Below are 103848 nucleotides of genomic sequence, written 5' to 3'. Positions count from 1 at the left end.
TATAGGGAAAATCAATGACCCCCTGGGGCGGGGCCAATTTTTTGACCCCAGGGCTTTTATTTGACAAAACTTGGTATGACACTCACTAGAAGATGTTTCATGCCAAATATCTAAGCTCTAGCTCTTATGGTTTTTTAAAAGAAGATATTTAAAGTTTTTTCTTTCGGTTGCCATGGCAACCAGAGTTCTGCATGGAATTAAATTTTTTGAACAATTTTTAAAGGTGACCACCAAAGGAACATTCCTGTGAAGTTTGGATGAAATTGGCTTAGTGGTTTATGAGGAGATGTCATTTAAAGTAAAAGTTTACGGACGGACGGACGACGGACGGACGACGGACGGACGGACGGACGCCGGACGAAAAGCGATCACAAAAGCTCACCCTGTCACTTTGTGACAGGTGAGCTAAAAAGGGCAATAACTCCAGAATTAGGCAAGGAAGAGTTATGATTCTTGTGCACTGCACATCTACCCATTGAGATATATCTACCTACAAAGTTTCATGTTGATATCTCTTATAGTTTTACAGCTATGTCCTGGACAAGATTTTTGTAAAAGGGGAGATAATTCAAAAATGAGGCTTAACAGAGTTATGGTTCTTTTGCACTGCACCTCTACTCAATGAGATCTATCTACCTACTATGTTTCATCTTGATATCTCTTATAGTTTTAGAGTTATGTTCCGGACAAAGTTCAAAGTGTTAAAATTAACAAAGGGCAATAACTCCAAAATTAGGACAAAAAGAGTTATTGTTCTTATGCACTGCACATCTACTCATTGAGATCTATTCACCTACAAAGTTTCATGTTGATATCTCTTATAGTTTTAGAGTTATGCCCCGGACAATATTTTTCTATAAGGGGAGATAATTCAAAAACCGGGCAAAATAGAGTTATGGTTCTTTGACACTGCACTCCCCCTTAATGTCCTCTACCACTGTATGAAGTTTCAACAAATTATCTCCAAGGGTTTTCAAGTTATGCTCCAGACAAGACAATGGACGGACAGACGGACAAGGCACCGACTATATGCTCCCCCGAAATTTTACGGGGAGCATAAAAAGGCGATAAATGACAACGCAACATGCAAAAGTGTAACATATCAGCCACCATACAAATGACTAGAAAGAGGTCAAAATATGCAAAAAGTCCTTACTGCGTTAGTCATACAGTAGAAATATGGTGATATATACTGAAAAATCAATCATCAATTGTTCACAACTGTCATAAAAAATATTACTTAAAACTTGAATTTTGACTTTTCTTAATATCCTAGCAGTACAATGTACATTTTGCTAAGCTGATGACCTTAAAATATTTTGGCTAATCTTGTGTAAAATAAGTCAAATTTTTTATTTTAATGAGTATTATAAATAGTTTCCAAAAAGAATATTAATGATATATTGATAATTATTTTAGCTCTATCAAACAGATTCCAAAAGGCAAATACTCTAATACATTATCATATATTCATGCTTATTTTTTCCCAATCTTTAAAAAAAATCCTAATTGAACTGAAATTCAGAATATCCAAAGCAATAAAGTTAGTTATTAATTAAGTTCATTCCGGTATTGTTACAGACAGATGTGTTGGTGTGTGTTGTTGTTGTTGGTTTTTTTTTGGTAGAGTACAATACATTTTTTCTATAATTTAGGAAGATTTCCCTGTTGAAAAACTTGCTTTTTCCTAATTTGATCAGCAAAATTTCCAAAATGATGACCTAGGCAATTTGTCTTCTCATCAAAGGTTGATACAGGGCTTGTTCATTTCTAGCAGCAGGGAAGAAGAAACAATGTCATCTTCTGATGAAAATTAAACTGTTTTTACTTAGTTCTTAAAGAAAGTTACAGGCTTTATGATCATGAATTAACACACAAGTCATATATTATAGTTATTTTATCAACCTTTTAACTTTCAACTTGTAAAATGTCCAAAAATAGCCTCAATTTTTTCCAATAAAGCTCTTTTCTCAAATTAACTAAATTTAGGCTCATATATATTATATACACACTGACACATTCTTCAGAATTTAACTGAACAACAGGATATTTGTTCTCACTTATGAATTATTGAAAAAATTGTTTTACTTTTCTAAGGATAGGAAGCTGCTTTAGGTCTGATTTAATGTGACACAATACATGTATAGTACTGAATGGGGAAAAAGCCAATTCTTAACATTAATATTTTAATTTTATATGTACTCAAACAGAAATACATTTTGTTTTTACAATTACATGTACTTACTGGTATGTCCATTTCTTTTATTATTATTATTTTGAAGTAAACTGTTTTGTCCCTAAAAAATACTTCTTCTTTATATAATGTAAACAATGAAAGTAAATATTTATGATTGAACACAGATGAATGGAAGCATTATTAAGCATATTTAGCATTATACCTTGGAAATGGCCATGTGGAGATATTATTCAATATCTCATCCCCATTGTTACTCTTGATATTTCTTAGAGGGGGAGGGGGTTAATAAACAAGCAATTATCATAGTATTTCAAGCAATCCATAAGTCCCCTTCCGGTTAGAACCCAAGCAACATTCTGATGGGCCATTGGCCATTCAATTTTACCAGTGAATGAATGACATGAATGAAGTTCTAAGTGTGTCTATATCACAGTAATGTGTTAAGTTTCCCTGCCTAGTAAGGAAATTATGTTTATACAACCTTGTCATATTATTACTATGTGGGATTTTAAAGTAAATCCTATAAGGAATAAAGAAGTTGGAGTGAAAAATACCAATTTCTCGAAAAAAATCTAAGTTCAAGGGATATTATTACGATATGGGATTTTAAAGTAAATCCTATAAGGAATGAAGAAGTTGGAGTGAAAAATACCAATTTCTCGAAAAAAAATCTAAGTTCAAGGGGGACATAATTCTGGAAATAGTCTTGCTAGAGTATTTAACCTTCTCAAAAATGTTGAGTGATAATAAGAAACATATATATGAAGTTTGAAGTAGATACATTAGGAAATAAAGAAGTTATTGAAAAAAGACAACATTTTTTTTCATAAAAATCCTAAGTTCAAGGGAGGTAATACTGATAATTTTTGTGCTGGAATTGTAAACCTTGTCACATATGATGTGGTTGATGACCAGAAACTTATACTTAAAGTTTGAAGTAAACACCTTAAGAAATAAAGAACTTATAGTGAAAAAGCTGAAAAATTTAAATCAGAAATCTTGAAATTCAGGCTATTTGTTGCCATAGCAACCAGAATTTTCAACATAGAAAGAAAAGAAAAAGATGTGCATAATCTCCAGATTACCATCTACCCATATTTCAAGTTTCATAAAAATATTTTCAGTGCTTTTTGAGTAATCACTGAATCCAGTTTATGTGTTCAATTTGCCATATTTTCAGACTATTTGTTGCCATAGCAACCAGAATTTTCACAATAGGAAGAAAACAAAAAGACATGCATAATCTCCATACTGCCATCTATCCATATATCAAGTTTCATAAAAATATTTTCAGTACTTTTTGCATTATCGCGGGATCCAGTTTTGTGGACGGACGGACTGACTGACTGACTGACAGACGAACAGACGGACGGAGGGTAAACCTAAAGTCCCCTCCGGTTAAACCGGTAGGGGACTAATAAGCAATACATAGAGGGTGGGAGAGAGACTGAGAGAGTATAATGTTGGCCAGTGACAGGTTCCAATCATTCATTAAGTGTTAAGTATTTTTATTTACAAGATACATTTATTAAGTAATAAATACATGTACAGTGAAAGTTGAGAAAACCGGACGGCTTTCGGACCGAGGGTTTTGTCCGGTTTTCTCAGCGGTCCGGTATTCTCAATGTCCCCTTCAGCTATTCAGGATCCTATAAACCGAGCAATAACTTACAAAGGATGCTGAACGTATATTTGCATTTTCATGATCATGAGTAAGTATATTGCTTAATAAAGAAATGATAAAACTAGAAATGTGTCATCATGCCACGGATGCCCCCGCATGCAGCCAAAATTTCAGATGTTATAATATTTAGTTCCAAATTTGTTTGCACAAATTATTTTTTTTTATTTCAAATTCAAAGCCCTTAAAACTTTTCAATTTTTAAACCATTTTCATACAATGTTCAAGGCACTGAAATTATTCAGTCTTTACCTTTTGAAAATAGCATATTTCATATTTGTAGCCAAAATAATGGCTACATACATTTCCACAAAAGTATGTGTTTCAAAATTTTTCCAACATTCAGGAAAGATAAGTTTGTCCAAAATCATTGAACCACGACCAAATTCAAACTTAAACTGCTTATTCCTAAGATGTATCTATATTATTTTCAAAGTGAAAGGGACATAACTTTGCCAAAAAATCATCAAACCATGACCAAATTCCTACTTGACCTGCCCATTCCTTTGACATATCCATATGTCAAATTTGTGTTGAGTATGTAACACTGTTGGGTAGATAATGAACAGAAACTGTAAATTTCATATTATTTTCAAAGTGAAAGGGGCATTACTCTGCCAAAAATCATTGAACCATGACCAAATTCGAACTTGGCTTGGGCATTCTAAAAACATATCCATATGTCAAATTTGAGTAGAATGTGTTGTACGGTTGGGGAGATAATAAACAGAAACTGAAAATTTCATATTATTTTCAAAGTGAAAGGGGCATAACTCTGCCAAAAATCATTGAACCATGACCAAATTTGAACTTGACCTGCACATTCCGTTGACGTATCCATATGTCAAGTTTGAGTTGAATGTGTTATACCGTTAGGGAGATAATGAACGGAAACTGAAAATTTCATATTATTTTAAAGTAAAAGGGGCATAACTCTGTCAAAAATCATCGAACCATGACCAAATTCGAACTTGACCTGTATTTTCTCATGACATATTCATATGTTAAGTTTGAGTTGAATGTGTTGTATCGTTAGGGAGATAATGAACGGAAACTGAAAATTTCATATTATTTTAAAGTAAAAGGGGCATAACTCTGCCAAAAATCATCGAACCATGACCAAATTCGAACTTGACCTGTATTTTCTCATGACATATCCATATGCCAAATTTGAGTTGAATGTGTGCAACCGTTACTAAGATAATGAACGGAAACTGATGATGACGGAATGACAGAATGACGGAAGGACGGAATGACGGAAGGACGGAACAGGGTAACACTATATGCCCCGGCCATTACATGGCGGGGGCATAAATACTATACAATATGTTTTAATTGTTTTTGTCCCATTATTGCATATAAATACAATAAAATTTTGGATTTAAACGAACAGCAGTTACCTCATAACGATAAAGTCCGATTACACCCGCATATGTTTACATTTGGGTAATGGATAATGATTTAACGAACATAGTTTACTTTGTTTGTTTATATAATAATGCCTCAATTGTAAATATTGCCTATACCATATTTGTCAGATAGAGATTTTTAAAGTAGGTCTCGGCAAAGTTTCTCTGTCTTTAACTAATTTAAATTTGTCACTTATAGACAGCTCTCGCCAAATTCTTTTAGGCCATGGAATAGAACTTAGCGCTGATAAATGTCGTTTCCGTTGCGTTGTCATTTTGGGAAATGAATATACAAAAAGCAATGCAGTATAATAATGTTCTATTTTTCATTCATACTGATTTTAACATTTCAATTTCTCGTGCATTTTGGCATTTATAAAAAACGGTAACATCCATACTTTACAATGAATCAAACTGTAAAAAGAGACATAATTAACAAATCAGATAACCATTGTTCCGTTACCGCTTAGTTAGCGTATTAGACACAACCAATTGATAAGTAAACAAGGTTATTCACACCTTCGTCGTCCAGTATTGTCAGGGTAATTGTCTATATAATGGACTTTGTAGTCCCCTTTCAACCGTCCGATATTCGGTTTTTACAGATTCCGGTATTGTCAATGTTTAATACAATAGTTTAAAGAAGGGAAAATTTGGGACTGAATTATTCGTCCGGTATTTAGAGAGTTCCGATTTTCTCAGCGTCCGGTTTTCACAAATTTCACTGTATATAAGATGTAAGAATTCCTAAACATAAACTTGTAGGATATTAAATAAAAATAACACAAAATTGAAGGTAAATTCAGAATCACTTTTTAATGTTCATAAATTAATTAGGGTAAATTCAAAATCACTCTTTGCTTTTTCATAATTATTTATCATTTAGTTTCTCCTCTGTTTAGTAAATTTACTGCTGGGAACCAAGTTGATTTTGCATTTGAGTGGTGTGACTAGTGAGAAAGATAAAACATGTTGAATGTTTAAAATAAAGGATGTCAGTCATACAGTCACAAGAAAGCAAAATGATTTTTTTTCATTTATGTATTTTTCATGTTTTTTTGTTTGTTTGTTCTGTTGTTGTTGTCGTTGTTTTTTTTGGGGGGAGGGGGGGGGGTTGTGTTTTTATTTGTGTGTGGGTGAGGTTAATAAGTAATAAGTAGACCTTTATTCTATTATTTATTTTGCTATAATATGGTAAACTTTCAGTAAAGCTGAAACATATCATGAAACATAGCTTTGGCAAATGTAACAAGATTTCCCAAAGAAGACTGATATGGTATTTAGTTAGTGAAACAGAAGTTTCATATATTATATAGTGAAACTACAGAGAGTAGTTTGGGGAAAAATCATTCAAAAATTGCATCTGCTGTTATACAAAATATTTTGAGTTCGAACGTTTTAGGTACGAATCTGATAGAAAATAAGAGCCGGTTGAACCGGGTGATGCTCCCCGAATAGGTTTTGGACACAGGAAGGAATACCTCTTGTTGTGTCAGAGTTATGTCACAGACAAAGTTCAAAGCGTAAAAACAACCCAAATGTTGTGCACAACACATTGTCTCAATATGGTGATCATTTTTGTGAAAAAGTTGTAAAATCCGACTTCAAATAACGAAGTTATGCGCCGTACATGATTTTGCTGCAAGGTCATGCTGTGACCTTGACCTTGCATGCAACACGTCGCCTCAATATGGTGATCATCTCTGTGAAATAGTTGTTAAATCCGACTTCCAGTAACGAAGTAATGGGCCGGACACGATTTTGCTGCAAGGTCATGCCGTGACCTTGACCTTCAAGGTAGCGACCCAAATGTTACGCGTGACACAATGTCTCATTGTGGTGATCATTTCTGTGAAATAGTTGTAAAATCCGACTTCAAATAATGAAGTTGTGTGCCGGACACGATTTTGCTGCAAGGTCATGCTGTGACCTTGACCTTCAAGGTAGCGACCCAAATGTTGCGCGCGACACGCCATTTTAATATGGTGATCATTTCTGTGAAATAGTTTAAAAATCTGACTTCAAATAAGGAAGTTATGGGCCGGACATGATTTTGCTGCAAGGTCATGCTTCCACCTTGACCTTAAAGGTAGCGACCCAAATGTTGTGCGTGACACGTCATCTTAATATGATGATCATTTCTGTGAAATACTTTTTAAATCCTACTTCAAATAGCGAAGTTATGGACCGGACACGATTTTGCTGCAAGGTCCTGCTGTGACCTTGACCTTCAAGAAAGTGACCCACATGTTGCGCGCGACACATTGTCTTAATATGGTGATCATTTCTGTGAAATATTTTTAAAATCCGACTTCAAATAACGAAGTTATGGACCGGACACGATTTTGCTGCAAGGTCATGCTTCCACCTTGACCTTAAAGGTAGCGACCCAAATGTTGTGCGTGACACGTCATCTTAATATGATGATCATTTCTGTGAAATACTTTTTAAATCCTACTTCAAATAGCGAAGTTATGGACCGGACACGATTTTGCTGCAAGGTCCTGCTGTGAACTTGACCTTCAAGGAAGTGACCCACATGTTGCGCGCGACACATTGTCTTAATATGGTGATCATTTCTGTGAAATATTTTTAAAATCCGACTTCAAATAACGAAGTTATGGACCGGACACGATTTTGCTGCAAGGTCATGCTGTGACCTTGACCTTCAAGGTAGCGACCCAAATGTTGCGCGCGACACGTCGTCTCAATATGGTGATCATTTCTATGAAAAAGTTTTAAAATCCGACTTCAAAAAACAAAGTAATGGGCCGGACACGATTTTGCTGCAAGGTCATGCTGTGACCTTGACCTTAAAGGTAGCCACCAAAATGTTGCCAGCGACACGTCGTCTCAATATGGTGATCATTTCTGTGAAATATTTTTAAAATCCGACTTCAAATAATGAAGTTATGGACAGGACACAATTTTGCTGCAAGGTCTTGCTGTGACCTTGACCTTTCAAGGTAGCGACCCAAATGTTGCCCGCAACACATCGTCTCAATATGTTGATCATTTCTGTGAAATAGTTTTGAAATTGCTCACCAGTATATAGGCCCCCCCGAGGCGGGGCCAATTTTAACCAATGGGCTTTTATTTGAACAAACTTGGTAGACACCCATTTGAAGATGTTTAATGATAAATATCTAAGCTCTAGCTCTAAGAAGATTTTTTAAAGTTTTTACTATACACATAAAGGGAAAAACAAACCCCCCCCCCCCCGCCCCTCTGGGCGGGGCCAATTTTGTCCTCAAGACTTTTATTTGAACAAACTTGGTAGACACTCACTAGAAGATAATTTATGCTTAATATCTAAACTCTAGCTCTTTGGGTTTTTTAACAGAAGATTTTTTAACTTTTGACTATATATACATATATATATTTATATAAGGAAAATCAATGATCCCCGGGGCTGGCTAATTTTAACCCAAGGGCCCTTATTTGAACAGAAATGATAGACACCCATAAGAAGATGTTTCATGCTAAATATCTTTGCTCTAAAGGTTTTTTAAAACAAGATTTTTTAAGTTTTTACTATATACAAATAAGGAAAATCAATGACCCCCCCACCCCCTCCCCGAGGGGCCAAAATTTACCTCTTGGATCCGAATAGATTTTGCCAAATGTCACAATAACATTCAAATAACAAATAAGGCCATCTTATCATGATATATGATTTTTACGGGACATAAGTTAATATGCTTAGTACGTTGTAGCAGATTGTGGAAATTTGGACTACACTATCATCATCGGCGACGACAAAACTGACATGTAAAAGACAGTCAAAAACAATCACAAACATGTTCACTAGTAATCATAACATAAAATAAAAGCAAGAGGGCCATGATGGCCCTGAGGTTGCTCACCTGTATAAAGCCACCCGGAGCGGGGCCAGTTTAAACCCCAGGGCTTTTATTTGAACAAACTTGACAGACACCCATTAGAAGGAAAATCAATGACCCCCGGGGCGGGGCCAATTTTGACCCCCAGGGCTTTTATTTGAACAAGCTTTGTAGACAATCACTAGAAGATGTTTCATGCTTAATATCTAAACTCTAGCTATTTGGGTTTTTTCAAAGAAGATTTTTAAGTTTTTGCTATAAACATATAAGGAAAATCAATGACCCCCGGGGCGGGGCCAATTTTGACCCTAGGTTTTTTATTTGAATAAACTTGGTAGACACCCATTAGAACATGTTTCATGCTAAATATCTTAGCTCTAGCTCTTTGGGTTCTTTAAAAGAAGATTTTTTAAAGTTTTTACTATATGCATATAGGGAAAATCAAAGAACCCCTGGTGCGGGGCCAATTTTGACCCCAGGGCTTTTATTTGAACAAACTTGGTAGACACTCACTAGAAGATGTTTCATGCTTAATATCTAAACTCTAGCTATTTGGGTTTTTTTCAAAGAAAATTTTTAAGTTTTTGCTATACACATATAAGGAAAATCAATGACCCCCGGGGCGGGGCCAATTTTGACCCCAGGGCTTTTATTTGAACAAACTTTGTAGACAATCACTAGAAGATGTTTCATGCTTAATATCTAAACTCTAGCTATTTGGGTTTTTTCAAAGAAGAGTTTTTAAGTTTTTGCTATACACATATAAGGAAAATCAATGACCCCCTGGGGCGGGGCCAATTTTGACCCCAGGGCTTTAATTTGAACCAACTTGGTAGACACCCATTAGAACATGTTTCATGCTAAATATCTTACCTCTAGCTCTTTTGGTTCTTTAAAAGAAGATTTTTTAAGTTTTTACTATATGCATAAGTGGAAAATCAAAGACCCCCTGGGGCGGGGCCAATTTTGACCCCAGGGCTTTTATTTGAACAAACTTGGTAGACACTCACTAGAAGATGTTTCATGCTTAATATCTAAACTCTAGCTATTTGGGTTTTTTCAAAGAAGATTTTTTAAGTTTTTGCTATACACATATAAGGAAAATCAATGTCCCCTGGGGCGGGGCCAATTTTGACCCAAGGGCTCTTATTTGAACAAACTTGGTAGACATCCATTAGAACATGTTTCATCCTAAATATCTTAGCTCTAGCTCTTTGGGTTCTTTAAAAAAAGATTTTTAAGTTTTTTGCTATATTCATATAGGGAAAATCAATGACCTCCCTGGGGTGGGGCCAATTTTGACCCAAGGGCTCTTATTTGAACAAACTTGGTAGACATCCATTAGAACATGTTTCATGCTAAATATCTTAGCTCTAGCTCTTTGGGTTCTTTAAAAGAAGATTTTTAAGTTTTTACTATATGCATATAGGAAAAATCAATGACCCCCTGGGGCGGGGCCAATTTTGACCCCAGGGCTTTTATTTCAACAAACTTGGAAGACAGCAATTAGAAGATGTTTCATGCTAAATACCTTAGCTCTAGCTCTTTGGGTTCTTTAAAAGAAGATTGTGCACTGCACTTTCTCTCATTGCACTTGACCATTGAATTGAATTCCAACTACAAGTTTTCAAGTTATGCATAGGACAAAAAAGTAACAAAGGGCAATAACTGTAATAAGTCCAAATAGAGTTATGGTTCTTGTGTACTGCACTTCATCTCACTGCCCTTGACCATTGTATAAAGTTTCATTGAATTCCAACCATTAATTTTCAAGTTATGCACTGGACAATAAAAAGTAACAAAGGGCAAAAATGAGTCCAGAAAGAGTTATGATTTCTGTACACTGTGCTTCCTCTCAATATACTTGACCATTGTATGAAATAGTATTGAATTCCAACTAGTAGTTTTCAAGTTATGCTCTGGACAAGAAAAAGGCAATGGAAAAGAAACAAAGGGCAATAACTCTATAATTACTCTGGACAGAGTTATAGTTCTTATGCACTGCACTTCCTCTTCTTGTGCTTGATCATTGTATGAAGTTTTTTTGAATTCCAACCAGTATGTTTTAAGTTATGCTCTGGACAAGGAAAAGTATCAAAGGGCAATAACTCTGTAATTTGTCAAAATGGTGTAATGGTTCTTGTGCACTGCACTTCCTCTTAATGTGCTTGACAACTGTATGAAGTTGTATTGAATTCCAACCAGTAGTTTTCAAGTAATGGTCCGGACAAGAAAAAGTAACAAAGGGCGATAATTCTGTAATTAGTCAAAATGGAGCTATGGTTCTTGTGCACTGCACTTCCTCTAAATGTGCTTGACGATTGTATGAAATTATATTGAAATCCAACCATTTGTCTTCAAGTTATGCTCAAGACAAAAAAAGCAATGGAAAAGTAACAAAGGGCAATAACTCTGTAATTAGTTAAGATGAATTTATGGTTCTTGTGCACTGCACTTCCCCTTATTGTGCTTGACAATTGTATGAAGTTGTTTTGAATTCCAACCAGTAGTTTTTAAGTTATGCTCCGGACAAAAGAAAGCAATGGAAAAGTAACAAAGGGCAATAACTCTGTAGTTACTTTAGATAGAGTTATGGTTCTTGTGCACTGCACTTCCCCTTATTGTGCTTGACAATTGTATGAAGTTGTTTTGAATTCCAATCAGTAGTTTTCAAGTTATGCTCTGGACAAGAAAAAGTAACAAAGGGCAGTTACTCTGTAATTAGTCAAGATAGAGTTATGGTTCTTGTGCACTGCACTTCCTCTCAATGTGCTTGACCATTGTATGAAATTATATTGAATTCCAACCATTAGTCTTCAAGTTATGGTCCGGACAAAAGAAAGCAATGGAAAAGTAACAAAGGGCAATAACTCTGTAATTACTTTAGATAGTTATGGTTCTTGTGCACTGCACTTCCACTTATTGTGCTTGACAATTGTATGAAGTTGTTTTGAATTCCAACCAGTAGTTTTCAAGTTATGCTCCGGACAAGGAAAAGTAACAAAGGGCAATAACTCTGTAATTAGTCAAGATGGAGTTATGGTTCCTGTGCACTGCACTTCCCCTTATTGTGCTTGACCATTGTATGAAGTTATATCGACTTTTCAAGTTATGCTCCGGACAAGGAAAATGCAACGGACCGCTGGACCGACCGACAGACCACCGGGTGACTCCTATATACCCCCCCCCCCCCAAACTTCGTTTTTGGGGGTATAATTACTCTGGACAGAGTTATAGTTTTTGTGCATTGCACTTCCTCTTATTGTGCTTGATCATTGTATGAAGTTTTTTTTAATTCCAACCAGTGCGTTTTAAGTTATGCCCTGGACAAGGAAAAGTATCAAAGGGCAATAACTCTGTAATTTGTCAAAATGGTGTTATGGTTCTTGTGTACTGCACTTCCTCTTAATGTGCTTGACAACTGTATGAAGTTGTATTGAATTCCAACCAGTAGTTTTCAAGTAATGGTCCGGACAAGGAAAAGTAACAAAGGGCGATAACTCTGTAATTAGTCAAGATGGAGTTATGGTTCTTGTGCACTGCACTTCCTCTAACTGTGCTCAACCATTGTATCAAATTATATTGAATTCCAACCATTTGTCTTCATGTTATGCTCCGGACAAAAGAAAGCAATGGAAAAGTAACAAAGGGCAATAACTCTGTAATTAGTCAAAATCAAGTTATGGTTCTTGTGCACTGCACGTGCTTGACAATTGTATGAAGTTGTTTTGAGTTTTCAAGTTATGCTCTGGACAAGGAAAAGTAACAAAGGGCAGTAACTCTGTAATTAGTCAAGATGGAGTAATGGTTCTTGTGCACTGCACTTCCTCTACCTGTGCTTGAGCATTGTATGATGTTACATTGAAATCCAACCATTAGTCTTCAAGTTATGGTCCGGACAAAAGAAAGCAATGGAAAAGTAACAAAGGGCAATTTCTCTGTAATCACTTTAGATAGAGTTATGGTTCTTGTGCACTGCACTTCCCCTTATTGTGCTTGACAATTGTATGAAGTTGTTTTGAATTCCAACCAGTTTTTTTCAAGTTATGCTCCGGACAAGGAAAAGTAACAAAGGGCAATAACTCTGTAATTAGTCAAGATGGAGTTATGGTTCTTGTGCACTGCACTTCCTCTCAATGTGCTTGACCATTGTATGAAGTTATATTGACTTCCAACCATTAGTTTTCAAGTTATGCTCCAGACAAGGAAAATGCAACGGACCGCTGGATCGACCTACCGACCCCCCCCCCCCCCCCCCCAAAACTTCGTTTTTGGGGGTATAATTACCACATGGTAAACTAGGGACCATATAAATGCTTTACAAATATTCATTAATTGAACAAACATTATTTTTAACCCCGTTTCCACACCTTAATTTGATACCTTCTATTATTTGTTAATTCAACTTAATTGCCGCGCGCATGCTGTACTGCGTGACGTAAGGAAAATATCCTTCCCTGGTTGGTCGCTATTTATGTAAATACTTTAAATAGTAACACCCTAATTTTATGCACAGAATGCCCTCATGAATGATTACTCGTTACTTTACATATTAAATGTGTGATTTTCCCTCGATTTTATTTTTGTTTTGATGGAATTTTTTGGGTCGAATGCCCTTGGCTGATTTGGCAGAAATAAAAAAAAATCTGATTTTTTTAAGCTGAAAAAAACTTTTGAGTCTGGGCATTTTCGCCGGGTCGGCCGGCAAAAGCAAACAGATAACTTTTTAAGACTGGCCTAATCGCACATCTTGCAGGTGTAAACATACACCAAACTGATAAGAGTAATTTCGCTTGATTAATGGGTGAAACGTTTGATCTGGGAAGGCGTAAAAATTACACTTAGCTTGCCTTGATAACAACTAGAATTGCTTAATTGAATGTTTTCCATCACCTTCAATAAGTATCATACAATGAAGTAATTAAACATGGATGTTGTTTGTAAATGTAAGATAAGTGATCCAACAGTATTGTCCAACAACATTGACCTGGCACTCTTGAATTTGACCCTTTAGTAGGTATATTCCATAAACGTTATGATGTACTTGTAAATCGATATACATGTAAATGTGCAATTGTTAAAATGGTGTAAATCTTTGCGCAGTTGGTAAAGGGGTTTCACTCGAAGAATGTAGACGTAAAATGGTAGGTTCGAATCCTATTTCATTTTTATTTTTTATTTGATTTTAAAATTGCCATTCTCTTAAAACTATTGCAAACATTTTTGTTGTGTGTACTATCTGTGTAGTAGGTAGTATTTTTAATAAGTGCCTTTATAGCATGTATGCGCTAAAGCATATACAATTGCATAATGACACAAAAAGAACCGTTGACAGATACTCTAATGAAATAAAAAATATAATTGTGTATAGAAACACCACTTAAAAATGTATTCTTAAACCAGGTGTAGTATAACGAATTCAAATCAATTCTTGCAAATAAATTTAAAAAAATAATTTAACAACGTGGTGTTGGTAAAGAATCGAACCAGAGACCTTTAGATTGGTAGTACGACATCTATACCAATACACCACACATCACTGAGAAGTGAAGTTAGCAAATATATCGATATTTTCAATAGATACTGGTCGGTGATTATTCATATGACCTTTACGAAAGTTAATAAAGTGCCAGGTCAATATTGTTGGCCAATACATAATTCTATATAGCATATAATAAAAGTTTATGTGAAAGCCATTCAAAATTTTCCTATTATTAGCTCTGGTGGTCATTATGTGCAGCAAAGAGGAACGTGCATGCATTGCACACTACTACGGATGGTACTGATAAGTCCTGTAAAGTTTGGTTGAAATCACACCAGCAGTTGGACCTGTGAAAGCTGGACAAGCTGAATGCAGAAGGACATGCAACCGAATTGGGATAAAGGGCCATTTCTATTGTTATTTTCTTTTGTTTAATAGAGAGCCATTGGCCACTTCCTCTATTGTTCCGGAATGATCTCTATTGTTCTCTTTTGTTCTGTTTACAGTTAGATGGCTCTCTAGCCGTATTCGGTAGTGCGGACGGATGACCAGACAGACAGACGGCACAGGCAAAAACAATATGTTGGGAACATAATTATGTAGAGTAAAATTTTTATCGTCAATTTACCTTTTACTGACAGGAAGCCTGCCAGAAGAATTCAAACAACTTGATGCAACTTGTCACCACCATGAAGCACCCTCCAAGTCTACACTTCATTATATATCATCAAATCTACAACATACTTAGGAATAATTATTAAGATGAAAGTACATAACAAATCACAAAGATGACATAGCACAAGGTGACTTAAAACAATGAATTAACTTTTTTTAAATTCTTTTTCAGAAAAGTAAGGACAGTAGGGCTTTTCTTCACAAAAAGTAGGGAAAAGTAGTGAGGCCAACAAGAAAGTAGGGAAAAGTAGGGTCCACTTGACAGCCTGGACGGACTGACAGACAGACAGAGGGCAAACCTAAAGTTCCATCCGGTTAAACTGATATGGGACTAATTGCTGACACAAGCTGTGAAAAGATCCCTAAAAGTTATAGAATTCAAACCATATAAGTGTCCTTTAGCATACCAGTAGGAAACTAAAAGTAGAAGATGGACTAACCTGATGTTGACACTGTGATAGTAGTAACTGCATGTGGTGCTGGCTGCTGCATTACAGCTGAAAAATTTATCCTTAATTAAACAATATTACTTTATGATACAAAACATAGTGAGCTAATAACAAGATGGCCATGATGGCCCTGAAATCGCTCACCTGTATATAAGGCCCTGGGCCAAGGCCAATTTTGAACCAGGGGCATTTATTTGAACAAACTTGGTAGATACTCAGAAGACGATATTTCATGCTTAGTATCTAAACTCTAGCTCTTTGGGTTTTTTATATGAAGATTTTTTAAGTTTTTACTATACACATATAAGGAAAATCAATGACCTCCAGGGCAGAGCTGATTTTAACAAAAGAGCCCTTATTTGAACAAACTTGGTAGTTTTTACTATATATAATTGGAAAAACAATGACCACCTGGGGCGGAGCCTATTTTTACCCCAAGGGTTTTTATTTGAACAAACTTGGTAGACACCCATTAGAAGATGTTCCATGCTTAATATCTAAGCTATTGCTATTTTTGTTTTTTAAAAGAAGATTTTTTAAGTTTTTACTATACACAAATAAGGAAAATCAATGACCCCCTTGGGCGGGGCCAATTTTTACCCCAGGGCTTTTATTTGAACAAAACTTGGTAGACACCCACTAGAAGATGTTTCATGCTTAATGTCTAAGCTCTAGCTACCGGTATTTGGTTTCTTTAAAAGAAGATTTTTTAAGTTTTTACTATATACAAATACGGAAAATCAATGACCCCCTGCGGCGGGGCCAATTTTGACCCCAGGGCATTTATTTTAACAAACTTGGTAGACACCACTAGAAGATGTTTCATGCTTAATATCTAAGCTCTAGCTATTTTCGTTTTTAAAAAGAAATTTTTTTAGGTTTTTACTATATACAAATAAGGAAAATCAATGACCCCCTAGGACGGGGCCAATTTGACTGCAGGGTTTTTATTTGAACAAACTTGGTAGACACCCACTAGAAGATGTTTCATGCTTAATATCTTAGCTCTACTTATTTGGATTCTTTGAAAGTAGATTTTTTAAGTTTTTACTATATACAAATAAGGAAAATTAATGACCCCCCCCCCTCAGGGCAGGGCCAATTTTGACCCCAGGGCATTTATTTGAACAATCTTGGTAGACACTGACTAGATAATGTTTCATGCCAAATATTTAAGCTCTAGCTCTTTCGGTTTTCTCAAAGAAGATATTTTAAGGGTTTTTTTTTGGTTTGCAAAGCAACCAGAGTTCTGCTTGGGAACAATTTTCAAAGTTGACTACCAAAGGATCATTCCTGTGAAGTTTCGATGAAATTGGCTTAGTGGTTTATGAGGAGATGTCGTTTAAAGTAAAAGTTTACTGAAGGACGACAGACTTGGACATTGCCATAATGATCCCCGACCTATCTAATTCTTATTGTCATATTAGTGGATATAATAACAATTTCACCACAACCTATTTGTTAACCCTTTTGCTGCCAGAGGGTTATTGTTTTATTGATCACCTATTTGCCAGAGGGGTTTCTAAGAAATTACTATATTATTTATTAATATAATTATCATTATTTGTTATTAGTATTATAAAAATTATATATGTTTCCAAATCTGCTAGTATAATAATAATTATTGTCGATGGTATAATTTTCTTTATATTAATTATTATTCTTATTATTATTATTAATTTATTATCATTATTATTATTATAGAAACGGCAAAAGCCGTCCATATGGCAAATACGCTGAAAATAACAGGGACGGCATAAGCCGTCCCTATGGCAGTGAAAGGGTTAACAAAAGATAACAAAAGATTCAAACTTAAACTGCTTATTCCTAAGATGTATCTATATGTTAAATTTGAGTTGAATGTGTACAACCATTGGGGAGATAATCAACGGAAACTTAAAATTTCTGACTTTTTTTCAAAGTTCAAGACGGATAACTCTGTCAGCTATCATCAAACCATGATTAAATTCGATATTGACCAATGCATTCTTATGACATATCCATATCTTCAATTTGAGTTGAATATGTACAACTGTTGGGGAGATAATGAATGGGAACTGAAAATTTCCTTTTTTTCAAAGTTAAAGGGGCATAACTCTGCCAAAAATGATCAAACAATGACAAAATTCAAACTTGGGCTGCGCATTTTTTTGACGTATCCATATGTCAAATTTGAGTTGAATGTGTAATACCCTAGAGGAGATAATGAACGGAAACTGAAAATTTCATATTATTTTCAAAGTGAAAGGGACATAACTCTTGCCAAAAAATCATCGAACCATGACCAAATTCCAACTTGACCTGCGCATTCCTTTGACATATCCATATGTCAAATTTGAGTTGAATATGAGACACTGTTGGGGAGATAATGAACAGAAACAGTAAATTTCATATTATTTTCAAAGAGAAAGGGGCATTACTCTGCCAAAAAATCATTGAACGATGACCAAATTCGAACTTGGCCTGCGCATTCCATTGACATATCCATATGTCAAATTTGAGTTGAATGAGTAATACTGTTGGGGAGATAATAAACGGAAACTGAAAATTTCATATTTTCAAAGTGAAAGGGGCATAACTCTGCCAAAAATCATTGAACCATGACCAAATTCCAACTTGACCTGCGCATATCTTTGACGTATCCATATGTCAAGTTTGAGTTGAATGTGTTGTACCGTTGGGGAGATAATCAACAGAAACTGAAAATTCCATATTATTTTCAAAGTAAAAGGGGCATAACTCTGCTAAAAATTATCGAACCATGACAAAATTCGAACTTGACCTGTATTTTCTCATGACATATCCATATGTCAAGTTTGAGTTAATATGTTGTACCGTTGGGGAGATAATGAACGGAAACTGAAAATTTCAAAGTAAAAGGGGCATAACTCTGCAAAAAATCATCGAACCATGACCAAATTGGAACATGACCTGTATTTTGTTAAATGTGTGCAACCGTTACTAAGATAATGAACGGAAACTGATGATGACGGAATGACAGAATGACGGAATGACATAAGGACGGAAGGAAGGAATGACGGAACACGGTAACACTATATGCTCTGGCCATTATATGGCGGGGCATAAAAAAACATGGCCACTTGTCAAAATCTAGGTCAGCTGATATCAAAATTCAATTTCACATGTCAAACAGTTCACATGGTCCGAATTTTAATGGCTGTACATCAAAAGACAAGGAAGTAGGTGACTTGTCAATATCTAGCTCAGGTGATATTAAAATTTAATTTTACATCTTAAACTGTTCATTCACATGGTCCAAATTTCATGGCTGTAAATCAAAGGACAAGAAAGTAGATCAAATCATCAAAATCTAGGTCATTTGATATAAAAGTTCAATTTTTCATCTAAAACTGTGCACATGGTCCAAATTTCATCGCTGAATATCAATATTTGAAAGTAGGTCACTAGTCAAAATCTAGGTCAGCTGATATCATAATTCAATTTTACATCTTAAACTGTTCACTCAAATGGTCCAAATTTCATGGCTGTACATCAAAGGACTAGAAGGTAGGTCATATCATCAAAATCTAGGTCAGCTGATATCAAAGTCTAAAACTGTGCACTTGGGGCAAATTTCATAGCTGTACATCTTAGGACAATAAAATTGGTCACTTGTCAAGATCTAGGTTAGATGATATTAAGATTCAATTTTAGACTTCAAACTGTGCATATGGTCCAAATTACATGGCTGTACATCATAACAAGAAAGTAGGTCACTGTATCCCTTGAGCAGGGCAAAATTTTGACCCAAGGCTTCAACTCAAACAATCTTGATACAGGTCAACCAGACAAAGTGGCCAATTTTTACCCAATTTTTTCAGTTTTTATTATATACATATAAGGAAAACCTATATACATAATGAAAATCAATGACCCCTTGGGTAAGGCCAATTTTGACCCTTGGGCCACAATTTGAACAATCTTGGTAGAAGTCCAATAGACAATGCCTTATGCAAAATATCTAAGCTCAAGGCCTTGTAGATCTTTAGAAGAAGATTTTCTTAATATTTTCTTAGAATTTATTTTGATTGCCATGGCAACCAGATTCCTGCATGGAATCAAAATCTCTGAACAACTTTGGAAGCTTTTCACCCAAGAAACAATCCTGCCAAGTTTGGTTGAATTTGGACTCACCATTTTTAAGGGGAAGAAGTTCTCTGTATAATCTATAGAATACACAAAGTCACCGCATCATAGCATGCTGCGATGGCATAAAAATTAAGATTTTCCTATTCATAACCCTGTCTAGCCACACTTGTTTTGTCCAAGTATGAATCAATTCCATAAATAAATGACAAAATTAAGAAAATATAAGCAAATTCAATCATCTGACCTTCACAGTCAAGGTCATTTAAGCTCAAGGTCATATCTAAATTATTCAACATGTCTGTTTGGTCTCAAGTGTTGTTTTGTTCACATATGAATCAAATCAGCACATAAATAACAAAATTATGACAACTTGACCAAAATTCAATAATTTGACCTTGACAGTCATTTAAAGCTGAAGGTCAAGGTCAGTTTAGATAAATAAGGAACTGAGCCACAAAGAAAACATATTTATCTTACCAACAAATTTACATTTCCTGAGCAATTCCAAATGTGTCCAAAATATGTCTCCCCTATCATTGGGAATGTACCTTATAAAGTCACCATGGGACAAATCACATAATTCTGAACCCGTCATGTTAAAATTTTCAACATCAACACTTTGCAGCTTAAACTCACTCACAGCCCAATTGATCCAGTGCTTTACGTGCATCTGTGTCCATTGCATAGGATCTGAAAACAGAATTTAATATATATCTGTAAATAAATAACAAAGTTATGACAATTTAAGTAAATTTCAATAATTTTACCTTGACAGTAAAGTCAAGGTTAAATAAAGGTTCAGAAATTTTTTAACAAGAGCCACTGCCGGGCGGGGTTAACGCTCGACTTTTTACTTTTTCTAAAAGCAAACAAAGAAACGTTTGAACAAATCTTAACATTTCCTTTTTATAATTTGAATAGGCCTGTTTTGTCACACTAGTTTTGTCATAGTATTAATCCTTTCCATAAATAAATGACAATGTTAATAATACATATGTGTTTATATTTTTTGTTTGTTTGTTTTGGGTTTTACGCCACATCGACACAGTATAGGTCATATCGCGACATTCCAGCTTTACTGGTGGAGGAAGACCTCAGGTGCCCTTCCGGGAATTATTTCAGGCACGAACGGGTACCTGAGTAGAATATAAACGCTTATTTAAATTTGCCGTAGCTTTCCGCCTTGTGGCCGTCTTCAGCAGCATTTATTTTACATAACAAAACAATGGAAGTGACGTTGAATGTCATTGAGCGATGCCTGCCGTGGCATTGTTTGCCGTCTGCAGCGTTATTCTTTGGTATTAACTACATATGATCTATAGGTTCTTAATTTATTTTCCACAAATTTTCTATTGTTTTTCGGTACTGGTCATTCCCATATAGTTTTTCCAGCCCCATTATTGAGAAGTCATTAACTGTGTGGTCATTTGTGTAAAAATGCGCCGCTAACGGATCGTTGTACCTGGTCCATATTCTGGATAATTTAAGATGTCTTTGGTACAACTTATCTCCTGTTTCTCCAACATAAATACAATGTCGCAACGCTTACAATAAACTGCATACAACACATTCGTAGATTTAGACGTGATCTGATTGCATACCTTGTACGAGGCCCCGTTCACACCAATAAATGTGTCTGCTTCAATGACGTATGGACAAATTGCACATTTTTTTGATCTTTTACTTATTTATTTATTTATAATACTGCACCTTTGTTACCTTAATTTTCATTGGATAATCTTGACGTTTACATTTTTCCTATACATGGCTTTTTCTCCCATATACACGGCTTCCCTTCAAGAACCCCCCGACACACCCCCAATTTTGATTTGCCATCACCACTTAAGATACTATAAACAATATGGCGGCGCATAAAATCACTTTTTAACCCCGCTATTTAAGTTTACAGCGAGAATATCGACTATGACAGATTAATTGATCAATAATCTTTTATTTATGAAAATAAATTCATGTGAACAACTATTTGCGTTGTGTTTTCATTCATCTTTCAGCCGTGTTATTCATAGAAACGAACAATATTTTATTCTTGTTGACCAAGCGCTTGTTTGATTGAGCTTACACAGTGCAGGCGATCTTTGTCAAATTTGAAGAACAAGGTAGTTTGCCATCAACATGATTTTTTATCACCTGTTCGTGAGTGGTTTTCTCTAATCATTCTGTTAGCCTTTTCTTTGCTCAATTTCACTTTTATGAACATATTTACATTAAAATCCAGTATCAAATGCCAGTATTGACACTGAAATCTGTCAACAAATTTTACAAAATAAACTAGAACTGCCACTATCATGGCGTGAATACCCCCGCATACCACTTTGTCAGAATCAACAGTGGCCATTTAGAGCTCAAATATTCAATAAGTAAAGGTTCAATACTGAATTTACTTTACTTGTTGAACACAACAGAAATATTTTATGGAAGCCTCTTGCAAGCATGACCATTATTAAATACAAATAAAATACAGTTGAGACTGTCATAATTATGTGACTTTTCAAGGGATCTTCAGAAAAAGGTCACTTATGACAGGGAGTCTCTTATAATACAGTCTCATAGAAAATTAAAATTTAAATACCATCTATCTGTCTATATACCATTGTGACTTAACATATATACTGTATAAATGTGAGAAGGAATAATATCTAACCAATTTAAAATACACATAGGTACTTTAAATATTTGATGTAAATAAAATAAGAATCCCTGTAATGCAAATATCATCGCATGTATATCATATAAAATTTTATTTTATTTTTTGTATTAGATTTATATTGAATCATTATGGTACAAAATAAACTTGAATTTGATGCATTCAAATCCTTAAAATAAATATCATACTTTTAAAAACATATCCATATCCAAAGGTTTTTCCAGTCTAGTATCAACATTTTTCCGTATTATTCATGCAGCCATAGAAAGGTAAATAATCAAACAAGAGCGATCAGTGATCACATGTGTCGCCTCATAATGGCCAATTTCATGTTGGGACAAGTTTTGTGACAGACAGACAGACAGTGCACAACTAGACTTGGTACTGATCATTCCTGTAAAGTTTGGATGAAATTGCACCAGTAGTTTATAAGGAGTAGTGGGGACAAGCTTTTGTGTATCTGGCAACACACAGAAATAAACACCTTTTTATCAAAGGGCCATAACTCGGCCAAAAATCATTCAACCGGAAAACCCGTGCAATATGCGCAAGGACTTGAGCTACAGATCAATCCTGTAAAGTTTCATTGAAATTGCATTAGTGGTATAAGAGAAGTAGTACGGACAAACTTTAAAAATAAAAATTATTAAAGGGCCATAACTCTGACAAAAATCATTGAACCCGAAAATTCTGACAATATGCACAACTAGACTTGGTACTGATCATTCCTGTAAAGTTTGGATGAAATTGCACCAGTAGTTTATGAGGAGTAGTCCGGACAAGCTTTTGTGTATCTGGCAACACACAGAAAAAAACACCTTTTTTATCAAAGGGCCATAACTCGGCCAAAAATCATTCAACCGAAAAAAACGTGCAATATGCGCAAGGACTTGAGCTACAGATCAATCCTGTAAAGTTTCATTGAAATTGCATTAGTGGTATAAGAGAAGTAGTCCGGACAAACTTTAAAAATAAAAATTATTAAAGGGCCATAACTCTGACAAAAATCATTGAACCGGAAAATGCTGACCATATGCACAACTAGACTTGGTACTGATCATTCCTGTAAAGTTTGGATGAAATTGCACCAGTAGTTTATGAGAAGTAGTCCTGACAAGTTTTGTGACGGACAGACGGACAGACTCTACTCCGTAGAGGCGACACAAAAAATGCTGCCTAAAAAAAATCTTCCATTGGCACTCCATAATTTTTTAATCCCTGAGTTTACTCAGTTCATTATGTTCATTACACCTGTGACCTAAATTTGTTAACACACATTGATTGCATCATGCTTACCATATTTGGCATTACTACTCCAGACGCTACGTCACTTGATACCTGTATACAAGTAATCCGTGTAATTGAGGTGTGTAGAGTTTGTTTGAAGAGTATTGACTACTGGATTATAATTGGATTAATTATTTTGTCTCTCTGGGTGTTAAAACAGGTATTATTTATCTGATTAACGGACAATTAAAAGGTGTGAAAGTCGTTTAAATCAGACAAAGCAATACATTGGGACCATTAGGGTCGCTTGTCACATATGACAGGGAGTCGAATAATTCAGACCAGTTATATAGGAAAATACATTGCGTGGACTGAAACAAGGTCGGATAAGACAGGGAGTCGTTGAAATCAGGGGGTCGCTAAGGCAGTCTTGACTGTAAATTTATTAATGAAGCAAAATATAATATTCTTTTTAAAACATACATGTACATGAAATTCAACTGTTCACTGTAATAAAAACGAATCTTTTTTTTTTCATTTACTCTCTGATAAAGTAATGCAAACTAAAGTTACAATATATTTGCATAAGGCAAAAGGCATTTGTAACATCACATAAATATATGTGTACTGACAGTCTGACCATGAAATAGCATTTTTCCAGACTTGCAAAACTAGTTACGGTAAATATGTGAAAAATAAAAACAATAAAATACTGGTTAACCTCAATATAAGATGAACTTTAAAGATATACTATGCTCAAATTTGATATTAGAAAATATTGTTAATTGCTACACAGTCCCTTTGTATATATAAAATAAACATGTTTTGACTTCAAAGTAAATATGTTTAAAATTCAACACACAATTGTTAGTCACAATAAGATAATATAGTGTCGTTAAAAAAACTAGCAGTTTTTTTTAAAGAAAATACCAACTTTACTTGATCTTTAATTGGGGAGTGTAGGACAAAATATGATAACAGATGAAATAATGCATGCATGCGATACTGAATTCATAGCTTTTCATTTACACAACAAGGCTCAGAAGAGTATTAATGTTAAATCACTTTTGTAAAGGGATCAAATTAATATCCTTAGCACTATGTCACCTACATGTGATGTCCATACATATCTTTTAAACACATAAAAAACACAACTTTAATACACTATATGTAAATTTGATTGACCATGGGAGGGGAGGGGGGGGGGGGGGGGGGGGGGCTTTTGTCCTACCTTTACTATTTTATGGGGGGGGGGGGGTTTTGTCCTAGGTGTAAATTTCATGTTGATGCAAAGTTCAATCCTTAAAACTGTTCAAAAACATCAAATTTATAGGCATATGTTTATATTAAGTATGATTTATGTTCTGTGGAAATACCCCTATTAGGAAAATTCAAGTATTTTTGGTGTTTTAAACGAAAATTAAAGTATGACAGCACAGTCCAGCCCCAACAAAATCATTACACCATTGTTTTGTAATGTATCAAAGGCTTCAACTATATCAATATAAAGTTGGGGCTTGCCTGTGCTCTATTCCAAAATTAGATTTTTACCTAGTATCTTAACGTCATTTTCTGACATTTATTTCATTAAATGCAAACCATGAAGCATGTATACTGCACTCAACATTATTAATTTTTGTTCTAAGTTGTTGAAATACGATTCATAACATATATTTTAATAAATGTTTGCAGGAAAATCATTTCTAGTAAATTAAAGGCACTTTCACTAAAATGAGTATGATTAAGTTTTGGTACAAGTTCGACTGGTTTCCACTGTAACGGTTGTAAACAAAACTCAGGTTAAAAGAATTATATGTAAACGTTTATAAATAAATGCTGAAATTCTGTTTATGCCTTAAATATTTCATTCTTAGAATTAGCAAGGTGTTGTTATGTGATTTTATTGATTCATTGAAAGAAGTTATGCTGTTCAGGCTATTTTATTGCTGAATACTTGATGTGGGTTCGGTTCTTTCGCCCTCACAAAAAACAACAACAACAACAAAAACAACTGTGGTCGTTTAAACACAGTGATTAAGAGGTTTTCATGTCTTTTTAAATGGTAGATTTGAAGAATTCAATTTATTTCGTGAAAATAAAATTATTGCAAGTCTCAAAACAATTTAAAGATACTGAATGTACTGTATATAGTATTAATTTTAAACTCTATAATTCCACATCATCTGCATTGATGTATATGTAAAATTACTTGTTAAATGATGTAATAACATGTCCGACTGTTGCATTAGCTTATTGGTAGCATGGGAGCCTCTCACCCAGGAGATTTGAGTTCAAACCTTGATCACGAACACTTTTTTTCTTTCTTTTTTTTTTCATTTTCTTTTTCATAATTCATAAAATAGATAGTGCTTTTTCAGTAAATAATATGTTATTTCATTAATGTATTCCTTAAGATTTTTAGCATTTTAAGTCAATGCTATCTCATAGTTAGTTATTAAGGTATTAAAGATTTGTTAGATATTTTATTGCTTAATAGTTCAGAAAGAAGTTTTAAATCTTATTAATTTAGTATTTTTCTAATTAAAAACTATTCACAAGAAATTGACAAAGCAGGAAATATGTTAGGAGTCAATGAACGAAATGTCTTCAGTAGAGTTTCCCAGGATGAGAAAGAAGCATGGTATTAAGCTCTAGCTGTTTCCAAGAATAACTAGACAGAAAGTCTTGACTTGTCCTTTTTCACAAAGGATCCTTCTATTTTGTGCATGAAATTGCAGAGCATACATGTAAGCAGCCATAACGACATGAATTTGATTATCTACATGAATGACAGCATTACTGCGTATTAATGCCTTTTTGTGGCTGGTACACACATAGTTTGAATGTGTACCGATGTCTCCACTTTAACATGGTACCTCGCATATGGACACCATGAGGAGTGGTGAGACTCAATCAGGATTGAGAAATTGGGCTGATAATCTTGCTGATCATGTAGCGGTATTTTGAAATTAATAGCCATTCAATGCAGTGTGAAAGAGAATCGTTAAAAGTAACAGTAATAGAGACAATGCTTAACTAAATTATATACAGTTAAACTTCGTTCGCTCGAACTCGGATCGCTCGAATACCTCCTTTCGCTCGAACTCATCGTCCAGTCCCGGCAAAATTCCTATATAATGTATATTGTTCTACCTCGGATCGCTCAAACACCCATCGCTCGAACTCTCGAACATGATCTCTGGTCCCTTCGGCAGAAATATAGTGTAAATCACACCTTTTCGGTCGAACACACACAGACAACAAAAGTTGCGGGTCGACATGTTCTAGATAATTGACAGTCTGTGACACATGTTTTTAACACCTCGTGATTGTGACAAAGGCAATTAAGGTTAATTGATACAAAATAAAAGGTGTTGTAACCGATTTGTTTGTCATGATAAAATTGTATATTTGCTGTCTTTAGTAACGATAAAAAGAAAACAACTCCTGAAATGCGCAAAAGTCAATAAATAACTGACGTTTACCCGGACGGCTTAAATTACAACCGTAGTTCATGTATCGTGAATTATAACAGTGTAATCTATTGATAGAATGATACTTGTACGTGTTTATTTTGGTAAATGACTACAAATATATGCTGCTGTAAAATGTTTTTTTTTATATTTAATTAATTCATTGTTTAGAATACAAGAACTGTCGGAGGACAGTATTGGCTCGACTATTCAAAATGTTGTCACAAGGGTGTTTTATAGAGTATAATAATGCTAGTTACCTATGAATACATAAAATTGACTGAAAAGGTACACAGGCTTGTTATTAAGATGTTTTATCAAGTAAATCACAGTTTTATTATTATGAATGCATAAAAATGTCCCAAAAAAGGCACAAACTCTTCAGTAGTTATGGTGATAACAGCTTACAAGCAAAATTTTACTATGAATTTCTAAGTTGAAAAAGGGGAGAAAAATCAGCCTAAATGCAAGATAGAATTATGGATCTTGGTCAGTGACCTACATTTATGATTCTAAATGCATATGTGAAGTTTTAAATAAATATCTTTAATAGTTATTGAGATATGTAATACTTGCATGTAAAAATTAACCAAGAGACTAAATAGAAAAGGGGAGATGAATCAGCCTAAATGCGAGTAGAGTTATGGAACTTGGTCAGTGACATACAATTATGACTCTCCAATTATGACCCTAAGCACATGTGTAAAGTTTCAAGTAAATATCTATGAAGAACTTTAACCTTTAACCAAAATTTCCTAGAGTTTCAAAGGGGCAAATAATTCTGCAAATATTGCAGTCAGAGTTATGCAATTTTGCAAACTGATGTACATTGTTACTATAAACAAGAGGGCCATGATGGCCCTAGATCGCTCACCTGACTTATCAAACTCATCCAAACAATTACCTAGTCAAGCATTCTGACCAAGTCTCATGACAGGTGAGTCAAAAATGTGACCACTACAGTGTTAACAAGGATTATCCATATTTGAGCAGTGCGACCTAGTTTTTTACCCAGGTGACACATATTCAAACTTGACCTAGAAATCATCAAAACAAACTTTCAGACCAATTTCCAGGATACTTGGATCAAAACAGTAGCAACTAGAGTGTTCACAAGATTTTTCTATTTTTAGCTCCGGTGACCTAGTTCCACATGCGATTTCGAACTCATCCAAGCAATTAACTAGACAAGCATCCTGACCAAGTTTGATGATAATTGAGTCGAAAATGTGACCACTAGAATGTTAACAAGGTTTTTCCATATTTGGGAGGTGTGACCTAGTTTTTCATCCAAGATGACCCATGTTCGAACTTGACCTATTTTTTCATCCGAGATGACCCATGTTCGAACTCATCCGAGCTATCACCTAGACAAGCATCATGACCAAGTTTGATGATGATTGAGGCAAAATTGTGACCTCTAGAGTGTTAACATGGTTTTTCTATTTTTAGCTCCTGTGACCTAGTTTTTCATCCGAGATGACCCATGTTCGAACTCATCCGAGCTTTCACCTAGACAAGCATCTTGACCAAGTTTGATGATGATTGATGCAAAAATGTGACCGCTAGAGTGTTAACAAGGTTTTTCTATTTTTAGCTCCGGTGACCTACTTTTCATCCGAGATGACCCATGTTCAAACTCATCAGAGCTATCACCTAGACAAGCATCCTGACCAAGTTTGATGATGATGATTGAGGCAAAATTGTGACCTCTAGAGTGTTAACATGGTTTTTCTATTTTTAGCTCCTGTGACCTTGTTTTTCATCCGAGATGACCCATGTTTGAACTCATCTGAGCTTTCACCTAGACAAGCATCTTGACCAAGTTTGATGATGATTGATGCAAAAATGTGACCGCTAGAGTGTTAACAAGGTTTTTCTATTTTTAGCTCCGGTGACCTACTTTTTCATCCGAGATGACCCATGTTCGAACTCATCCGAGCTATCACCTAGACAAGCATCTTGACCAAGTTTGATGATGATTGATGCAAAAATGTGACCGCTAGAGTGTTAACAAGGTTTTTCTATTTTTAGCTCCTGTGACCTACTTTTTCATCCGAGATGACCCGTGTTCGAACTCATCCGAGCTAACAACTAGAGAAGCATCCTGACCAAGTTTGATGATGATTGGGTCAAAAATATGACCACTAGAGTGTTCACAAGGTTTTTCTATTTTTAGCTCCTGTGACCTAGTTTTTCATCAGAGATGACCCATGTTCGAACTCATCCAAGCAATTGACTAGACAAGCATTCTGACCAAGTTTGATGATGATTGGTTCAAAAATGTGACCGCAAGAGTGTTCACAAGGTTTTTCTATTTATAGCTCCTGTGACCTAGATTTTCATCGGAGATGACCCATGTTCGAACTCATCCAAGCAATTGACTTTAAAAACTTTAACCAACGCAGACGCCGACGCGGACACTGACGCCGACGCCGGGGCGACTACAATAGCTCTCATATTCTTCGAATAGTCGAGCTAAAAATTAATTCCATAATAGACATATAAATATATTTTGAACATTGTTCACAGTTTGGATAATGATCGCCCAATCGAACTCAACCAATTACAATATGCATGAATATAGATTAACACAGTGTACCGTTTATATTGTTTTCAATAGGATAATAATTCTTAATATGACGTATTCGACAAACATATGTTCTAAGAACAATTATTTTGACGTATTTATCATTTGACCTATGTAAGCTGGAAAACATTTAGACATATGTTCTATGTAATAATAGTTCAACCTCTGTTGGCTCGAACTACCGATCTCTCGAACAAATTTTCACAGAGTTCGAGCAAACGAAGTTCGACTGTATGTTAAATGTTTAATTGACAATCATTATGTAGATGTAAGGGCATATTGGAATGATATAAACCAAATCTTACTTAGGGTTGTGCTATGTCACATAAATTATGGATACATGTAAATAAATGTTTTCATGCCCCCGAAGGGTGGCAAATTAAAATCGAACCGTCCATCTGTCTTCCGTCAGTCATTCAGGCTTTATACATATAGACAGCGGTGGTAGTGTCCGCTCTGAAATTTCAGTATGCATGAAAGGATTTTAATTTTTCTTTTATATATGAAATAACCATAGATGTATGGTGTGTCGTGAACTCTGGTTTCTATGACTTAGGTCAAGGTCACTGTGGAGGTTCAAACTTTGTCAATTTTGATGTTAATATACATGAAGGCAGAAATGGTCGTGTCTGCTCTGAAACTAATTTGCATGAAAGGGTTATATTTTTTATTTCACATATGAAATTATCATAAATGTATGATGTGTTGCCCTTACGACCCGTGTTCCTACACCTTAGTTCAAGGTCACTGCTGGGGTTTAAACTTTTCAATATTTATGTTATATACATTATAAATGGTGGTTGTTGTGTCCGCTCTGTACCTTCCATATACATTAAAGTTTCAATTTTTATTTAAAAATATAATGTCACCATAGATTGACAATGTGTTGTGAACAAGACCTAGGTTTCTTTGTATAACATATAGTTCACTGCTGGGGTTCGAACTTTGTCAATTTTTACCACCACACTTGACATGTAATAGGTGGTTTATAACACTAGAATCCTTCGGGGGCTTTTGTCACGTTCTGTGACAACTCTTGTTTTTCTCAGTTCTCATATCGTCATGGATCAATACATTACAATTGTAATAAAAGTCTGATTTCCATTATTATAAATAACCAAAATTGTTTAAAGTCTGATTTCCATTATTATAAAAAACACAAATCATTTTCTGGATTTGGCTGTATCATAATTCATAAAAGAAAATAGAATCAAATTTGCAGTTCAGTATCAAATATTACGTATACTCCAAAAGAGAATACAGTCAAACATTATTTTTACTTGACAAAAAAAATTCTAAAGTATTTTGATATCTATGAATTTACTAAATTTAGGCGAAATTTTGCACCATACATTGGAATAAGTCAACAACTCGTAGTATTTACATACTATTTGCTTACATGTATATAGTTACCCAGTGTAAGTTTAGTTAAGTTAGACAGAAATACCTATCTGTTTTGTGTTATAATAATAATAATAATAATAATAATAATAATAATAATAACTAGACCTATCACTGAAGGTGATTAATACCCCCACCAGCAACTTTGACTTTATGAAAAAAAAAGTAGTCGGAAGAAAAATTTGAAAACAAACTATCAACTGTGTACAAAGAAATATTTCAATTAATTGTAATCGCAACTGGGGTCTTGAAATAAGCTTGCTATACACCAAGTTTGATTACAATATCCCATTCCTAACTCTAGTTATTGTCCGGAAACCATTTTTCTATTTTAAGTAACACTGTAACGGTGACCTTGACCCTAGGGGTCCAAATGCAATACCAACCCAGGTCTTCATATAAGCTTCCTAGACACCAAATTAGATTACAATATCTCATGCCTAACTCTACTTATTGTCCGAAAACCATTTTGTCTATTTTTCCTAACGGTCACCTTGACCTTGACCCCAGGGGGCCCAAATGCAATACCAACCAAGGTCTTCATATAAGCTTGCTATACCCCAAGTTTGATAATAATATCTCATTCCTAACTCTAGTTATTGTCCAGAAACCATTTTTCTATTTTTAGTAACACTGTAACGGTGACCTTGACCCCAAGGGGTCCAAATGCAATACCAACCCAGGTCTTCATATAAGCTTCCTTTACACCAAATTAGATTACAATATCTCATTCCTAACTCTAGTTATTGTCCGAAAACCATATTTCTATTTTTCCTACATTAACCTTGACCTTGACCCCAGGGGGCCGAAATGCAATACCAACCCAGGTCTTCATGTAAGCTTGCGTTACGCCAATTTTGATAACAAGATCTTATTCCTAACTCAAGTTATTGTCCGGAAACCATTTTTATATTTTTAGTAACGGTGACCTTGACCTTGACCCCAGGGGGCCCAAATGCAATACCAACCCAGGTCTTCGTATAAGATTGCTATACGCCAAGTTTGATAACAATATCTCATTCCTAACTCAAGTTTTTGTCCGGAACCCATTTTTATATTTTTAGTAACGGTGACTTTGACCTTGACCCCAAGGGGTCCAAATGCAATACCAACCCAGGTCTTCATATAAGCTTGCTATACACCAAGTTTGATTACAGTTTCTCATTCCTAAGTCAAGTTATTGTCCGGAAACCATTTTTCTATTTTTTAGTAACGGTGACCTTGACCTTGACCCCAAGGGGTCCAAATGCAATACCAACCCAGGTCTTCATATAAGCTTGCTAAACACCAAGTTTGATTACAGTATCTCATTCCTAAGTCAAGTTATTGTCCGGAAACCATTTTTCTATTTTTAGTAACGGTGACCTTGACCCCAAGGGGTCCAAATGCAATACCAACCCATGTCTTCATATAAGCTTGCTATACACCAAGTTTGATAACAATATCTCATTCCTAACTCAAGTTAGTGTCCGGAAACCATTTTTCTATTTTTAGTAACGGTGACCTTGACCTTGACCCCAGAGGGTCCAAATGCAATACCAACCGGATTTTCCACATAAGGTTGCTATATACCAAGTTTGATAACAATACCCCATTCATAACTCTAGTAATCGTCCGGAAACCATGATGTGGACCGACCGTTGGAAGGACCGAACGACCGACCAACCGACCGACCGACAAGCAGACTCCTATATTCCCCCCCTAAACTTCGTTTGTGGGGGTATAATAATAATTATAATAATAATAATATTATTATTATTATTATCATTATTATTATGTTCAACGTCCTTGTCCAAAGACTGACTAAAAAGGCCGTTAAAATTGCGATTGATTCTATACACCCTTATTTTAAGCATAGTGTAAGAAATAGATGAATAAAACAAGCAAATTCGACATTTATTATTAAACAAGAGGGCCATGATGGCCCTGAGGTCCCTCACCTGTATTTAGGCCCCCGGAGCTGGGCTAGTTTAAACCCCAAGGCTTTTATTTGAACAAACTTGGAAGACCCTCATTAGAAGATGTTTCACGATGTTAAGTTTTTACTACACACATATAATGAAAAACAATGACCTCCCCACCCCCCTTTGGCCAATTTTAACCCAAGGGCTTTTATTTTAACAAACTTGGTAGACACCCACAAAAAGATGTTTCCTGCAATCTAACCTCTAGCTCATTGGGTTTTTTAAAAGAAGATTTTTTTAAGTTTTTACTATACACGTATAGTTAAAAACAATGACACCTCTGGGGCCGGGCCAATTTTGACCCCAGGGCTTTTATTTGAACAAACTTTGTAGACAGTCACTAGAAGATGTTTCATGCTTAATATCTAAACTCTAGCTATTTGGGTTTTTTCAAAGAAGATTTTTAAGTTTTTGCTATACACATATAAGGAAAATCAATGACCCCCAGGGCCGGGCCAATTTTGACCCCAGGGCTTTTATTTGAACAAACTTTGTAGACAGTCACTAGAAGATGTTTCATGCTTAATATCTAAACTCTAGCTATTTGGGTTTTTTCAAAGAAGATTTTTAAGTTTTTGCTATACACATATAAGGAAAATCAATGACCCCCGGGGCGGGGCCAATTTTGACCCCAGGGCTTTTATTTGAACAAACTTTGTAGACACCCATTAGCACATGTTTCATGCTAAATATCTTAGCTCTAGCTTTTTGGGTTCTTTAAAAGAAGATTTTTTAAGTTTTTACTATATGCATATAGGGAAAATCAATGACCCCCGGAGCGGGGCCAATTTTGACCCCAGGGCTTTTATTTGAACAAACTTGGTAGACACTTATTAGAAGATGTTTCATGCTAAATATCTTAGCTCTAGCTCTTTGGGTTCTTTAAAAGAAGATTTTTTAAGTTTTTACTATATGCATAGAGGGAAAATCAATGACCCCCTAGGGCGGGGCCAATTTTGACCCCAGGGCTTTTATTTGAACAAACTTGGTAGACACTTATTAGAAGATGTTTCATGCTAAATATCTTAGCTCTAGCTCTATGGGTTCTTTAAAAGAAGATTTTTTAAGTTTTTACTATATGCATATAGGGAAAATCAATGACCCCCCGGGCGGGGCCAATTTTGACCCCAGGGCTTTTATTTGAACAAACTTTGTAGACACCCATTAGAACATGTTTCATGCTAAATATATTAGCACTATCTCTTTGGGTTCTTTAAAAGAAAATTTTTTAAGTTTTTACTATATGCATATAGGGAAAATCAATGACCCCCGGGGTGGGGCCAATTTTGACATCAGGGCTTTTATTTGAACAAACTTGGTAGACACTTACTAGATGATGTTTCATGCTAAATATCTTAGCTCTAGCTCCATGGGTTATTTAAAAGAAGATTTTTTAAGTTTTTACTATATGTATATAGGGAAAATCAATGACCCCCTGGGGCGGGCCGATTTTGACCCCAGGGCTTTTATTTGAACAAACTTGGTAGACACTTACTAGAAGATGTTTCATGCCAAATATCTAAGCTCTAGCTCTTTGGGTTTTTTAAAAGAAGATATTTAAAGTTTTTTCTTTCGGTTGCCATGGCAACCAGAGTTCTGCATGGAATTAAATTCTTTGAATAATTTTTAAAGGTGACCACCAAAGGAACATTCCTGTGAAGTTTGGATGAAATTGGCTTAGTGGTTTATGAGGAGATGTCATTTAAAGTAAAAGTTTACGGACGGACGCCGGACGGACGGACGCCGGACGAAAAGCGATCACAAAAGCTCACCCTGTCACTTTGTGACAGGTGAGCTAGAAATGAACAAACTTTCAGTATTTATAAAAATAAAAATAAATACATTTAGTTAGATGAAAAATAATATGCATGCACATTTTTATTTCTAAATATCCGAATTTGGAATATCCGAAACAAGCCCCATTTATCTTTTATATTAGTTTTGTAACACAATAGTCTAATTTTTAACTAATCTATAATTTTGTTTACAATATATTAGAAATATATTGCTATCTTTATGAGTTTAATTCAGTCAAACACAAAAATTTATTAGTCTTGTATCAAAATTGTCGTCAAATTTGTGATTTAATTGAATTAAACAGGTGCTCTAATTATGACGCCATTATGTCGTCATAGTAACCAGACCTGCTTAATAAATGTCGGTATTTTGAAAATGTAACACATTGTACTATACACCTTTAGGTTTTTATCAATATCTAAGATGGGCCCATTTTTGGTGCTTAGTGAACCTTGCTCTTTAAAACAAAACATAACAGGAGTACTTAATAAAATATGATAGACAAGATCAACAAGGAAATGCAACATTCAATGAACACAACAGTTACAGTAATTGTTTACTACTTTAGTAAAAACAAACCAAACATACTTTCACAAGAATTATACAATATTCTTTTTCCTTATGTAATAAATATCTTTTGAGAAAACTTGAAAATTTGATTTGATTGAAAATTTCACAAAATTAACTGATTTTCAAACATTTTGAAATTAACAAATAAATACAATTTTTATCCACATTTAATGAAATTAAAAACAAGAAACATGGCAATGCCACGAAACCAGGTTTTCAATTATCACCATTGTAGATAAATATGTTGTAGTTGAAATACAAATACAAGCAACAAACAATGTAACTATGTGCAATGTAAATCATGATTAATGAATTTTCTATTTTAGTAACTGTAACCTTGACCCTAGGAGGCCAAAAAGCCATCCCAAGTGAGGTCTTCATAAAAACTTGCTTTACCACAAATTTCATAAAAATATCTTATTCCAAACAAGTTATTGACCGGAAACCTATTTTCTATTTTTAGTAACAGTGACCTGACTGGAAACAGATTTTCTATTTTTAGCAACAATGACCTTGACCTTGACTCTACAGGACCCAAAAGCAGGCAGATGAGCTGGCAGGCATGCAACAACCTAGATAGTTTCTGTTTTATAACTAAACTAGAAATGTGTCATCATGCCACGGATGCCCCCGCATGCAGCCAAAATTTCAGATGGTGCATTAATTATTTTTTTCATTTTAAGTTCAAAGCCCTTAAAACTTTTCAATGTTAACACAAACCATTTCCATACAATGTTCAAGGCACTGAAATTATTCAGTCTTAACCTTTTAGAAATAGCATATTGCATATTTGTAGCCAAAATAATGGCTAAAAGAATGAGTGCTGAAACTGAAAGTTCAAAATTTTTCCAACATTCAGGAAAGATAAGTTTGTCTAAAATCATTGAACCATGACCAAATTCAAACTTAAACTGCTTATTCCTAAGATGTATCTATATTATTTTCAAAGTGAAAGGGACATAACTCTTGCCAAAAAATCATCAAACCATGACCAAATTCCATCTTGACCTGCACATTCCTTTGACATATCCATATGTCAAATTAAAGTTGAATATGTAACACTGTTGGGTAGATAATGAACAGAAACTGTAAATTTCATATTATTTTCAAAGTGAAAGGGGCATTACTCTGCCAAAAATCATTGAACCATGACCAAATTCGAACTTGGCCTGGGCATTCCAAAAACATATCCATATGTCAAATTTGAGTTGAATGTGTTGTACCATTGGGGAGATAATAAACGGAAACTGAAAATTTCATATTACTTTCAAAGTGAAAGGGGCATAACTCTGCCAAAAATCATTGAACCATGACCAAATTTGAACTTGACCTGCGCATTCTTTTGACGCATCCATATGTCACGTTTGAGTTGAATGTGTTGTACCTTGAGGGAGATAATGAACGGAAACTGAAAATTTCATATTATTTTCAAAGTAAAAGGGGCATAACTCTGCCAAAAATCATTGAACCATGACCAAATTCCAACTTGACCTGTATTTTCTCATGACATATCCATATGTCAAGTTTGAGTTGAATGTGTTGTACCGTTGGGGAGATAATGAACAGAAACTGAAATTTTATATTATTTTCAAAGTAAAAGGGGCATAACTCTGCCAAAAATCATCGAACCATGACCAAATTCGAACTTGACCTGTATTTTCTCATGACATATCTATATGTCAAATTTGAGTTGAATGTGTCCAACCGTTCTTAAGATAATGAACGGAAACTGATGATGACGGAATGACAGAATGACGGAAGGACAGAATGACGGAACAGGGTAACATTATATGCCCCGGCCATTACATGGCGGGGGCATAATTAAGTTTGTTGTGAGTAATAGGATATATTACACTAATAATTAAATTTTATGAAAAAACAAAGGGCCATAATAAGGTAAAAGGTAAAAACTTATCCAATCATAAAACTCTGACAATACACAGCAGGGCACTTGAAGATAAAGCTAATCTGTGAAAATTTGAACAAAATCCTTTGAGAAATGTAGAAGCAGTTGGGCAACAGAAGAAATTGTTCACTATATACTCTATATAAGGGAAAAAAAACAAAGGGCCATAATTAGGTCAAAAATTATCCAATCACAAAAACCCAACAATATGCATCAGGGCACTAGATGACAAAGCTTCTGTGAAAGTTTGAACAAAATCCCATGCGAAATGTAGGAGGAGTTGCGCACAGAAGAAATTGTTCACTATATATTCTGTATAAGGGAAAAAACAAAGGGCCATAATTAGGTCAAAAATTATCCAATCACAAAACCCCAACAGTATGCCTCAGGACACTTGATGACAAAGCTTCTGTGAAAGTTTGAACACAATCCTTTGAGAAATGTAGGAGGAGTTGCGCACAGAAGAAATTGTTCACTATATATTCTGTACAAGGAAAAAAAACAAAGGGCCATAATTTGGTCAAAAATTATCCAATCACAAAACCCCAACAGTATGCATCAGGACACTTGATGACAAAGCTTCTGTGAAAGTTTGAACAAAATCCTTTGAGAAATTTAGGAGAAGTTGCGCACAGAAGAAATTGTTCACTATATATTCTATATAAGGGAAAACAAGATTGCATTTGAGAAAATGCTATGCCACCGCATTAATACAACACTAAATAGAAGTGTAGGAACAAATACTGTTGAAGAACGGGTCTTTTATTAACCTCGTATATTATTGTCTGGATGAGCCGGTACCAATGCAAAACCAACGTATTACTATAAACTGCTAGCATTCCCTTGCAGAAAGATAAGCAGACGACAGCCTAAATTTCATGACTACATCAAAGGACAACACAGTAAGACACTTTGTCAAAATCTAGGTCAGCTGATATCAAAGTTCACTTTACATCTTAATCTGTGCACATGGTTCAAATTTCATAGCTGTACATCAAAGGACAAGAAAGTAGGTCACATAATCAAAATCTAGGTCATTTGATATAAAAGTTCAATTTTACAACTAAAACTGTGCACATGGTCAAAATTTCATTGCTGTACATCAAAGGACAAGAAAGTAGGTCACTGTCCCTGTGGGCAAGGCAAAATTTTGACCCAAGGGTTTAATTCAAAACAATCTTGATACAGGTCCACTAAACAACATTTCAAGTCAAATATCTAAGCTGTAGCTTCCTCCCATTCAGAAAACATTTGTTTTAGTTTCTGTTTTTATTATGTGTTCTTAATGAAAATCACTGCCCGCAGGCAGGGCCGATTTTGACACCAGGGGAAAAATTTGAACAACTTTGGTAGAGGACCTACAGATGATATTATATAGCAAACATCAAAGCTCTTTGCCTTGTACCTTCAGGCAAAAATAGCTTTTATTTTATTTTATTTTTACTATATGTACATTATGAAAATCAATGAACCCGGGGCGGACCCAATTTTGACCCCAGGGCTATAATTTGAACAATCTTAGTAGAGGTTCACTTCCCAAAGTCTCATGCCATAAATTTAACCTCTAGCCTTTGTCAATTCAGAGAAGAAGGTTTTTCAAGTTTTTACTTTATACATATAAGGAAAACTATCGCCTCTAGGGCAGGGCAATTTTTTCACTAGGGGCATAATTAAAACAACTTTAGTAGAGGACCCATAGATGATATTATATACCAAATATCAAAGCTCTAAGCCTTGTACCTTCAGACAAGAGAATTTTTAATTTTTTACTATATGTACATAGTGAAAATCAACGACCCCTGGCCCCGTGTTCACAAAGATTTCAGGATCAGGATCAAGATCAGGATCAAATTGAAAAACTCTAATATTCTTCATTTTTTATTGTCATATATTAAATATCTAATATTAATTTGATAAAACTGGACTTGCAATAGCAAATTAATGAAGTTTTAGAATTTTTGTATTTGTGTTGTTATTTTCTAATTTTATCCCAAAACAGTTTGATTTCTTTTCAAATCGGCAATTTTTTACATTTTTAATAATTATTATTTAATTCTAGCAAATCACAATAAATTTTAGTAACATAAAACAATGAAAATAAAATCAGGATCACTTGATCCTGATCCTGAACTTTTCTTTGTGAACACGGGGCCTGGAGGTGGGGCCAATTTTGACCCCAGGGCTATAATTTGAACAATCTTGCTAGAGGTTCACTACACAATGTTTCATGCAAAATATCTAACCTCTAGCATTGTCAATTGCTAGAAGAAATGTTTTTAAAGTTTTTACTAAAAGTTTTTACAATATACATATAAAGAAAACCAATGACCCCAGGGGCGGGCCGATTTTGACCCCAAAGCTATAATTTGAACAAACTTGCTAGAGGTTCACTACACAATGCCTTATGCAAAATATCTAAGCTCTAGGCCTTTTGGGTCGTTACAAGAAGGTATTTTAAGTTTTTACTATATGTACATATAGTGAAATTCAATGACCCCCCCCCCCCGGCGGGGCCGATTTTGACCCCAGGGCTATAATTTGAACACTCTTGGTAAGGGTCTACAAGACAATGCCTTATGCAAAATATCTAAGCTCTGGGCCTTTTGGGTCTTTACAAGAAGGTATTTTAAGTTTTTACTATATGTACATATAGTGAAAATCAATGACCCCCAGGGTGGGGCCGATTTTGACCCCAGGGCTATAATTTGAACAATCTTGGTAGAGGTCTACCAGACAATGCCTTATGCAAAATATCTAAGCTCTAGGCCTTCTGGGTCTTTACAAGAAGATTTTTTAAATTTATTCTTATAATTCCTTTTGGTTGCCATGGCAACCAGATTTCTGCATGGAATGAAATTCTTTGAACAACTTTGGAAGCCCTTCACCCAAGGATCAATCATGCCAAGTTTGGTTGAAATTGGACAAGTGGTTTTTCACAAGAAGATTTTTTAAGTTCACTATATAATCTATATAAACACACACACACACAAACACACACACACACACACAGGTGAATCGCTATATGCCACCGCATTCTTTCGGAAAACCTGGTTAAAAAAGGCTGAAGAACATGAAAGGTCATTACAACAAAACAAAAAAATTCTTATGAACAACTATTTGCTTGATCTTAACTTACATGTATGTAAAATAAAAATGTAAATTTCTAAATTTGCAATATCAATATACTGGTTTCCTAGCAGTTTCCGGCCACAAATAGCACATTTTTACAAATACAATAACAAGAGCTGTCACAGGAGACAGCGAAGCTCGACTAATAAAATACTGGACGCAGCAAGGAGGACAAAACTATGAAAGAAAAATCAATTATGTATAATTATGTATAAAGTTAAAGTAAAACTAGAAATGTGTCATCATGCCATGGATGCCCCCGCATGCAGCCAAAATTTCAGATGTTATAATATTTAGTTCCAAATTTGTTTGCACAAATTATTTTTTTCAGTTTAAGTTCAAAGCCCTTAAAACTTTTCAATGTTAACACAAACCATTTTCATACAATGTTCAAGGCACTGAAATTATTCAGTCTTAACCTTTTGAAAATAGCATATTTCATATTTGTAGCCAAAATAATGGCTACATACATTTCCACAAAGTATGAGTGCTGAAACTGAAAAGTTCAAAATTTTCCAACATTCAAAAAAAGATAAGTTGTCCAAAATCATTGAACCACGACCAAATTCAAACTTAAACTTGCTTACTCCTAAGATGTATCTATATTATTTTCAAAGTGAAAGGGACATAACTCTGCCAAAAAATCATCGAACCATGACCAAATTCCAACTTGACCTGCCCATTCCTTTGACATATCCATATGTCAAATTTGAGTTAAATATGTAACACTGTTGGGTAGATGCCCGTCCGTACATTTTCCATGAATTTCCATGAAAACTTCCGGAATTTTCATGGAAATTGCCAACTCTGGATAATTCGGACTAGTTTTCCGGAGTTGTTCAAAGAAAACTGAAAAAAAAATCGAGAATTTTCATATACTTTCTCCATGAATTTCCAGAGCTTTTTTCATGAAACTTTTCCGGAGTTTTCCATGAAAATGTTCCAGAGTTTTCAAAGCAACTCTGGAAATTGGTCTGCTAAAATGACATAATACTCTGGAAAAAATGTTCCAGAGTTACTCTGAAAAAATGTTCCGGAGTTACTCTGGAAAATGTTCCGGAGTTACTCTGGAAAATGTTCCGGATTATCTGCCGCCGCTCTGGAAAAAGTTTCCGCAGTTTAATAGATCTCAGGGAGTAAAATGCCATTTCAGCCTTGAAATAATTTTCTGGAACATTTTGGGATAACTAAATGATGGTTGCATTACTAAAATCAAATACCTTTTAAATTTGCATTTTGTTTTTATTACCCAAATCCAAAAAACACTCTAGTTGCTCAAGAATTCAAACACTTAAAGTAATTTGCACATTTCACAATTATTTCTATGTCAGATGTTTTTATTCACTTCACTGTTATTCACATGATGCAACATCTTCTTGAACTTGTGGTGTGACCTCTCCGATGGATACAAGAAAAATTTGAATTAATAGTATATAAATACATGTACTTGGTTATATGCACAATGTCAATATAATTAGTAATTGTTTAAACATGATAATAAATGATAAAAACATGAAAAAGGGTGAAAAAAGTTAAGATGGAAAACTTTCAATTAAATAATGTTTGCAGAATATCAGCACAGAGTTATCAAGTAAACACCATGCTTTGATGAAAATAATTTTTTTTTTGGTCAACATTAAACATTATGATAAACTTGTGTCAATTATTTCCCCCTGCTTTTTCCTATATCTATATAATGACAACTGTATGTAATGGCAGTTTTTAAATTACTAATCCTTCACAAGTACTTAATTACCACTGAAGTTTTGAGGGTCCAGTATAAAATAATATATGCATTAAACATGAAGAAACCAACATTTGTTTAGAGTTTTGAAAATAGCATGCATTTATATAAAACATGTTACTTCAACTTTTTTTTACAAAACAAACTAAAATTATTACCAGGATAGTTCTGTTCAAACAAGTACATTTATAACTTTTCCCTCATCTGACATCCTTTGAGTTGAAAGAGCATCTCATGTGACTCCAAGATTGAAAGTTTGGCAACCTAAATCATGTTGAAAAAATAAACATAATGTTACATGAGTAACAAGAAAAATTACAAAATTAAGGCATTATATGGAAATTTTATTAAATTGAATTTGGAAATTCATTGCTTGAATAATGGAATCTGTTTCAATCACCCCAATGTTTGAAATGGAAAATAATTATCTCTGATTTAAAAATTTCCCGGCCATTATTAAAAATGATAAAAGATTTTTCTTAACCTAATCTATCTAATATTGAAAAGTTACATGTATGTAAAAACAAATTACTGAAACAGGTATACTTCAAAGGGAAAGTTTGAAAAAACTAACATAAATAAGTTGTTAAAAAATAAAAAACATTTCTGTCTTACTGTTAGAAAATGGTTATATACATATATCAATAATAGTTCCCTCCAATTTTTTAACTGAATCAATGAAAAATACCACATGTTTTAAAGTTCATAAATTTCCAAGAAACTTTTGATGAAATTTGGGCCAGTTTAAACTCAAATTTGATCTAAAATTTCCAATGCCTCAAACTTATTTTCAAGTTATAATTTTAAGCATTAAAAGGCACTAAAAAACTTATTTTCAAATTCTTCTGTTCAAATTGACCTGTTCGTGGAAAGGAGGTGTTCCTGAAACCTGTGTTTTGCTTCTGGCCAAGGTTTAAGTTACTTGAAAAAAGACTACCCGGTGTAATATAGATGTTGTGTAAAACCTGATTTTAACCTCCTTCTTTATTTCTTTAAATCAGAAGGCGGAGTTTAAAACCTTTTTTGGTTATGAAAGCCGTTGTGGTTCACTTGAGGAGAGGTCTAAATTTACATTGTGGCTGATGCTGATTTGAATGTTCAGAAAATTAATCACTAATGCATAAGTTACTCTCTAACACAGGAATGAATATAAAAATTTATATATACTTCAATAAGATACATTTAATAAATTTTCATCAATTAATAAAGAAAATTAGTGCATAACAATTACATTTGTTCCTTATAAATTTAAAAATTGTTTCTCTTTAAAATTGGTAAATTTAAATTTTTTTCTAACTTAGGGTAATATATAATTTAATGAACGCACTCAGATCAGGCTTGATATGAGATGACCTTGAAATATTATGAAAGTTAATAAAACAAATAACTTATTGCATTTTCAATGCCAAAGTGTGGCAATGGGGTTGCATGTTGTTGTTGAGTTTTTTTTTTTTTTTTGTTTGGTTTTTTTGGGAAATTTAAAAAGGAAACAGTTTAAGACTCTTGATGGGTTTATGACACATGGGGGTTCTCATATTTGTTTAACTATAAGTTTTTTGTTTTTGGACAACTGCTACTTTTTAATTACATTAATATAAAATGTATGACCAATCCAATGATAAAGTAATTTAATAGTCTTAAAAAAAATGTTCTTGGCTAGTTTTTTAAATAATCTGGTCAACAGTTTACAATTGTGTCAATTGCCATATTTTAAATTGTCTTTATTTTTAATTATTGTCTTTTAAACCAGAAAACTGTATTATATAAAAAGATTATCATGCTTTTAACTTAAAAAAAAAATATTAAAGTTTAATGTATTAAATGAATGTACATAAATGCAGCAATCAAATGAAAATTTTTTCTATAAGTCCGAAACTTTCTCAAAAAATGACTAAGTGTTTTCCCCAGAGTAAAAACTCCTTGAAAATTGTCTAAGTGTTACTTTCCAGAGTTTCCAGAAGTGTTTCATGGTTATTTCTTTGATGAAAAGTCAAAGTTCCAGAGTTCTCCATGAAAATTGTCCAGAGTACTCTGTAAATACGTGTGAAAAAAAGCTTGTTTTCATGAAATATTCATGGAAATAAATTCATGGAAAATCGGCTATTTTCCAGAGTTTTTCCAGAAAGACTGTGGAAAATCTACAGACGGGTTAAATGAACACTAACTGTAAATTTCATATTATTTTCAAAGTGAAAGGGGCGTTAATCTGCCAAAAATCATCGAACCATGACCAAATTCCAACTTGACCTGTATTTTCTCATGACATATCCATATGTCAAATTTGAGTTGAATGTGTTGTACCGTTGGGGAGATAATGAACGGAAACTGAAAATTTCATTTTTTTTTCAAAGTGAAAGGGGCATAACTCTGCCAAAAATCATTGAACCATGACCAAATTTGAACTTGACCTGCGCATTCCTTTGACGTATCCATATGTCAAGTTTGAGTTGAATGTGTTGTACCGTTGGGGAGATAATGAACGGAAAGTGAAAATTTCATATTATTTTCAAAGTGAAAGGGGCATTACTCTGCCAAAAATCATCGAACCATGACCAAATTCCAACTTGACCTGTATTTTCTCATGACATATCCATATGTCAAATTTGAGTTGAATGTGTTGTACCGTTGGGGAGATAATGAACGGAAACTGAAAATTTCATATTACTTTCAAAGTAAAAGGGGCATAACTCTGCAAAAAATCATCGAACCATGACCAAATTCGAACTTGACCTGTATCTTCTCATGACATATCCATACGTCAAGTTTGAGTTGAATGTGTTGTAATGTTGGGGAGATAATGAACGGAAACTGAAAATTTCATATTATTTTAAAGTAAAAGGGGCATAACTCTGCCAAAAATCATCGAACCATGACCAAATTCGTACTTGACCTGTATTTTCTCATGACATATCCATATGTCAAATTTGAGTTGAATGTGTGCAACCATTATTAAGATAATGAAAGGAAACTGATGATGACGGAATGACAGAATGACGAAAGGACGGAATGACGAAATGACGGAAGGATGAAACAGGGTAACACTATATGCCCCGGCCATTACATGGCGGGGGCATAAAAATAACATTTGTTAACATAAATTCCAAGATCAAGGGGAATAATTCTAGAAATAGTCAGGCTAGAGTTATGAACCTTGTCACACAACATGTGTGTAATGATAAGAAATATATATTTGAAGTTTGAAGTAGATACCTTAAAAAGTAAAGAAGTTATAATATTTCTTAAAGAAAATCCTCAGTTCAAAGAGAGATAATTCTGTAAATATTCCTTCAAGAGTTATGAACATTGTAATTGATGATAAGGAATAAGTATTTGAAGTTTGAGGTAGATACCTTTAAACCTAAAAATGTTATAGTAAAAAATAATATTTTTCTAGTAAAAAATCTAAGTTTATGGGGAGATAATTCTTGCAATATTGGTGCTAGAGTTATGAACCTTGTCACATAAGATGTGGATGATGATAAGGTACATATATTTGAGGTATGAAGTTGATCCCTTTAGAAATAAATAAGTTACAGTAAAAAACTAGAAATGTGTCCATAGGACACGGATGCCCCCACACGCCACTGTTCTGTCAATCTTATGACTCTAGGTCAAATATTTTTGGACTACATGTGCCACAAGTTGAAAACTAAAAATCAACAAAGGGCCATAATTCTGTTGAATTTGGTCGCAGCAAAAATTCCTTCCTTTACTACCATCTACACATTGAGGTTGTTCATCCCTGGAAGCTTAAGCAAAATCTGCTATCCGGTTTAAGAGGAGTTGCGTTCACAAAATTTCTACATAGTATATAGTGAAAAAATCAACAAAGGGCCATAATTCTGTTGAATTTGGTCGCAGCAAAAATTCCTTCCTTTACTACCATCTACACATTGAGGTTGTTCATCCCTGGAAGTTTAAGCAAAATCTGCCATCCGGTTTAAGAGGAGTTGTGTTCACAAAATTTCTACATAGTATATAGTGAAAAAATCAACAAAGGGCCATGATTCTGTTAAATTTGGTCGCATGCAAAAATTCCTTCCTTTACTACCATCTACACATTAAGGTTGTTCATCCCTGGAAGTTTAAGCAAAATCTGCCATCCGGTTTAAGAGGAGTTGCGTTCACAAAATTTCGGGATGGACGGACGTACAGACAGACGTAGGGACGGACACTCAGACGGACAAATGCAACGCTATATGCTCCCACTCTGTGGGGGCATAATAATATTTTTTAATGATAATTCTAAGTTCAAAGGGAGATAAATCTGAAAATATTGGTGCTAGAGTTATGTACCTTGTCACATAAGATGGGGATGATGATGAGGTACATATATTTGAAGTATGAGGTTGATCCCTTAAGAAAACAAGAATCTGTGTTTGATAAACACAAATGCCACCGCGCTCACTGTTGTCAATAATTTTACTTTAGAGAGTGAAGTAGCTAATTTGTATGGAAGAAAACCAATCATGTGTAGAAATCTGTAATTGGCACCCTTGACCTTGACCAACTGACCCCTACCTCTATCAAAAGGAAGAATATCATGCAAGTTATTTTCCTACCAAATATGAAATAAATCTGTCAATATATAAAGGCTGTATAGGCAAAAGTGTAACTAGAACTGTGTCCAAAGGACACGGATGCCCCCACTAACAAAATATAAATTATATGGTATATAGTGAAAGAATCAACAAAGGGCCATAATTCTGTTAAATTTTGTCGCAGCAAAAATTCCTTCCTTTACTTCCATCTACACATTAAGGTTGTTCATCCCTGGAAGTTTAAGCAAAATCTGCCATCCGGTTTAAGAGGAGTTGCGTTCACAAAATTTCTACATAGTATATAGTGAAAAAAATCAACAAAGGGCCATAATTCTGTTAAATTTGGTCGCAGCGAAAATTCCTTCCTTTACTACCATCTACACATTGAGGTTGTTCATCCCTGGAAGTTTAAGCAAAATCTGCCATCCAGTTTAAGAGGAGTTGCGTTCACAAGATTTCGGGACGTACGTACGTACGGACGTACAGACAGACGTACGTACGGACGGAGGGACAAGTGCAATGCTATATGCTCCCACTTTGTGGGGACATAAAAATCTATTTTTAGCACTGTTGACCTTGACCCAACTGACCCCTACCTCCATCCAAATGAGAATACCTCAATTTAATGTTCCTACAAAATATACAAGACATCTGTCGATAGAATAAGGTTAATACACCTGTAAAAGTGTAAGAAATCTATTTTTGACATTGGTGACCTTGACCCAAATGACACCTTACTAAAGGAAAAAGAAGAGGATCTCCCTTGGTATGACTATTATAAACATAAAAGACATTAACTTAAAAATAAAGGCTGTATGAGCAGAAATGTTTAGATTTATTTTTTTACACAAGTGACCTTGACCTAGAGACGACTAACGCCACAAAAAATTAGAGGACCGTTAAAGGTATCCACCTACCAAATATGAAAGATATCATTAAATAAAGTAATTAGGTGAAATTTTTTGATAAATCCAACTTGGCGGAATAGGTTAACCATACAAGGCCCTATTTTGAAAGTGATAAAAAGGGAAAATGGATGGCACATTTATATAACTTGGCAAGATCATGTACATTGTATTGATCTAAGTGTGAAAATTATTAAGCCATTAGTTCAGATAGAACATAGATATTTCCAACTTGCCGGTTTAGGTTAACCATTATTCATTTTCTATGTGCTAAAAAGGGCCATACGTAACTTGGTGCAAATGGATGCCATAGTTATGTAACTTGCCCAGAACATATACTTTGTATGGATTAGTAAGTGTGTAAATTATGAAGCCATTGGTACTTAAGAACTTAAGAAAAATCCAACTTGCCGTTCTAGGTTAACCTCGTACTGACAGACGGACGGTTCAATTGCTATATGCCCGGGGGCATAAAAAGAAGTAACAGTAAAAAATAGTATTTTTTGAGGAAAATTCTAAGTTCAAGGGGAGATAAATCTGAAAATATTGGTGCTAGAGTTATGAACCTTGTCACATAAGATGTGGTTGATGATAATGAGCATATATTTGAAGTTTGAAGTTGATACCTTAAGAAATGACAAAGTTACAGTGAAAAATATTTTACTGCACCAAAACTTTAATCTGAAATCTGGACGCGGACGCCGGGGCGAGTAGGACAGCTCTCCATATACTTCGTATAGTTGAGCTAAAAATCAGTCTACGGAGGGGTACAAAACTTTGACAGGAAAAAGTTAGGTACCTGTCCAGCATTGCCATGTGTTATTTTTTAAAAGTCGAAAGTTCTCTTATGTAAATTTAAATAACAGGCAAAACTTCCAAACATATAAATCGTTGTACTATTTTAAATGCTGTTTAGCATAGAAAACAAATGTCTCTCTGATTGATGAATAAATGTGGACGCCTCACTGGTAAAAATAGACTGTACTGGACGAAAATGATAAACGGCCGGAAAACTGCTAGGGAACGGAAACTGCTAGGAAACCAGTAATTAAGACTTATTAAGAATTATTAGCCAAAGGTTATATGGCTATTAGCCTCAATTATACATAATATATAAACAATCATTTATATATTAAGAACATATAACTTAGAAAAAAATATTTATATTTAAAGTAATCCTTTATAAAAAAAGTTGAAGGCACATAAAACATGACTTGTAACATAATTTTCCAATAAAAATCAACAATTAACTAGCAACATCATATATAAAACTAGAAATGTGTCCATAGGACACGGATGCCCCCACACGCCACTGTTCTGTCAATCTTATGACTCTAGGTCAAATATTTTTTGGACAAAAAATCAACAAAGGGCCATAATTCTGGTAAATTTGGTCGCAGCAAAAATTCTTTCCTTTACTAACATCTACACATTAAGGTTGTAAATCCCTATAAGTTTAAGCAAAATCTGCCATCCGGTTTAAGAGGAGTTACGTTCACAAAATTTCTACAAAGTATATAATGAAAAAATCAACAAAGGGCCATAATTCTGTTAAATTTGGTTGCAGCAAAAATTCCTTCCTTTACTACCATCTACACATTTAGGTTGTTAATCCCTGGAAGTTTAAGCAAAATCTGCCATCCGGTTTAAGAAGAGTTGCATTCACAAAATTTCTACATGGTATAGAGTGAAAAAATCAACAAAGGGTCATAATTCTGTAAAATTTGGTCGCAGCGAAAATTCCTTCCTTTACTACCATCTACACCATAAGGTTGTTCATCCCTGTAAGTTTAAGCAAAATCTACCATCCAGTTTAAGAGGAGTTGCGTTCACAAAATTTCTACATAGTATATAGTGAAAAAATCAACAAAGGGCCATAATTCTGTTAAATTTGGTCGCAGCAAAAATTCCTTCCTTTACTACCATCTACACATTAAGGTTGTTAATCCCTGTAAGTTTAAGCAAAATCTGCCAACCGGTTTAAGAGGAGTTGCGTTCACAAAATTTCTACATAGTATCTAGTGAAAAAATCAACAAAGGGCCATAATTCTGTTAAATTTGGTCGCAGCGAAAATTCCTTCCTTTACTACCATCTACACATTAAGGTTGTTCATCCCTGTAAGTTTAAGCAAAATCTGCCATCCGGTTTAAGAGGAGTTGCGTTCACAAGATTTCGGGACGTACGGACGGACGGACGGACGGACTGACTGACTGACTGACTGACTGACTGACGGATTGACGGACGGACGGACAAGTGCAACGCTATATGCTCCCACATTGTGGGGGCATAAAAAGTTACATCTACTTATTCCAAATAAAATTGGTATTTAAAGCAGCACATTTCCTGATTAATGTAACTTTAATAAGTACTAAAATTATTAAATTCACTATTTAAAGCAGCACACATCTGAGTTTAATTTAATATTTATCTTGAAGAATTAACTACTGCCTTCAGATTTTTGTAATGATCCATAATAAAATGAAGCGTTAACATATACATGTATCTAGTTAAAAATATTTACACATTTCTTAAAATTAAAAATACTTGTACATTTCTTTCTATTTTCTTTTTTCGAATTTTTGAAGAGAAATTAATATTCATAATGATGTACAGTATGCTGGTCTAAAAACCAAAAGAAATTTATTTGATATTTTACATTTATAAACAGGCCTACTAAACAATATTTTTTAAAATTTCCTAAAAGGTAGTCGATAATAGGACAGGACTGGAAATAATTTTTTGGGATTATAATGATTTTTCTATTTGATTTAGGCATTTCATTGGATTAAAATATGTAGAAAAGATTTGCAAGCCACACTGATCAAGAAATTGAAGAGAAGAGAAAAACAAGATTGCATTTGTGAAAAATGCTATGCTACCACATTAATACAACACTGAATAGTAGTGTAGGAACAGATTTATTTTTGTTTCTATATAATTGAAGATTGCCATATAAATGCAAAGATCCCTGACCTATCTAATTCTCATTATCAATATTAGTGGTAAAATCTATTGTTATTCAAATAAAAGATCAGAGTAGGAATATATCAATGCACTTGAGTCTAGTGAATTTGGTGGTGAAGGTCATATTTCACACAGCCTAAATTTCATGACTGTACATCAAAAGACAACACAGGAAGACACAATCTAGGTCAGCTGATATCAAAGTTCACTTTACATCTTAATCTGTGCACATGGTTCAAATTTCATAGCTGTACATCAAAAGACAAGAAAGTAGGTCACATCCAAAATCTAGGGCACTTGATATCAAAGTTCAATTTTACAACTAAAACTGTGCACATGGTCAAAATTTCATTGCTGTACATCAAAGGACAAGAAAGTAGGTCACTGTCTCAAAACAATCTTGATGCAGGTCCACCAAACAACATTTCATGTCAAATATCTAAGCTGTAGCTGTCTCCAATTCAGAAAACATTTGTTTTAGTTTCTGTTTTTACTGTGTACATAATGAGAATCAATGCCTCCGGGCAGGGCCAATTTTGACACCAGGGGAAAAATTTGAAAAACTTTGGTATAGGACCTATAGATGATATTATATAGCAAACATCAAAGCTCTATGCCTTGTACCTTCAGACAAGAAGATTTTTTACTATATGTACATAATGAAAATCAATGACCCCCGGGGCGGGGCCGATTTTGACCCCAGGGCTATAATTTGAACAATCTTGGTAGAGGTTCACTTTGCAAAGTCTCATGCCAAATATTTAACCTCTAGCCTTTGTCAATTCAATTGGGCAATTTTAACAATAGGGGCATAATTAAAACAACTTTAGTAGAGGACCCATAGATGATATCATATACCAAATATTAAAGCTCTAAGCCTTGTACCTTCAGACAAGAAATTTTTTTAATTTTTTACTATATGTACATAGTGAAAATCAATGACCCCCAGGGATGGGGCCAATTTTGACCCCAGGGCTATAATTTGAACAATCTTTGTAGAGGTTCACTGCGCAAAGTCTCAGGCCAAATATTTAACCTCTAGCCTTTGTCAATTCAGAGAAAAAGATTTTTCAACTTTTAACTTTATACATAATAGGGCAATTTCAACACTAGGGGCATAATTTAAGCAACATTGGTAGAGGACCTATAGATGATATCATATACCAAATATCAAACCTCTAAGCCTTGTACCTCCAGACAAGAAGGTATTTTAACTTTTTACTATATGTACATATAGTGAAAATCAATGACCCCGGGGCGGGGCCAATTTTGACCCAAGGGCTATAATTTGAACAATAGAGGTCTACCAGACAATGCATTAAGCAAAATATCTAAGCTCTAGGCCTTTTGGGTCTTTACAAGAAGACTTTTTAAATTTATTCTAATAATTCCTTTTGGTTGCCATGGCATGAAATTCTTTGAACAACTTTGGAAGCCCTTCACCTGAGGATCAAGCCTGCCAAGTTTGGTTGAAATTGGACTAGTGGTGCTGCGGTGGCATAAAAATACCCAAACTACAATATGTGGGATAGTAGATTTAAAGGTCAGTGTGTATTCAAATAAACCAAACAAAACTTACCAAAAGGTATTTTTAAACGTTCCTGATCTCTTCTAAAATTTTGATCAACAATCCACCTTGTGATATTTTCAGTTTCATCTGCAGGTACAACCACCTTTGCTGTTGATGCAGTAGTCTGAGGAGAGGCATCTAAAAAGGATAGCTTAATTACAATTCAAATACATCTGCAAACTTTTTAAAAGGCTAAACTTAACAGGTAACTTCTGTAACAAAGGGGTCATTGGCTCATAAGGGCTCACCTGAGGACAGAAAGGTGTTCTCGAAAGTTATCAATTGCACAGGATATTACAGTAAAAACTCTGAAAACCCAACCCTAACCGGACAAGGCAAAAAGCCCGGTTTTCAGAGGATTCTGGTTTTCAGAGGTTTTATACACAGTCATATTTAAAATGTGTTTATAAAAGTACTTCTAAATGGTCGCCTGTTTAATCTTAAATCTATGTTTATGATAGTCTAAGTACAAGAATAGTAATGACAACAAAAAAGTTCATTTCAAACTTTAATTATTTTATTTCATATAAAATGATTTATTTAATAAATAAACACATAAAAATGACTATATTTTAACAACAGTCATTGTAATGTATGTAATGATAGTAGATTTTACATATCATCAGTCATGACTTGACAAAGAAATCATGAATTGTTCATTGTCTATGTGAACACCTGGTTTTAACAATTTTATCTTGCATCATAGTTTGTAGCTAGAGAACACCATCTAGCAGATCACTGACTTTCCAAAGCACTTCAAAAGAGTTTGGAGCACCTCTTTCTGACTCATTTTACTTCCTGGCAAGGGAGTTTCACATATTTCAGTCTATATCTCCACTATCATCCTCAATAGTCTCATCTGTCTGTAATGATTCTACAATGTTCATTTCCCATTGTTCAGTTGGCAAACTAGAATCAATGATTTCAAAATCCTGCATGTTGTAACTGAGTTTAGCACCAACAATGCAAGTGGTACATCTTCATCATCAATAGGCTAGACAGTAGTAGATTCATCATAAACCAAATCCAACAGATCTAAAGCACAGTCAAACTTGTCATTTGTGACTTCCCATGGGACTATCCAAACAAGGTCACATATGACAGGGAGTCTTTTAATCAAAATCAATAAAAGGTTTCAGTTTTACTTTATGAAACTTCTCATATTCTTTGTTTTGTTTGTTGAATAATATAGCATAATATCCACTTCTATAATTAAATTTATTATAGTCAAAGTGTTTTCAATAAAGATTTTGACATGTTTATTGTAAAATCAACATGTTTGTTAATAAGATGAACACAATGAAATATCTGAATATGTTGATCTGACAATGTCGAACATGAAATAACAAGCAGTTATCATAGTATTGCAAGCAATCCATAAGTCCCCTACCGGTAAGAGCCCAAGCAACATTCTGAAGGGCCATTGGCCATTCACTTATGTTCCTATTTTAAGTAAATTTGTTGAAAAAGTTCTTTAAAAGTGATCACAGGAAACAGTTTTTATGTACAGACAGACAGACGGACTGAAGGACACTCTAAAGTTATTTTTTAAACATCATTGTTATCAAAATATAACATTTTTAAAATCCTATCATGATTGAAGAAGTTGGAGTAAAAATTACCAATTTCTCAAAAAAAAGTCTAAGTTCAAAAGGGGCATAATTCTGGAAATAGTCTTGCTAGAGTATTGAACACTCACAAATGTTGAGTGATAATAAGAAACATTTATATGAAGTTTGAAGTAGATACATTCAGAAAAAGAAGTTATAAAAAAAAACAATGTTTTATTCATGAAAATTTTAAGTTCAAGGGAGGTAATTCTGATAAATTTTGTGCTAGAGTTGTAAACCTTGTCACATATGATGTGGTTGATGACAAGCAACTTATATTTAAAGTTTGAAGAAAATACCTTAAGAAATAAAGAACTTATAGTCAAAAAACTTAAAAACTAGAATCAGAAATCTTGAAATTCAGTCTATTTGTTGCCATAGCAACCAGAATTTTCAACATAGGAAGATAAGAAAAGGATGTGCATAATTTCCATACTGCCATCTACCCATATGTCAAGTTTCATAAAAATATTTTCAGTACTTTTTGCGTTATCACTGGATCTAGGTTATGTGTAAAATTTGCCATATTTTCAGTCTATTTGTTGCCATAGCAACCAGAATTTTCAACATAGGAAGAAACGAAAAAGACGTGCATAATCTCCATACTGCCATCTATCCATATATCAAGTTTCATAAAAATATTTTCAGTACTTTTTGCGTTATCGCGGGATCCAGGATATGTGTGAAATTTGCCATATTTTCAGTCTATTTGTTGCCATAGGAACCAGAATTTTCAACATAGGAAGAAAAGAAAAAGACGTGCATAATCTCCATACTACCATCTATCCATATATCAAGTTTCATTAAAATATTTTCAGTACTTTTTGCGTTATCGCGGGATCCAGTTTTGTGGACGGACGGACTGATGGACGGACAGACGGACTGATGGACAGACGGACGGAGGGTAAACCTAAAGTCCCCTCCGGTAAACCGGTAGGGGACTAAAAACTAGTTTTAGTCTTTAATTTAATTAAAACATTTATAAAATTTAAAATCATCAAATTACTGTTAGTGTCAGTTCATAATTTCATTTCTCAAAAATCAAGCATTATTATATTTTGCACATAAGTAGCTCAGAGTCTTTGTTAAAAAGTGAATTCCCTCAAATCAAAATACACTGAATGAATGCCATCAAAGGAGCTTATGTCATGTTAAAATCATGCAGCTTAGATATCCTAATGATGGAATTTACATCACTTTTGTACACATTTAACCTTCAAAGTTTTTTTGATATCGGTAAATTTCCAAGCTAGTTTATGCGTGTCCTAGATTAACCTCAGACTGCTTAACAATTGCAACTTAACTAAACAAGAGGGCCATGATGGCCCAAAGTCGCTCACCTGTATATAGGCCCCCGGAGCGGGGCCAGTTTAAACCCCAGGGCTTTTATTTGAACAAACTTGGTTGACACCCATTAGAAGATGTTTCATGCTAAAGATCTAAGGTCCAGCTTATTGGGTTTTTTAAAAGAAGATGTTTTTTGTATGTATATATATATATATATATATATATATATATATATATATATATATATATATATATATATATATATATATATATATTATATAGATAAAATTATAATGTTTAAGAAATAACAAACTCTTTGAAAATTCGGTAGCGCTTTCAATGCTTTCTTCGCATATCTTCAGCCGAAACTTTAATAAACAATAAACATATAAACAAATGACGTAACGTCATGAAAAAAAGCGGGAATCCAATTGTCCGTTTATTTACCAATATTTATTGAGTAAAAATTGTTAATTACCATACAATTTGTGGCCATAAAATCATTAACTTGTGAATTTTATTACCTCCCTTTAATAAATGTCATTAATTCAAGATACGTTATCATTTAACGTTCCCGCCTTTTTTCATGACGTTACGTCATTTGTTTATATGTTTATTGTTTATTAAAGTTTCGGCTGAAGATATGCGAAGAAAGCATTGAAAGCGCTACCGAATTTACAAAGAGTTTGTTATTTCTTAAACATTATAATTTTATCTATTTCAACACTGCACAAGGAACATTTATCACGTTTTAATATATTTATATATATATATATGTATATATATTGTATATATATATCTTATATATATATATGTATGTATATATATTTATGTATGTATGTATGTATATATATATATAAATTACATATGTATATATATATATACATATATATATATAATATGTATATATATATATATATATGTATGTATATATATATATGTATATATGTTAAAAAAAAAATATGTATATATATACATACATATATATATATATATATATATAATATATATATATATATATATAATATATATATGTATATATATATATATATATATATATATATATATATATATTATATATATATATATATATATATATATAAATTACATATGTATATATATATATATATATATATATATATATATATATGTATATATATATATATGTATGTATATATATAATATGTATATATGTAAAAAAAAAAAATTCGAGCTGATGAATGACCCCTGGGGTTTTTTCAAAGAAGATTTTTTTTAAGTTTTTGCTATACACATATAAGGAAAATCAATGACCCCTGGGGCGGGGCCAATTTTGACCCCAGGGCTCTTATTTGAACATACATGGTAGACATCCATTAGAACATGTTTCATGCGTAATATCTTAGCTCTAGCTCTTTGCATTCTTTAAAAGAAATTTTTTTAAGCTTTTACTATATGCATATAGGGAAAATCAATGACCCCCTGGGGCGGGGCCAATTTTGACCCCAGGGCTTTTATTTGAACAAACTTGGTAGACACCCATTAGAACATGTTTCATGCTAAATATCTTAGCTCTAGCTCTTTGGGTTCTTTAAAAGAAGATTTTTAAGTTTTTACTATATACATATAGGGAAAATCAATGACCCCCAGGGCGGGGCCGATTTTAATTCTAGGAACAAAATTTGAACAACTTTGGTTTTGGACCTATAGATGATACCATAGACCAAATATCAAAGCTCTAGGCCATTTACTTTCAGACCAGAAGATTTTTCAAGTTTTCACTATATGTATATAATGAAAATCAATGACCCCCCCGAGGGCGGGGCCAATTTGACCCCAAGAGGGCGGGGCCAATTTTGACCCGAGGGCCATTATTTGAACAATCTTGGTAGAGGTCTACCACACAATGTTTCATGCCAAATATCTTACCTGTAGCCTTTGCCAATTCAGAGAAGAAGATTTTTTTATGTTTTAATATATACATATTAGAACAAGAGGGCCATGATGGCCCTAGATCGCTCACCTGATTTATCAAACTCATCCAAACAATTACCTAGACAAGCATTCTGACCAAGTCTCATGACAGGTGAGTCAAAAATGTGACCACTACAGTGTTAACAAGGATTATCCATATTTGAGCAGTGCGACCTAGTTTTTTACCCAGGTGACACATATTCAAACTTGGAAATCATCAAAACAAACTTTTAGACCAATTTCAAGGATACTTGGATCAAAACAGTAGCAACTAGAGTGTTAACAAGATTTTTCTATTTTTAGCTCCGGTGACCTAGTTCCACATGCGATTTCGAACTCATCCAAGCAATTACCTATACAAGCATCCTGACCAAGTTTGATGATAATTGAGTCGAAAATGTGACCACTAGAGTGTTAACAAGGTTTTTCTATTTTTAGCTCCTGTGACCTAGTTTTTGACCGGACATGACCAATCTTAGCACTTGACCCAGAAAACATCAAAACAACATTCTTGACAAATTTCCAGAATATTTGAATCAAAACTGCAGCCACTAGAGTGTAAACAAGCTTTTTCTATTTTTAGCTCCTGTGACCTAGTTTTTGACCTGAGATGACCCATCTTCGAACTTGACCTAGAAATCATCAAAACAACCTTCCTGACAAATTTCCAGAATATTTGAATCAATACTGCAGCCACTAGAGTGTTAACAAGCTTTTTCTATTCTTAGCTCCTGTGACCTAGTTTTTGACCGGAGATAACCCATCTTCGAACTTGACCTAGAAATCATCAAAACAACCTTCCTGACAAATTTCCAGAATATTTAGATAAAAACTGCAGCCACTAGAGTGTAAACAAGCTTTTTCTATTTTTAGCTCCTGTGACCTAGTTTTTGACCTGAGATGACCCATCTTCGAATTTGATCTAGAAATCATCAAAACAACCTTTCTGACAAATTTCCAGAATATTTGGATGAAAACTGCAACCATTAGTGTTAACAAGCTTTTTCTATTTTTAGCTCCTGTGACCTAGTTTTTGACCAGACATGACCCATCTTCAAACTTGACCTAGATATCATTAAAACAACCTTCCTGACAAATTTCCAGAATATTTGGATGAAAACTGCAGCCTCTAGAGTGTTAACAAGGTTTTTCTATTTTTAGCTCCTGTGACCTAGTTTTTGACCCGAGATAACCCATCTTCGAACTCGATCTGTATTTCATTGAGACAAACATTCTGACAAAGTTTGATGATGATCCAATCAAAACTGTGACTGCTAGACTGTTAACAACCCAATTGTTGATGACACACGACACACGACGACGGACGCCGGACATAGCCCCATCACTATACCTCACCTTGACCACTTCGTGGTCAGGTGAGCTAAAAACCCTGACCATATGCCCCAGGGCACTTGATGACAAAGCTTCTGTGAAAGTTTGAACAAAATCCGTTGAGAAATGTAGGAGTTGCGCACAGAAGAAATTGTTCACTATAATTATATTCTATATAAGGAAAAAAAACAAAGGGCCATAATTAGGTCAAACATTATCCAATCACAAAACCCCGACAATATGGGCCAGGGCACTTGATGATAAAGCTTCTGTAAAAGTTTGGTCAAAATACGTTGAGAAATGTAGCAGGAGTTGCGTACAGAAGAAATTGTTCACTGTATATTCTGTATAAGGAAAAAAAACAAAGGGCCATAACTAGGTCAAATATTATTCAATCACAAAACCCCGACAATATGCGTCAGGGCACTTGATGACAAAGGTTCTGTGAAAGTTTGGTCAAAATCTGTTGAGAAATGTAGGAGGAGTTGCACACAGAAGAAATTGTTTACACCCGCCCGCCCGCCCGCCCATCCGCCCGCCGACATACCTCAATCTAATAACCAGTTTTTTCCTTTGGAAAACCTGGTTAATAAAAAGTTCTGGAATATTAACAAAATAATAAGTCCACCATTATTAACCATATGAATGGATAAAAAACAACAGTAAGGATAAATGGCACAATGGAGGGATCTTCTTATTTTGGTAATAATTGAAATTACAGCACATTTTAAGCAAAAAGAAAAGAAACTATAAGTCTGAAACAATCTGTCATAGCCTTCCCATCAGTACATTCAGAGCTTTGATTCTATTTTTTAGTAATGGTGACCTTGGCATTGACCCCTGGGGGTCCTAATGCAATACTAACCAGAATCTTCATATAAGCTTGCTATACACCAAGTTTGATTACAATATCTCATTCCTAAATTGAGTTATTGTCCTGAAACCATTTTTTAATTTTTAATAACAGTAACCTTACCCTTGACCACAGAGAGTCCATATGCAAGACCAACCGGGATTTCCACATAAGGTAGCTATACACCAAGTTTTATTACAATACCTCGTTCGAAACTCTAGTTATCGTCCCGAAACCATGATGTGGACTGTTTGTTTGTTTCATTTTACGCCTTTTCCAAACAGTATTTCAGTCATATAGGCGGGTAGTTTCTAACCAGCGTTCCTGGAGAGTAACACCAGTACTAGACTACCTTCCTCCGCTCTAAACTACCAAAGCATCTCCCGGGGATCGAACCTAGGCCAGAGAGGTAACTGGATTAGAAGTCATCGACGCTAACCCCTCGACCACGGAGGCGGTTATGATGTGGACTGACCGACCAACACCCTGAGGATTATATACCCCCTAAACTTCATTTGTGGGGGTATAATGACTGAAACATGGTGACCTCAATAGCTCTGGTAAGCTAAAAACTTATGCAGCGTTTTTTTTTCTCTACTTTGGGAATAGTGCCGTACCAGACTGATTTGGAAAAAATGCCTTAATTTGACTTTAATTGGGATTTTTTTTTATGCATTTTTTCAGCTACATTTAAGATTATTCATCATGAATAAAGACAGCTAACAGCTTCCACTATCCAAGTAGAACTATTGAGAGGTGATTTATATGAATATGTTGGATTTAAAAGAGAAATCACTTTGCCTTGTGGGAATTTTGAACAGCCATTTTGGGAATTTAAACATTGGAAATTGGGAATTAAAATGTCTTTTTTCTATTGGGAACAGTACCTTTTTTAGGATAGTAGTTATATAAAGAAACTAGAAATGGGTCCATAGGACACGGGTGCCCCCACACTCCACAGATTTGTCAATCATGTCTCTAGGGTTTTTTTTGGCTACATGTGCCCAAGTTGAAAACTAAAAATCTTTTATTAAGTAAAGGGAAAATACTACAAATACTGAATAAATGCACAAGAAAACCCCAAGGTGCATAAGTACACATGCTGACCAACATTCTTGTAAACTTTCAGGCCTACAGGTCAAATGCTTTTTGAGTTATGTGCAACACAAGTTAATATTGTAAATTTTTACTAATTCAAGGGCAATAACTCTAAAAATACTAAATATATCCACACAAAAATATCAAGGTGCACAACTTCACATGCTGATCAACATTCCTGTAAGGTTTCATGACTCTAAGTCAAATATTTTTTGAGTTACGTGCGACACAAGTTGAAAATTGGAAATTTTTACTAAGTCAAGGGCAATAACTCTAAAAATATCCACAGGAAAATACCCAGGTGCACAACTACACATGCTGAGCAACATTCTTGTAAGGTTTCATTACTCTCGGTCAAATATTTTTTTAGTTACGTGCGACACAAGTTGAAATTTGGAAATTTTTACTAATTCAAGGGCAATAACTCTAAATAAAAATACTAAATATATCCACATGAAAATACCCAGGTGCACAACTTCACATGCTGATCAACATTCCTGTAAGGTTTCATGAGTCTAGGTCAATTTTTTTTGAGTTACTTGCGACACAAAAAGAGAACAGACGGACAGATGGACGGAAGGGTAACTCTAAATGCCCCCTCCCCCTCCCTATAGTGGCGGCACAAAAAAACACTGATATGCCTCACCATTTTAACCCTGAGAGTGTTAATCATAAAATGTATTTACATACTCTGTTCCACAAGGGTTGGTTCCACCTCCTCTGCAGGTTTAAGAATATCAAGAATATTTATCTTTGGTTTCATTCCTGTAAAACATGAAATAAAAATCTGGACATTCAAAACAAAAGCAATACAGACTCTTAATATTATTTGTATATACAAAATGTTAAAAAAATATTTTTCTTAACATTTTAATTTAACAAGAGTGCTACGATAGCCCTGAATTTCTAAATCAATTGCTAAACAAGAGGGCCATGATGGCCCTAATATCGCTCACCTAATTATTAAGGCTCTGAAATAATATTATTAGCAATGAATGAAAGGCAGATATAATGCCATAAACTTAAACTGATATCATAACATTTATATTTACACCTGAAATAGTGCAAACGTTAATAAAATTTTTCAATATATCCCTTTTTATGTCCTATGACCTTTTCTGACCTCCGATGACCCATATTCAAACTTGAGCTAGAAACCATACTAAACATTTCTGACCAATTTCCAAGGTATCTCAGCTAAAAAGTAACCTCTAGAGTGACAAAAAATTTTTTTTTCCATTTTTGGTCTGTGTGACAACCAGCCTTTCTACCAAATTTTCTGGATATTATGGCAGAAAATATTACCTCTAGAATGTAAACAATGTTTTTCCATAATTTAGCAGTGTAACCTAGTTTTTGATCCAAGATAAACCATATTTGAACATTACCTAGAAATCATCAAAACAACCTTTGTGACCAATTTCCTGGATATTTGGAGTCTCTAAAGATTTTCCATGTTTGGGCTGTATGACTTTTTGGAAACTGGATATCTTGACCAAAACAATAACCTCTAAAGTGTTAACATAGGGCTTTCTGACCTTGTTTGTGACTCAAGATGACCCATATTTGAACTTGAGCTAGAAATTACAAAAAAACAATTTTTCTGACCTATTTTAGGATATTTGGACTGAAACAGTTGCCCCTAGAGTGTTAACAAGGTTTTTCCATATTTGGCTTGTGTGACCTAAGTTTTCTCTACAGATGACCCATACTCAAACTTGAGCTAGAAATCATCAAAACTAGAGCTATCACTGAAGGTGATTAATACCCCCACCAGCAACTTTTTATAAAATAAGTGGTCTGAAGAAAATTTGAAATCAACCTATAATATATGAAGTATCAACTGTGTACAAAGAATTATTTCAATTAATTGCAATACCAACGGGGGTCTTCATAATAAGGCTTGCTATACACCAAATTTGATTACAATATCTCATTCCTAACTCTAGTTATTGTCCAGAAACCATTTTTCTTATAATATTAAGTAATGGCGACCTTGTCCCCAGAGGGTCCAAATGCAATATCAACTGGGGTCTTCATATAAGCTTGCTATACACCAAGTTTGATTACAGGATCTCATTCTCAACTCTAGTTATTGGTCAGAAACCATTTTTCTATTTTTAGTAATGGTGACCTTAACATTGACCCCAGGCAGACCAAATGCAATACCAACGGAGGTCTTCATATCAGCTTGCTAAACACCAATATCGATTACAGGATCTCATTCCTAACTCTATTGTCCGGAAACTATTTTTCTATTTTTAGTAAAGTTGACCTTGACCCCAAATGCAATACCAACCGGGGTCTCATATTAGGTTGCTAAACACCAAGATCGATTACAGGATCTCATTCCTAACTCTATTGTCAGGAAACTATTTTTATACTTTTAGTAATGGTGACCTTGACATTGACCCCAGGTGGTCCAAATGCTTTACCAACCAGGGTCTTTATATAAGCTTGCTTACCTAGTTTGATTACAATATCTCTTTCCTAACTCTAGTTATTGTCCGGAAACAATTTTTCTATTTTTAGAAATGGTTAGTTCTGGCTTCCATGTTGCTTTTATTTTGACGTTGTGCGACAGCAAAGTTATGGGTCAACCCTTTTTGCAAAGGCTACCAGAAATTTGGCAAATCACCCTTATTAATCAAATTATGGTCAAATAAAAATAACATTTGATAAACAAATCAATTTTGAATCAATTCATGCTTTGTTTTTAAATGAAACTTCAATGACATTGTGTACCCAACTATTTGCTAGGGAAATATGTAGAGAATGTTTACCAATATGGAGTCTGCTTTCAAATGAAATCTCAGGGGACTTCAAGTTTTGGGAATTCTAGCATCTATTTTTAACAACGGACCATACACTATTTTTAACAAGCAATTATCATAGTATAGCAAGAAATCCATAAGTCCCCTACCAGTTAGAACCCCAGCAACATTCTGATGGGCCATTGGCAATACAATTTTACCAGTGAATGAATGACATGTGAATGAACTTAAATCTTCTGAGTTCTAAGTTTGTCTATATCACAGTAATGTGTTAAGTTTCCCTGCCTAGTAAGGAAATTATGTTTATACAACAGATAATCAAAAAGTCCAATTTTCTCAGGATGAATAAGAATAACTAATGTTTCATCTTTTCTCTTTTTTAAGTAAATTTGTTGGAAAAAATATTTAAAAGTGATCTCAGAAAACAGTTTTTATGAACAGACAGACAGACATACATACAGACAGACAGACTGAAGGAGACTCTAAAGTTATTTTTTCAAACATCCCTGTTACCAAAATATAACATATTTTAATGCAAAATTCTTAAAGAGAAGATATTTGGGCTGTATGACCTTCTTTTAGACCCCAGATGACCCATATTTGAACTTGAGCTAGAAATCATCTTAACAACCTTTCTGACCAATTTCCAAGAAAAAAATTGAATTGAAAAATTAAGTATGAAAAATAACAAAGGGCAATAACTCAAAAATTATAAAAGGTAGAGTTATCATTCTTGTGCACTGCAAACCTCCTGAGTTAGATCTATGCACCTATGAAGTTTCATAATGATATCTCAAAGGCCTTTTGAGTTATGCTCTGGACAAAAATTAATTTTGAAAAATAACACAGGGCAATAACTAAACAATTATGCAGGGTAGAGTTATCGTTCTTGTGCACTGCACTCCTCCTCAATGAGATCCATCCAGCTATGAAGTTTCAAGTTGATACCTCAAATACTTTTTGAGATAAGCTCCGGACAAAATATTATGAAAAAGAACAAAGAGAAATAACTCAAAAATTGTATAGGGAAGAGTTATCATTCTTGTGCACAGCATTCCTCCTCAATAAGATCTATCCACCTATGACATTTCATGTTGATATCTCAAACACTTTTTGAGTTATGCTCCACTCAGGTGAAAAATTAAGTATGAAAAATAACAAAGGGCAATAACTCAAAAATTATGAAAGGTAGAGTTATCAGTCTTAAGCACTGCACACCTCCTGAGTGAGATCTATGCACCTATGAAGTTTCATGTTGATATCTCATAGGCTTTTTGAGTTATGCTCTGGACAAAAATCAATTTTGAAAAATAACAAAGGGCAATAACTAAAAAATTATGCAGGGTAGAGTTATCATTCTTGTGCACTGCACTCCTCCTCAATGAGGTCTATCCACCTATGAAGTTTCAAGTTGATAACTCAAATACATTTAGAGATATGCTCCGGACAAAAATGTCGGACGGAAGGACAGACGGACGGAGACTATTACTATATCCCCCGGCGGGGGATAATAATTAAAAACAAGAACTGTCGGATGACAGTGTTACTGTCGGAGGACAGTGTTGGCTCGACTCAAAAATTGTCACAAGGGTGTTTTATTGAGTTTAATAATGCTAATTACCTATGAATACATAAAATTGACTGAAAAGGTACAAAGGCTTGTTATTAAGATGTTTTATAAAGTAAATCACTGCTTTATTATTATGAATGCATAAAAATGTCCCAAAAAAGCACAAACTCTTCAGTAGTTATGGAGATAACAGCTTACAAGCAAAACTTTACCATGAATTTCTAAGTTGAACAAGAGGGCCATGATGGCCCTAGATCGCTCACCTGACCCATCAAACTCATCCAAACAATTACCTAGACAAGCATTCTGACCAAGTCTCATGACAGGCGAGTCAAAAATGTGACCACTACAGTGTTAACAAGGATTATCCATATTTGAGCAGTGCGACCTAGTTTTTTACCCAGGTGACCCATATTCAAACTTGACCTAGAAATCATCAAAACAAACTTTCAGACCAATTTCCAGGATACTTGGATCAAAACAGTAGCAACTAGAGTGTTAACAAGATTTTTCTATTTTTAGCTCTTGTGACCCAGTTTCACATGCGATTTCGAACTCATCCGAGCAATTACCTAGACAAGCATCCTGACCAAGTTTGATGATAATCAAGTCGAAATTGTGACCCCTAGAATGTAAACAAGGTTTTTCCATATTTGGGCGGTGTGACCTAGTTTTTCATCCAAGATGACCGATGTTCGAACTTGACTTAGAAATCATCAAAACATACTTTCAGACCAATTTACAGGATATTTGGATCAAAACAGTAGCCACTAGGGTGTTAACAAGATTTTTCTATTTTTAGCGCCTGTGACCTAGTTTTTCATCCGAGATGACCCATGTTCGAACTCATCCAAGCTATCACCTAGACAAACATCCTGACCAAGTTTGATGATGATTGAGGCAAAATTTTGACCTCTAGAGTGTTAACAAGGTTTTTCTATTTTTAGCTCTTGTGACCTAGTTTTTCATCCGAGATGACCCATGTTCGAACTCATCCGAGCTATTAACTAGATAAGCATCCTGACCAAGTTTGATGATGATTGATGCAAAAATGTGACCGCTAGAGGGTTAACAAGGTTTTTCTATTTTTAGCTCCGGTGACCTACTTTTTCATCCGAGATTACCCATGTTCGAACTCATCCAAGCTATCGCCTAAACAAACATCCTGACCAAGTTTGATGATGATTGATGCAAAAATGTGACCGCTAGAGTGTTAACAAGGTTTTTCTACTTTAAGCTCCGGTGACCTACGTTTTCATCCGAGATGACCCATGTTCGAACTCATCCGAGCTATCACCTAGACAAACATCCTGACCAAGTTTGATGATGATTGAGGCAAAAATGTGACCTCTAGAGTGTTAACAAGGTTTTTCTATTTTTAGCTCTTGTGACCTAGTTTTTCATCCGAGATGACCCATGTTCGAACTCATCCGAGCTATCAACTAGATAAGCATCCTGACCAAGTTTGATGATGATTGAGGCAAAAATGCGACCGCTAGAGTGTTAACAACAAAATGTGAACGGACGATGGACAATCATCTATCCTAAAAGCTCACCCTGAGCATGCTCAGGTGAGCTAAAAAGGGGAGAAAAATCAGCCTAAATGCAAGATAGAATTATGGATCTTGGTCAGTGACCTACAATTATGATTTTAAATGCATATGTGAAGTTTTAAATAAATATCTATAATAGTTATTGAGATATGTAAAACTTGCATGTAAACATTAACTAAGAGACTAAGTAGAAAACGGGAGATGAATCAGCTTAAATGCGAGTAGAGTTATGGAACTTGGTCAGTGACATACAATTATGACTCTCCAATTATGACCCTAAGTACAAGTGTAAAGTTTCAAGTAAATATCTTTGAAGACTTTTAACCTTTAGTTTCAAAGGGGCAAATAATTCTGCAAATATTTCAGGCAGAGTTATGCAATTTTGAAAACTGATGTACATTGTTTCTATAAAAAAGCATTGTAAATTTCAATTGAATATCTCAAGCAATAATTGAGATATTTGACTTTACAAAAAACTTTTACCAAAATTTCTATGTTATAAAGGGGCATAATTCTGTCAATATTATAGGCAGAGTTATCCAACTTGTCAATCTGATGTACATTGTTACTATAAATAAGTATTGTAAGTTTCAATTGAATATCTCAAGCAATTATTGAGATATTTGACTTTACAAAAAACTTTTACCAAAATTTCTAAGTAAAAAAAGGGGCATAATTCTGTCAATATTGTAGGCAGAGTTATCCAACTTGTCAATCTGATGTACATTGTTACTATAAATAAGTATTGTAAGTTTCAATTGAATATCTCCAGCAATAATTGAGATATTTGACTTTACAAAAAACTTTAACCAAAATTTCTAAGTTAAAAAGGGGCATAATTCTGTCAATATTGTAGGCAGAGTTATCCAACTTGTCAATCTGATGTACATTGTTACTATAAATAAGTATTGTAAGTTTCAATTGAATATCTCAAGCAATAATTAAGATATTTGAACTTACAAAAAACTGTAACCAACGCAGATGCAAAAAGTTTATGCAAAATATCTATGCTCTAGGCCTTGTGGGTCTTAAAAGGAAGATTTTTCAAATTTATTCTAATAATCTCTTTTGGTTCTTATGGCAAGCAGATTTCTCAATGGAATCAAATTCTTTGAAAAACTATGGAAGCCCTTCACCCAAGGAACAATCCTAAATTTCCACTTACCATATTGAAATTGGACTTGTGGTTTTTAACAAGATTTTTTAAGTTGGCTATATAATTTGTAATTAAAACACACACACGCTCACGCACTAATGCACACACAGAGGTGAATCACTTTATGCCACCGCGTTGCAAATGCTGTGGTTGCATCAATAGGTTTGATGCCATTAACAACACACATCAAAAAGCACACATTTGAGCACATTGTACTCATTGGGGAGCTAAAAAGCTACAATTTAACTTTAAAGGAATCCACTAGACAATGTTTATAGCCGAATTTTAAGTACTTGACAAAATGTTACATTTGTTCTTTTTGTAAGGAATCATAATGAAATGTAAATTATTACCTGGTTGTGATTTCACCTCCAGATTTATTTGTACCATGCCCTCTCCTTGTACACACTGATCTACTAAGCTTTTTTTTGTGTCAAGCTGAAATTAATTATATCAGTACAGAATTTCAAAGATTAAACTTGTGCAGCATTTAATTACATAAAATCCTTCTAATGTGCAATTTTAACAAGAGCCACCGCCTCTTGGGCAAAGCTCAACTTTTTTACTTTTTCCAAAATCAAACAAATAAACGGTTTATACAAATCTTTAACAAGGGCAACATTGCCGCAATATATGCCCGTCACAGAAGCTTTTGACTGAGATGTGGGCATTATAGATATGCATATAGGAGATATGCTCTGGGCAATATCTGGAAAATATCTGTATATATTTTCATCTGTAGTGACTTTTTTATCTGAAATTTGACCCCTATGTGTGACCCTAAAAGCAGGGACCTAAATTTTGCGCTCCACACTCCGCCTCACAATAGTGAACATTTGTGCCAAGTTATATCCGCCTCACAATAGTGAACATTTGTGCCAAGTTATATTGAAATCCATCTATGCATGTAGAAGTTTTGCTCCGGACAAGCGCTTTTTAATGACCTCTAGGTGTGACCTTGACCTTTGACCTAGAGACCTGGTTCATGCACAGGACACGGCTTCTTATAGTGGTGAACATTTGTATAAAGTTTTATTAGAATTTCTCTGTATATGTTGGAGATATGCTCTGGACAAAATCTCTATATTTTATCATCTTTAGTGACCTTGACATTGCAAATATTAACCTAAATTACATATTTCAAACACGTAGTCATGATAATGACCATTTGTGTTTCAATCCTTAAATATATGATGACTAAATGGTCCAATACACATTCTCATATTTGAATCTGAACTTTGACCCCTATGTGTGACCTTCGCCTTGGCCGCAGGGACATTAGGTGAACATTTGTGCCAAGTTATATTGAAATCCCTCTATGCATGTAGAAGTTTTGCTCCGGACAAGCATTTTTCTATAATCTCTAAGTGTGACCTTGACCTAGAGGCCTGGTTCATGCGCATGACACAGCTTCTCATAGTGGTGATCATTTGTATGAAGTGTCATTAAAATCCCTCCATATGTGTAGAAGATATGCTCAGGACAAAATCTCTATATTTTATCAATTCATCTTTAGTAACCTTGGCAATCATATTTAGTGACCTTGACCTTGCATATATTAATCTAAATTACATGTTTCACACCAGTAGTCATGATAATGGCCATTTGTGTTTCAATCCCTCAATAAATGATGACTAAATAGTCTCAATATACATTTTCATTTTTATATCTGAACTTTGACCCCTATGTGTGACCTTGACCTTGGCCACAGGGACCTAAATTTTGCACGCGACACTCTGTCTTACAATAAAGAACATTTGTGCCAAGTTATATTGAAATCCCTCTATGCATGTAGAAGTTTTGCTCCGGACAAGTGTTTTTCAATGACCTTTAAGTGTGACCTTGACCTTTGATCTAGAGGCCTGGTCCATGCGCGCACATAGCTTCTCATAGTGGTGAACATTTCTATGAAGTTACATTAAAATTCCTCCATTGGTATAGGAGATATGCTCCAGACAAAAAATTGATGCTAAAGGGCCCAGCCCCCCCCCCACCCCCCTCCCAAGGAGGGAAACTAGAATACCACCTGTTTTTCAAATGGACATATAAAAGCAGGTCTGTCTATTCACACTTGTTCTTTTGTATAAGTTTCAATCATTACCATAAATAAACTAGAAATTGTCAAATTCCCCTGACACACACTTTTCATATCATAAGTGCCTAATTCCCCTGACACACACCTTTCAGAAAACATGCATTTTAATTAATAATTTTGTACATAGGTAGGGTTGGATACCAATAATTGGTACCTAGACCATACCTAAAACCGTTTCATAATTTACCGGTAAATACTGTTTCAAAAAGTACCGGTATTTCAAAATTAAAAGCAAAGAATATAATTACACAAACATGTAACAGAAAACAAATAAAATCAACGTTTATTTACATCAATAATATCACAAAAAGACTGTGAAATGTCCGTAATCCAAGTCAATGGAGATTACTTCGGAGTGCTCACGGTAGTGGCCATATTCGTATTTATGAAAACTTTTACTAATAACATGCTGCATGAATTCAAATACGTGATATGGCATTTGTTGATCACTTTTTTATGTATTATTCTTAACAAGAGCTGTCACAGGAGACAGCGAAGCTCGACTAATAAAATACTGGACGCAGTAAGGAAGACAAAACTATGAAATAAAAATCATTTATGTATAATTATGTATTAAGTTATAGTAAAAAAAATAACATTGCTAACAAAATGTCCCAAGATGAAGGGGAAAATTCTGGAAATAGTCATGCTAGATTTATGAACCTTGTCACACAACATGTGTGTAATGATAAGAAATATATATTTGAAGTTTGAAGTAGATACCTTAAAAAGTAAAGAAGTTATAATATTTCTTAAAGAAAATTCTAAGTTCAAAGAAGGATAAATCTGTAAATATTGCTTCAAGAGTTATGAATCTTGTCACATAAAATGTAATTGATGATAAGGAACAAGTATTTGAAGTTTGAGGTAGATACCTTTAAAACTAAACAAGAGGGCCATGATGGCCCTAGATTGCTCACCTGACTTATCAAACTCATCCAAACAATTACCTAGACAAGCATTCTGACCAAGTCTCATGACAGGTTAGTCAAAAATGTGACCACTACAGTGTTAACAAGGATTATCCATATTTGAGCAGTGCGACCTAGTTTTTTACCCAGGTGACACATATTCAAACTTGACCTAGAAATCATCAAAACAAACTTTCAGACCAATTTCCAGGATACTTGGATCAAAACAGTAGCAAATAGAGTGTTAACAAGATTTTTCTATTTTTAGCTCCGGTGACCTAGTTCCACATGCGATTTCGAACTCATCCAAGCAAATAACTAGACAAGCATCCTGACCAAGTTTGATGATAATTGAGTCGAAAATGTGACCACTAGAATGTTAACAAGGTTTTTCCATATTTGGGTGGTGTGACCTAGTTTTTCATCCAAGATGACCCATGTTCGAAGTTGACCTACTTTTTCATCAGAGATGACCCATGTTCAAACTCATCCGAGCTATCACCTAGACAAGCATCCTGACCAAGTTTGATGATGATTGAGGCAAAATTTTGACCTCTAGAGTGTTAACATGGTTTTTCTATTTTTAGCTCCTGTGACCTAGATTTTCATCCGAGATGACCCATGTTCGAACTCATCCGAGCTTTTACCTAGACAAGCATCTTGACCAAGTTTGATGATGATTGATGCAAAAATGTGACCGCTAGAGTGTTAACAAGGTTTTTCTATTTTTAGCTCCGGTGACCTACTTTTTCATCCGAGATGACCCATGTTCAAACTCATCAGAGCTATCACCTAGACAAGCATCCTGACCAAGTTTGATGATGATGATTGAGGCAAAATTGTGACCTCTAGAGTGTTAACATGGTTTTTCTATTTTTAGCTCCTGTGACCTTGTTTTTCATCCGAGATGACCCATGTTCGAACTCATCCGAGCTTTCACCTAGACAAGCATCTTGACCAAGTTTGATGATGACTGATGCAAAAATGTGACCGCTACAGTGTTAACAAGGTTTTTCTATTTTTAGCTCCGGTGACCTACTTTTTCATCCGAGATGACCCATGTTCGAACTCAACCGAGCTATCACCTAGACAAGCATCTTGACCAAGTTTGATGATGATTGATGCAAAAATGTCACAGCTAGAGTGTTTACAAGGTTTTTCTATTTTTAGCTCTGGTGACCTAGTTTCACATGCGATTTTGAACTCATCCAAGCAATTACCTAGACAAGCATCCTGACCAAGTTTGATGATAATTGAGTCGAAAATGTGACCACTAGAATGTTAACAAGGTTTTTCCATATTTTGGCGGTGTGACCTAGTTTTTCATCCAAGATGACCCATGTTTGATCTTGACTTCTTGCTCATCAAAACAAACTTTCAGACCAATTAACAGAATATTTGGATCACAACAGTAGCCACTAGAGTGATTTTTCAATTTTTAGCTCCTGTGACCAAGTTTTTCATCCGAGATGTCCCATGTTCGATTTATTCCCAGCAATGACCTAGACAAGTTTCCTGACCAAGTTTGATGACAATTGAGCCAAAATTGTAACCACTAGAGTGTTAACAAGGTTTTTCTATTTTTAGCTCCGGTGACCTACTTTTTCATCAGAGATGACCCATGTTTGAACTCATCCGAGCTATCACCTAGACAAACATCTTGACCAAGTTTGATGATGATTGATGCAAAAATGTGACCGCTAGAGTGTTAACAAGGTTTTTCTATTTTTAGCTCTGGTGACCTACATTTTCATCCGAGATGACCCATGTTCGAACTCATCCAAGCTATCAACTAGATAAGCATCCTGACCAAGATTGATGATGATTGATGCAAAAATTTGACCGCTAAGAGTGTTAACAAGGTTTTTCTATTTATAGCTCCGGTGACCTACTTTTTCATCCGAGATGACCCATATTCGAACACATCCGAGCTATTATCTAAACAAGCATCCTGACAAAGTTTGATGATGATTGGGTCAAAAATGTGACCACTAGAGTGTTCACAAGGTTTTTCTATTTTTAGCTCCTGTGACCTAGTTTTTCATCAGAGATGACCCATGTTCGAACTCATCCAAGCAATTGACTAGACAAGCAATCTGACCAAGTTTGATGAAGATTGGTTCAAAAATGTGACCACTAGAGTGTTCACAAGGTTTTTCTATTTATAGCTTCTGTGACCTACTTTTTCATCCGACATGACCCATGTTCAAACTCATCCGAGCTATCACCTGGACAAACATCCTGACCAAGTTTGATGATGATTGGGTCAAAAATGTGACCTCTAGAGTGTTCACAAGGTTTTTCTATTTTTAGCTCTTGTGACCTAGTTTTTCATCCGAGATGAGCCATGTTCGAACTCATCCGAGCTTTCAACTAGATAATCATCCTGACCAAGTTTGATGATGATTGAGGCAAAAATGAGACCGCTAGAGTGTTCACAAGCAATTGTGGACGTACGACGGACATTCACCGATCCTAAAAGCTCACCCTGAGCAAGCTCAGGTGAGCTAAAACAAGAGGGCCATGATGGCCCTGAGGTCGCTCACCTGTATATAGGCCCCCCCCACCCCCCCCCCCCCCCCCCAACGTTGCAGGGCCAATTTAACCCAAGGGCTTTTATTTGCACAAACTTGGTAGACACCCATAAGAAGATGTTTCATGCTAAACATCTAATCTCTAGCTCATTGGGCTTTTTAAAAGAAGATTTTTTTTTAAGTTTTTACTATACACATATAGTTTAAAACAATGACACCCCTGGGGCCGGGCCAGTTTGGACCCCAGGGCTTTTATTTGAACAAACTTTGTAGACACTTACTAGAAGATGTTTCATGCTTAATATCTAAACTCTAGCTATTTGGGTTTTTTCAAAGAAGATTTTAAGTTTTTGCTATACACATATAAAGAAAATCAATGACCCCCAGGGCGGGGCCAATTTTGACCCTAGGTCTTTTATTTGAACAAACTTTGTAGACACTCACTAAAAGATGTTTCATGCTTAATATCTTAACTCTAGCTATTTGGGTTTTTTCAAAGAAGATTTTGAAGTTTTTGCTATACACTTATAAGGAAAATCAATGACCCCCGGGGCGGTGCCAATTTTGACCCCAGGGCTTTTATTTGAACAAACTTGGAAGACACCTATAAGAACATGTTTGATGCTAAATATCTTAGCCATAGCTCTTTGAGTTCTTTAAAAGAAGATTTTTTAAGTTTTTACTATATGCATATAGGGAAAATCAATGACCCCCCGGAGCGGGGCCAATTTTGACCAAAGGGCTTTTATTTGAAAAAACTTGGTAGACACTTATTAGAACATGTTTCATGCTAAATATCTTAGCTCTAACTCTTTTGGTTCTTTAAAAGAAGATTTTTTAAGTTTTTACTATATGCATATAGGGAAAATCAATGACCCCCTGGGGCGGGGCCAATTTTGACCCCAGGGCTTTTATTTGAACAAACTTGGTAGACACCTATTAGAACATGTTTGATGCTCAATATCTTAGCCATAGCTCTTTGAGTTCTTTAAAAGAAGATTTTTTAAGTTTTTACTATATGAATATAGGGAAAATCAATGACCCCCCGGGGCGGGGCCAATTTTGACCAAGGGCTTTTATTTGAACAAACTTGGTAGACACTCACTAGAAGATGTTTCATGCCAAATATCTAAGCTCTAGCTCTTATGGTTTTTTAAAAGAAGATATTTAAAGTTTTTTCTTTCGGTTGCCATGGCAACCAGAGTTCTGCATGGAATTAAATTCTTTGAACAATTTTTAAAGGTGACCACCAAAGGAACATTCCTGTGAAGTTTGGATGAAATTGGCTTAGTGGTTTATGAGGAGATGTCATTTAAAGTAAAAGTTTACGGACGGACGGACGGACGAAAAGCGATCACAAAAGCTCACCCTGTCACTTTGTGACAGGTGAGCTAAAAAGTGACCAATACAGACTTAACAAGGTTTTTTACATATTTGGGCGGTGTGACCTTGTTTTTGACCACAGGTGACCCATATTAGAACTTTACATATAAATCATCAAAACAAACTTTCAGACCAATGTCTAGGATATTTGGATCAAAACAGTAGCCACTAGAGTGTAAACAAGATTTTTCTATTTTTAGCTCCTGTGACCTAGTTTTTCATCCGAAATCACCAATGTATGAACATCCTAGCAATTTCCTAGACAAGCATCCTGACAATATTTGATGATAATTGAGGCAAAAATGTGAACGCAAGTGTGTTCACAAGATTTTTTCATATTTAGGCAGTGTGTCCTAGTTTTTTACCCAAGATGACCCATATTCAAACATGACCTAGAAATCATCAAAACAAACTATCGGACCAATTTCCAGGATATTTCCATCAAAACAGTAGCCACTAGAGTGTGAACAAGATTTTTCTATTTTTAGCTCCTTTGACATCCAAGATGTTTAAACTCATCTAAGCAATTACCTAGACAAGCATCCTGATCAAGTTTGATGACAATTGAGTCAAAAATGTGACCACTAGAGTGTTTTTCCATATTTGGGCAGTGTGACCTAGTTTTTGACCCAAGGTGACTCATATTCAAACATGACCTAGAAATCATCAGAACAAACTTTCAGACCAATGTCTAGGAGCGGTGGCCTAGTGGTTAAGGTGTCTGCCTCTCAACCCAGAGATCATGGGTTCGTGCCCTACTCGGGTCACGACCATGTTTCTCTATATGACACCAGTACTGGTTGGTTCCAGGAAGCGGACTCGAAAGTGATTAATATAAGTTGCAAGAACTTGTTTCGCAATCGAGCTTAAATAAATATGTTTAAACTAGGATATTTGGATCAAAACAGTAGCCACTAGAGTGTTAACAAGATATTTCTATTTTAAGCTCCTGTGACCTAGCTTTTCATCCGAGATGACCCATGTTCAAACTCATTCGAGCAATTACCTAGACAAGCATCCTGACAAAGTTTGATGATGATTGAGGCAAAAATGTGACAGCTAGAGTGTTAACAAACAAATGTTGACAGACAACGGACATTCAACGATCCTAAAAGCTCACCCTGAGCAAGCTCAGGTGAGCTGAAAATGTCAAATTTCTGGCTGCAAAGTAGATCATTTTATTTTTTTATTTTTACTGGGACGCCTCCCGGACAGACACTTTATTTCTCGGACTTTCCCAGACATTATGGGACGTTATGGCATGTATGATAATTATAGGTCTCTGTATTTCAAAGTCCCATCATGTAGACATAAGGTATTGACACAAACTCCACCTGAAATTCAGACTATCAGATTAATACATCAAATTCAATTCCTTGCTGTAACCTTGAACGTAACAGACCGGACAAAACAGATATAACAAGCAATTATCATAGTATTGCAAGCAATCCATAAGTCCCCTACCGGTTAGAACCCAAGCAACATTCTGAAGGGCCATTGGCAATTCACTTATGTTTCTATTTTAAGTAAATTTGTTGAAAAAGTTCTTTAAAAGTGATCACAGGAAACAGTTTTTATGTACAGACAGACGGACTGAAGGACACTCTACAGTTATTTTTTAAACATCCCTGTTATCAAAATATAACATTTTTAAAAGCAAAATTTTTAACAAGAGGGCCATGATGGCCCTAAAGTCGCTCACCTGTATAGAGGCCCCCGGAGCGGGGCCAGTTTAAACCCCAGGGCTTTTATTTGAACAAACTTGGTAGACACCCATTAGAAGATGTTTAATGCTAAACATCTAAGGTCCAGCTGGTCAAGTTTTTTCTTTACACATATAGTTAAAAACAATGACACACCTGGGGCAGGGCCAGTTTTGACCCAAGGGCTTTTATTTGAACAATCTTTGTAGACACTTACTAGAAAATGTTAGAGGATGTTTCATGCTTAATATCTAAACTCTAGCTCTATTCGGGTTCTTTTCAAAGAAGATTTTATAAGTTTTTACTATATATAAAAGGAAAATCAATGTCCCCCTGGGGCGGGGCCAATTTTGATCCCAGGGCTTTTATTTGAACAAACTTGGTAGACACTCACTAGAAGATGCTTTCATGCCAAATACCTTAGCTCTAGCTCTTTGGGTTCTTTTAAAGAAGATTTTTTTAAGTTTTTACTATATGCATATAGGGAAAATCAATGACCCCCTGGGGCGGGGCCAATTTTGACCCCAGGGCTTTTATTTGAACAAACTTGGTAGACACTTACTACATGATGTTTCATGCCAAATATCTAAGCTCTAGCTCTTTGGGTTTTTTAGAAGAAGATATTTAAAGTTTTTTTCTTTTGGTTGCCATGGCAACCAGAGTTCTGCATGGAATTAAATTCTTTGAACAATTTTCAAAGGTGACCACCAAAGGAACATTCCTGTGAAGTTTGGATGAAATTGGCTTAGTGGTTTATGAGGAGATGTCATTTAAAGTCTAAATATCTTAGCTCAAACTTGGTAGACATCCATTAGAACATGTTTCATGCTAAATATCTTAGCTCTAGCTCTTTGGGTTCTTTAAAAGAAGATTTTTTAAGTTTTTACTATATGCATATAGGGAAAATCAATGACCCCCTGGGGCGGGGCCAATTTTGACCCCAGGGCTCTTATTTGAACAAACTTGGTAGACATCCATTAGAACATGTTTCATGCTAAATATCTTAGCTCTAGCTCTTTGGGTTCTTTAAAAGAAGATTTTTTAAGTTTTTACTATATGCATATAGGGAAAATCAATGACCCCCTGGGGCGGGGCCAATTTTGACCCCAGGGCTTTTATTTGAACAAACTTGGTAGACACCCATTAGAGGATGTTTCATGCTAAATATCTTAGCTCTAGCTCTTTTGGGTTTTTTAAAAGAAGATTTTTTAAGTTTTTACTATATGCATATAGGGAAAATCAATGACCCCCTGGGGCGGGGCCAATTTTGACCCCAGGGCTTTTATTTGAACAAACTTGGTAGACACCCATTAGAGGATGTTTGATGCTAAATATCTTAGTTCTAGCTCTTTGAGTTCTTTAAAAGAAGATTTTTAAGTTTTTACTATATGCATATAGGGAAAATCAATGACCCCCTGGGGCGGGGCCAATTTTGACCCCAGGGCTTTTATTTGAACAAACTTGGTAGACACCCATTAGAGGATGTTTCATGCTAAATATCTTAGCTCTAGCTCTTTGGGTTCTTTAAAAGAAGATTTTTTAAGTTTTTACTATATGCATATAGGGAAAATCAATGACCCCCCTGGGGCGGGGCCAATTTTGACCCCAGGGCTTTTATTTGAACAAACTTGGTAGACACTCACTAGAAGATGTTTCATGCCAAATATCTAAGCTCTAGCTCTTTGGGTTTTTTAGAAGAAGATATTTTAAGTTTTTTTCTTTTGGTTGCCATGGCAACCAGAGTTCTGCATGGAATTAAATTCTTTGAACAATTTTCAAAGGTGACCACCAAAGGAACATTCCTGTGAAGTTTGGATGAAATTGGCTTAGTGGTTTATGAGGAGATGTCATTTAAAGTAAAAGTTTACGGACGGACGACGGACGAAAAGCGATCACAAAAGCTCACCCTGTCACTTTGTGACAGGTGAGCTAAAAAGGAGATAACTCTTGAAACAAAGATGCAAGATGTCATACATGATGTGAGTGTAACAAAGAACAATTAGTAATGAAGGTACGAATAATGAATGTTTATTTTGAATTTGAAGTAAATGAAAGTTAAAAGAACGAATAAGAAAAATTAAAAGTTTAAGGAGGAGATAATTCTGGAAATATGGATGCTAGATTTATAAACCTTGTCATATTATTATGATGTGGGAGTTTGAAGAAAATCCTATCATGATTGAAGAAGTTGGAGTAAAAATTACCAATTTTCGAAAAAAAGTCTCAGTTCAAAAGGGGCATAATTCTGGAAATAGTCTTGCTAGAGTATTGAACTTTCTCACAAATGTTGAGTGATAATAAGAAACATATATATGAAGTTTGAAGTAGATACATTCAGAAAAAAAGAAGTTATTAAAAAAAACAATAATTTTTTCATGAAAATTTTAAGTTCAAGGGAGCTAATTCTGATAAATTTTGTGCTAGAGTTGTAAACTTTGTCACATATGATGTGGTTGATGACTAGCGACTTATATTTAAAGTTTGAAGAAAATACCTTAAGAAATAAAGAACTTATAGTGAAACAAGAGCTGTCCGTAAGACAGCGCGCTCGACTTTTTTATTGCTTGCCAATAAAAAAAGTTTTTGCAGTAAAAGGCAATACAAGAATCTCTGTATTTTTAAAGTGAACAATGGCCATGAGCATTAAGATATTTAGTGAAGAATTATTTTACTGAATTGTGTGATACCCTTGAACACTGCAGCAAAGTTTGAAATGTTTAAGTCAAAAGCAATATCTCAAAGGGTTAAGGCAATAAGTGGATTTTACCCATATTCAATGTATTTTCTAAGTCAAAAAGGGGCATAATTCTGTCAAAAACCTTGACAGAGTTATGTCCTCTTGTCTGTTGATGAAGGTCGTGATGGTAAACAAGTATGGTCAGTTTCAAAGCAATACCTCCAATGGTTTTGAAATAAAGTGAGGTGGTACAAAAAACTTAACCAAGCTCAATACACTTTCTAAGTCAAACAAGAGCTGTCCGTAAGACAGCGCGCTCGACTTTTTTATTGCTTGCCAATAAAAAAAGTTTTTGCAGTAAAAGGCAATACAAGAATCTCTGTATTTTTAAAGTGAACAATGGCCATGAGCATTAAGATATTTAGTGAAGAATTATTTTACTGAATTGTGTGATACCCTTGAACACTGCAGCAAAGTTTGAAATGTTTAAGTCAAAAGAGGGCTGGTAAGAAAGAAAAAAAAACTGAGTTGAGCCTTAAATAAATTTAATAGTATTAAACCCACTTTGAGAGAATAAGGTATTTTTACGTCACTCAGAACACCTTGGTAAATGACATAATAACATAATTTTTCAAGAAATCTATGCCAAGGAAGCAGTATATTTTTGTACAATCAGCATAATATATAGATTTGACTTTGTATGTGAAAGTATTATAGTTACCTTATAATACAAGTAATAGATAAATTTTATCAAGCTTTTTTAGATGTTGTCAGTTGGTCACAAGTGGATCTCTTTCACACAGGCTGTGGGTGACTGGTTACTTTTCGTGGGTCCATAAAAGTCGATAAAAGGCCTTAATTTTTAAAACAAATCCTTGACAGAGTTACCTTCTCTTGCGTACAGATGGGGGTAATGATGTGAAATAGCATTAAAAGTTTCAAAGCAATATCTCAAAGGGTTAAGGCAATAAGTGGATTTTACCCATATTCAATGTATTTTCTAAGTCAAAAAGGGGCATAATTCTGTCAAAAACCTTGACAGAGTTATGTCCTCTTGTCTGTTGATGAAGGTCGTGATGGTAAAACAAGTATGGTCAGTTTCAAAGCAATACCTCCAATGGTTTTGAAATAAAGTGAGGTGGTACAAAAAACTTAACCAAGCTCAATACACTTTCTAAGTCAAAAAAGGGCCATAATTCTGTCAAAAACCTTGACAGAGTTATGTACTCTTGTCTGTAGATGGAGGTTATGATGGTGAACAAGTATGGTAAGTTTCAAAGCCATACTTGTAATACTTCTGAAATAAAGTGGGGTGGTACGAAAAACTTAACCAAGGTGTGACGCCAACGCCAACGCCGACGCCGACGCCGGGGCGAGTAGGATAGCTCCCCTTTTCATAGAAAAGTCGAGCTAAAAAGGGCCATAATTCTGTCAAAAACCTTGACAGAGTTATGTACTCTTGTCTGTAGATGGAGGTTATGATGGTGAACAAGTATGGTAAGTTTCAAAGCCATACTTGTAATACTTCTGAAATAAAGTGCGGTGGTACGAAAAACTTAACCAAGGTGTGACGCCAACGCCGACGCCGACGCCGACGCCGGGGCGAGTAGGATAGCTCCCCTTTTCATAGAAAAGTCGAGCTAAAAACTTAAAAACTAGAATCAGAAATCTTGAAATTCAGTCTATTTGTTGCCATAGCAACCAGAATTTTCAACATAGGAAGATAAGAAAAGAATGTGCATAATTTCCAGACTGCAATCTACCCATATGTCAAGTTTCATAAAAATATTTTCAGTACTTTTTGCGTTATCACTGGATCCTGGTTATGTGTAAAATTTGCCATATTTTCAGTCTATTTGTTGCCATAGCAACCAGAATTTTCAGCATAGGAAAAAAAGGAAAAGACGTGCATAATCTCAATACTGCCATCTATCCATATATCAAGTTTCATAAAAATATTTTCAGTACTTTTTGCGTTATCGCGGAATACAGGTTATGTGTAAAATTTGCCATATTTTCAGTCTATTTGTTGCCATAGCAACCAGAATTTTCAGCATAGGAAAAAAAAGAAAAAAACGTGCATAATCTCAATACTGCCATCTATCCATATATCAAGTTTCATAAAAATATTTTCAGTACTTTTTGCGTTATCGCGGAATACAGGTTATGTGTAAAATTTGCCATATTTTCAGTCTATTTGTTGCCATAGCAACCAGAATTTTCAGCATAGGAAGAAAAGAAAAAGACGTGCATAATCTCCATACTGCCATCTATCCATATATCAAGTTTCATAAAAATATTTTCAGTACTTTTTGCGTTATCGCGGGATCCAGTTTTGTGGACGGACTGACGGACGGACGGACATTCTTACCAGAGCTACATTATGGGGTTTTCTTTTGTTATTTCTTTTGTTCTTTTTAACCCCACAATGCAGAAAATAACCCCACAAGAGAAACGGAATGAATGACATCAAAGACATCTATTGTTATGAGAACAATAGACCAAACCCCATAATGTAGCTCTGGTTTGTACGGACGGACAGACGGACTGACAGACGGACGGAGGGTAAACCTAAAGTCCCCTCCGGTAAACCGGTAGGGGACTAATTATGTGCACACTAAGACACACACATACATACTAACAAAAATAGGGACAGGGCAAACACTATAATTATGTAATAGACGAAGCCAACAGCTTATCTTATAAAATACATAATATATTATACCGGAATACTATCCTGAAGATAAAACTGATGATCTGATAGAGAGCACTGAAGTCTTAGTTCTAATAACTGTTTGAGTGTAGCTAACGGTTCTGCAATATCCATGTGCTGTATTATCAAATTCTGATACTGAGGTGCTGGAAGCTGACCAATTACCTCTTCTTGTATAACAACACTGAAAGTCAAAAGAAATTAGTAAGCAAGCACAGTCTGCGAAATAACTTTTTATAATAAACAAGCAGTTCTAAAGGACAGCTAAATCCCCTACCTCAGCAACATGATTGTGTATTTCTTCACCTTTAACAAACCATGACCTTGATATTGTGCCATGCATATCATAAGCACATTTGCTCATCACAAGTCTGTTTCAATTATTGGCCAATTATCTTCCACATTCATGGGTAATTTTAGACTTCATATATTGACAAATTTCTTACATATTTGTTTGTATCATGCTTTAGGCAAAATTGCTGTTCCGTGGGCTTTATTAGGGATTTAAATTCCATTCCTCTGCTAGTATTTACAAGTAGATATTGATGCAGGAGGAGTACAAAATGGTAGAAATTTGCTTGTCCGACAGGACAAGTGAAAATTTGCCAATGTAATAGGAAGCTAGAATTTTCTAAATCAGTTTGTTTATTTTCAACGATGGAAAACTGGAAACAGCTTGTGTTTTAGGTAATGTATAAATTGCCCTCTTTATGCATTGCTAATTGGATACAGATGTGACTGGAAAGTGCCCAACAATGCTCTATAAAGTTCTCTATTTACACACAACCTAAACATAAAGTGTGTTTCCGGTTTCGGTTCGTTAAATTTGTGTGAACAAACTGATTATGAAAATTTCTAGCTGTCGACTGCATCGACAAGGTTCTAATGCATCTGGAAATTTTATTTTGACAAGAAGGCCATGATGGCCCTGAGATGGCTCACTTGTATATAGGCCCTCTGGGTGGGGCCAATTTTAACCCAGGGGCTTTTATTTGTAAAAAAAAACTTGGTAGACACCCATTAGAAGATGTTTCATGATAAATATCTACAGGGTTCATACAGACCATCCAGGACAAAATTCAAGGAGTTTTCAAGGACTTTTCAAGGACTTTTTCAAGTATTTCAAGGACTAAAATATGTGAAACACTAAAGACAAATATGTGTAAAAGGGCGACAATGTATGAAATTAGTGTTTTACATGCAAATACCTGTTGAAGTACTATCAAATTTATGAAGTTTTTTCTAAGTGTGCAAGATTTTGCAGTAGTTGCTTCAGAGGGTGGGAGTGGTATTGTCAGATTATTGTTATTGTCATCTTTATTCAAGATAGTACTTGCACCTAAACTGAAGAAGCTAGTTACATTGTATATCCTGATTACATTCTCTCGCTGTTGAGTGTTGTGAATTGTTTCTCACTTTAATGTGCGATTTTATAGCGCTTTCACCCATTCCTGAAACGTCTATAACCTTATCACGAGCGCTACACATCGCCTTTCTTTAATCACCCTTGAATTCTTTAATGAAAGGGTATTTTTCTACACATTTTGGCGAGAAATTACACTTCTTCATTTTTTGATGAATAACCCAAACCGGTCCGTGAAATTTACACGTCATGAATATTTCAATCGTGTATAAAAGCCAATACCCGTTCCGTACCGTCTTACTATCTCGTTACGAAGTCGTTTTTTTTTTAAATTGATGTATATTTGAGTTTTCTTTTGTTTTTTTTTTTTTTTTTGGCCGCTGTTTTACTCATTTTAGTCGTTTTGTGGTACTTTATGAGGAATTTGTGGATTATTGAACAAAATTCACAAGTTTCCTGTAAAATTCAAGGAGTTTTCAAGGACTTTTTCCCTGGACAAAATTCAAGGAGTTTTCAAGGACTAACCACCAAATTCAAGGACTTTTCATGGCCTGTGCGAACCCTGATCTAAGCTCTACCTCTTTGTTTTTTTTACAAGAAATTTTTTAAGTTTTTACTATACACATATAGGGAAAACAATGACCCCCTCACACAGGGCAGGGCCAATTTTGACCCCAAGGATTTTATTTGAACAAACTTGGTAGACACTTACTACATGATGTTTCATGCCAAATATCTAAGCTCTAGCTCTTTTGGTTTTTTAAAAGAAGTTTTTCTTTCGGTTGCCACGGCAACCAGAGTTCTGCATGGAATTAAATTCTTTGAACATTTTTTAAAGTTGAGCACCAAAGGAACATTCCTGGGAAGTTTGGATGAAATTGGCTAAGCAGTTGATGAGGAGATGTTGTTTAAAGTAAAAGTTTACAGATGCCCGACGGACAGACAGATGCCAGAAGAAAAGCGATCAAAAAAGCTCACCATGTCACTTTGTGATAGGTGAGCTAAAAAACAAAGATGTCACTGGTTCCCATACAGTGTGTGAGATGTCTGTCCTTTTCAAAGATTATTGTAACGAAATCCATGATATTTCTGCCATGCAACTTTTGGTTGTCTGGATCTTTCTTATACGATATACAGTCGAGACTGTCATAATTATGTGACATTCCAAGGGAACCTCAGAAAAAGGTCACATATGACAGGGAGTCTCTTAATACAGTCTCATAGAAAATTAAAATTTAAATACCATCTATCTGTCTATATACCATTGTGACTTAACATATACATATATAACTATTTGAAGGAATAATATCTAACCAATTGCAAATAAACATAGGTACTTTAAATATTTGTTGTAAATAAAATAAGAATCTCTGTAAAGCAAATATAAGCGCATGTTTATCATATAAATTTAATTTTATTTTTTGTATTAGATTTATATTGAATCATTATGGTACAAAATAAACCTGAATTTGATGCATTCAGATCCTTAAAATATATGTCATACTTTGGAAAAGATATCCATATCCAAAGTTTTTTCTGGTCTGGTATAAACATTTTTCCGTATTATTCATGCAGCCATTGAAAGGTAAATTAAAACAAGAGGGCCATGATGGCCCTGAAGTCGCTCACCTGTATATAGGCCCCTGTAGCGCGGCAAATTTAAACCCCAGGGCTTTTATTTGAACAAACTTGGTAGACACTCATTAGAAGATGTTTCATGCTAAATATCTAAGGTCTAGCTGGTCAAGGTTTTTCTTTACACATATAGTTAAAAACAATGACACACCTGGGACAGGGCCAGTTTGAACCCAAGGGCTTTTATTTGAACAATCTTTGTAGACACTTACTAAAAAATAGTTCATGCTTAATATCTGAACTCTAGCTATTCGGATTTTTTGAAGAAGATTTTTAAGTTTTTGCTATTCACATATAAGGAAAATCAATGACCCCCGGGGTGGGGCCAATTTTGACCCCAGGGCTTTTATTTGCACAAACTTTGAAGACACTTACTAGAAGATGTTTCATGCTTAATATCTAAACTCTAGCTATTTGGATTTTTTCAAAGAAGATTTTTAAGTTTTTGCTATACACATATAAGAAAAATCAATGTCCCCAGGGGCGGGGCCAATTTTGACCCCATGGCTCTTATTTGAACAAACTTTGTAGACACTCACTAGAAGATGCTTCGTGCTTAATATCTAAACTCTAGCTATTTGAGTTTTTTCAAAGAAGATTTTTTAAGTTTTTGTTATACACATATAAGGAAAATGAATGACCCCCGGGGCGGGGCCAATTTTGACCCCAGGGCTTTTATTTGAACAAACTTGGTAGACACTCACTAGAAGATGTTTCATGCTTAGTATCTAAACTCTAGCTATTTGGTTTTTTTCAAAGAAGATTTTTTAAGTTTTTGCTATACACATATAAGGAAAATCAATGACCCCCGGGACGGGGCCAATTTTGACCCCAGGGCTCTTATTTGAACAAACTTGGTAGACATCCATTAGAACATGTTTCATGCTAAATATCTTAGCTCTAGCTCTTTGGGTTCTTTAAAAGAAAATTTTTTAAGTTTTTACTATATGCATATAGGGAAAATCAATGACCCCCGGGGCAGGGCCAATTTTGACCCCAGGGCTTTTATTTGCACAAACTTGGTAGACACTCATTAGAAGATGTTTCATGCTAAATTTCTTAGCTCTAGCTCTTTGGGTTCTTTAAAAGAAGATTTTTTAAGTTTTTACTATATGCATATAGGGAAAATCAATGACCCCCTGGGTCGGGGCCAATTTTGACCCAAGGGCTTTTATTTGAACAATCTTGGTAGACACTCACTAGAAGATGTTTCATGCCAAATATCTAAGCTCTAGCTCTTTGGGTTTTTTAGAAGAAGATATTTAAAGTTTTTTGTTTTGGTTGCCATGGCAACCAAAGTTTTGCATGGAATTAAATTCTTTGAACAATTTTCAAAGGTGACCACCAAAGGAACATTCCTGTGAAGTTTGGATGAAATTGGCTTCAGTAACTGATCTTCAATATGTGAAGTTTTAATGAAATCCCTTTCAATTCTCTTCAGCTTATTCTCTGGACAAAAGTGTGACAAGGCATTAACTATATGCTCTCCATGAAAAATTTTTACAGCTCCAAGTATAACTAAATGTTGAAATTTGAGTCCAATGAATCAACAACAAAAGAAAGTAATCATATGCTGGGTAAATTTTTTAAAGTATGTACTTAAAATAATATACAGACCAGAAAGAAATGTAATCCAAACTCAGGTTAAAAGGAAATTTATATTTTATAATGAAACCCCTGATAAAAGGTTATTGCTACCAAATAGATACAAACATACTTATCTGCCAGTTCCTGAACATCATTTGAATCTTGCATGATTTCAGCAGAATCATCTTGTATAATCTGTGATTCTTCAACTGACAAATTTGAATTTTCCTGAAATCAGAATAGGCAGAGCTCCAGAGATTTTTGCATTTTTTTATAATAAACAAATTTAACTGATTGTTTTTTGTTGTTGATTGTTTTTTGTTGTTTTTCTTTCTTTTTCATTTTTTTAGAAACTTTTACAAATAAAATACTGATTCAATGTGAAAGAATACAAAACATGCTCTGTAAAGTCAGCCTTCCCTAGGCTAGGCAGAATATACTGGTACTCAAGTTTAGGATACACAGCAAAATTATTTCATATTAGGAGTCATTAATATTTTTCTTTTATGTCTGTTGGCATGTACCTTCATATTTTTCCATGTACTCCAGTTTGAACAATATAGTTGAAATTAGAATTACAGAAAAATAAACTAGAACTATCACTAAATGTGATTAATATCCCTGCAAGACTGCTTGGGAAATGAGGAAGTTACTAGTAACAGAATATCTTGTAAAAGAACTGAAATAGAGTTATGTTTGTGGGCAATTAAAGTTCGTTGTGGTTCTTGTATGTTGCATTTCCTTTCAATGTGGTTGACCATTTTGATGAAGTTTTATTGAATTACTCTGTAATAAATCCAAAAAGAGTAAAGCTTCTTGAGCACTGCACTTCCTCTCATTGTGCTTGACCATTGAATGAACTTTCATTGAATTCTAAACATTAGTTTTTAAGTTATACACCTGATAAGGAAAAGGAACAAAGGGCAATAACACTACAAATACTGAAGATGGAGTTATGGTTATTGTACACTGCACTTCCTCTCATTGCGCTTGATCATTGTATGAAGTTGTATTGAATTCCAACTGCACTGGACAAAAAAAGTAACAAAGGGCAATAACAGTAATAGAGTTATGGTTCTTGTGCACTGCACTTCATCTCACTGCCCTTGACTATTGTATGAAGTTTGTTGGAATTCCAACCATTAATTTTCAAGTTATGCACTGCCACAAGACAATAAAAAGTAACGAAGGGCAAAAACTCTTAAATGAGTCAAGAAAGAGTTATGGTTTCAGTGCACTGCGCTTTCTCTCAATATACTTGACCATTTTATGAAACTGTATTGAATTCCAACTAGTAGTTTTAAAGTTAAGCTCTGGACAAGAAACAAGAGGGCCATGATGGCCCTGAAGTCGCTCACCTGTATATAGCCCCCCCCCCCCCGGGCCGATTTTAACCTCAGGGCTTTTATTTGAACAAACTTGGTAGACACTCATTAGAAGATGTTTCATGCCAAATATCTAAGCTCTAGCTCTTAAGGTTTTTTAAAAGAAGATATTTAAAGTTTTTTTCTTCGGTTGCCATGGCAACCAGAGTTCTGCATGGAATTAAATTCTATGAACAATTTTTAAAGGTGACCACCAAAGGAACATTCCTGTGAAGTTTGGATGAAATTGGCTTAGTGGTTTATAAGGAGATGTCATTTAAAGTAAAAGTTTACGGACGGACGACAGACGGACGCCGGAGGAAAAGCGAACACAAAAGCTCACCCTGTCACTTTGTGACAGGTGAGCTAAAAAGCAATGAAAAGTAACAAAGAGAAATAACTCTATAATTACACTGGACAGTGTTATGGTTCTTGTGCACTGCACTTCCTCTTATTGTGCTTGACCATTGTATGAAGTTGTTTTGAATTCCAACCAGTACTTTACAAGTTATGCTCCGGACAAAGAAAAGTATCAAAGTATCAATAACTCTGTAATTTGTCAAAATGGTGTTATTGTTCTTGTGCACTGCAATTCCTCTTAAAGATCCTGTATGTTTTGATATTGTCCTAATTGATATTGTTACTGTGTGTACACCACACTTGCTGTTTGTTTGTTTCATTTTACGCCTTTTCTCAACAGTATTTCAGTCATATAGCGGGTAGTTTCCTAACCATTGTTCCTGGAGAGTAACACCAGTACTAGACTACCTTCCTCCTTGCTAAACTACCAAAGCATCTCCCAGGGATTGAACCCACACCAGAGAGGTAACTGGATTAGAAGTCATCAACACAATCCCCTCGACCACGGAGGCGTAGTATACCACACTTGCAAAAAATTATATGTGTATATAATTATGCAAACAAAACAATTTTCAAACATCGAAGAATATGTAAAATGTGTACTGCAAATATTTGTGCACATAATATTACTCAATGAATCATATGCATTCCTTTCTTATTGGAAAAAATGACTTAGAATTTATAGAAAATTAATTTCTAACTAGACCTATCACTGAAGGTGATTAATACCCCCACCAGCAACTTCTGACTTTTTGAAAAAAACGTAGTCTGAAGAAAAATTTGAACACAAACTATCAACTGTGTACAAAGAAATATTTCAATTAATTTTAATCGCAACTGGGGTCTCAAAATAAGCTTGCTATATACCAAGTTTGATAACAATATTTCATTCCTAACTCTAGTTATTGTCCGGAAACCATTTTTCTATTTTTAGTAACACTGTTAACGGTGACCTTGACCCTAGGGGGTCCAAATGCAATACCAACCCAGGTCTTCATATAAGCTTCCTTTACACCAAATTAGATTACAATATCTCATTCCTAACTCTAGTTATTGTCCGAAAACCATTTTTCTATTTTTCCTTACAGTGACCTTGACCTTGACCCCAGGGGGCCCAAATGCAATACCAACCCAGGTTTTCATTTAAGCTTGAAATACGCCAAGTTTGATAACAATATCTCATTCCTAACTCTAGTTATTGTCCGGAAACCATTTTTCTATTTTTAGTAACAGTGACCTTGACCTTGACCCCATGGGGTCCTAATGCACTACCAACCCAGGTCTTCATTTAAGCTTGCTACACACCAAGTTTGATTACAGTATCTCATTCCTAAGTCAAGTTATTGTCTGGAAACCATTTTTCATAACGGTGACCTTGACCTTGTCCCAAGGGGGCCCAAATGCAATACTAACCCAGGTTTTCATATAAGCTTGATATACGCCAAGTTTGATAACAATATCTCATTCCTAACTCTAGTTATTGTCCAGAAACCATTTTTCTGTTTTTAGTAACAGTGACCTTGACCTTGACCCCAGGGGGTCCAAATGCAATACCAACCCAGGTCTTCATATAAGCTTGCTATACACCAAGTTTGATAACAATATCTCATTCCTAACTCTAGTTATTGTCCGGAAACCATTTTTTTATTTTTAGTAACGGTGACCTTGACCTTGACCCTAGGGGTCCAAATGCAATACCAACCAGAGTTTCCACATAAGGTTGCTATACACCAAGTTTGATTACAATACCTCATTCCAAACTCTAGTTATTGTCTGGAAACCATGATGTTGACCGACCGACGGACCGAATGACTGACCGACCGACAAACCGACCGACCGACAAGCTGACTCCTATATACCCCCCCCCAAAACTTCGTTTGTGGGGGTATAATTATCTCCCTTTATTTACATGAAACATTAAATTTGGTAATATCTTTATAAATAATGCTTATTGGAACTTACAATATTGACAAAGCTTAATTTAAGCATTATATTTATGAAATAAAACCATGAAAAAATTGTGTTACAGGATCTTTAATGTGCTTGACAATTGTATGAAGTTGTATTGAAATCAACAAGTAGTTTTTAAGTTATGCTCTGGACAAGGAAAAGTAACAAAGGGCAATAACTCTGTAATTAGTCAAGATGGAGTTATGGTTCTTGTGCACTGCACTTCCTCTTAATGTCCTTGATCATTGTATGAAGTTGTATTGAATTCAAACAATTAGTCTTCAAGTTATGCTCCAGACAAACAAGAGGGCCATGATGGCCCTAGATCGCTCACCTGACCCATCGAATTCATCAGAACAATTACCTAGACAAGCATTCTGACCAAGTTTCATGACAGGTGAGCCAAAAATGTGACCACTAGAGTGTTATCAAGGATTATCCATATTTGAGCAGTGTGACCCAGGTGACCCATATTCAAACTTGACCTAGAAATCATGAAAACAAACTTTCAGACCAATTTCCAGGACATTTGGATCAAAACAGTAGCCACTAGAGTGTTAATAAGATTTTTCTAGTTTTAACTCCTATGACCAAGTTTTTCATCCGAGATCACCCATGTTCGAACTCATCCAAGCAATGACCTAGTCAAGCATTCTGACCAAGTTTGATGATAATTGAGTCAAAAATGTCACCACTAGAATGTAAACAAGGTTTTTCCATATTTGGTCAGTGTGACCTAGTTTTTGACCCCAGATGACCCATATTCAAACTTGACCTAGAAATCATCAAAACAAACTTTCAGACCAATTTACAGGATATTTGGATCAAAACTAGAGTGTTAACAAGATTTTTCTATTTTTAGCTCCTGTGACCTAGTTTTTCAACTTATACTCCGGACAAGGAACAGTAAAAAGGGCAATAACTCTGTAATTAGTGAAGATGGAGTTATTGTTCTTGTGCACTGCACTTCCTCTCAATGTGCTTGACCATTGTATGAAGTTGTATTGAATTCTAATCATTAGTCTTCAAGTTATGTTCCGGACAAGGAAAATGCAACGGACGGCTAGACCGACCGACCGTCCACCGAGTGACTCCTATATACCTATTGTAATATACACAATATAATAATTATATACCTTTTTATGTGTGGTGACCTATTTTTGACCTTAGATGACCCTTATTCAAACCTGATATATATTGACTGATTGATATATATTGACCACCAAACAGTGCAACATGCTTTTTGTGGTCCTCGAAAACAGTGATAAACAAATGGATTTAATATATGAATATGTTGGATAATTTTATATCTTTGAATTCCTTAGAATTTTCTTCATAAAACTACAGTGTTGATATTGAATAATATTCACTAGCAAAATTAAAAATTAGTGAAAACTAATGAAAAAAATAGTCATAAAAGGAAATAAAGGATTAACTAGGACTTAAAATTGCATACATTGCATTCCTTCTAATCAGTAACAAGATTGTGTTTATAAGGATATAAATTTTAATAGACTTAAGTGTTAACAACAACAATGACTAATCAGTCTTCCATTGATATGGATAGCTTTGAAGGATTTTCTCAAAGCGACTTAACAGGTACTTTAACAGAGGACAATATGTTTGATCTATATGTTAGTCCAGCAAGTGATAACATAACAATAACCTTCTTTGTGCAATCAACACATGATAAAATGAGAGAAATTCTACAATCTCAATACAGCATGGTCCAGACCCCAGACAAAAAGGGATTAGTAACAACTTTAACAATGTCTGGAAAAAAAGTTGTGATAAGAATATATCACAATACACTAACAATGACTGTTCAAGAATGGATCAACACTTTCCTTGAGGGTTGCAAAAGTAAACTGATGACACAAGAAAATTCAAACATAATACCACAAAACAATACTAAAACATCATTAACTAATAATAATCAAGTATTTTCCCCCAAGCTAACTTTAGTAAATAGTGAATCAACCATCCCAAAACTGATTGAACATTGAACAAATATTAAAAATAATGAGCCAGAAACTGATTCATCACAAACTCAAGAAACGTCAGAAGCTGAAGGCAATGGTACAAAATTAAAACAAAGTAACTTTGGTGCTTCTTATGCATTTAACCCTCTACCAAAACCAAAGAAGAAAAAGAGAGGGATATTCAGCTTTAATTTTGGAAAAACAGTGACATCCACTCCAGTAAACTGTCACATGTATCAGTACAAAGCCAAGTCTGTATCTGTCAATAAAAGCAAAGACAAGGGACATCAAATTTCATTTTTACAAGAGCAGACTGATGTAAAATCAGTTATTAGTATTGATGATGAGGACTTCAGCTACCAAATAAACAGTGACACAGCAAGTCTGTCACATTTAAGTTTTAGCACAAACACCACTGAAAGTAAAAGTGCTAAATCACCTATAAAACAAGAGCTGTCTGTAGGACAGCACGCTCGACTATTCTAAGTGCTTGATAGTAAAAGAGTCTTGATAATGTTAAATTTTTTAAGTTCACAAAAGGGCTAATTTTTTTTTATAAATTCATGTTATAGGCCTTAGAGAGAGTCTAATTATACAGAATTGGCTTGACTATTCGGAAGGTAATGTCACAAGGGTTTTTTATGGAGTATAATAATACAAATTACCTATGAATACATAAATTTGACAGAAAAGGTACAAAAGATTGTTATTAAGATGTTTTATCAAGTAAATCACTGCTTTATTATTATGAATGCATTAGATTGTCCCAAAAAACGGACAAACCCTTCAGTAGACTAGTTATTGAGATAACAGCTTACAAGCAAAACTTTACCATGAATTTTTAAGTTGAAAAAGGGGAGAAAAATCAGCCTAAATGCAAGATAGAATTATGAATCTTTGTCAGTGACCTACAAATATGACCCTAAATGCATATGTGAAGTTTTAGATAAATATCTTTAATAGTTATTGAGATATGTAAAACTTGCATGTAAACATTAACCAAGAGACTAAGTAGAAAAGGGGATATGAATCAGCCTTAATGCAAAATAGAGTTATAGAACTTGGTCAGTGACATACAATTATGACCCTCCAATTATGACCCTAAGTGCATGTGTGATGTTTCAAGTAAACATCTTTGAAGACCTTTAACCAAAATTTCTAAGTTCCAAAGGGGGATAATTCTGTCAATATGGTAGGCAGAGTTATCCAACTTGTCAATCTGATGTACATTGTTACTATAAATAAGTATTGTAAGTTTCAATTGAATATCTCAAGCAATAATTGAGATATTTGACTTTACAAAACACTTTAACCAAAATTTCTAAGTTAAAAAGGGGCATAATTCTGTAAATATTGTAGGCAGAGTTATCCAACTTGTCAATCTGATGTACCTTGTTACTATAAATAAGTATTGTAAGTTTCAATTGAATATCTCAAGCAATAATTGAGATATTTGACTTTACAAAAAACTTTAACCAAAATATCTAAGTTAAAAAGGGGCATAATTCTGTCAATATTGTAGGCAGAGTTATCCAACTTGTCAATCTGTTGTACCTTGTTACTATAAATAAGTATTGTAAGTTTCAATTGAATATCTCAAGTAATAATTGAGATATTTGACTTTACAAAAAACTTTAACCAACGCAGACGCCGACGCCGACGCTGACGCCGACGCCGACGCCGGGGCGACTACAATAGCTCTCATATTCTTCGAATAGTCGAGCTAAAAAATGACTTTGCTGTACAGTGTGACCTTCAAGCCCGACACAAAACAGAAATAAACAAACTTTCACAGTCAGCTGAAATTATGAACAGTAATCTAAATGCTCGGCTACTCATCCTCGAGGAAGAAATGCAAAAATTGAAACAAACCAATCAGTCTTTAAAACAGGAAAATAGAATTCTAAGAGAAAAACTGTCCCAAAAAGAAAACAATTAAACCATCAGGGATGATATAGCAGATATAAAGGATAAAATGTCGAACTTCTTACTGACTCTTGAAATGCTAAAGAAACAAACAGAAAATTTGCCATCAAATGCCGATATGTATTTACTCCAGAGTGAATTTAGGAATATAAGGAAAGAGCAAGAAGATAAAATCAACCAACAAATCTTACTAAGTTCTAAACTAATACAGAGCAATGAAACCTCAGTTACAGAGATAACCCAAGAGTCATACATCAACATGCAAGACATGGAAGTACAGACTGGTGAGCAAAACACAGAAAAACAGAAAACCGACACCAATAGGCAGTTAAAAACCCAGCAAGGTATGAAACAAGTATTGATCCTTGGTGACTCTGTGACTAAAGGATTACGTAAAGACAAAATGAGCACAAATTGAACAACAGTAGATATCAAATCCCATCGTGGGGCAACTGTTAAAAACATAACTGACCCAAGAATGCAACCCAAAACAATTAAGAATGCAGATATAGTCATCATACATGCTGGTATAAACAATATATCAAATGCAGACAAACCAACTGATATCTGTAAGGAGTTTCTTAATCTTACTCATGCAATTCAAGGAATCAACTCGAAGGCAAAAGTAATGATTTCATCAACTACCAAAGAAAAGAGACCTTTTGTCGACTGAAACATATCTGTCACCAATAACCTTCTGAAAAACATGTGTACAGAAAAAGGGTTCATATTTATTGACAATGACAGTAAAATGATAAAGGATGAAAAAGTGAATCAAACTCTCTTCTATGATGAAGTCCATCTAAACATTAAAGGATCAATTGTATTAGGGAAACAACTTAACAAAGCTATACGCACATCCCTTGGATAGCAACAGAACTCATCACTAAAACCCTTAAATTTTCAGAAGGCTCAACATCACCAAAAACTGGATCCCAACCGGAAATACAATACATGAAACAGGGGCTTTCTAGCAACACCAAGATATTGGCCATGGAATCCCTGGATGCATCCAAAGTGGTAGCTGACACTGTCAAATATTTCAAAGAAAGTGATAATACTACACATGAAATCGTATCAAATAATATTCAATACAGTGTATATAATGTAGATAATATAAATATGAAAAGGAATAGTACTGAAAAAATAGTGATAATTACACAGATCCAAACGCCAACCAATCAGATGTCTATATGGATTCACCACAAGCTGATTTGATGCTTAAAGACGTAAAATTTGACAGAAATGGCATTAACTTTAGGCATCTGAACATACATTATCTTTATCCAAAGTTTAGTGAAATTCAATTTTTAATTAATAAATTTCCAAATATTGACATACTAGGACTGCAAGAAACTTTCCTTAGTGACAAATTTTGAAACAATGAAATCCATTTAAATAATTATCAACTTTTCAGACGTGATAGGGAGTCTAATGGGGTTGGGATAGCATTATATATAAAGTCAAACCTACCATGTGAACTTAAAGAACTGATCTTGATTCTAGTGATATTGAGGCTATATGGGTAGAAATGAAGCTTGACAAACAAAAACCCTTTATTGTAGGATACAACAAGCAAATTCCTTGAATTTATATCCCCCGCCGAGTACTGGTTATTATTAACACAACAACTGAAGACATAGGGCTTTATTTTATATATTAATCATGGCATAAACAGTAATATTCTTTGAACTTGATAAACATTCAGGGCAATAACAGAGCCATAACTTCGTGTTAAATAGTAAAATCTGGAAATGCCAATGAGATGTATGCATACTACATAACTAATCAAGGGCCATAAATCTGAGTTATAAGTTTCTGACCGGAACAAGGCGACTATATGCACATCTCCTCTTAGTATCCCATAAAGTTTCATTGAATTCCAGCCAGTAGTAGCAGAGAAGTAGCGAGGAAACAAATATTTTTCTATATGGATACTGCATAACTAATCAAGGGCCATAACTCTGAGTTAAAGTGTCTGACCGGAACAAGCCAACGATATGCGCATCTCCTCTTGGTATTGAAGGTTCCCATAAAGTTTTGTTGAATTCCAGCCAGTAGTTGCAGAGAAGTAGCGCGGAAACGATTTTTACTCCATATGCATACTGCATAACTAATCAAGGGCCATAACTCTAAGTTAAAGTGTCTGACCGGAACAAGCCGACGATATGCGCATCTCATCTTGGTATTAAAGGTTCCCATAAAGTTTTGTTGAATTCCAGCCAGTAGTTGCAGAGAAGTAGTGCGGAAACGATTTTTACTCTATATTCATACTACATAACTAATCAAGGGCCATAACTCTGAGTTAAAGGGTCGGACCGGAACAAGCCGACGATATGCGCATCTCCTATTGATATTGATGATTCCCATAAAGTTTCGTTGAATTCCAGCCAGTAGTTGCAGAGAACTACACCGGAAACGATTTTTACTCCATATGCATATTGCATAACTAATCAAGGGCCATAACTCTGATTTAAGTGTCTGACCGGAACAAGCCGACGATATGCGCATCTCCTCTTGGTATTGAAGGTTCCCATAAAGTTTCGTTGAATTCCAGCCAGTAGTTGCAGAGAAGTAGTGCGGAAACGATTTTTACTCTATATGCATACTACATAACTAATCAAGGGCCATAACTCTGAGTTAAAGTGTCGGACCAAAACAAGCCGACGATATGCGCATCTCCTCTTGATATTGATGATTCCCATAAAGTATCGTTGAATTCCAGCCAGTAGTTGCAGAGAACTAGTCCGGAAACAAAATTCGGACGGATGGATGGACGGACGGACGGACAACGCCAAAACTATATCCCCTCCCGATTCCATCGGCGGGGGATAATTATAGGCCCCTTCATCACCAGTTTCTTGGAATGACCATATTGAAAATATTTTAGATACACTTTATGTTGAAAATAAAGAAATTATTCTATTAGGAGACCTAAACTACAATTTTATAAATTAAAGCCCAGTAAATTCTAAATAGGAAAAAATAATCAATACACTCAACTTACAACAACTTATAACACAACCCACTAGTCACACGAACATCGTCTTCCATTATAGACCACATTTACACCAATCATCCACAGAATATATAAGCTACACAGCTGTTCCAGTAAGTTCTATAAGTGACCACTACCCTTCTGTTTTACAAGAAAAACTTATGCAAAATAAAAAAAAAAAGGCCATTACATATAACTATAAATTACAGATATTTAAAGAAATTCAATGCAGATAACTTTTTAGTTGACTTATCAAATCAACCATGGTCATTAATTGATGTGTTTACAGAACCTGATGATGCCCTTGACACTTTCTATGATTTATTTCTAAAAGTTTTAGATTTACAAACAAGAAACATGGCAATGCCATGAAACCAGGTTTTCAATTATCACCATTATAGATAAATATGTTGTATTTGAAATACAAATACAAGCAACAAACAATGTAACTATGTGCAATGTAAAACATGAATAATGTAGGAGGAATTGCCACAGAAGAAGTGTTCACTATACATGTATATTCTGTATAAGGAAAAAAACAAAGGGCCATAATTAGATAAAAAATTATCCAATCGCAAAACCCCGACAATATGCGCCAGGGCACTTGATGACAAAGCTTCTGTGAAAGTTTGAACAAAATCTGTTGAGAAATGTAGGACGAATTCAGCACAGAAGAATTTGTTCACTATATATTGATAATTCTGTATAAGGAAAAAAAACAAAGGGCCATAATTAGGTAAAATATTATCCAATCACAAAACCCCTACAATATGCGCCAGGGCACTTGATAACAAAGCTTCTGTAAAAGTTTGGTCAAAATACGTTGAGAAATGGAGGAGAAGTGGAGCACGGTAGAAATTGTTCACTATATATTCTGTATAAGGAAAAAAAACAAAGGGCCATAATTAGGTCAAATATTATCCAATCACAAAACCCCGACAATATGTGCCAGGGCACTTGATAACAAAGCTTCTGAGAAAGTTTGGTCAAAATCCGTTGAGAAATGTAGGAGGAGTTCAGCACAGAAGAAATTGTTCACTATATATTCTATATAAGGAAAAAACAAGAGGGCCATAATGGCCCTGAGGTCGCTCACCTGTATATAGGCCCCCCACCCCCGGGCCAATTTTTACCCAAGGGCTTTTATTTGTTTATTTGAACAGACTTGGTAGACACCCATAAGAAGATGTTTCATGCTAAACATCTAAGTTCTAGCTCATTGGCTTTTTTAAAAGAAGATTTTTAAAGTTTTTACTATACACATATAGTTAAAAACAATGACACCCCTGGGGCAGGGCCAGTTTTGACCCCCGTGCGTTTATTTTAATAAACTTTGTAGATATTTACTTTAAGATGTTTCATGCTTAATATCTAAACTCTAGCTATTTGGGTTTTTCCAAAGAATATTTTTAAGTTTTTGCTATACACATATAAGGAAAATCAATGACCCCCCCCGGTTGGGGCCAGTTTTGACCCCAGGGCTTTTATTTGAACATACTTGGTAGACACCCATTAGAACATGTTTCATGCTAAATATCTTAGCTCTAGCTCTTTGGGTTCTTTAAAAGAGGATTTTTTAAAGTTTTTACTATATGCATATAGGGAAAATCAAAGAACCCCTGGTGCGGGGCCAATTTTGACCCCAGGGCTTTTATTTGAACAAACTTGGTAGACACTCATTTGAAGATGTTTCATGCCTAATATCTTAGCTCTAGCTCTTACGGTTCTTTAAAAGAAGATTTTTTAAGTTTTTACTATATGCATATAGGGAAAATCTATGACCCCCTGGGGTGGGGTCAATTTTGACCCCAGGGCTTTTATTTGAACAAACTTGGTAGACATTTACTAGAAGATGTTTCATGCCAAATATCTAAGCTCTAGCTCTTATGGTTCTTAAAAAGAAGATTTTTTAAGTTTTTACTTTATGCATATAGGGAAAATCAATGACCCCTGGGGCGGGGCCAATTTTGACCCCAGGGCTTTTATTTGAACAAACTTGATAGACATGCACTAGAAGATGTTTCATGCCAAATATCTTAGCTCTAGCTCTTAATTTAATTTGAACAAACTTGGTAGACACTCACTAGAAGATGTTTCATGCTAAATATCTTAGCTCTAGCTCTTTGGGTTCTTTAAAAGAAGATTTTTTTAAGTTTTTACTCTATGCATATAGGGAAAATCAAAGACCCCCTGGGGCGGGGCCAATTTTGACCCCAGGGCTTTTATTTGAACAAACTTGGTAGACACCCATTAGAAGATGTTTCATGCTAAATATCTTAAGCTCTAGCTCTTTGGGTTCTTTAAAAGAAATTTTTTTAAGTTTCTACTATATGCATATAGGGAAAATCAATGGACCCCCTGGGGCGGGGCCAATTTTTGACCCCCAGGGCTTTTTATTTGAACAAACTTGGTAGACACTGATAAGAAGATGTTTCATGCTTAATATCTTAGCTCTAGCTTCTTTGGGTTCTTTAAGATGAAAATTTTTTAAGTTTTTACTATATGCATTATAGGGAAAATCAATGACCCCCTGGGGTGGGGCCAATTTTGACCCCAGGGCTTTTATTTGAACAAACTTGGTAGACATCCATTAGAAAACATGTTTCATGCCAAATATCTAAGCTCTAGCTCTTTATGGTTTTTTTAGAAGAAGATTTTTTAAGTTTTTACTATATGCAATATAGGGAAAATTAATGACCCCCTGGGTCGGGGCCAATTTTGACCCAGGGCTTTGATTTTGAACAATCTTGGTAGACACTTCATTAGAAGATGTTTCATGCTTAAATATCTTAGGTCTAGCTCGTTGGGTTCTTTTAAAAGAAGATTTTTTTAAGTTTTTTACTATATGCATATAGGGAAAATCAATGACCCCACCTGGGGCGGGGCCAATTTTGAACCCCAGGGCTTTCATTTTAAACAATCTTGGTAGACACTCACTAGAAAGATGTTGTTCATAATGCCAAATATCTTTAGCTCTAGCTTTTCTTTGGGTTTTTTAGAAGAAGATGTTTTTTAAAGTTTTTTTCTTTTGGTTGCCATGGCAACCAGAGTTCTGCATGGAATGGAATTCTTTGAACAACTTTGTTAAGGCTTCACACAAGGAACATCCCTGTGAAGTTTTCATTATGATTCTGCCTTATGGTTTCAGAGGAGATGTTGTTTGAAAAGTGTGAACGGACAACGTACGACGGACGACAGACAAGGGACGAAGAGTGATCCTAATAGCTCACCCTGAGCATATGCTCAGGTGAGCTAAAAAACAAAAAATAGCTCTTAATTTGAATTTTATGAGATTTTGTTCTTTATTTAACTACGAAATGAAGCTCATAAATATAAAATGTTTGCTCGGACAGACGGACAGACGGATGGAGCCTATTACTATATCCCCCTTTTTTCCCTTTTTTCTTCGAAAAGGCGGGGGACAACAAGGGGGACGACCATTGGCATCAAAGTGACTTCACCTGTAGACATCCTGTTATTTGTGTAAGGGTCAATTGTAACAATAGGGGCAAACTTTGAACAACCATGATAGAGGACCTATAGATGATATTATATAACAAATATCTGAGCTCTAAGCATTGTACCTTCAGACAAAAAGTTTTTTTTAGTTTTTTTAGTATATGTATAAGGAAAACCTTTTGACCTTCGGCGGTTTGCCAATTTTTGACCCCAGGGCTATAATTTGAACAAACTTGGTAGATATCCACTACACAATGTTTTATGCCAAAATATCTTCCTCTAGCTTTTGTTAATTTCAGAGATGACTTTTTAAGTTTTTTACTATATACATACCCTAAAAATCTTGATTTAACGCCCCCCTGCCCCCAAATAACGCCCCCACCCTCATTTGACAACCTTGTGTATAATTTAAAACAAAGAAAATAACAGAAAATAAAGAAAAGTCTCTTACTAGTTTAGGCGATTTACAGTATATCCCAATATCATTCCATTTATTGAAAAATATCCGTGAATCAAAACTTAAAACACTTTTAAAGTTCAGAGTGAAGTCTACTTGAAAACAGTAACTGTTTAAAAAAAAAAAAAACATTATTTTTACAGTACACACACTACAGATAGAGCTTTCCTTTATAGGCAACTACACAGATGTGGAGAGGGGCCTGTGACACATGGTAAATTAGGAAAGTAACATTGACGACGTCAGATTGTCGGCGAGAACAAAGGTGTCAACTGCAAGCAGGATATCAGGGAATTCTTGGGAGGAAAATTAGAGAGAGCTGGCGGTGTAGATCAAAGGTGTCATGGGTTGACATGATGTGTTTAAACAGGACTTGCTAGATTTTTTAAAAATCATTTGAAGAGAGAATTTTTCTTCTTTTTTTTAAAATCTTTTTTTTTTCAACGCCCCCCTTTTGAAAAATGTTACGCCCTCCCCCGGGGCGTTAAAGTAGGCTTTTAGGAGATAAGGAAAATCAATGACCCCTTGGGGCAAGGCCGATTTTGACTCCAGGGCTATAATTTGAACATTTTATTTTTAAGTTTTATTACATGATGTTAAACACAAAATATCTAAGCTTTAGATCTTGCACAATCACAGAAGATTTTTAAAGATTTCATTTTAAAAATCTCTTTTTAGCCCTCCTGAACATCTTATGAAAAATTTCATCAAATTTGGTCCAGTGGTTTCTGAGAAGTCGTTTGCATAAAAAATTAACGACAGATGCACTGACGGACGATGGACCACAGACAAATTGTGATCACAAAAGATTACCTTGAGCACTTTGGCATAATTATGTCAAAAACCAAACTATGCATGAAACTGGAACATAGACAGTTGCATTGTGATATTGCATAAGATATTCCAAACCAAGTTAATATTTCTACTGATTCCTGAGATTGGTATGGATGAGATGGGACAGCAATGGCAACAGGAACTATGACCTGACTGAATTTTTCCTGGATCAAGAGTCGACATCATTGAAATTGTGCCATGAGATTTTCAAAATCATATAATTGTTGATGGGTCCAAAGTTTTTTTTACCTGCATTCCAGTCAAACAACTATGTGGCTTTCATCAACAACACCAGAATTCTCATTTTGCATTCATCAAGTCTTATTCTTTTTTGGTCTTGACCAGTGAACACATATCATCAACATCTTCTTACTAACTCATCTTGTTCCAGGTTTTCTCTTTCACTGCTGAAAATTTATATATTTTTGATATTGTTATATACTTATACACAGCATGAAGTGACACTTAATTTATCAATGTAACAAAATCTCCACTCAGGGCATTGGGAACATGCTACAGTATCATTCTTTGTGGTTACAGTATAGAATTTTCAAGATGAAAATGTTACAGTACAGAATTTTCAAGAGTGTCTGTTTTTGATGTCATTTAAGAGTGGCATCCCTTACATTATTAATGTTGATGTCATTACCATGTTAATAATTCAATAATCCTCCTAATTATATTATGAAACTAGTTGAGGTAAAATCATATCAGTTACATTTTAGTAAATTTTTCTTGTTCTGACACTTTCATTCATGTACAGGTCAAAAATTGTCTTTAGGCAGCATACTATCCTTATGTGCTTGTGTGTCTATTAAATTTAATTAAATCATAGAGTAATCAATCATTATCATCATCATCAGTTTTTTGAAACATTTACAAACAATATTGCGATTAATAGTTTAAACCATGTACACTCCTTCAAACATGAAGCTTTACATGAATGATAAATAAATGCACTCATGATTAATAATGTCAAATAATTGACACTAAAGTGATATTTCCTTCTTCCCTGTAATTTTACATCTGAATAAAGGTTGTTTCCCCTAGCCCAAAATAGGTATATTTTCCCCCCTAAAATGCCCCTGCACTCATTCTCCACCAAAAGCATGGACTTATATCAACTAGTTGATAAAGAACTTGACTCTGAAAGATAGAGAGTTCTTCCCTCAAGAGAGCCTTTGCTATGAACCATGCATGTTAACCTGAAATTGAAATTGAAAAACATATTATAAAATGTGTGGGTAAAAGAATCCATTCTCAATTGTTGGACATTGATTTCAGGTTTTCCCCCATTTCTGATTTATCATGCCTATATTTTTCCCCTTCAGAAAGCCTCAGGTTGTTTTGTAAATTTAAACAAACATTGCAATTAATTTTGTGAAAAAATGCTATGCAACCCAAATTAATGCAACACTAAATAGTTTAGGAACAGAAGATTTTTGGCGACCAGATGGTTATGTCATCTTCAACATGGGTTTTTTTTTTTTTTTTTTTTATTTCAGGTTCTACAACAGTGGGCTCCATCCGAATAACATCTTAACAAAATAGTACAAGGTTTAATCATATAAAGACACACACATAATGTCAGAATATGTTGAAAGCATTTATATTTCTTCAGTTTAATTGCTAAGACTGTTAGTTATTCTGACTGATAAAATAAACAAATGAATATTCATATATACTGAGAAAAACATTCGTAATTATTGAGTACTTGTCCTAAACTTTTTCCTATCCAAAGTAAACGTAACAAACATTGCACTGTTTTCTTTCTGAATGAAAAGCTGTAAGCAAAAAAAGTAGAATGACAAATTATATATAATTTATATTTTTTAATAGCGCAAAAAATTGCAGTATTACGTTAGGAAATAATTTTTATGTGGAAAATATGTACTAAAATATCTTTTTGTGGCGACTAAAAATAAGTTTTCAAAATAACAAATTCCCTCCGCATAGAAGGCAACTAATTTAATAAATGAGATAGTAGTTATAGTAAACTTCTTGACCTTAGTTTATTGATGATAGGACCAAGTATCTCCCCTGCAGTATTTTCATTTAAAATGTGTTTAGATATTTGATATATGATTCAATTTCCTTCATTGCAAACAAGATTGCATTTGTGAATCAAAGCACTGAATGTACTGATGGGGAGGCTATGACAGAAATGTTTCAGACTTATAGTTCTTTTCTTTTGCTTAAATGTGCTGTTAAATAAGAAGATATGCACATTGCCGCTCATTATCATTCAACCATTCATAAACTTATGGTTAATATGGTTGACTATTCTTTGTTGTTAATATTCCAGAACATTTCATTGAGGTCTACATTCGGACTGTTAATCATGCAAATTTGAAAAAAACCTAAAAACCATTTATAAATGACAGTACCAGCAGGTATGACGACTGTTCATTATAAGATCATAATACCATTTAAACTGAC

The 103848-nt window shown here is 34.8% G+C and overlaps 1 protein-coding gene across 2 annotated transcripts; it reads right to left on the bottom strand.

The window, feature by feature from the left end:
* Positions 1 to 15241: 15241 nt before the first annotated feature.
* LOC132748412 (DNA-binding protein Ets97D-like) lies at positions 15242 to 101740 on the bottom strand. Of its 2 annotated transcripts, none has more exons than XM_060738019.1 (9): positions 101659 to 101740; positions 86210 to 86307; positions 81507 to 81678; positions 67832 to 67916; positions 61116 to 61190; positions 52302 to 52430; positions 20323 to 20535; positions 15727 to 15783; positions 15242 to 15344 (listed from the first exon to the last, which is right to left on the bottom strand). In XM_060738019.1, the coding sequence occupies exons 1-9, from the start codon at positions 101662 to 101664 to the stop codon at positions 15319 to 15321; spliced, it is 861 nt and encodes a 286-aa protein (XP_060594002.1). In that variant the 5' UTR covers positions 101665 to 101740; the 3' UTR covers positions 15242 to 15318. The 2 variants fall into 2 exon arrangements, with proteins under 2 accessions (XP_060594002.1, XP_060594003.1); XM_060738020.1 differs by having other exon boundaries at positions 15314 to 15354.
* Between the last annotated feature and the right edge of the window lie 2108 nt (positions 101741 to 103848).

Source organism: Ruditapes philippinarum, unplaced genomic scaffold (genome assembly GCF_026571515.1).
Source record: "Ruditapes philippinarum isolate M1 unplaced genomic scaffold, ASM2657151v2 ctg2178_1_1_1_1, whole genome shotgun sequence".
Classification (NCBI taxonomy): Eukaryota; Metazoa; Mollusca; class Bivalvia; order Venerida; family Veneridae; genus Ruditapes; species Ruditapes philippinarum.
The sequence above is the reverse complement of the archived record's forward strand: the minus strand, read 5'-3'. Positions and strand labels throughout refer to the sequence as shown.

Excerpts from the sequence above, each read along its gene's own strand:
- LOC132748412 (XM_060738019.1), bottom strand. Across the intron at positions 20,536-52,301 it reads ACGTTTAAAAATACCTTTTG|ATCCTATGCAATGGACACAG; the intron begins GTAAGTTTTGTT and ends TTCTGTTTTCAG. Across the intron at positions 15,345-15,726 it reads TATCACAGTGTCAACATCAG|ATTTGATGATATATAATGAA; the intron begins GTTAGTCCATCT and ends AGTATGTTGTAG.